Source organism: Schistocerca nitens, chromosome 2, assembly GCF_023898315.1.
Source record: "Schistocerca nitens isolate TAMUIC-IGC-003100 chromosome 2, iqSchNite1.1, whole genome shotgun sequence".
Classification (NCBI taxonomy): Eukaryota; Metazoa; Arthropoda; class Insecta; order Orthoptera; family Acrididae; genus Schistocerca; species Schistocerca nitens.
In genome coordinates, this window is record NC_064615.1 from 762028235 (window position 1) to 762148816 (window position 120582).

Consider the following 120582-nt stretch of genomic DNA (forward strand, 5'->3'; position numbering starts at 1 on the left):
TCGTATTTGGTGCAATTCTCAAAAACTTCTTCCAGCTCTGAAACAATCTCTTCAATTTCCTTGTTATCGCATTCACTTTCCTGCAGACGATAAATATCTTACTTCTCAGAAGATGACGGGCCTACAGTTGTATCTCGAGTTTCCGCCAGTCTAGTAGCAGTTAAACTATCAAACTCTCTCTCTTTCTTGTGTGTACTACCTGATAGGATTTCAGTCACTTTGGGGCTCAAAATCAGTGTTTTGAGTGTTAGGGAGACGGTGGTGGGCAAAGGGTGGTCATGGAATCTCCTCAGTCCTCTGACGGTGGAAAAGTAGCTCTCAAGAATATCTTGAATCCATCTTGAAATCACGACGTACTTGTCTGCTATAGTTAGTACAATTGGCGATAGTGCAGCAGACCATTATTTTTAAATTAAAAACTTACTCTAAAATGTCCCTCAGAACGCTGATAATTATGGTGTGACCCTGAACTCAATCGCTAGTCACTAATGTAAATTCACGTTGCCGTAAACAAAGTTGTTTTCGTTTGTAAACGTAATTACAGTACGTTATGGCATCTACGGGCTACTGAGAGCTGGTTGGGTTCACTCTGACGTCAACGACGCGACTTACTACTGCGAATACATCTCGTGATCCCTACCATCTATTATAGTATCTGTCGTTGGTTATGTGATCGTGTAGTGGAAATTCGAAGGAACAATCACAGCCAATCCAAGACCAGGCGTACAGAGAGAGACTGTAGAGCATTGTAGAGATGACTTAGAAAACGGCATGAAATCACCGGAAGGAATCACTCGCGAGTTCCAAAGTGCTGCAAGCAGTCTAGCAGTCACAATGTTTGTGCATAAGGAGTTAAAAATTATGTGGTACAATGGTCGAGCAGCTGCTCATAAGCCACACATTTCTGTAGTCGGTGCTATGTGACACTTGATGTTGTATAAAGAGTGGCGCCACAGGACATTGGACGAGGGGACACGATTAATTAGGAGTGATGAAACACCGTGTGGTAATCCGTTAGAAGGGTTTGGGTTTGGCGGCTGCCTGAAAAACGTTACCTGCCATCATGTTTAGTGTCAGCAGTGAAATACAGAGGATTTGGTGTTACGGTATGGCGGTGTTCTCATGGTCAGGGTGTGGTCACGTTATTGCGCTTAGAAGAAAACCCTAAATTCGGAACCATTCCGTTATGTGCTCAGTAGGGGAACAGTTTGAGGAGGATGTTTGTTTGTACCAGCGTGACAGTTCCTCCTTTCACAATGGAGCAACCATGAGACTTTAGTTTGTTCACAATAACATTCCTGAAATGGACTAGCCTATCCAGACTCCCGACCAGCCCAATGAAACACTTTTGAGATGAGTTACACCGTCGGGTTCGCTCGTGGACCCAGCGTCCAGTATCACTACCTTCTTTGGGCTATCTTTCAAAAAATGGTTCAAATGGCTCTGAGCGCTATGGGACTTAACAGCTATGGTCATCAGTCCCCTAGAACTTAGAACTACGTAAACCTAACTAACCTAAGGACATCACACAACACCCAGTCATCACGAGGCAGAGAAAATCCCTAACCCTGCCGGGAATCGAACCCGGGAACCCGGGCGTGGGAAGCGAGAACGCTACCGCACGACCACGAGCTGCGGACGGCTATCTTTCCTCCACGGACATGGGAAAGGTGAACACATTCCATACTAATATCCACCAATACGTGTCCACATACTTTTGATCAGATAGCGTACATTCCTATCAATGTCCTTTTCCGCTTTCCTCAATCTGTTCATGTTTGCATCTCTACTGTGAGGCCGCGCGGGATTAGCCGAGAGGTCTAGGGCGCTGCAGTCATGGACTGTGCGGCTGGTCGCTGCGGAGGTTCGAGTCCTCCCTCGGGCATGGGTGTATGTGTTTGTCCGTAGGATAATTTAGGTTTGTAAGCTTAGGGACTGATGACCATAGCAGTTAAGTCCCATAAGATTTCACACACTCTTGAACATTTTGAACATCTACTGTGAGGATAAAGTGAAAGGTTTGCTGTCTGCAGTTTAACACTGCAATTTTCAGGTCAAAAAAGCACATATCTTTATACGTACACCACTTTAAGTCAATGGACTGGGTCCCATGACTTTTTATTGAGTCGACTAAATCTTTGAAGTGAGATTCAGCGAAGCCTGCAATTTGTCCACCTGCCGTTGGCGTGACCTCTTCATGTCTTCATTGACTCCAAAGCTTTTCCGGCTAAAACTTTCTTTGCAAGAGCGGAAGGTTCAAATGGCTCTGAGCGCTATGGGACTTAACATCTGAGGTCATCAATCCCCTAGAACTTAGAACTACTTAAACCTAACTAACCTAAGGACATCACACACATCCATGCCCGAGGTAGGATTCGAACCTGCGACCGTTATTCCCATAACCAAATAATTTTTCTGCTCAGGTGTATTTTTCTGATGAAAGACGACGACTTCTTATCGAGAACTATTACTTTTATGGCATGCTGTTCCATCGAATTAGTGCAAAAGACTTGTGTATCATTCACCAGTTGTTCCTATAGCCTCTGTAAAGTAATCAAAAAGAAATATCAGTTTTTCATCGCAAGCCAATGTTTGAGACCCGACGATTAAAGTTACGACTTGGTCACATGCCTTAGACTGTGTAACCTTCCCAGAGAAATGTTCGATAATATTATTCAAATGTAAATGCACATAGAGCTAAGTGTAACCTTCCCGCAAAAAATGTAAAAGAAATCTCATTCAAATGTAAATGGACATAGAGCCAAATGTTACCTCCCCGTAATTATTTTTAAATGAATAGAATAGAATAATAAATGCAATTAGACCCAAATGTTAGCTTCCAGGACTAATAAAACTAAATGATAACAAAAATGTGAAAAATGTTAAGTCCCCACAAAATTAACATTAAGATCAACCTGATAAATTCATTCTGGGAGGAAAAGCAAAGGGAATATAGTATCGATTGTAATAATTATTTTCTTAAAAGTTTGCTTTCATAACAAAATTATTATTGGGGCGATTCTTGAACAAATTAATTACAGTTAAGATACATTACATTATCAGACGAGCTCAATGCTGCTTCATTACCTTATTTAAAAATATACCTCGTCCTGAACCTTGACCAGAGTCCCATGTCGACGCCCGCCGACTCCTCACACAACTGCGACTGTCTCTCGCGCGCTACTACATGCTCTCGCGCCTCGCTACGTACAACTGCCTCGCAACAGAACTGCCACTGCACTGAACTCTCGCGCGGTCAAGCGCAGACTAGCAACGATAAAAAACTCTCTGGTCAGAGATTCTGTCATGCCTCGCCATCGCTGCTACTGAATACGTACGTGTTTCATAACCCTCCACTGGGGGGGGGGGGGGGGGGGGGCAAAACTTTGGCAGCGATGGTGAGTCATTTGGACTTGCCATGAGCAACAAATTTTTTCTTAATTAATTAACTTTTACAATTCACAGAATATTCAGATGTAGAACATGAATTAAATGTGGTGCACATGCACCGAGTACAGAACATATCAGGCAAAGACAAAATATATACAAAACATATTCACAATTGGCAAAAGTGCACACGCACAGTAGTACAGAACATATCAGGTAATGACAAAATATATATACAATGAGTAGAAATCATGTTAACAAAATGACAAAAATGCACATGCACTGTAGTTCAGAATATATCATCAAATCACAAAATGTACATACAATGAATACAAATCATATTGATAAATGACAAAAGTGCACACGCACTGTAGTACAGAATATATCATCAAATCACAAAATGTATTAATAAATGACAAAAGTGCACACGCACTGTAGTACAGAACATATCAGAAAACCACAAAATGTATACGTAATGAGTACAAATGGCATAAAGTGCACACGCACTGAAGTTAAGTACAAAACATATTAACAAATGGCAAAAGTGCACACGCACTGTAGTTCAGAACATATCAGCAAATCACCAAATGAGTACAAATCATATTAACAAGTGGCATAGAGTGCACACGCACTGTAATACTCTCTAGTATTTTTCTACAACAAACAAACAAATCAAGGAGTGTAATAAGGTGCACATGCACTATAGAAGTCTTTAGTAATTTCAGGACAACTGATCTTATTAACAAATGAAAGGAAGTGCACACGCACTGTATATGACTTTTTCATTTTACAAGAATTAGGAAAGGAATAGGAAGGATTGCGTCATGGTTGTAGCACTTAGGTTGCACGCAGCTGCACTGAAAGTCCATATCTTTCCACAGAAGTACAACACCAAGTGAGACAATCTGAAGATCTTTTCCCAGAAGTGTTTATCAGCGTAGCCAAGACACTGAAATGTCGTAGTAATATTCCATGTTATCATTTTGGCAGTACATCAGGTACACCAAACAGTGGGACCATAATAACGTCTCCATCGCTCACGGTGGTGGACAGCATGTCGTGTCAACACCACGCTCTTACAAGGCACACCAACGTAGAATTAGTGCAAAAACCAAATATAGTGCTCCATGATCATGAGGATAGACAGGACAAATGGATATTACAGTAATTCAGGGTAGTTAGGCCAGAAGGTGAAGGACATTAAGTCACATACTAGTCTTCACTGAAAATTACATTAGTAGTTTGCGGCATTCATTGCCCAGTTATTGAACATTTCTGTACCATGTATGTAGTATTACAGAATAATGTTCATGAGTCATCTATTTACAGAGAACCTTGGCGCTCGTTGACCAGTTACAAACCATCAAAAGTCATCATTCAAAATAGGAGTTAAAGAGTGTAGCACCAAGCTAATAGTATTCATATATATAGCATAAAAGTGACATAATACAAATTTAAAATATAAGAAACAGTGGCATTCGTTGGTCAGCAAGTATTGAATATTGCAATACATTTTTCATCATTCACGTGACATATTTAAAAATAATTATTGCCACTCAGTGGCCAATTACAAAATATCAGAAGTTAATGAGTGTAGAGCATACATGCATTATTACAAAATATCATTTACTATTACGCAGAACTCATCATTCAAGTGACATAAGACATAATTAAAATGTAACATACTGTAACTATTACCCAAAGTCTGTGGTTGGAAAACATCATTCAGTATTACTCATAACTCTTTTAAATTGGTAGCATTATTTGGGACTGGTAATTACTTTGTTTTCTTTTGAGTTATTGCTGCGAATGAAGATGTGTAACGTCATTCGTCATGAGTCAGCTGTAGCAAGGTTATGAAACAAGGAAGTATATGTGATCACATTTATAAATGATAGACACAACTGGGTAAAAAATGCAAGTACTAGTACAGGTTTAATAAGTAACAGGTTTAGTAAGTATCATGAAAAGCTTCTCCTGGAAAAAATACAAAATGGATTATTGAGCTGAAAGAAGAAACTCATACTATGCTGAAAAGTAGTGAACTTCGAATTAACAGGTAGTGAAATGTGTATAAAAATATGTGTTCTCTAGCTGTCCTTTCCAAAACCTTCAGTCATCATACCATACGATATAAAACATACTGTCAAAACAAACTGCAACAAATACTTAAATAACTACATAGCATAAATACATAAACTTCAACATCATCCTCATCTGTAAAGAAAAAACTTCATTATCCATCACTTCATTATCCATATTATCATAACTCCATTATTATCATCACCTGTAAAGAAAAACTTCATTATTCATAGTAGCATATTCTTCATCATTATTCATCAGCATTCATTATCATCTGCAAAAATAAAATCACTTCATTACTCATTACACAACTATTCCTTATCTCTAGCATATTTCATCACTAAAACTAAGATGTGTAGTTCTGTCTGACAGCCTGCATCAATCGCTTCGTATTCTGAAAGAAAAAATTAGTTAAGACTGCTATTCTACGATGTATAGTATATTCTTGTTAATGCTTGTTAATTCTGATCCATTTACTCTTCCTCATAAGGTTTTTGTATCTTCTTTCGTCTATTCCGTAGGTGAAATGCCCATTTCTGTTTAATTTATTTCCTTTACACGTTATTTCTTTCTGAAAATGATGAACAAAGATTAATGTCTTGCATTTACATCATATACTCACTAAATAATGACTGGTTTATGGTAACATAATTAAGCATACAGCATAACATGACAGAAAACGTAATATGTCAAAAGCATAGACAGTGTCCAAAGGCAAAAATGTACACAGAATATCACAATGCAGCAGCAAAAAAAAAATGTAAAACAGTCACGATGTTGAGATATCATAGGGCAAAAAATGTCAAAGTCAACTGGTGTTTGCTATATCTTAACCATTTCATAGTGCATACAAACAAACATGAAACAATCGTACATACATAAAAAAATGATGACAACTTGCCAAGAAAAAAATGCGATAATCATCAATAAGTAGTCATGTGAATATAATTGCATAAGTAGTCATAAAATGTGCAAGTTCATCTGGAAAAACGTGCACGGTCTGATGTGTAACGACCAGAAGAGCGACCTGCCAACCTTACCTTACCGGGCACTTGCGAAGAAAAAATACGATAATCATCAATAAGTGTTCATATAAGTATCTGGAAAATGTATTACAGTGTGATAAATCATAAAGTATGTTCATTCAATAAAGGGTTTAACGTTGGAGACGTGGTGGTTTCCTTTCGATTTCCTGGTTCTCAAAGTTTCGACGTGTACAACATTGCGGTGAGGAATGCTGCGAATCCGATATGGACCTGCGTATAGAAGTTCAAATTTACTGCACTTACCTTTTATTCTGCTGGATAAATAGTGTGCACGTACTAATATCTTCTGTCCAATGTGAAAGTCACGGCGTATACAAACCTGTTTTTGCTGTCTTCTCCGGCGCTCTGCGGCACGTTTGATGTTCAGCGCAATGTTAATTATTTCATGGTGTCGTAGTCGACGAGATGTAGGAAAGTTTACTAATTCTGTAATTTTGTTTGGTGGTTCAACATTTTTCAGTATAACAGTCGGAGATAGCATAGCGGATTCATTTGGTATGGAATTAATTACATCTTGGAATGAGAATATGTGTGTGTCCCAGTCAATATGTCTTTTGTGGCAGTATATTCTACACAGTTTACCAATTTCTTTCATTAATCGTTCACAAGGGTTCGAAGAAGCATGGTACCTGGATATATAGATCGGAGAAATGTTTCTAGCTCGTAACATGCGTGTCCATATAGCAGAACGAAATTGTGATCCATTATCGGAAATTACTCTCATCACATGCCCTACATGAAATATAAAATGTTTTACAAATGCTTTCGAAACGGTTTTAGCAGTAGCTTTGCGTAACGGAGTGAAAGTAACACGTTTTGAAGTGAGTTCGACAGCGACAAAGATGTAGCAAAAACCTCTGTTAGTTCTGGGAATCGGACCAAAAATGTCTACTGCGGCTATATGTCTTAATTTAACAGGTACAATGGGATATAATGGAGGAATATGTGAAGTGGAGTCTGACTTAGCTTTCTGGCAAATTTTACATGACGCTAAAACTCGTCGTATACGTTTCTCCATGTTGGCAAAATAACAGTTCTGTCTCAGTATAAGAAAACATTTTCTGGCTCCGTAATGTGCGTAACTTAAATGAGTGTACCAGATTAATTTGTTAACCAGTTCGTCAGGAATGCATAATAACCAATTGTTGCTGTCAGGATGAGAGCGGCGAAACAGAATGTCATTGCGTACAGTGTAATGGTTTCTAATCGTAACATTCTTCCTATCTTGCCAGAGGTGTTTAATTTCTTTCCACACGTTGTCTTTATTTTGCTCTTTTGCTATGTCCTGTAATGACGACGAAATAAAATTTTCAAATGCAACTTGCTGAATGTACATAACGCTGAAATTTGCTTTGCAGAAGTTGGTTGCGATATCATGCTGATTGTTGCTGAGAGAACGAGATAGTGCGTCTGCTATAACATTTTGTGTGCCGGGAATGTGAACAATTGTAAAATTAAATTCCTGTAAATAAAGCTTCCATCTGCTTAATCTGTCGTGTGTGAATTTAGCCGAAAGTAAAAATTGTATAGCTCTATGGTCTGTGTAAACGGTGGTGTGTCTTCCATAAAGAAAGTGCCGAAATCTCGTAAAAGCCCATACAACACATAATGTTTCCAGTTCTGTAACGGAATAATTTCGTTCAGCAGGCGACAGAATGCGACTTGCAAATGCGATGTTTTTAATTACTGTTGAAACCTCTCCTTCAATTTCCTGAAAAATGTGTACGCCTAAAGCGGTGTTGGAACTGTCGGTGGCAATGGAAAAATTTCTGGTAAGATCTGGGTGCGATAAAAGTGGAGCATTCAACAAAGCATGTTTCAGGTTCATAAATTCAGAATGTGCTTGCTTATCCCAGGACCAAATAGTGTTTTTACCTGTTAATTGGCATAATCTAGGTGTATCTAAAGCAGAGTGATGAATAAATTTACGAAAAAAGTTAATTAAGCCCAAAAAGCTGCGTAATTGTTTCTTCGTCGTAGGAACAGTAATGTCACGTAGAGCCTGAAGTTTTTCCTGATCAGGCGCAATGCCTTCTGCAGAAATTACGTGTCCAAGAAATTTTATAGAAGTTTTGCCAAAGTGCGATTTACTAAGATTAACTGTGAGTCCTTGTGCATGAAAGGTTTGCAACAGTTGTTCTAAAATCAGATTGTGTTCAGACCAGTTAGCTTCTGCGATAAGAATGTCGTCTACGTACGTCGTGATTCTGTCTGTCGGAAATATTGTGTTCAAACCGCGAATAAAAGCTGCTGAAGAAATAGTTAAACCGAATGGTAATTTACAAAATTGATAACAGTCGCCAAAACAGAGAAATGCTGTGTACTTTCTGCAATTCGGATGAAGTTGAATTTGCCAAAATCCCGATTTCAAATCTAATGTAGAATAAATAGCCGTACCGTGAAATTTCTGTAGAAGTTCCTCTAATGTCTGTGGTCGATCTGTTTCATTAATAATAATGTCATTAATGTGACGCGAATCAAGTACAAGGCGAAGTGAGCCATCTTTTTTCTTAACAATATGTAGCGGGTTTATGTATGGACTAACTGCTGGTTCAATAATTCCTTGGTCGAGCATATCTTGCAATTCTTTCTTAACCTGTTCTCTATGAATATACGGAATGGGATAATGCTTAGCTTTAAATGTATCGTGCTGTTTAACTTGAAATCCATACATAAATCCGGACATATTACCAGGAACTTTGTCGAAAACTGGAGCTTGCTGTAAAAGAATTTTGTGTAGTTGCGTGCGTTCGTCGTCTGTATTTACACTGCTTTGTTTAACTTTATCAGAAATCATCTGCATTACGTCGTAGTCAGCTTCGTACGTATCTGCGAACAATGTGGAATTATAGTCTATGTTACGTGTTGCGGAAATGACCTCTTTACGATTAATTGTTTGTTCTTCCGCAGATAGTGAGTGCTGAAATTCTATAGCAAATTGTATATTTTCATCCTTCAACATTAAATAGGAATTCTGAAAATCGATAACTGCGTCGTGTTGTACCAGAAAATCCGTACCTAAAATAATGTCTGTTGTCAATAAAGGAACAATCCAAAAATTTGAGTGAAATGTGTGACCTGCAATACAAAATGATAAATGCGTCTGTAATTTAACGTCTACTCCTTTACTCGATACTGCTCCTTTTACTTTCGTTTTGCCTAAAGGTAATGTAGGATATGTATTCTCTTTGTTACACTCGTTGAAAGTTTCCTCATTTATAACTGACATAGGTGATCCAGAATCGATTACTGCTGAAAATTTCGATGAACCTATTTTAATTTTGATGACAGGATGTGAAATAGTTTTCTGAACAACTGGTCTTTCCTGCAAAAGAGTGTCTCCGATATCGTCAAAAGTAATTACATTTTCGTGAACAATATTATGTGTGTCAAAGGTAGTGCTTGCGTTATTGGAAGATGCGACCTGTACAGTATCTAGTCAAATTCTATATGACGTATTATTATTGTCAGGACGATTCTGTGGCATTTCGACTATTTGAACTGTTCTATTATTTCTTCCAGACGTATTACGTTCTGGATGATACCTACTGTCGGGTTCATTCATGAGAATATGTTGTTCCTGATCATTTTGCTGCTCGTAAGACCTACTGTTATTATACGTACGCTGATAATTGTGCTCATTGTTTTTACGTCTGTCGTGATAGTCATTCCTATACGGTGCATTGCGATAGGAATTGAAATACTGTGTTTTCTGTACGTAGTTGTTTCTTTGCTGCCGTGCGTTATTATTTGTTGTACCAGGGACTATACGTCCACGCGGCGTAACATTAAAGTTTGGTTGACCTTGCACACTACATTGTTGGTTACGTATGCTAACCGGTTGACTTTCATGCTGTTGCGGTGGAAAACTTCTTTTGTTACCAAAATGTGGTTCCTGTTGCTGATAATTTTGACGATATTGATAATTAGAATTTGGTCTGTTATTAAAGTTCGGTTGGTTGTCATTCATAAAGCGTCTATTACTTTTACTATTGGAATTACGTGGTTGATCGTAATTACTGTAAGTTTGCTGGCCTTGGTTGTTATACGAAAAATTTTTGTTTACGAAGGAGTAGTCCGATTGCTGCACTTCTAAAAGTTGCAGCAGATCCCTGAATGCCGAAATATTTTCTTTTTGCTGACCCGTTAAAAGAGACACACGTAATGATCGTGGCAATTTAGAAATACATAATTGAATGAGTGCAGATTCACTGTACAGTTCACTTAGGTACTGGTTTTGTTGCACCATGTGCTCAAAAAATTGCGTCACACTGGGAAAATTGGAGTTCTCATAATTTGGCAAACTAATTAGTTTAATTCCGCGCTGTGTTGTCTTCGACCAGTACGCTGATAGAAAAGCATTCTGAAATTCTTCTACCGAATAACATTGTCTCGCGATCGGTCTCATACGAGTTGCCGGTTCGCCTTCCAAAAAACTGCAAATAAATTCAAGTTTGTGCGTTACGGGCCAAGTCGGTGGAAAAGCAAAGCTAAACGGTTGTATCCAATCCAGTGGATGAATCTGTGTTCTGTCATTTTTAAACACTTTAAATTTTCTCACTGATAGAAAATGTTTGTAATCGAAATTATCGTCTCTGTGTGACGGAACAGGTTCATGATTGTAAGAGAATCTGTTGAACTGTGGTTGTTCAGAATCTAAGTCCCGAACTCTCTGTAGATTACCCAAATTATACGCGCTGCGTGAGTCTGACGAATGTTCGCAAAGTGGCGTCTGCTGTAATGTGTTATTAACTGAAATATTTTTTATGTCTGTTACCTCTTGCTGTAAACTTGACAAATTTCTACGTAACGTGTTATTAGCTGAATCGATCTCATTGACTGTCTGTTGTAGATTTTGGAATTCAGGTGTTTGATTGAATGAAACTGGTGAAGTATCGTCTGATTTGTTGTCACTATTACCTTCAATAACGTCAATACGACTGGCCAATTCATCATATTTTTCAGTCAGTATTTTTGCCTGATCATCGTTTTTACTGTCAGAAGCATTAATCTGTTTTTGCAATTTATGTGTAGTTTCGTTCAGTTTTTTAACGTCAGCTTTGATGACATCGCAATCCTGTGTTAGTTCTAATTGTTCGAGTCTGTCTGTTACTGTCTGAAAGTCTGCTGTGTGTGTGTGCCTGTTTTCGATTTAAGATCAGAAATTTCATTACGTAATTCTGTGTTCGACTGTTTGATGGTATTAATTTCATCGCACACTGAAACAATATTCTTGTCTACATACGTCTTTGCCTTCGCAAACAATTTACGTTTGTCTTCCTGTCTCTGTGCAGTGATTGTTTCCATGACTTGACGTTTTACTTTATTCTGTTCCTGTATAAATTTACGGAAACACGTATCACTGTTTTGTATGTGGTGATTAAAACGTTCGTCAATCTGAGTGTTCTGTTGGTCGAATTTCGCGTCTATCTTTGCGTCCACTGTCCGCGAAAGTTCTGCTGTCATTGCTTTAAACTCGTCGCGTAATTGTGTAGCTTTTTCAGAGCATTGTTTAGCGACTCCGCTAATTTCATCTCTAAGTGTTTCTGTTGCAGCTGTTTGCATTTCCCTTAATTCTTGAGCAACAGATCTAATTTCTTCGCTACTTTTCTTTGAACAAGCCTCAATTTCCTCGTGTAACTGTTCCTTAGTGTCATGACACTGCGCGGCAACGGCTCTAATTTGTTCACTAAGCTGTCTGGAATTGTTGTCTAATTTTTCATTTAACTGTCTGGAATTGTTGTCTAATTTTTCATTTAGCTTGTCTTGTTTTTTGTTCTGTTGTTTGACCTGTTCACTAAGTTGTTTGTTTGATTCAAGAATTTGTAACATTAATGCCGTAGTTTGATCCAAGCCAAAATTAGCATTTCTATTTTCTGTGCTGTTTAATGGTGGATCTGGAATTGTCTCGCTTTCTGTAACCATTTGGTTATTCTGAGATTTACAAAAAGGTTTGCCAGTCAAATGTACACTGTCAGTCACTATTTCGGAATTAAATGAATCCGTCGTACTTTCAGTACACTGTCCATTTTCATTAGAAAAATTTGTATGTAACGTTACTTGAATTTTCCAAACCGGGTGTGTTAAGCTGGGCAGCGCTCATTACAATAGGGCACCCCGCGTCATCAATTGTCGTCAAATTAACAGAGGAGACAATTGACTTCGTTACATCATTACACTGCGTGTCACAAGTACTATTGGTGAAGTTGTTTAAGTCGGTAATTTCATTCATTATAATCAAATATCCACGGGGGTGCTGCCGGTCTATAGTGTCAAACGGGCACAATATTTCGGCGATCATACATGTCGCCATCATCAGGTGAACTGACGGACTGAGCTCCTGTGAACGTGCCGGCACGGAGATCCGTACGCTAAGGCTGCTCAGAGGGAACTGGATTCGGTCGCGGCGGCGGCCGATTTAAATACCCTCCGCCCGCGGCGCGGTCCCTCCGCCGTCCGCGCCCCGCGCCACGGTCACGCGGTGGAACAGATAGCGACGACGTCTGAGATGACGTCGGTGTGATGGCTCTGTCCGCCGTGGTCGTCACAACTATACGTTTGCTCGATGTACTCTTGATTAACCCGATCGCTGGTTCCCAAGCCTTGCTAAGATTATAGCCACAGTCGCGGTTTATGAGGTCGTCATTGGTGCGAATTTCGATGGCCTCTCTAACAACGCTGTCCCAGTATCTCGACGTCTGTACCAGAATCCTCGTGCGGTCATACTCCATGGCGTGATTTTCCGACAAACAATGTTCAGCGACCGCCGACTTGCTCGGATACATGGAGTCGAGTGTGCCTCTGGTGTTCACGGCATCGATCCTCGACGGTACGCATCGTCTGACCAATATACGACTTGCCACATTGACACGGAATCTGGTACACGCCGGCCTTCCTCAAACCGAGGTCATCCTTGGCGCTCCCCACCAGTGCACGAGTTTTATTTGGAGGACAAAACACAGTTCCGACCCGGTATTTCTTCAGAATGCGGGCGATTTTCCCCGAGAGTGCGCCTGTGTATGGAATAAATGCAGTGCCTACCTCCTCCCTCGTGACTTCATCCATCTCAACAGGTTGTGCTGCAGTGGTTGGGCGGAGAGCACCTTGAATCTGCCACTCTGAGTACCCATTTTTTCGAAAAACATTTCTCAGATGTTCCTATTCCTGGGGTAGACTCTCTGCGTCAGAGATAGTGCGCGCCCTATGTACTAGAGTTTTAAGTACCCCATTCCTCTGTGAAGGGTGGTGGCAGCTGTTTGCGTGCAAATACAGATCAGTGTGCGTAGTCTTCCGATACATCCCATGACCTAGGGTGCCGTCAGACCTTCTCTTGACCAAGACGTCAAGGAATTTACCCTCCGTTTCAATCTCCATAGTGAATTTGATGTTGGGGTGTATGGAGTTTAGATGTGTAAGGAAGTCAAGGAGTTTATCCATACCATGTGGCCAGATGACGAACGTGTCGTCCACGTAACGGAAAAAGCAAGTAGGTTTCCATACGGATGACGACAGGGCTTCCTCCTCGAAGTTCTCCATGTACAAATTCGCTACCACCGGTGAGAGTGGGCTACCCATGGCGACTCCCTCCGTTTGTTCGTAGTATTCTCCATTAAAAAGAAAATACGTGGAAGTCAGGACATGCCTAAAAAGTTCAGTGGTCTTCTCGTCAAACTTCTGACTAATCAATTCTAGTGACTCTCGCAGGGGTACCCTCGTAAACAAGGAAACGACGTCAAAACTCACCATGATATCTGACTCATCTAACCTGAAGCTATCAAGGCGTTTAACAAAATCCACGGAATTACGGATGTGATGAGGGCATTTACCCACATAAGGACTTAATATTCCCGTCAGGTATTTGGCCAACGAATATGTAGGTGCCCTGATGTTGCTGACAATGGGGCGTAATGGTACCCCCTCCTTGTGAACCTTCGGGAGTCCATATAGTCTAGGCGGTACCGGACCTTGGGGTAACAATTTCTTAGCGTCACCCTCCGGTAAATCCGCGTCCTTGAGAAGCGCCCTCGTCTTGTTCTCCACCTTCTTTGTAGGGTCAACGCTGATCTTCCGGTAGGAATCGTCATTTAGCAGGCTCTGCATCTTATCAGTGTAGTCCTTATGGGAGACAACAACTGTAGCATTGCCTTTGTCAGCCGGTAAGACAACAATTTCAGAGCGCTCCCTCAGATCACGAATGGCCGCCCTCTCTTTACTGCTGATATTTGACTTCATCGGCTTGGATTTCGTCAACGCACGACAAGTTTCACGACGTATTTCCTCGGCTGATTCTGGCGGAAGTCGAGCTGCAACCTGTTCAACAGCACTAACAATTTCTGCGACAGGAGTGAACTTGGGGGTGGGAGCGAAGTTGAGACCTTTCTGCAAAACCGAGACCGCGGAGAGTATTTAAATCGGCCGCCGCCGCGACCGAACCCAGTTCCCTCTGAGCAGCCTTAGCGTACGGATCCCCGTGCCGGCACGTTCACAGGAGCTCAGTCCGTCAGTTCACCTGATGATGGAGACATGTATGATCGCCGAAATATTGTGCCCGTTGGACACTATAGACCGGCAGCACACCCGTGGATATTTTGATTATCAAATACGCCGGGAGAAACTCAAGAATCACATCATTCATTATACTTCGCGATACACTATTCACAGTCTTTCGCGGCATTTTTACAATAGTCACAATTATTCACAAATGAAATAAGCACAATGCAAAAAGCAACAAACACAAATACAAGAGAGCAACGAATTGCCGATGATCTGAGGAAAGAAAGTCACAAAATTAGTAAAAGCGTTGCGCCAAATGCTAATTATATAAAGTAAATAAGAGCAAATATCTGACTACTTTTCAGAAGATTCTCAACGAAATACGATCCTGGACCGGATGTCGCCAAGTGTAACCTTCCCAGAGAAATGTTCGATAATATTATTCAAATGTAAATGCACATAGAGCTAAGTGTAACCTTCCCGCAAAAAAATGTAAAAGAAATCTCATTCAAATGTAAATGGACATAGAGCCAAATGTTACCTCCCCGTAATTATTTTTAAATGAATAGAATAGAATAATAAATGCAATTAGACCCAAATGTTAGCTTCCAAGACTAATAAAACTAAATGATAACAAAAATGTGAAAAATGTTAAGTCCCCACAAAATTAACATTAAGATCAACCTGATAAATTCATTCTGGGAGGAAAAGCAAAGGGAATATAGTTTCGATTGTAATAATTATTTTCTTAAAAGTTTGCTTTCATAACAAAATTATTATTGGGGCGATTCTTGAACAAATTAATTACAGTTAAGATACATTACGTTATCAGACGAGCGCAATGCTGCTTCATTACCTTATTTAAAAATATACCTCGTCCTGAACCTTGACCAGAGTCCCATGTCGGCGCCCGCCGACTCCTCACACAACTGCGACTGTCTCTCGCGCGCTACTACATGCTCTCGCGCCTCGCTACGTACAACAACTGCCTCGCAACAGAACTGCCACTGCACTGAACTCTCGCGCGGTCAAGCGCAGACTAGCAACGATAAAAAACTCTCTGGTCAGAGATTCTGTCATGGGGCAGACCGACTTCCCTGGAGGCTTCTGAGTGCACCGGTGTATAATTATCTGTTGTCAGCTACTTTAAATTTAAGGCTTATGGTTGTTATTTTCTTAAAAATTTAGCAAAATTAATTTTTAAATTTATCTTTCAAGTTTAAACATTGCGGCCTTCTGCCCTTAAAACATTATGGTAATACTTTTTAAAATTTTTAAACTTAATTGTGGCCTTCAGCCATTGGTACTGCATCATGCATATGTATGTTCTATCTGCTCAGCCTTAAGGCTTTCTACGTAGCCATGATACTGTTTCTTTATTTTATTTTATTTGCCTCTTTAATTGCATTTTAATCTTGTTGATTTTTAAGATTTCTCATTGTTAAACATTCTGGCCTTCCACCTTTAGAGGTCTATGGTGATATATTCTAAAATTTTGAAATTTAATTGTGGCTTCAGCCATTTGTATTGCACTTTGCATATGTTTGCTTTTTTTTAAATTATTTTATTGCTATCTTAATAGGATTTATCTTGTTGATTTGTGAAGATTTCTCGTTTGGAGGCCTTCAGCCGTGAAAGAGTTGCATTCGGTTAAGTTTCGGCTATGTGCCACTTTGGTTGTAAAGGTTATTAAGTCGAAATAAATTACAATTAGAAAGAGAAACTGACCTCAACCTTTGGCCCTTTCAACAGTCATATTACCTGTTCTGCCCAGCGGATTTAGCGGGCGTCTCACTTTACAACTCACTACATCACAGAATTATGGATCTGAAATTTCATGCACTAGATGAAATCAAAAGCTTTGGCGTAAATGAAGGCGACTGAATGAATGCTTGTATTAACTGTTGAATTATTCTCTTAGCCAGGTGCCAGAAAAGGTGGTCTTCCATTGCCTTCTTCGAGATTCTAACATTCTGCGTGGTGTCTGTTTGTTCTATATCGTGTCTCCCTACCACTTTCGCGCAACGACGCTCTGAGCGTGTTTTTTAGGGAATTGACTAGTTTGAACCTGGGACCTGTTGCTGGTAAGGAGACGCCAGACCACACATGACATGTAGAATTCAGAAGAGTTCAGTGAGACTAGCGATGATATAACCAAATACTTAATGATTTCAGCGTCAGCTCCACTGCACTCCCTGTAAAAGAATCTTAATACTAACTAAATTTAGTGGAAGGGGTTCAAGGCTTTCCTATTTTTAGTTAGCTGGTAAAATAACGTCGAAAAAGCAGTTAAGTTTACCACTGGAAATTTTATTCTACTCACAAAACATTGTTTATAAATTGCACTATTGATAAAAGGAAATGTTTTAATACAGGATGGTAAAAACCAACTGCGTTCAACAAAAATGTGAACGAATATTCCCTGAATGGGTTTCCAAGTTCTACAATGGATCGAAGGATGACCTATGCCATATCACACCTATAATCTAGGTTTAAATTAAGTTTCATAAATGAGAAAACTATCAAAATGGTCTATAGTGACCCTCAAATATCTTTAATTACTTATCTAACTTGTCGTATATTACAGTGGCTGATGTGGCTTCTCAATAACTATATAACAGAAAAATCATCGCGTTTCAGATTTTTACTTCAAGTGGCAAATGTGAACGCCATGAGCTTTAATTGACGATCGACACTAGTATTACGCAAAAAGGGGGTGTAACAGATGAGACTTCTGCAGTTCTGAGTGAAGTTTTATGCGCTGTTATGCGGCATCGCGTGCGTTCATTACCTTGTCGGTGTTCGTCAGGGGGCAGCGGGCAGCACAGCTCCGCTCACCTCGCTGTCTCGGAAGCAACTCTCTCCTAACTTCTCCTTACTACAATTTACCGAAGTTGGTTTAAAAAAAACTGTCTGGCTGTGTTTTAATCTGACCAATCAGGGTCTCAATGTTAACCTTAAGCTCCACCTACAAAAATTCTGTCTATCCAATGAGAAACGTTATACTTTTCGTGGTGGGGCAATGTTTTTTAAAGTTTTCAACGTAACAGAGACGCGAAAAAGTCTCACGCTAAAACTTGCAGCTGGTGTGGTCCTTTTAGCGTTATCGTAAGATCTATACTGTTCTTCTGGAAGGCTCTAGCTTTTAACATGGGCTTGGGGTGGTCTGACGTAACAGAGACGCGAAAAAGTCTCACGCTAAAACTTGAGGCTGGGGTGTGGTCCTAGCGGTTAGCTGGCTACGTGGGTGTCCGTCCCTTATCGTAGGGCCTTCTAATTTAACACGGTTCTGCTCTCAGCTTCTGTTCTCGTTTCTCCCCTCGGAACTGCGTCTGTCTCACGGTGGGAAGGTATGACATGCATTTAGGCATTCTTGTGTTAGTCTGTGGTGTTCCATTTGCTCACTCGTTACTCGTATTACTTTGGTTAATTTAATGTCACGATTTATTCGGAGCTATGTGACATACTACTGGATTTGCTTATCATGTCAGGTTTTTCATGGAAGGTGTTGGATTTGCCTGACACCTTACAAGGTATCGAAGTCATATGTGCTACTGCGTCCTATAGATCCCATTGATATTTTTTTTAGCATGGTACAGCAGGATCAGCAACTGTAAAATGTAATTATATTAAATTTCAGGCTCCAGTTATGGAACTGGAGGCTGAAATTTACCTAGTTTTCGCGTACAATAATGTAGCCTTCATCAGAAATGTCACAATATAAAACTAAATCATGCCAGATATTGGCCTTGTCAAACTTAAAATGTTAGTACTACAGTACATAGTCATAAGACTGCGTCGCTTCTAACAATGTTTTGCCGATAGGTCACACCCAGTTACGACTCAGTGCCCGCGGCCCACCTGTCTGGCCTGTTGGTGTGACCTATCGGCAAAACATTAGTAGAAGTGACGCAGTCTTATGACTATGTACTGTAGTACTAACATTTTAAGTTTGACAAGGCCAATATCTGGCATGATTTAGTTTTATATTGTGACATTTCTGAAGAAGGCTACATTATTATAGCCGAAACCTAGGTAAAGTTTCTTTGCTTATGCAACTGGAGATTGAAATTTAATATAATTACTTTTGATAACAGTTTGTGTAGTGCGTTATTATCTCAATATCAAAAGTTCTTCGTTATAATTTATGACAAATATAGGACAATTGAAATGGATACCGAAAAATCATTTATCATTGTATTCAAGTTACTGAAAGACGATAGAGAGCATTTACTACAGACATTTGCTGTTAACCACTTCCCCAGTCCCTAGCATTTACCAGTAGGGTTCACTCCTCGTAGAAGGTTGACTTCATCACGCTTAGAGAAACGTCCTTCTATTGGACACACATTTCTTCACTAGTGTAAGGAACGACAGAATTGTAAATGCTGACAGTAGAAAAGTACTTTCTATGGACAACGTGCAAGGCAAATTGTAACGAAAAAAGATGGACAGAGACCGTACAGATCCAAAAAGATTTACACTCAAGCTGAAAACATTTAAAACAAAAGGAAAAAAGACTGTGGAGGGTCAAGGAAAACTAAGGCCCATGATAGCCAATACGTTACATATCATAGAAGTGAAAAAGGAGAAGGTGAAGAAGAAGAAGAAGAAGAAAGGAAGAGGAAGTGAAGGATATTATGTACGTCAAAAGATTTATTTTTTCAAAATTTAACAGGAAAGAAAACCGTCGTTCACAGCAGAAAGTAGCGGAAGGGCACACGAGAAAAAATCTTTCCGAATTAACTCAAATGGTTATATACAAACCAAAGAATGAATGAGTTTTGAAATCAAACACGACTATACTAAGTAGCGAAAAATTTCACTTTATTGATAAATGTACAAAAGCAATTACAACAACATACTTGGCAATACGCTGACTCTACTCATACACTACTGTCGCTTGCCATTACTCAAAGTAAAAAACCTACTATGTACACGTTGTTTATGAAATGATGATAGTTGACAAGTGCGATACGCTGCTCGACATCATACGTTCGATTCTGTCGTGCAGTACGAATGGAACACGGTCTGGTGTTGCCTAGGGTGGTAGCAGCTGCTCCATGGGGAACTTGCTGAAGATCTTGTTGGAGAACTTCTTGAACAGGTCACTGATGGTCTCCTCGAGCACGGGCTTGATCTCTGTCGCCACGTTGCGCCAATTCTCATTCAGGAACTGATTCATGGCGTCACCTGTGAACCACGCAAACAAGTCAAATCACAATAAACGCACAGAGATACTTCTGATGCTCCAGATGCTAACAAGGTAACTAACGGTGATTCTATTTTGCCTTAAACCAATTCGCAAAAGATTCTCTCCAAATAGTGACCCAGTCACCCAAGAACTTAGCTTCTCTCAGTCATAGCAAAGTCTCGCTTCTCTGATCTTAAGCTCACTTTATATTTTGGGACACAACACTTTAATTTAGAATTAAAGTTTCTCAGGTCTTTTGTACGATATATCAGAATGACGTTCAACAAGTCAGTTTAAATGTTACAGCGATGCGCAAAACTTAACTACGAAAGTAAATTTCACGTGATCTCTTACTGCCAACTTCGTCCATACATAGGAAGAACTGCTACAGTATCGTACAGTAAGTAACTGAAAGAAATGTGCAATAAGACCAACAGAAATGATACTTTTATTCAAAGACAATCATTACGGTGAAGTCACTATGATTTATGGTGGTGCTCTGGACATTACAAAAGGCTGAACATGGTTCTTAATATGGTGTTTGATCGCCAGGGATGGCAATGTACACGCTATGCTGGCCACAGCGTTGGTAAAGGGTTCTTGTGATAAGGCGTTCCATACCTCCACCATCGCTGTTGACAATTGCTGGATGATCATTGGTGCAGATAGAAGTTTTGCAATACGCCTTCCAGACGCATCCCAGACGTGCTCGCTGGTATTTAAGCCGGAGGAACGGGCAGGCTAGTCAGTTCACCGAATGTCCTCTCAGTCCAAGAGCGCTTATAATATAAACATGATCAACTAAAGCATTGACTTTTAGATTTTATAAATGTTTCCTGGCTGATCAGATATGTGTCAGACAAATGAAATGAAACTTTGGTATGGCATGTTTTTTTTTTTTTCAAAAAAGGCGATAAATCACAATGCGCAAGCGCAGATTACCGAGGAATGAGTCTGATAAATTCCTGTTACAAAGAGGATGCTAAAATTATAAGCAAAACATTAACAATAATAGTGGGAGCACTATATCAGAGGTGTAATATGGTATAGAAAAGGTAGATCATGTTCTGATTGTCTTTCCACTTTGGCACAAGTAACTGAGACAAAATGAATAATTTAGATTACTAACTTATTATGTTTTATTGCTTATGAAATGGCTTTAGACAAGGTAAAGCTAAAAATGCTCTGGGAATCAATCATTATACATAAATAATAAAATAAGTAATGGAATAGAACTTGCCGCTTTCAATGGAACAGTTAGACAAGGCTAGCCAATGTCCCCTATCCTTTACAATGTTTGTATTGACGATATCACTCACTGATTAAATTAATTGTCAAATTAAGAAGTGATTATTTTAATTTCATGACAACGCTCTTTGCTGTTGAACTGCTTATAATATGCGAATCTAAAGAAAACAGTGAAATTGCAGTACGTAAGTTCACTCAAATTGCCGATAAATACGGAATGTGAATATCGACTGATAAAACAATAGTGATGGTATTTCAAGGATTGGAATTCATAAGAGTCAGAATTGTTATAGATGAACAAGTAGTTGAAAAATTAAGAGCTTGAATATTTCACAGTGTTTTGACACTTAACAGATAGTAGTTGACTTTTTATCAATAATAATCTAACGATAGTAACAGACTTCTTCCTCACAATTTTTTTCGATGCACTAAATCTATAATTTACTGTGCCTACTGCGCACGGATAGTGTTGATCAAGTCATAGTACGTGAATGAATCGTGTCTTGTTGGCAGATCCTACTCAACCTCCGTCACTCTCATGTCAATCAAATCGTTTTGATGAGACTCACTATCCTCCATTTGGCCGGCGACGCAGGTCTAACTTGCCTCTGTTCACGTCGGCGATTCGATCAGACGTAATACGTTGCCTGGCATTTTCACTCAGTCATTTAATGGTTTCAGTCTGGTTTCTCAAATATGTGGAGGTTAAAGTAATAAAAAAGAAGGAAGATTGCAACTTCAATACTGTCAACGAGGTACTTTCTAAATAAACAACTATCACTAGCCAAATTGTCCAATCAAGCAAAAACTTCTCCCATTATCTATTAACTCTAACATTAACACACAGCTGCCACTGCAAAGTACGACATGCTTATAGACGAAAAATTTGCGTTGTGTATGACTGCCAAGGTCGCCAAATTCACGCTATAGAACCCCGTGTTCAGTTTCACCATTCCGCAAGTCGAGACACGTGGCGAAAATTGAACATCGTCACAGTATTTACAGCATGATTAAAGTTTTTCTCAATAACATTCTTATTGGAGCTACATCCTCTTGTCATAATTACTCTTTTATTTTTGCACTTTCTTTGCAGGGATCTGGTAAGATGACTCTGTGATAAGACACTGAACTCGCTCAAATTCAGAATTAAATGCCGCATTAGATGATCATCTACTAGTAACACTAGTAGATGATCATCTAATCCGGCATTTAACATTAGTATCCATGAGGATAAAAAGATTGTTGCAGTTTTGTGTATATAACTTATGTTAAGTGTGTGACAGAGTAGGCTTTCCCGGGATAATAAATCTTAGTACATTCTTCGGGTTTGCCGCCGGTTCCGGCAGTTATGTTATGCGTACTCTCTGCCTGGGCTTGAAGCAGGAGTTGTAATCTGGGCAGCGAGTGCTCATAGAAGTACAGCTCACAGCACCTGAAAAAGTTTACTGGGTTAGTCATCCAAATACTGTGCACAAAATCGAATCAGCAAATCAGCTGGACTGTTCACGAAAAAGCACACCATTAAGCTAAGCAAAGCTTCGTTCCCTCACGGAGAACGGTTTTAACCTTTGAGACAATACTTTTTTTTAATGGAGTGTGCATACACGGAGGCAGGTTTTCCCACTGGTTCATTCATGGAAAGTTGATATTTTTTTGTGGTGTTGTACTGAGATAATGTTTTGTGGCAAATAATCGCCAGTGTAACAAAACAGATATGGTCTGTTCGGACAGCCGTAACTTCTTTTTTTTTTAACAGTTCAGTGACTCACCACTCCAGCAGTACCTAGTGTAAGATTTTTGTATGTTTTCTCCCACTGTAAATATTTCACCTTTACTGCAAAGAGACAAAGATGCATGAGCGCGCTGCACGAGTAGTGGAAAAGACTCTTGACTCTGTGTTGAATGTAACTAGTATCGTCTGTGGTCGAAATTCGAGCAGTTGTGTTTATAAAGTAATCAAACTCAATTTTAATATAAGTAATTGCAATAAATTCGTGTGCAGATTCTTAATTCCTATCTGAACAATGTAAAATTCAGCTCTTATCTGAACGCTATGAGGAAAGGAATAAGAAAGGGCGATAAGGAAGTAACAGAGAATGAAAGATACAAATGAGGAAAATGATTGCTGTAGTCTATTATTTAACGGTACAAAACCTCAGTATTGAAAATATTTTATGTAATTACTCTTTCAACATTCGCTAAATGTCCTTAAACGCTATGTTCAAAAATACAAACTTTCAAACCATCAAAAGATCTAACATTATTTGTAGCGACATGTAACTAACCTTGTGTGTAAATTGGTTCTCTCCTAACTATTTCGAATGTTTCTCCTTGTCACTTAGTAATGAAAATATACTGAAGAGCCAAAGGAACTGGTAGACCTATCTAATATCGTGTGGAGACCATGCGAGTCCGCAGAAGTTCCGCAACACGACGTGGCATGGACTCGACTAATGTCTGAAGTAGTACTAGAGGGCATTGACACCATGAATCCTGCAGAGTTGTCCATAAACCCGTAAGCTTACGAGGGGTAGAGATCTCTTCTGAACTGCACGTTGCAAGGCATTCCAGATATGCTCAATAATGTTCCTGTCTGGGGAGGTTGGTGGCCAGCGGAAGTGTTTAAACTCAGTAGAGTGTTCCTGGAACCACTCTGTAGAAATTCTGGACGTGCTGGATGTCGCATTGTCCATATCACTCCAACTGCACATGACCCGCACCATTACAGAGCTACCGCCAGCTTCAAGAGTCCCCTGCTGGTATGCAGGGTCCATGGATTCATGAGGTTATTTCCATACGTGTACCCGTCCATTTGACGTCCCAATTTGAAACGAGACTCGTCCGACCAGGAAACATGTTTCCATTCATCAACAGTCCAATGTTGGTGCTGACGGGCCCAGGCGAGGCGTAAAGCTTTATATCGTGCAGTCATCAAGGGTATACGAGTGGGCCTTCGGCTCCGAAAGCCCATATCGATGTTGTTTCGTTGAATGCTTCGCACGCGTTGATGGCCCAGAATTGAAATCTGCAGCAATTTGCGGATGGGTTGCACTTCCGTCACGTTGGACGATTCTCTTCAGTCGTCGTTCGTCCCGTTCTTGCAGGATTTTTTTCCGGCAGCAGCGATGTTGGAGATTTGATGTTTTACCGGATTCTTGATATTCACGATACACTCGTGAAATGGTCGTACGGGAAAATCCCCACTTCATCGCTACCTCGGAGAAGCTGTGTCCCTTCGCTCGTGCGCCGACTCTTAACACCGCATTCAAACTAACTTAAATCTTGATAACCTGCCATTGTAGGAGCAGTAACCGATGTAAAACTACGCCAGACACTACTTGTGTTATAGAGGCGTTGCCAACAGCAGCACCTTATTCTGCCAGTTTATATATCTCTGTATTTGAATACGCATGCCTATTCCAGTTTCTTTGGCTCTTCGGTGTAGAAAAACCAGGAATAATTGGAAATTGAGTTCTTTGAAACTGAAAAGGTAAAGTAGTACCTAAATAAGTCATATGTACACCTAGACTCAAAATTCGCTTATTTAAACTTGGCAGTCAAAAGCATTATTAAATAAAAATTTGACACGCATTCTGTTTCCATTAACTAATCCTTATGTTCCTAATTATAAGAACAATGCAGTTAATTTTCAATTGTAATTTGTGTGGTTGTAAACCACTTACAAATAGGGAATTCAAAAACGCTACTGGATAGTAATTAATTTCTTACTGATCATCACAACTTATTTTCGATGTTCACGTATTGGGGATTTTAATGCGTGATAGAGAAGGCATCATCAGAGTTAAGAACATTAAAGCATCTACTTCCTATTACCAGCCTTAACTACTACATAAACGTATGTTTTTTTTTCTTTGTGCACATGTCTGGCAAAGTATATTTGAAATTATATATGTTTCATTGTAATACTAATATTAAAAATCAGTACTTTAGTTTTCTTGTTCATGTCATATGGGCAGAGATAGGGTGTTCTTATTAAAGGTAGGGGGAAGGGGGGGAGGAGCAGATGAGTTTTAGAGAAGGATATCTGTATTCTGGGAGAAATTATATGGAATACTTTATTATGAAGACCAAAACTTGTTTGTAAAGATATTTTCTTGACTATGTGGATGGAGAAGATTTTGGGAGGAATATTTCAAGGCAACTAGGTCATAAATGTTAATTGAAGAAAATCTTTGTCCCTTAGGTGACTAATAATATTCATAATTAGTGTTAATTTGATCTCCATGTCTTCATTATATAACAAATAACGCAATTGTCTTACATGCCGCAGTTTTTGTAATGAGGGAATTTCGTAATTTTTAGAGTCTTCTTATATTTTACAAACTTTTTTGACAATAATCAAGGTTCTATTTTTCAAGAACTCTTTTCTTTATGTAAAACCATCCTCCGTATTTCTTACAAAGGAAACTCCCCATCGCATCGTCTTCAGATTTAGTGGTAAAATGTCCCGTGGATAGCCCGCCAAAAACTGAACACATATCGAGCATGAAAAGAGGATGAAAGTTTACTGAGCTGTGAAAAAAGAAGCAAGATGGAAACAGTGAACGGTCCAAGCTCAACATGTGCAACATCGAGCGACTCCAAAGAACCACGACATCGTGATTGTATGATCCTTGTTCAAATCTTTCTCGTGTTCCATTTTTTCCTCACAAAAATTATGAGCTGTCCCTCCGGTCGTCGGCATGGTTGGTCTCCTCCTGTAGTTTTGGCAATTGTCATGCTATACATAGTTTATAGAATATGAGTCATATGGTAAGAATGTATTACGGTCGCAAGTAAACGTGATGAAGAGTGAAAGCAGGCGAAATGCCTCATAGAGCTCTCACAGAAATGAAAACAACAAATAAACGAGAGTGAACCACGTTTTAGTGTAGGAATTCAAGAATAAAAACTTCCAAAATGGAACGCAAGAGGCATAACATGTGGCAGTCGTGTAGAACAAACAGGAGATACATACGTTCAGAGCCCTTCGTTACACGTCGCTGTCGCATACGGACCTTACACCGAGATACAGGCACAAATCGGAATACAGCGAACAGACATGTCAATGACCAGACGGATAGTTGATAATTTTGTGGAAAAAAGAAATGGGTTGCGCATGAGGGAGATTTTAACTTTTTTTTTCAATTTGTTCGTTGTTGATCGCTGTGTTTGGTCGTAGCGGAAGTCACATGACATCCATTCAAGTTCGTTGTTGATCCGTTCACTCAGATTTTTATTACTAAGGCCAACCAGCTATTTGACCGAACACGCTGAGCTACCGTGCCGGCACTTCGGACCTTTCCCATCGCACTCCACGACCGTGACCACATGACCACGACCCCACGGCAGTTCACTATTGCTCGATTTTGCACATGACAATCTTTGATCGTTTACTTTTTTCTGTTTTGTTTCCTTTTTCCACAGTTTAATAAACCTTATTCCTGTTTTCATGCTTGGTCTATGTTCTGCTTTTGACGGCCTAACCAATGGGCCTTCTTACCACTGCATCTAACGCGGGGGGTATGGGGGGAGGTGGGTGCGATGGGGAGTTTCGCTTGTTAGTAAAGTTTTAATATTTTGTCGTGTGCATTGTACCTTACGCCATACGCAGCCACAGATTGTTTCTGACAAGCAAAGAGAAGTTTAGTAGTCAGTAGATTATTTTTCGTTAGACAACAGACACATAATAACAAGCTGAACATGAGGTAAGTTACTTTTGCTTCAGAGCAGATCTCACTTTGCATTCTTGTGAGCAAACGGTACGTAGTAAGTGTTACCAGCTGTTGCGCTAAGTAAGCAGATTAATTTACACTGAACAGTAATCTTAAAACAGTTATTTTATTCCTAGTTGGATATTTCAAATCAGACATTGCACTTCGTACTATGAGACTTTAATAACCTACTTTAGTATTGAGTTCCAGTTAAACAGTTTTTACTAGGTACACAGTTTCTAGGGGTTTAATTAGATTCATTTGCATTATTTGAAACTCAGCATTTCACTGAGATTTACATTTTGCTTCACGACATGTTCACAAGCACAAAACATTATCAACCAACAGTCGGTATTGCTCAGCAGTGGAATACTATATCAAAAGGACCCGTTACGTGAGGAGAATGTTTTTCAGACAGAATAGTCAGTAGTTTAAAATATAGAGAATTACAAAGAAAGCTTACAATATCTCAAGTTTCACGAACGGACATCCTGTATTCTACGGTAGGTACTAGAATTACAAAGAAAAAGAAAAAAACAGACTTTCGTAACATAAACAGACTAATTTTGTACAGAAGAAGTACAAGGTTAAGAATACTGTTTCGATAGCTGCAATTCATTTTGAGCCGACGTCCGCCCCTGGTAGCTAAGTGGTCAGCGCGACGGAATGTCATACCTAACCCCCTGGGTTCGATTCCCAACTGGGTCGGAGATTTTCTCCGCTCAGGGTCTGGATATTGTGTTGTCCTTATCATTTCATCCCCATCGACTCGTAAGTTCCCGAAGTGGCGTCAAGTCGAAAGACTTTCACCTGACGGGAGGCCCTAGCCACGCGGGATTTCCATTTCGAGTCAACAAGACTGTACGCGCTGCAAGACGCTTGTGAGGCAATGCAGCGCACTTTCAGGGACTCATTACAAATTACCCGCTGCTGTAGCGAAATTCTCAGAGATTACAGTCTTCTTAAATGACGTAGAAAAATTTCAGTGGAGCTCATCCAAATGGAAATAAGCGGTTGGCTCTTTTTAGGAAAAATAACAGGCAGTCAGTAACGAGGAATGAGTCACAGTGTTCGTCGCTAAGTCGTATTTCGTGAGTAAAAATCTTTACAGTTGTAAGAAATGTTCAATTATCCTGAGTGCGCTGCTTTTGCAGGAGCTTCGGAATTCGTTCCGGGAGATAGCGGACGGATGCAAATCCCCTGATGAGTGGGGGAAGTGGCAGAGAGCGATTGTTTGTTTATCACTGCCGGTGCTGGCGGCGGTTTACATGTCGTCTACCCTTCAGGCAGTGACGCCGTGAAGGTTGCCCGCTACATGTCATAATGCCCCGGTCTGGTGGCTTAGTGCTTCTTGTACTGGTGTCTACAACAGCAATCACAAGCTCCCATGGTAGCTGTAATTATAGCTCACCGTCTTTCAGTATTCAGGAATTTAAGTTTGTTAAGGTTCTTCGACAAATCTGTACATGTGCACCCTCTGTTTATGAATCACATACTGATGTCCAAAAGTTAAATATAATGGCCAAAATACAAAAATGGGAAAGAGAAAAAAATATTGTATCTATCTGGCAAGATTTCGCCGCAGACAGCAATAAAACTGTCTCTCTACGAAAGAACTACAACTAGCTTCCAATAAGCATTTGATTCAAAGCTAATAAATGTAAGATCAGTCAATCTGTAATTTCTCATTGGCGCTTCCTCTTGTTTCGAACACTGCGTTTACAACATAAAGCAGGGAAAAATTCTCTGACGCCAGTAGTTTCAGCAGTGCCGGTTCTGAGACAAGTGCAGGACGCCTCAGAGTGACCACAAAAGGACCGATATCTGGCTTTCTGTGTGCCTCTAAGTCAAATCTACCGATGTCTGCAAGATAACTGCCTACATATGTTGTCACAGGAGTGGCAGTTTCTCAACAAATCCCATATCGAAGGATCAGGGTATGTAACGTTCTCTGGCAGCACGCATCCAAAGTGAAAGTTAAAGGAACATTTCGATGTATAATGCTCACTGTAACAAACAATTTATATGTATTTCTGTTAATTGAATTTCAAAAGGGCACTTAATTTTGTGAGGAAAAGTATAATTACGAATTTTGCTATTATAAATGACTATTCAAAGGGTGTGAATTACTATCTGTGGCGGAGGATGTGAAAACTGCCACAGTAGAAACGATATTTAATGTGAAATGACAAAGACTGTAGAAGAAGTAGTTAAGATATAAATAGGAAATATATTGTAATAGAATTGCTTGTCTTCTGCACGGACTGAATGGGAGAGGAACCCGTGACGTTGCTTTAGGCTCTTACGTAGTATTCATTTGTCATAAGTCGATGATCGACGCCATTTGTAGCTGGAATTGTAAAAGGTGTGTAAAGATTTTAATTGTTTCTGTCAAAATATATTTATCTAGTAAAATCTGTTTGTAACAATTACTGCAAAGTTCGCACCGGACATTTCCCATTTTATTTAAGAAATTTCAGCATTTTATTGGATATCGCTGGCGGCGTGGAGCTGCACCGCGAGCAAGCAGTCTGCACCAGTGGCAGATTTAAATATACGATCGCAATAACGACCACATTCTAAAAAGGGTACAGGTAGAGGTGAACGAAAATAATAACCTGTTTCTTTTCACAGCATTCCAGATGCAGAATAAAAGTAGATAGTAGATTTTATCTTGTGCATTCACAGGTGGATACAAGCTGCAGCTTTTGTAAATTTTCATTCAAAAAAGTGATAAATTCTGAACATATCGTAAAGTGTATCTAAAAGTGGATAATTTTTCAGGAAAGCTTAGCAATATAAAAACGAAAACATTTTCCTATAGTAAAGATAGTCTTATGCTTCAAAGCTAGTCGGGGTATATCCAGTTGAACAAAAATCCACTGCAACGTGAAAATGTTTGCTAAGTTCGATGGACAATAATATTTTCATTCTTGCACAAATAGCTTTAGTACTTGAATAAAAGTAAAACTTGAATCATTATTTTGGAATATTCAAAGAAATTCATTTTTATTAATCTGCAACAGATTATTTATACGTAAAGTAATAATCACAGCTGAAAAAATTATTGCAACCTTTCATTTCTCATGTCCAATCATGCATATGTTATGTTCATCTCAACGGTTTCCCAATCAAATTAAACACAAAAATCAAAGAAAGTCTCAAAACAGACGGTCAACTCCCGAATAATTAAAACAGACAGAATCGCATTAAAGGTACTGTTTATGCTGTTCATAGAAGCACAGAGACAGTTCTGCGGATATGAAGCTGGTGTCATACACTATAGCACTAAACGAATGGAGAAATGAGCTCTTCACAGATGATTACCGTCTCACTATTCAGAATGGATTTCATGGCTCATTCATGTGGAGGAAAACTGCAACAGAAAGGATACCATGGAAACAGGCCAGTTTAGTGATGGTTGTGCGACCTTGCGTTGCGAAACATCATGGTCGACGAGCGCACGCAGCGTCACAGCACTGGATATCGGGGAAATGCTGTTGGCGCTCAAGGATTCGGCGAAAAATCGCTCCTGTTCTGTGTGTGAATTTCCAAAGGTTCAACTTGACAGTCTGCATCGAGCTTTTCTAGGATGATTTCCAGCATGGATCGACCAACGAGGTCTCTGCATCTTAATTTTGTAGAATATTCGCTGCGCAACACAACTACACTTTCTCAAAACCCTCTAATTGTATCTGATTGTGACGCTGAACTTTTAAATTGGTCTCAGAGGAGCCTTCAACCTTCCACCATAATGGTGCAAAAGCGTGGCACCCTGCGACTCATCTTCGGTCTCGAGGATGCCTCAAATACTGAAAGTCGACCCATGTGAAAAAAACTCCAGAGCTCAGGAGCTCTTGTGACATGTAACGTGGATTAATAATGTACATTGGCACTAAATTCACACCATTCTGCCCCAACGCGAGTGTGGACGTGCCACACGATGAGAAGGTCGTCAACCCACTCTTATGGACATTTCAACCCTTCTTTTGACGCCTCTGCGATGGAGGTCAGAACGCTACACTCCCCCCTCCCTCCCCCCCCCCAACCCCCCATGTAAAGCAGGTGGTTTTCTTACGGATGGCCGAGGAAGACATTTCAGACACACCGAAAAGGCGTCAGGTGGTGGCATAAATGGCATCAATGGAACCAGCCTTTTCCGCGGGGCGTTGCTTCCCACACATTTCGCGATCAAAAACGACAATTCGGGGAGCACTGAGCAGCAGGACGACGTTCTTGACAACATTTGACGTTATTGACACGCCGGACATTTCATCCCTTCTCTAAGGACACTTTGGGACTGCATCTCCTTTAAACATGATAGTATCCCTTTTGACCGCAGCACGAAGGCAATTTTTGCCCTCGTGTACAAGTTGGAACCACTAGGGACCGTTCAAAACCATTTCACGAAATCTGAACGTGATCCGAAGCAGAAAAGTGTCCTTGCGCTTTTTTTCTAATCGAAACTCTACTGTTTGTTGCTATTAAAGTTCTGCGATCTCTTTTCCGTGTGTACCATGAATTTTCAGATTTACCGAATTTGTCAGTGCAAAAACAACAGAGTTCTACTGACGTGGATGTACTAGAAATAACAAAAAGTCGAACAGCTGGCTTTGCAAGTTACTGAAACTATCTGTTTCCGTCATCTAATTGACTCATCCGATAGTTACGACACGGTTACGATAAAAGACGTTTTCTAGACTGTTCTGGCGATAGTATCGCTTGTATAGCTGATGTTTAGACTATATGAGCCAAATCACGGCTAAGTAGGTGGTGATAAGCTTTGTTTAAAATGGTTCAAATGGCTCTAAGCACTATGGGACTTAAAATCTGAGGTCATTAGTCCCCTAGACTTAGAACTACTTAAACCTAACTAACTAACGTAAGGACATCACACACATCCATGCCCGAGGCAGGATTCGAACCTGCGACCGTAGCAGCAGCGCGGTTCCGGACTGAAGCGCCTAGAACCGCTCGGCCACAGTACCCGGCTAAGTTTGTTAAACCAGAAGATTATTCTATCGAGAGATCGTTGTGTGGTGCACGGTTTAAATTACGGAGCTCAGCGAAGGAAACGATAGGGCGAGGAGGCGCGGTGGTTTAGAGAAAGGACTAGTTTTCGGGCTGTGTGGTATTAGGTAGCCTCCCAGACATGCACATTTATGTTTTCCTTGGTTTCTCCAAATCATTTGTGGAGAATTTTGATATGGTTTCTTTGAAAAAGGAACCTTCGAATTCCTCGCCCATCGCTGTCTGTGAGGTCATCTGTGGTACCTCGTAGACGATGGGACTTTACTCATCCTTCTTGTTCCTTACAGGAAATAAATTAAGCTTCTCTCTCCTGAAGTTGTAATCTTTCGCCAGAAATCATTAGCAGGACATGCCGTAACAAGGGAGACACTCTTACCCGCATAACGAAGTACAGGCATGACTCAGCCATAGTGGATTTCCTCCTGCTACTTCTCGCTTGTCATTCCTTACGTAATACGCTCGCTTTTTGTTTGTAGCTAACACGAGCATTAAGACACAGAGTTTATCATTTAGCGGATGACTCACACCCAGGAACTATTTTTTTCCTGTAGGTTTCATACGCGGCAACTTTACTATGTAGGAGGCCAAGTCACCAGAAAAAGTGAACCTTCGGTGAGACTCTTCACAAACAAATTGAGTAACAGATGACTCGCAACAATGTAAGTGCTAGTTACAATCTTGAAAGTGTATTTGTCATCATTAAAAACTGTAATATTAATGCAATCCTTTCCTTTGCACGCTTAATGTTCACTAGTGTGCTGTTAAACAAAAAAAACTTTGTTTGCGAATCCCATCTGCAATATTTTTAGCTGTGTGTGCACGTGACAGTAATGCTTTAACTTACAAGATTTCACATAACAACTAAACTACGGACTACTTTCATCTACTTCATGTGCAGATAATGTTAAAATAATAAAATCACAAACTTCAGAATCAATTTCTTGAATGCTTCAGTGAATCGAATTTTTATAACAGTTCACAGAGGATTTGTCTAGGAAGCGTAAAATGATTTTATTATTCAAACAGCACATTAAAGTTTAACAACGTATGTTCTAATAATGATATGTCTGCTATACTTTAAGGATTTTTATGTCATAAGAGATAACCTAAACACATGACTGTTACGTTACTCTTTGGCTACGAGAGGTTGTTTTGGGAGTAGGGAGGCAGCCAGGGAGAGAGAGAAAGGGAGAGAGAGAGAGAGAGAGAGAGAGAGAGAGAGAGAGACTGCTGAGAGTGTGTCGAATGGCAGGTAATGGCGGACGTGATGAATAGAGAATGAATTCTATTTGAGATGCTCCCTGGTGTGACTTAGGATGTCGGATGACGTTTGAGATGATTTCATGTAGTGACGGCACATGCAGAGAAAGGTGAGATGCAAAGAGTTCTTATTTGCTGCAAGCGCTAGTCGTGTGATTATTGCAGTGTAAATATTCCATTTTGTTCAACAATATCTACGTTTTGAATCCAAGGCAAATTATCGGCCATGTGTTCAAAATTGTGATTATTCTTCACGTTCATCCATTCTAGTTGAAAAAATCTTGTAACAAAAGTAAAGAGTAAGTTTTGTAACTTGTGCAACGCTTATCTGAATCAGTTTTGACTTCCCATAATAACGCCAAAGGAAGAACACAGCCTTCAAGTTAATGTGATACATTTTTGTGTTATTAAAGAATCGTAATACCATTTTAATGTAAAACAAGCTTTCCATTAGTTTGCAAATATTTCACTAAGTTTATCCTCACTGTTTGAATGCAAACGTAACAATACTGTACTGTCACGTCTTGCACTATGCCGTGGACAGCTAGCTGCATTTTTGGAAGTTCAGCAAAATTCTCATTTGGCAAAGTAGCTTAAGGTAAATTGGCAATTTGCCGCGCAGTGATTTATTTAAGGAATATGCCGTTAAGCAATTTATGTTATGGTTTTAAGCAGACAGAGCAGAGCTGATTCGCCTGTTAAGCACGTAAGAAATAATCGTTAGGTCTAAACAAACATTCTGAAATTAAATTAGGGAAGTATGTTCATTTGTAAAATTTTGATATAATCCAGTATACGCGTTTTTTAACGGGGTAGAGTTTCATTACGCGCCAGGTAGCCATTTTCTTGTGATTGATGAGGAAGCTATTCTGTGTACTGCTGATAGCTATTCCTTATATTCCATTTCTTTCACAAATAGTCTGATTCAGCCTAGAGTAATTGGTACCACACAAATCAAAAGTAATTAGTACAGTCAATGTATTCAAATGTAGGGTAGCAAAGGCTATGCTAGGTCAGAGTACAAATGGGCAACGCAGTAATAGGAATTAGAACACTTGCTTTCACACAGTTAGCAGTATACTGAGACACTATATACTTGCGGAGCCACAAAAACGAAAGTTCATACTACCGCTAAAGTGTGCAAACCATACAGTAATGGAAACATTACTAGGGGAATTTTCTTCATGTGGCACACCACAGCCGTATATTTCTTAGAGGCCAATGTGAAGTTTTCCACCTCTGCTGTTTTTCACAAGTAGTCAATTCATTATACCGATCACAATTGGCCGGTTTCGGCCTTACAGGCCATTTTCAAGCACATTAGACGTCGATGTATTGTACAGTTATTATCCTGTTAATAAACGGGAATAGAGCCGATCTGAAAGCGGACACATAATGTGCAGATGTCGGAATTAAAACTATAAAGCTTACTGTGTGCAGTAACAGTCATGTTTATAACTAATACCACGTTATAGGATACCACATGCGCCCGCTTTCGCTGTCGAGCACCGACTGTCACTTCAGAGCATGCGTGAAACGCGGGAAACAGTGGACAGAAGTGACAGTACGTGCTCGACAACGAAGCGAGCGCATGAAGTGTCCTATAACGTGGTATTAGTTACAAAGATGACTATTACTGCAAACAGTAAGCTTTCTAGTTTTAATTCCGACGTTTTTACATTATGTTCTGGCTTTCAGACCGGCTACATCGCCGTTTATTAACAGGATAATAATTGTACAACGCTCCACTGTCCTCCTTAGGTACAAATCCCTGATTTTTCCCATCCTCTGATATGCAAATGTTGCACGGATATACGCCCCTGCAAAGTTCTATAAATCCTTCCAAGTCCTCGAACACCATGCATTCCACTCCGCTCTCTGTATCCCTTCACTCTCCCCCACAATGATCCTTCACCAACTTATCAAATTCCCGCCTCTTCTCACTCATACTGAACATCACAGAACAATCTAAACTATCCTAAAACTGGACTCCAACAATCCTATAGTTTCCCCTCTATTTTGCAATCCTCACATGCTGCCGCGCCTTTACCAACACATTTCACTAACCCTACACCTACGCACCCTCCACCTACACTCCCAAAGAAACTTCAGACATCTCCCCCCTCTGATCATAAACTCCGCCCCGTCATTTATGTGGAACGTATATAGTAAAGACATATTAGAGGCCAGAGGAGGGGAAGTGTTCATTTCAGTTGACAAAAGTACTCTCTGTTTTGAGGTCGAAGTTGAGTGTGGCAGTGAAGTCATCTGGCCGCTTGTAACAGGTGTAGGTGAAATCAAGTTAGTTGTTGGACTTTTTACCGGCGACCCGATTCTGCTGTGACAGTTCTACAATCATTCACAGAATGTCTACTATCAATGGCGCGTATATACCCAGATCATGCAATGCCAGCTGGAGGCGACTTTAACCTGCCGAGTATAGACTGAGATGTCTATGGATTCATTGCGGGGGGTACAGACAGTCATGAGAAACCAGACCTTATCGACAATGTCTTCATAGAAAATGGAATAATGTCATAAAAGCAACTATAATTACGGAAATTGATAAATCAGTCAAGAACCCTAGGAGTGTTTCTGCTAGATGGAGCAGATAATCAGTTATTAACATCTCACTTAGACGGTGAATTGGCATCACTTAGTTGTCCGCCCTCGGTAGCTGAATGGTCAATGTGATGGATTGCCAATCCTCTGGGCCTGGGTTCGATTCCCGGCTGGGTCGGGGAATTTTTCCGCCCAGGGACTGGGTGTTGTGCTGTCATCATCATCATCCTCCTCGTCGACTGCAGGTCGCCGAAGTGGCGTCAAATTGAAAGACCGGCACCCGGCGAACGGCCTGCCCGACGGGGGGTCCTAGCTATACGACTAAACAAACTTAGTTCCAGTAAGATGGATGTAGAGGAATTACTGGCATAGTTCAAGGAGGCTGTAAATCATGGTCTGGAGAGTTAAGTGCCTAGTAAGTGGATAAAGGAGGGGATAGACCCACCAAAGGAAACGCATAAATGACGACAAGCGAAGATTAGTAGAGATTCGTGCGTCTGTGAAAAGATCTATGCGTGATGCATTCAACAACTGCCACCGTCACACCTTAGCAAAAAATCTGGCAGGGAACCCGAGAAAATTCTGGTCCTACGTAAAACCGCTAAGTGGGTCTAAGGCTTCCATTCAGTCCCTTGGTGACGAGCCCGGTGTGGTGGTTGAAGATAGCAAAGAGAAGCCGAAGATTTAAATTTCTCGTTCAAGAAATCGTCCACACAGGAGAATCATACAAACATACCGTCATTTGACCATCGGACAGACTCTCGTATGGACGACATAGTAATAAGCATACCCTGCATAGAGAAACAACTGAAAGATTTGAAAGCAAATAGATCACAAGACCTGGATGGAATCCCAGGTCGATTTTACAAACAGTACTCCTATACGGCATTGATCCCTTACCTAGCATGCATTTATCATGAATCTCTCGCCCAGCACAAAGTCCCAAGCGACTGGCAAAAAGCGCAGGTGACTCCAGTACATAAGAAGGGTAAAAAAACGGACCCGCAAAATTACAGACCAGTATCACTTACTTCGGTTTGTTGCAGAATCCTTGAACATATTCGCAGTCCGAACATAACAAACTTTCTTGATACTGAGAAGCTCATGTGCCGGAATCAGCATGGTTTCAGATAGCATCGTCCGTGCAAAACTCAGATTGCCCCTTTCTCACATGTTTTACTGAGGACTATCAATAAAGAGCAACAGGGAGATTCCATATTTCTAGATTTCAGGAAAGCATTTGACACGGTGCCCCATTGCAGGCTGTTAACGAAGGTACGAACATATTGAATAAGTTCACAGATATGTGAGTGGCTGGAAGACTTCTTAAATAATAGAACTCAGTATGTTGTCCTCGACGGCGAGTGTTCTTAAGAGACAAGGATATCGTCTGGAGTGCCCCAGAAAACTGTGATAGGACCACTGTTGTTCTCTACATACATAAATGATTTGGCGGACAGGGTGGGCAGCAATCTGCGGTTGTTTACTGACGATGCCGTGGTGTAGGTAAGATGTCGAAGTTGAGTGACTATACGGATATACGAGGCGACGTAGACAAAATTTCCAGTAGGCAGCTAGCAGCTAGCCCTTAATGTCAAAAAAATGCAAGTTAATGCGGTTGAGTAGGAAGATCAGACTTGTAATGTTAGGATACAGCATTACTAGTGTCCTGCTTGACATATCTGGGCGTAACGCTGAAAAGCGATATGACGTGGAACGACCATAGGAGGAGTGGTAGGGAAGACGAATGTCGACTTCGGTTTATTGGGAAAATTTTAGGGGAGAGTGGACCACCTGTAAACGAGACCGCATGTAGGATGCTGGTGCGGTCTGTTCTTGAGTACTGCTCGAGTGTTTGGGATCCGTACCAGGTCGGATCGACGGAAGGCATCGAAACGATTCAGAGCGGGCTGCTACATTTGTTACCGGTAGGTTCGAACAACGTGTAAGTGTTACGGAGATGCTACTGGAATTCAAATGGGAATCCCTGGAGGGAAGACGACGTTCTTTTCAAAACACTATTGAGAAAATTTAGAGAACCGACATTTGAAGCTGACTGTCGAAACGATTCTACCGCCGCCAGTATACATTGCTCGTAAGGACCACAAAGATAATATACGAGAAATTAGGGCTCATACGGAGACATATAGACAGTCGTTTTTCCCTCGCTTTATTTGTGAGTGGAACAGGAAAGGAAATGAGAAGTATTGGTATACGGTACCCTCCACCATGCAGCGTACGGTGGATTGCAAAGTATCTATGTAGATGTAGGTCCTGCCAGGTATACGTATTCCAATCCATTCCACCTCATCGGGGCTTCCTCTCATTTCTCTCCTCAAATTTTCTTACCCTCTGTTTTCTCCATCTACCTTTCTTTCCCCGCGCCTCCATATTCCAACAACTATTAGCATCACCAACTCCCCCCCCTGTACTCCACCTCTTCTTCTGTACCAAGGACCACTCCTACCCCATCGCTGCTGTGCACCAGTTCTCTATACCACCACATTCCCACCTTCATCACTGGCCAACATTTCACCTTTCAACAACAGCCACGCTATCGCAGGACAGGTCTTTCCGGTTCTTAGTGACAGAAAAGTGCTTTTAAATATCAGTGTTCCAGCATCAGCTTATAAATAATTTAAATGTGCGCTGATTGTGTTACATATTACCTTTCATTATTGCTGTTTTAATTACCAGAGGACACTTGCGTCGTATATCTAAACACTTCCATTCTATTTTTCCCCTCAAAACAGATTTAAATTCAATGTAAATATCTCCCCTGCTTGTTTCTTTTCCAACTAATTAAATTTTTACTATCAATTGGCGGGTTGCCTTTACTGCTGATTGCCCTGCCTTCCCCCCCCCCCTCCCCCCCCCAACCTCCTCACCGTCTGTATGGGACGTGGAGGGATGAAATAAACGTAAAGAAAAAAATGTACAACATATAACATATATACACCTACTGCGCTTGAAAATGGCATGTAAGGCCGAAACTGGCAGTAGTGCAAGATATAATAAATTAAAAACTTCTGAAAACACATCCGAGGTGGGTTACGTCAAAATGTTGTTTAGTTCGTAAGAGGTTTTGTCACGCATAATTTCCGAGTTTCAACATATAACATTCAATTTTAGCTTAACTGAAAACAGAAAATTTGCGCTAAACAAATATACCGCGGTAAATATTTGGCTAAAGAATGAAATGTGCAATTTCTTTAATTAGACTGACAACCGTTATCAAACAGAGAACATTTACATATGAAATTTACGAAGCCGTGTTTAATTCTCCCTGCCTCACTTGTAAGTAATGGCACTGCAGTTTTGAGAAGGAAGTATACTATTGTAACATTAAACAAGTACGCAGTATACATACCCATATTAAAGTGCTGGAGAAACTGCAGTACCAAATCGTGTTAAGTTCTACGGTATTTTGATTGTCTTTCAGGCCAGGGTTACTTCACTGAAACTTGTTACTTAAACAGAACATTTTTTTTGTATTCGAATTTTGAAAGTTACAGCTTTGACATTGAGTGCTTTATTGAAGCGAGGTGTTTTTTCCGTTGGTACCGTACCGCTCAGTTACGTTTTAAAATTAACTTCACATCGTAAGTGTTTGTTCTGTTGAATGGAGCTTCATTTCGAACAGCTAATATTCCGCAACTATAATTCTGCATCTCAGAGATACACATTTAAGCAACGAACCCCTAGGCCGTTAAAAGGTAGTTGTGCCGTGTGGACTCACCCAGCTCCTTGTCGCCGCCGAACAGGTTGTTGAGCTTGACCTTTGCGTGGCCGATGCTGAAGCTAGTGCTGAACGTCTTGACGTGCAGGTAGGTGGCGCCGTCGCGCTGCACCCGCTCCCCTTGCATCGTGCAAGTCGCGTCCACGTCAGCTGCAACGAGAGAAAGTCACTCAGAATGTCGCCGAGTAATAATGCACCCTGTGTGCAGTGCTTCGTCGTACTGTAACATAAATAAACTTTCCCGCCCCATACTTGTACAGTTAACAAGTTTTTTCGATCGGACACCCCTTTCTCGCATCTTCCTCGTGTCTTCCCTGTGATGGAGATAAACCTAAATCTGCGTTCTCAGTGCAGTTCAATAGCGCGCGGTGTGCTCGGCAGTGCAGCTTGTTTACACTGTCTGATAACATACACTGCCGGACAAAAAAAGTGAAGCACTCCCAAGACATGGGCGGATGTCAGTACAACTTCGTACACGTACACACCATTGGTGACTACATAATTGGTTCGAGTTGCTGTTCTCTCTGACGTAACGGCTACCCGAGTGCGTTAATGTCGTTCGTGTTTACTGTCATTACGAGGAATGGTAGGGTCTGTAAGCGTCAGATGTTGAGTGATCACTGTGAAGGAGACAGAGGTGCCACACACTCGTGTGAGACAGCATTATCAGCACCTTACAGAGTTAGGAAGTGACCTTATTGTGCGTGTCTTTTTGGCCAGCATGTCGAATCGTGTAATACGCAGATGTTGTCTTTCATGGGAACCTGCGGACAGCGCATTCGTCGTCAAGGTTCCGGTCGACCACGTCTGACGACAGGTTCGGCCGGATTGTGCAACAATGTTCTCGTAACTCCTTGACAACTGCGCCTGTCACTCGAGAACCAGCTATCTGAAATATTCTCTGTAGTTCGGCACCATTTGTCGGAGACTACCAGCAGTTGGACTAAGGAACTGCCGACCCATGCCTGGGCTGCCGTTACCATCAGAGCACGAACGGCTGCATTTGGAGTGCTGCCGTGACTAGAAAGCGTGGTCGCCTGCCTGATAAATGCAGTCGCACTGTGTTCAGCTATGAATCGCGATTCTGCATTGCCATGGATGACCATCATTGGCGAAAATGTCGGGCACCTAGGAACAGGTTCTTTTCATCTAGTCGTTTGGAGAGGCACAGGTGTTACTCCTGACGTCGTGGGCTGGGAAGCCATCATGTGTGACTTTAGGCCATCGCCAGTAGAGACTGAGGGAGCTCTGAAGGTACGACGGTACACCACTCATCCTGCTTCCTCATGTGTTACTTTTTATGCGACAAACGTGGTGCTATTTTTCAACAGGACAATGTTCGTCCATGCAAGGTATGTGTCTATATGAACTGTGTGTGTGATTCTGAGTAATTCCTAAACTTGTCCCCGATAGAACATATGTGGGACCAGCTCGGACGACAATTCTGTCGCAGTTACAGTACCCAGGATATCAAAGTCGGGATACAATAGTTGTGCGCCAGTCTGCCTCAGGAGAGCATAAAACCGAATCACTACATACATCCACGCTAGAGGGAGTCACTTGTCATACTGACAAATGGACTTACACCGCCAAGTTCGTAAATTCGACTCATTTTTGTAATCACTGAAATAAAATTACATACCCTCCCAATCTATGAAGTTTCATTTCGTTTCTTCCTCCTCTTCTGGGTGTTTCAGGCATTGTATCTTTAGATACAACGCCTGGAGCAGCCAGAAGAGAAGGAAGAAACGAAATGAAAGAGACAATGCCTGGAGCACCCAGAAATTGAGGAAGAAACGAAATGAAGGTCCGCTTGCGTAGTTGGGTGGTCAACTCAGATGGTTCCCTTGCGGAGGACACGGCTTCGACTCACGGAATAGGCAACGATTTTCCTTCGTGGAAAGACTTCGCGGTGTGTACACAGCCTCGCGATGCGAATTGAGGAGCTACTTGATTGAGAAGTAGCGGTTCGAGATACGGGATGTCGGAAAAACAACCGTAAGAGTGATGTGGTGACCGCCTGCCACTTCATTCCGCTTCCGCAAGACGCCGCATGGCAGAGGATGGCACAGCGACCGGTCGAAATCTCTTGGACTTTCAAGGCCTGGACGAGGACCTCGTAGTTTAAGAGTCATTTCAGCTTATAGAGCGTGACCATTGTCACTTTACAGTTTAAAAGGTAACTGCCAGAGAAATGGTGAACATCATATGAAGTAATTCAAACATTCAAATGCTATCGTGAGAATTAAAATACTGAACATTTGTTTGCCGTTGGAAGTGTTGACAACACACTTGTGTGATTCAGTGCACCGTCGAAGGATTTCTCCTACCTGAAACCAGGACTCATTCCGACTATCTGCTTGTGATCCCCCAGGCTGCTAATCGCTTGCTGCCACCAACACCAGCTCATGACCACTCAGTGCAGATAATGCCTCTTAGATATCCCAACGAGAAAGTGATGACTACGTGTTGTCTTCTTTGAGACAACTGACAAGATCGTCTTAACGAATAATTACGCAGTCAGTTCTACACGATCAATTTCGCTTCAAGCTGTCCGTCAAAAACAACTGTGGAACCCTTCCCCCTAATACCATCTCCTCGACGCCGTGGCAAGAAAAAACCTGGTATGGAATCTCGATCACTGGTGTCGGGTTCTCTACACTGAAAATTACAGAATTTTCCTGACGTCTGATAATCGTCATAGAAGGATGTGTAGGTATTCAGGTATCATTGCGCGTCTCGGGAATGCAGCCCCATGATGTGGGTTTGTTACGTGATTTCGGGCAGTTTGAGGTCTGTGTAGTATCCAGAAAGGATCCTCCATCTTATCGTCCGGGCCTTTGGAAGCCTTCTAACACGACGAGTGACCTCAGACTGGACAGGCTTGGACAACATCGTCTCGACCATCTTGTGGACAGCTTGTGAAGGAGGATCTAAGCATGATACTATGCACGCAGTAGAGTGACCCAGCACCAGGTCTTGATTTCAAAGATGCCGAAGATGTGCATTTTCGAAAAGACTGACTTTATTTTGGTTTTTGTTTTGTTTCTGTTTCAAAATAAAGTTATTTCATTCGTCTTTTTGTTCCTGATTTGTCGTAATGAACGAATGTTTCATCGCCTGTGACGATGTTTGACAAAACATTGTACGATCAGCCTCGAGCGTGCAAGGAATTTCGCGCAGATGGGCCTTCATGCTCTTTATGGTCTTCCGTTAGGCGGTGAGGAAACCAGGGGACGCACACCACTGTGTACCCCGACTGGTGGACTAGTGTGTCACCACTACCAACAGAGACTTCCACCTGTGTAGCGATGTGTTTGATTGTGATCCTATAATGAGAGTGTCCGTACTTTTCTTCTTGAATCTAAGCCCACGTACGCCCACAAATAAGCAGGTAGTGCAACACTATTCTTTAGTAATTATTATCGATTTTTCCGTCTTATTCTTACTACAATTAAAGAGCACTTTTCACCAGACACCTTTCGCTTTTATTATATAGCATCTTCTGTGGTCATTCCGGAAATGTGGTACCGTATTAAAAAAAAGTCTACACTTCGATATTTACAGTATTTCTTTATAAAATTTCCACGCAAGTTACTTACGGCCTCTCTGCCTCTTGTTACATGTTTTGAAATCTGTACTTTTTCCATTGTTGTTAGCGGAATTTGAAATTTAAAAAAAAGGAAAAAAATGTGGTTAGACATTCACTTTCTGCAATTTTCGGCCTTTTATAACAAATAGTGAAAAATACGCTTTCAGTAAAATTAAGACGGAAAAAGCAATAATACTAGATTAAAACAGCTGCTGCGGCAGATACCCGTGCAAACAAATCCTGTATTTCAGAAGCTGATGTAAAATACTAACCGAGGTTCCGACCCTTTCTCAGCAGTCTCCTATCGGGTTTTTGGACTAAATTTTATTCAAATTGATACCCTCCTCGAAAATTTTCGTACTTGTGTCTATAATACACACAACTGTGCCACTGAAAGTCCAACTAAATCACGTTTCCCTACAGTAACAGTTGTGCGTCAAGTTATCAAACACAATCATCATTTCATTTCTTCAAGGGAAATTTTATCACATTAATTGTGATTTCATTGACTCGCAAGATTCCCTTTTGCGACTGAATAAAAAACCCTCAAAGATTAGCCAGACTCCTTGCATAGTACTTATTCTTGAAATATCCTGAATAAGGAGTAAAACGTGACTGGAATGAACATCCACAGAGATATAACGTGAAGTTATTTTCTACATCTACATCCACATCTACACTTCACAAGGCACCTTATGATGTGCGGTGGGAGATATTTTGTGTGCTGCTGACACGTCTGCCTTTTCTAGTTCTAGCTACGAATGGTCGGAGGGAAAAATGGTCGCACGTAAGCCTTCGTGTGAGCTCGAATCTTTCCAGTTTGGCTTCATAGTTTTCCCGCGTGGGAGAGGTAACATACTGGCTGACTCCTCTATGAACGTACGCTCACAGAACAGTAAAACACACCGAGACCCACAACACCTCTCATGCACCGTTTGCCACTGGAGTAGACTGAATATCTCTGTGACGTTTTCGCTCCTGCTAAATGAAGCTGTGCCAAAAACACGGTGCTCTCCTCTGCCTCCTCTATCAATCCTATTTGGTACGGATATCAGACGAATAAGATTCAGGTACTGATCGAACTTCCTTTATTGATGAAGTACAATTCCTGAGGTATCGCTCGTCACGCTGGGACCCTTACCATGCAGAACTACTACAAGAGACAGACAAGGTCCAACGAAGGGCTGCACGTTTCAGGATTGTTTAGGCGGTGCAAGAGCGTTGCGGAGATGGTCAACGAACTCCATTGGCAGACGCTACAACAGAGGCGTTGTGCACCATAGAGAGGTTTACTATTGGCATCCCGAGAGAATACACTCCGGAAAGATTAGGACAACCTATTACTTCCTCCCACACACATCTCGTGAAATAACCACAATGAGAAAATTCGAGAAATTAGAGATAATAACGAAGTATACCGACAATCATTCTTCCCACGCGCCATTCGCGAATGGAACAGGGGAGGAGGGATGAGAAAGTGGTACCAGAAGCACCCGATGCCACACACCGTCATGTGGCTTGCGGAGTATTGATATAGGGGTAGATGAATGTTAGTCTGGCATATACCTTACCTGCTATCAGATTTATGTGGTCGCTCCACTTTAAATCGCTTACTATTAGATATTGTATGGATGTGACATTGGAGTAATTGTTCTCCAGTCGTGTAATCATACTTCAGTGCGTCTTTCTGCCTGTTTGTGTGCAGTACGTTACATTTGTTTATGTTGAGAGTTAACTGCCACTCCCTCCACCAAACGTCGATTCTCTGCAGGTCTTCTTGCATTTCGCTACAATTTTCTAGCGTTGAGACTTGCCTGTATAAACATCATAATCCACTAAAAGCATCATGGGACTTCCGACGTTATCCGCTAGGTCGTTTACTGGTATATCGTTTAAAAGTAATAGTACTGTAGCACTCCCATGGAGTATCTCTAAGTTATTTTTACGTCTGTAGATTTCTCTCCGTTGAGAACAAAATGTTGTGTTCTCTTCGCTAGAGATTCAGTCACACAGATGTTCTGATCTTCCGTACGTTAGGATTTTGTTCATTATCCGGCAGTGCGAAACTGAATCGAACCGCTTCCGGAAGTCAAAAACACGGCATCAACGGCGACTCTGGCATCTGCTGCTTTTTGGGTCTCGTATACGAACAATGTTTCACACGACCGTTTTTTTGGGGGGTCCATGTTGATTCCCACAGAGGAGATTTTGACGACGCTTCTTGAAAACGGTAATGAGCTGTGGTTTTTTATAATAACTAAGAACGCTTTGCTCCTCCAGAGACCTGCGGTACACTGCTGCTAGAAGAGAAGCATGTTCGTTACCATACACTATGTAGAACACTACTGGTAAGCCACCAGGCCCAGTGGCCTTTTTTCTGTTGAGCTCAGTTGTTTTTCTAACTCGTGGTCACTCTTCGTGATATCTGTTATTTGACGGCCGGTGCGGCCATGTAAAGCGAAAACCACAGCACTGTCTTCCTCAGTGAAACCGTTTTGGAAAAAGATGTTCAGTATTTCGGCCGTCTGCCATCCTTCGTTTCGATGAAAGTATGGTCACAGTGTGTGTGAATAAATAGGTTTGATCCGTTTACTGATTTAACATAATTTCAGAACTTCTTAGAACTTCTTGTCAAGTCATTAGACGGAATTTTACTTTCGAATTCGCTCAACGCTTCATGTGTCGCTCCCTTTACGCAAATATTGACTTCGTTCAGTTTTTGTTTGTCGCTGAGATTTGCTGCGTATAAATCTGCAGTGAATCTCTGTTTGATTTCGTAGCAGCATTGTAGCACGGTTGTCGAACCACTCTTGGTCTAGCCATTCGCTTACAGCTTTGCTAGGTACATACTTGTCTATAGCGTGTTGCACAACACTCTCGAATTTTGTCCATTGGTGCTTAACATTCTCAGCGCTGGAGATGAAATTTTCATATTGACCACTCAGGTAATCTGAAATCTATTTTTCTTTGCAGTTGGTAAGTAGAGATCTCTTCCTACCTTTCTTTACATTTTTATTTACAACCCTGTTAAGAGATGTTGTAAAGGCTTTTTTATCTTTAATTTCTTGTTCTATGATAACCGAGTCAAAACGTTTGGGCCTATTGATGACTACGAGTCGCGAGTCAGTTCTCTGCTTTGCTTCTCAAGATAATTTTCGAATAAATCATTTAGGACAGTTGCACGTGATTACCTCTCCCTATCACTCATCTTAGTCTCTTGACTCTCTTAATCTATAGCTAGTAAATTTGAAACGTACGCCTGATTAGTTTTAGTTATTACTCTGTTTTAGGTTGTAAACATACATTGGAAAATTTCTAGTTTGTTCTTCTAAATTTCATTAATTTCTGTTACCTTTAGATCAAACATCGTTTATAAACGTTAGGAAGGCCTTTAATGTCAAATAAACGTCAGAAAAAGTGACGGTTGAGCATTGTTTTATCCTCTGTTCGGGTACCCGTGATTTTGTTTAACACATGCTAACAAATCAATAACTTGCTACTGCAGCAGAACGTCTCTTAAGCTTCACAATCGTGCAATCCGCATTCCATAATACGTAGCAGAATAACGAAGGGGAGAGTTGCATAACAAGAGATATAAGTAAAATAAACAGATTGTATTTTCGTAGTACAAGAGCTACAACGTTCAGAATATTTCTTTGTTAACTACCGTTCAGTTTGAGTCGACAGGACAGTATGCACTGCAAGACGTTTGTGAGATAATGGGACATTATTGCATTAACTCATTACAGTCTTCCATCTGCTTTGACGAAATTATCAGAAATTATAGTCTTCTTAAATGACAGGGAAAAGATTAAGTGGAGCTCATACAAATGTAAATAAGCGGTTGGCAGTCGGTAAAGATGAACGAGACACAAATTTTGCCACTAAATTATATTTCGTGATTGCAATGCTTTACACTTGTTAGCAGTGTTCATGTATACCATCTTCGCTGCTTTTGTACGAGCTCTAAATTTCATTCCAGAAGACAGCGGACAAACACATATCCCATGATGAGTTAGGAGAGAGCCAGGAAGCAGGTTTTTGTTCATTGCTCCTGGCGCTGGCGGATGTTCACATGACGTCTACCTCTCAGGCAGCGATGTCATCAGGGTTGCCTGCCACATGGCGCAATGTCCCCGCAGTTGCAAAAAGTATTACAAAATTACGTTTCATTTATCTATATGTATACGTTATTGCACAGGCTCCTGAGGGTGCTATGAAACATAAATGACGTGAAAGACGCATGAATAAAATTTAATAGAAGTTTTCCCAGTCCTTAGGATGTGTAAAAACAAGCAAAGAAACTTACACTACTGGCCATTAAAATTGCTACACCACGAAGATGACGTGCTACAGACGTGAAATTTAACCGACAGGAAGAAGATGCTGTGATATGCAAATGATTAGCTTTTCAGAGCGTTCACACAAGTTTGGACGCCGGTGGCGACACCTACAACGTGCCGACATGAGGCAAGTTTCCAACCGATTTCACATACACAGCAGCAGTTGACCGGCGTTGCCGGGTGAAACGTTGTTGTGATGCCTCTTGTAAGGAGGAGAAATGCATACCATCAAGTATCCGACTTTGATAAAGGTCGGATTGTAGCCTATTGCAACTGCGGTTTACCGTATCGCGAATTGCTTCTCGCGTTGGTCGAGATCCAATGACTGTTCGCAGAATATGGAATCGGTGGCTTCAGGAGGGCAATACGGAACGCCGTGCTGGATCCCAACGGCTTCTTATGATTAGCAGTCGAGATGACAGGCTTCTTATCCGCATGGCAGTAACGGATAGCGCAGCCACGTCTCGATCCCTGAGTCAACACATGGGCACGTTTGCAAGACAACAACCATCTGCACGAAAAGTTCGACGACGTTTGCAGCAGCAGGGACTATCAGCTCGGAGACCATGGCTACGGTTACCCTTGACGCTGCATTACAGACAAGAGCGCTTGCGATGGTGTACTCAACGACGAACCTGGATGCACGAATGGCATTTTTTCTGATGACTCCAGGTTCTGTTTACAGAATCATGAAGGTCGCATCCGTGTTCGGTGACATCGCGGTGAACGCACATTGGAAGCGTGTATTCGTCATCGCCACACTGACGTGTCACCCGGCGTGATGGTATTGGGTGCCATTGGTTACACGTCTCGGTCACCTCTTGTTCCCATTGATGGCACTTTGAACAGTGGACGTTACATTTCAGATGTGTTACGACCCGTGGCTCTACCCTTCATTCGATCCCTGCGAAACCAGACATTTCAGCAGGATAATGCACGACCGCATGTTGCAGGTCCTGTACGGGCCTTTCTGGATACAGAAAATGTTCGACTGCTGCCCTGGCCAGCACATTCTCCAGATCTCTCACCAATTGAAAACGTCTGGTCAATGGTGGCCGAGCAACTGGCTCGTCATAATACGCCAGTCACTACTCTTGATGAACTGTGGTATCGTGTTGAAGTTGCATGGGCAGCTGTACCTGTACACGCCATCCAAGCTCTGTTTGACTCAATGCCCAGGCGTATCAAGGCAGTTATCACGGCCAGAGGTGGTTGTTCTGGGTACTGATTTCTCAGGCTCTATGCACCCATAATGTGTGAAAATGTAATCACATGTCAGTTCTAGTATAATATATTAGTCCAATGAATACCCGTTTATCATCTGCATTTCTTATTGGTGTAGCAATTTTAATGGCCAGTAATGTATAATTGAGTTCAGCTATTGAAGGAAGGAAGGTAACTAAGACCACGGTTTAATGAGTTCATAACAAAGTCATTTAAGACGGAGTATAAGGTGCGATGTACAGGGATAGCCGACTTAGTAGGATGGTCCTTTTCAATTATGCCATTCCGGCATCGTCTGAGCTGATTGGGGAAACAACAGAAAAACTGTGTCTGGTCGCACGGGGATCTACACTCTGCTCCTCCTGAATACGAGGTAAAGTGCTTAAATCACTGAGCCACTTCACCCGATCCTGTCGCTAGAATTTCTCCCGTTACTCTTATGGCTTTTTCGATAAACAAGCTACACACCAATGATTACATTTTGCCTTTCTAAAGACGAACATTTTGGATTTGTCTTCTTCACAATCATTTGTGGTTTGCAAATACTGTAGATTATTGTGCACGTCATTCCCACACACACCAGGAATCGGAAGTTATTCTGTGATTTTTGTGTTCTTCGTCACAAAGTATACTATGAATCCTTACAGAGTACATATAGCGACGATCTTGGTTTATTTGGGTCGTATGGGAGAATCGCTCCTTACAGATATGTGAACTTACTTCATTTCTCCGATAAACAATAATCTGAAACGGAGGGTACTCTGAACACTAAAATTTATTGTCGTATTGTATTGTATTGTATTGTATGTTAACTGGGGACCTAGAAACGACGGAGAGGCTCCGTCCCCGCCGCAGCCGCAGTGGTCCACAACCCAACGACGGCTACCGCAGTCCACTTCACCCCTCCACCGTCCCACACCGAACCCAGGGTTATTGTGCGGTTCGGCCCCCGGTAGACCCCCCGGGGAACGTCTCACACCAGACGAGTGTAACCCCTATGTTTGCGTGGTAGGGTAGTGGTGGTGACCGCGTACGTGGAGAACTGTTTGCTCAGCAATCGCCGACATAGTGTAACTGAGGCTGAATGAGGGGAACCAGCCCGCATTCGCCGAGGCAGATGGAAAACCGCCTAAAAACCATCCACTGACTGACCGGTTCACCGGACCTCGACACAAATCCGCCAGGCGGATTCGTGCCGGGGACCAGGCGCTCCTTCCCGCCCGGAAAGCCGTGCGTTAGACCGCACGGCCAATAGAGCGGGCTTTATTGTCGTAGTAAAGCGCCAAATTTAAATATTGGCTCCTCAGCTTCGCGGCGCCCCATTCGCGAGATTCAGTTCGCCGCTGCAAGCGCAGGAAGTCCAGGTTGTTACACTGCAAGTATTTCAGCAGAAATTGTAATGCATCCCTTCTTGCCAGACCAAGTTAGTCAAATATATAGATCATCTTACACTCACAGCGGGCAACATAAAATTTGAAGAAGTAAGAGAATGTTTACTGATGAGATGACCAATATATACATAATGAAATAATTCATAGGAATGTCCCCAGTGAGCAAAAAATAAAAAAATAAAAATTGGCCTTGTCGCTCCAGATACAGTAGTCTGCGGACTTAACGTTAAATGAAATTGCGTGAGTGGAAAAGCTACACAGTGCTTAAATGGCAAGGAAAGATCTTGGCAGGAAGCTGGACGCTTCACTAGCAGGCAGGACAAACTAGCTTGAGGAAGATCAGATACTGTGTTACTTAACATCAGAGTATACTACACTCCTGGAAATGGAAAAAAGAACACATTGACACCGGTGTGTCAGACCCACCATACTTGCTCCGGACACTGCGAGAGGGCTGTACAAGCAATGATCACACGCACGGCACAGCGGACACACCAGGAACCGCGGTGTTGGCTGTCGAATGGCGCTAGCTGCGCAGCATTTGTGCACCGCCGCCGTCAGCCAGTTTGCCGTGGCATACGGAGCTCCATCGCAGTCTTTAACACTGGTAGCATGCCGCGACAGCGTGGACGTGAACCGTATGTGCAGTTGACGGACTTTGAGCGAGGGCGTATAGTGGGCATGCGGGAGGCCGGGTGGACGTACCGCCGAATTGCTCAACACGTGGGGCGTGAGGTCTCCACAGTACATCGATGTTGCCGCCAGTGGTCGGCGGAAGGTGCACGTGCCCGTCGACCTGGGACCGGACCGCAGCGACGCACGGATGCACGCCAAGACCGTAGGATCCTACGCAGTGCCGTAGGGGACCGCACCGCCACTTCCCAGCAAATTAGGGACACTGTTGCTCCTGGTGTATCGGCGAGGACCATTCGCAACCGTCTCCATGAAGCTGGGCTACGGTCCCGCACACCGTTAGGCCGTCTTCCGCTCACGCCCCAACATCGTGCAGCCCGCCTCCAGTGGTGTCGCGACAGGCGTGAATGGAGGGACGAATGGAGACGTGTCGTCTTCAGCGATGAGAGTCGCTTCTGCCTTGGTGCCAATGATGGTCGTATGCGTGGTTGGCGCTGTGCAGGTGAGCGCCACAATCAGGACTGCATACGACCGAGGCACACAGGGCCAACACCCGGCATCATGGTGTGGGGAGCGATCTCCTACACTGGCCGTACACCACTGGTGATCGTCGAGGGGACACTGAATAATGCACGGTACATCCAAACCGTCATCGAACCCATCGTTCTACCATTCCTAGACCGGCAAGGGAACTTGCTGTTTCAACAGGACAATTCACGTACGCATGTATCCCGTGCCACCCAACGTGCTCTAGAAGGTGTAAGTCAACTACCCTGGCCAGCAAGATCTCCGGATCTGTCCCCCATTGAGCATGTTTGGGACTGGATGAAGCGTCGTCTCACGCGGTCTGCACGTCCAGCACGAACGCTGGTCCAACTGAGGCGCCAGGTGGAAATGGCATGGCAAGCCGTTCCACAGGACTACATCCAGCATCTCTACGATCGTCTCCATGGGAGAATAGCAGCCTGCATTGCTGCGAAAGGTGGATATACACTGTACTAGTGCCGACATTGTGCATGCTCTGTTGCCTGTGTCTATGTGCCTGTGGTTCTGTCAGTGTGATCATGTGATGTATCTGACCCCAGGAATGTGTCAATAAAGTTTCCCCTTCCTGGGACAATGAATTCACGGTGTTCTTATTTCAATTTCCAGGAGTGTAGTTCTGAAAGACACTGGACTGACATGTTACTAGGAGAGATGGGTAGAATAATAAAAACGTTTCTGAAATCTTCGATCACTTACGAGGAAAAATGAAACAAAGTCAACGATTAGGTCACTGCAGACAAATCAAGTTCAAATTTGGAAGGAAAAGGAAGAATGTCGGTCGTGCTCTTTCGAAGGAATCAACACAGCATTTACATTAAACAATTTAGGAGAATCATGGAAAACATAAATGTGCATGGCCGTACTGGGATTTGAGCCACAGCCTTCTCGCATGCGAGTCCAGTGTGCTTCATTGCTCGGTACTTTCACGTAATAGCTCTACGCCTCCGTCCTGGCTTCAACTTTAAGTGCCAACTGCGTGCTCCCAGATAGCTGAAAGCCAGGCTTGTCTCTCTTGGAGCTTTAGTTTCTACATGCATAGCCTACGCACGCGAACAAGATTTTGCAATCTGACCACGTGCTCACATCCAGGTAAGAAGAAATTAGTTATTATGTCGATCATCAGGTCTCTATCAGAGAGACTGGAGGTTGAAGGAATAACAAACGTAGACTTCCGCGGCGAGCTTCAGTATAATTTAAATCCCTCTCGATGTACTGCCACATCATATTATAGAATAACTGATTCTATGGCCTTTTGAAGGGCGCTGCAACACGGCTGGAGCGTCGAATATTTTAGTACTTTAACCGTTTAAGACATTACAAGACGATGTGGCAATGCACCGAGTAGGCTTTTAATGAAGTTGGATAATCTGTCCCTGCAGCTTTTCCAAGACGCAGAAAGTACAACTGTCGGAGGGGTGAGTGGACTTACTGAAGTTTCCCTCGCAGTGCCCCTTGCCGGTGATGGGCATCAGCAGGATGCGGCCGTCAATCTTGTAGTCGCTGGTCATCTCGAGCCTCGGCAGGCGCAGCTTGAACCTCGCGCGGTCCTTGTTCAGGTCCACCCTGCAACGACAAGGTGCTGCCGGTCAGGTTCGGTCCGCCTGCGGTAAAGAAATGTACATCTACATCTACATTTATACTCCGCAATCCACCCAATGGTGTGTGGCGGAGGACACTTTACGTGCCACTGTCATTACCTCCCTTTCCATGTTCCAGTCGGGCATGGTTCGCGGGAAGAACGACTGCCGGAAAGCCTCCGTGCGCGCTCGAATCTCGTGATCTCCTCGGGAGATATAAGTAGGGGAAAGCAATATATTCGATACATTCAGAAACGCACCCTCTCGAAACCTGAACAGCAAGCTACACCGCGATGCAGAGCGCCTCTCTTGCAGAGTCTGCCACTTGAGTTTGCTAACCTCCTCCGTAACGCTATCACGCTTACCAAATAACTCTGTGACGAAACGCGCCGCTCTTCTTTGGATCTTCTCTATCTCCTCTGTCAACCCGATCTGGTACGGATCCCACACTGATGAGCAATACTCAAGTATAGATCGAACGAGTGTTTTGTAAGCCACCTCCTTTGTTGATGGACTACATTTTCTAAGCACTCTCCCAATGAATCTCAACCTGGTACCCGCCTTACCAACAATTAATTTTATATGATCATTCCACTTCAAATCGTTCCGTACACATACTCCAAGATATTTTACAGAAGTAACTGCTACCAGTGTTTGTTCCACTATCATATAATCATACAATAAAGGATCCTTCTTTCTATGTATTCGCAATACATTACATTTGTCTATGTTAAGTGTCAGTTGCCACTCCCTGGACCAAGTGCCTATCCACTGCAGATCTTCCAGCAATTCTCTAATCCTGCAGCTTCTCTGTTTATTACAGCATCATCCGCGAAAACCCGCACTGAACTGCCGACACTATCTCCTAGGTCATTTATATATATTGTGAAAAGTAATGGTCCCATATCACTCCCCTGTGGCACGCGAAAGGTTACTTTAACGTCTGTAGACGTCTCTCCATTGAGAACAACATGCTGTGTTCTGTTTGCTAAAAACTCTTCAATCCAGCCACACAGCTGGTCTGATATTCCATTGGCTCTTACTTTGTTTATCAGGCGGCAGTGCGTAACTGTATCGAACGCCTTCCGGAAGTCAAGGAAAATGGCATCTACCTGGGAGCCTGTATCTAATATTTTCTGGTCTCATGGACAAATAAAGCGAGTTGGGTCTCACACAGTCGCTGTTTCCGGAATCCATGTTGATTCCTACAGAGTAGATTCTGGGTTTCCAGAAATGAGATGATACGCGAGCAAAAAACATGTTCTAAAATTCTACAACAGATCGATATCAGAGATATAGGCCTATAGTTTCGCGCATCTGCTCGACGATCCTTTTTGAAAACTGGAACTACCTGTGCTCTTTTCCAATCATTTGGAACCTTCCGTTCCTCTAGAGACTTGCGGTACACGGCTGTTAGAATGGGGGTAAGTTCTTTCGCGTACTCTGTGTAGAATCGAACTGGTATCCCGTCAGGTCCAGTGGACTTGACTCTGTTGAGTGATTTCAGTTGCTTTTCTATTCCTTGGACACTTATTTCGATGTCAGCCATTTTTTCGTTCGTGCGAGGATTTAGAGAAGGAACTGCAGTGCGGTCTTCCTCTGTGAAACAGCTTTGGAAAAAGGTGTTTAGCATTTCAGCTTTACGCGTGTCATCCTCTGTTTCAGTGCCATTATCATCCCAGAGTGTACAGCGAAAGAGTGTTGCCTACGCTACGGCCGTCTGTGTAGAGCCTGCTAACGTCACCTTTTGTATGAGCATGTAGAGAACTGCAAGACGAGGTGTTAACTCTCGGTTCCTAGCTAATGTATAACCCGCCAATTAATTACTTCATTTCCTGATAATCATTTTTTCTCACTTTTCTTAAGCTGCTACGGCCCTGGTAATGTTGGGTGTTTTGATCAACGTAAAAAGACCCTTAAGTCTCTTAAATAAATAAACAAGAAGAACTGGAACTACTGGACACACAGGGCTCCCGAAAAGTTACGCCAAAAAGAAAGAACATCTACAAACTCTAAATGTTCATAGAAATGATCTAGGAAGTTAATTTTCACATTAAATCTACAGCTGTGCTACGTAAGCCTCTTTGATGTTTGTGTGACGGATGGTACTTCAGGTCCCACTGTCGCCCCTTCCATTCGAGAATGGCACGTTGCATGAACGACTGGCGGTAAGCGTTCGTATAACTACTTCATGCAAATAAAACTGGAGATCCTTCCCCAGGTTACGTAATGCAATGAGCACAAGTCCACCCTCGACAAGATTCGTGAACTTCAATCGGAATCACACCGTACGGGGGGGGGGGGGGGGGGGGGGGGGGGGGATGTATGTAAAATTGGTCAAAAACTTTGATCGGTAGCATGATCACGCGTTCCCTATATAAGCGGGCAGTGCACGCTAGCGGAACCATTCCGCTGTGAGCTCTATCTGCAACAGCATTGAAGCACTATGCCTCGTCGACGTGTGTATCGTCAAAGGCGCCACCGCATGCCTGTCTACAAAAATATAATAAGCCTCGAAAATAAACTTGGCACTAATGGAACAGCACAAAGTGTTATATTGAATGGACCTATATTTTTCCGTGGATGTCGAGTTAATTTCTGTCTTGATGCTGGCACAGGGAATACTGGAAGTGGATGGTTTACTGTGGCTATTGTCCGATGTGAGAATGCCTCCTTACCTGGATTGGAAGCATTCGTCGACCGAGATGTCATCGCCTACAAGACTTGATTAGATGCCAAATCGCAACCTAGACCTAGTTATGTATATTACTATATGCCTTTTACATTGTATACCCGCTCTTGTCGTAAAGCTAGTAATGATGAAAAAATACATGTATAGATGAAAGGAATTGGTGTATTTGCTGAAAATGTAACATTAACTGGTGATGTAACTCTGTACTATAATTAATAATAAAGTGTGATCTGTAGCGTCAGCCATTAACCGGAAAAGGGTACATCTGGAATTGTCAGAATTTCATTCTGCTAGAATGATGCAGAAGCCATCTTGTTTCTACTAACGCGCAGTATCGCGCCCCTCTTTTCTACACGACTCTGTCCTTGTTTGCGATGTTTTATTATTTCCTGCCATCAGAGAAGACATACGTAGAGTATAGAAGGCTGTCAGCCTATTTACAACATGATTAATTACGACTTATTGAAGATATGCGCCTTAGGTGGAACACACAAGCCCAAAAGAAACCTTTAATAACATTTAGAAGAGACGCCCAAAAACAAAATTTTGCTCATCTACTGTTGTTAAAATTTCCTCATATGATCTTTGTCTGGTGTTCAGTGATGGTAAGACTATAAGAATCAGGACCATTATGAAACTAGTATTTTAGACAGGTTTCCCCCACTGAAAACCTATTGAAGAAGTTTGATGATGTGCGTATTGCTCGCTCTGACGGTCGATAAAAGATATTGCCAAAATGGCACGACAGAAGAAAAGAGCTACATAAAGTCCAAAAAGACCATATGTATGTTTATGACCGACATTAAGGTACTTTTTTCTCTTGAATAAAACCACCGCTGTATCTGTGTAGGTACTTTATTTCAAAAGCACGACAGGTTTCGTAACGTTAGTTACATCATCAAGTCAATTACAACACGATGCGGCGCCGCGCGTCGGATCTACTAGAACATGGTTCCGACTACTGGCCTCCATTCTACATTAGTTTATCATGGGGTGCGACATGTTTTGTAGATTGGAATAAAATTCTAGAAATTGGGCGAAAGGTTTAATATCAAACGCACTCCTGCATCACATTATAATTGACTTCACCTGATGATGTCGCTAAGTTTACGAAATCAGTCGTGTTATCGAAATAAACAGATGCGGCGGTAGTTATATTCAAAATGAAGCTTTTAGCTGTGGATTCCTGTTAAATAAACTTTTGTGTACTTGTTTCTGGCACGATACTAACAAAAATCTTTTTCCTCCATTTCTCGCAACTTTCATTCTTCAATGTGTAAGGAACATTTTCTATTGGACCATTGCAGAGGTGAAATTTGCTTCTGACTTTCTGCATAATGTGATACAAATCTTGTGGTACAAAATATTTCAAAGTCCATTACTGTCAAATTTATTTAATTTTTTTGCGAAATAATAATTGCTTAGTATCATACATATAATTTTTTTTTAAATGTTGCGAGTGTTCCAAGACTGATTTTTTAAACTGGTCCACAGATTTGTTTTCAATTACTACGAATACTTACAATATTTTGAAGGAGATAAGTAAAGTAAACTTTGAGAAAATGTTCCTTATCTGATAGTACGCGTTCTTGAATCCAGCAACATCCTGTTGAAATTATTTCACAAAATAAATCGAAAAGTCAGGATTATTGCCAATACCATAATGAAAACATGTACAAAATTTGGTTCAATTACCTCTCAAAAAGAAAATGTTACACTAGCTTATAAGTACCAGTGTATTTTCTCATACTCAAGAAGTTATGGGTATTAGACATACTTGGAAAACCATATAGCTTACCATACTTTGTTCACGATGAACCGGCTTCAGCTCTAAAATCAAAGCCTGTATGAGAGCTATTCGGAAGCTAAGGTCAGATTGGGTGCGAAATGGAAACAGTGAAAATCCGATGAAGCTTTGCGCAGATGTGTTGGGCGGTGTCTCTAGTCCATCGCGTCACGCCACACTTTTCAGTTCTGAGAGCACTGTGGGCACGTGAAGATGCCTAGATAAGTAGCGTCTCCCACCAGTTTTGAGGGCCTGATGAGAGATTTCGCCTGATGTCATGTAGTCCACACCACGCTTCGTGACTGTCATGTGTTTCCTTCTTAATGCTAGTTCTATGCCGCTCTCTGCAGAGGCAATGAAGATGCTCCTGCAGCCGTTTCGATAAGAAGTGTTTGATAACCCATTATACAGCCAGTAATTGGCTCCTCCTGAGTTTCATCTCTGCTCACATGATCTGCCGGCTATGAAGACAATATTTTGCCATAGACAATGAGCTGTTGCAAATACAACATTTTTAATTTTCATAGTGGTTTCCATTTCGCGACCGATCGGATCTTACTTTCCGAATAGCCCTCCCTGTAGTTATTTATTTACATCAGCATTTCGTCATACTACCATACAATCGTCTACGTATTACAGGGTTTCTTAAAAACTAATACATTACAAGATATTCTATTCATACTTTACTATAGTTTTGTTTAAATAAATGTCTTACTTTACCGCAAAGTAAAGCTAATAGTTTATACACACTGGTAACGCCCATGGAAAACAAATAGTCGACAGCAGTAGGTAGCTGATGGCCAAGTTTCACAAAAAGGAGCGGTAGATCTTTTTGTTTTGATTGCCCTAACGCCAGTAGAGAAGAACATAATTTAAATCTCCGTTAATGTAGAATCACACTCACATCAAGGAATCTCAGGTAAACAGATTCGACGTAAATGACTAAGAAAAGTACCGCAGCTGAATCTCTTCCTTATTGGCGAAGTAGTGGTTTTGTTTTCTGTTTCCTTTACGTTTTTGAGGAATATCTGTCTGTACACTTCCAATTTTAAATTGCTTCCACCCATTTTCCCGCTCTTTAAGGTCTAATTTTTTAACGAAACTTTTAATTTCAATTCGTCTATAGCTTTTGTCACATATCATTGACTCTTTTTCTTGTCTGATATTTTCATTGAACATTTTCCTCATGTGGGGCTCTTACAACAAATTCTGCCTGCTAGCCAACTATCTTGTTTTCTTCCACTTCTTAATTGATATGCAGAAGTACATAAGGTGCTGTATCATGTTGCATAATTGAAGCATACTCTAATTCGATTAGAAACTTGTTCCGTGAGAGTGTTCCAAAATGAATATCTGTTCTGCGAATGGCAAATTTTTTTACTGAGAAGACAGACACGTTTCTTTTAAGAACAAAAATTGTCGGTGGTACGCAGTATTTCGGCAGAAAATAACACAACTTACATTGTTTTTCTGCTGGCATTTTGCACCATAAGTATAAATTTCGAAGAAGTCGTGATACTCCTCATGAATGACATATCGCATTTGTAGTATCGTATCAGCTACTGCCCTGTTCATGTGGCATGTAGATACTGTTAGGCTAAATAACAGCGTTGTGATCAGCTACTGGTTGGTCGTACTTTCGTAAGTGGAGTCATACAAATAACTTATGGGAACGCAGTCAGGTAACGTCATCGACAACCGCCAAACGGTAATATTTAGTGTTGGTTTTGTTTTGTTGTGTGGTGGCGATTGTTGCTTTTGGTGTATGTTGTCTTTCGGCAAACACTGTCTTGTTTCAGGTTTGACGTAGCCTTCTCCACCGATGGTTTAAGTTGCCAACCACATCGATCTCTCGTTTCATTTGTTACCTTGGAAAAGATGGGGTGTTCATCTGCCGAAATATCGGCATCTGACAGAGACGTTCATTGTGGGATATAATTTAAAATAGGCCCACATGAAGATAAAAAGCACATTTGACGATGCGCATCGCACTTATAACACATTGGAGTCACAAGCATAAGATGAAAGTATGCCACAGTATTAAAATCAGCACCAAAACGACAGCACTAGGAGTAGCATACACAACAAAGATTGAAACTGTGAAAAAGAAAACGGAAGGGACCTTCTGATGGAGGGGAGGCCTGATAGGAGGGAAGAGAAGAGACAGGAGGGGACAGCAGGAGAGGGGGGGGGACAGAGGGGGTGGGATGAATAAATGGGGTCAGGAGGTGCACCAAAGGGTAGGAGACAGGCGGGGTGTGAGAGAGAAAGCAAGCCAGGAGGGGTTCGCCAGAAAGGTTGGGGGCGTAGGAGTGAGGAAAAACCGCTTAGGGGAAGCCCTGGAAAGGGGTGATGGGTGAAGGTGGAGTTACAGATGGTGGGGGGCGGGGGGGGTAGATGGGTAGATATCAGTGTGAAGCTCATCATCCGGGAGGGGCAGGTGCTGGAAGTTGCATTGGTAAAGGAAGTAGAGGTTATGGATGTGGAGAGGGAGTGGGATACAATGGTGAAGGCGCAGCAACGGGTGAGGGTTGGAGGAGATAGAAGACACTGTTGGGGAAGAGAAAGATCAAGTCTGCAGACGATGTTCAGGGTTCAGATGTATTCGAGGAAAAGGAAATGGATGAGGTCATATAGGGTCCTTGTGAGGGACATGTCGCACAAAGCTTTTTTTTTATTGTTATTTTAAACCCTTACAAAAGGTAGGCCGGCAGCAGCCTATCCACACAACTCTTCGACCACAGAAAAAAACATACAAGAAACATGAAGACATAAAAGCAGATGTACATGTAGGATAAAAACAGGAGACAGACAAATGAAAAAGAAATGAAGTCGTTCACAGAAGGCACTGGTGGCACAGGGAAGCTCAGCTCAGTGCAAAAACGTAGACAGATGGTTGATCATGAGAAGATAGGATGAAGAGGGGAGAGGGCATGGGGGGGGTGGAAGCCCAGGGAGGGGGGAGGAGAGGGAGAGAGGAGGGAGGAGGTGAGGAGGAAGAGAAGGGGAAAAGGATGCCCTGGAGGAAAAACACAGGAGGAGGAAGGGGAGGATTAAATCTGGTAGGAGGGGTATATGGAGGAGGGACAAGGGCATCATCCGGGGGAGGGGGGGAAGTTGGTGGAAGTCACCTTGGGCAATGGTATGGAGTGTGGTAAGATGGAGAGTGGGTGGGATGCAGGTGTACAGCTGCGGCAGTGGACTGGGGTGGAAAAGGATGGGAGAGACAAGTGGGTGAGTGGGATCAAGTTTACGGGAGTTGTAAAGGATCTGTATCCATTCAAGGAAGAGGAGGAGACGTGGGAAAGGAATTAAGAAGTAGAGGTTCCACATGGGGGATGGGAGGTGGATGCGATAGGCGAGATGGAGCGCATGTCGTTCCATGATTTGAAGGAACTTTTAGAAGGTAGGAGGGGCAGAGATCCAGGTAGGATGTGCATAACAGAGGATGGGATGGATGAGGGATTTATAGGTGTGGAGGGTTGTGGAGGGGTCCAGATCCCACGTGTGGCCAGAAAGGAGCTTGAGGACGCAGAGTCAGGAGCATGCCTTGGCTTGGATCGTCTGGAGATGGGGGGGGGGGGGGGGGGGTGCAGGAGAGGTGACGGCCAAGGGTACAAAGGTACTTTAGGGTGGGGGTGATGTTGATAGGACGACCGTAGACAGTGAGATAAAAATCTAGGAGACGGAAGGAAGGGGTGGTTTTGCCTACAATGATCGCCTGGGTTTTGAAAGGATTGACCTTGAGCAGCCACTGGTTACACAAAGTGGTGAACCACAGGAAGCTTTAGTTTCACAGGTAATAAATCGTTTACCGCGCATGACAGTGATGAAATCATGAATGCATAGCTATCTTTTGGTGTCCTATAGAACACTAGGAAAAGTTTTATTAAATGACAAATCGAAAAGAAAGAAATAATTTTCTAGTCCAATGGAAATGAAAAAAAAAATGAAATGAAGTCCCATGCTTCTTTACAGAGCGTAGGGGAACGATGCGGGAGACCCGCACCGCCTTACTAGGCAAGGTCCTAATGGAGGTGGTTTGCCGTTGCCTTCTTCCGACCGTAATGGGGATGAATGATGATGATGAAGACGACACAACAACACCCAGTCATCTCGAGGCAGGAAAAATCCCTGACCCCGCCGGGAATCGAACCCGGGACCCCGTGCTCCGGAAGCGAGAACGCTATACACCGCAGGAAAAAAAATTTGTACACCTGGAGATACGACGTCGATTTCGATACGATTACAGCATATGCAACCTGAGGGATAGTATATGCACTGGTAAAGGTTTCAACATCGTCTCCCAGCAGATAGCGTAGTGGCTTAGGTACCAAAGCGCCATCTGTGTCAATACTTTAATAGGGAACGCTCACAGCCAGAAGGCTCAGTGTGTTGCAAACGTGTGAAGCAAGCAGGAATCCACGCTATGCAGATGCATTCGTGCTTCCTAAGCCATGGAATTTGAAAAGAGGCAAATTGTGGCCTTCCAAGTGGCGAGGCAGTCCTTTTAGAGAACTGCGACACAAGTTGGACTGCGTCAATTGTGCAACGACGCTGGTATCAGTGGTCATGTGATCATTCTCACACCTGTAGACGACCTCTGCAGACGCACCCCAGGACCATCTTAGTGTGAGGGCAGCAGTGGCACATCATCCAAAGACAGCACTGACATCACATGTCAACTGCATTCTCAGTTCACGAAAGACATTTGGATCACCAATAAGCTGCTGCTTATTGAATTGGCCAGCAAGGTCAATGTCTATTACTTTGAAAGACTTGTACACAGGAACAATGTGCCGCCAACGCCGACGATAACTACGTCGCCCAGGCATTGCAGAAGTACTGCCTGCATGCCGACCGCAACTTCCAGTCCTTGGTGGAGGGAGAATGGCAATGTGCCACAGCACACGGCGTCATTCGCTCTGCGGACGCTTTGCTCTTGAGTGTCACTGGGTGTTGGCTTGCTTGTGTTAACGTAATTCTGCAATGCCTGGGGAGGTAGTTATCGTCGACAACTCTTTCAAAGCAATAGACATTGACCTTGCGGCCAATTCAATAAGCAGCAGCTTATTGGTGGTCAGAATGTCTTTCGTGGACTGTGAAATGCAGTTCACATGTAATGTCAGTGCTGTCTTTGGAGGCAGTACATGGTTGACCTTGGCTGTTGTTGGGGTGGCCTTGAAGCTTTGCCTGAAGCAAATATTTTTGCATGGAAGAAATGGATTATAGCGAAGAGTACAGGATTACTAGCTAAGGTCCCGTATGGTACTTTGGTTCCAGATAAGTCCTTTGTTTTGTCAACAAGAAGAAAGAAGAAGCTCAATGCTGACGAGTACCTGTTTCTTTGGGCCAAAGCAGGCAATAACAGTTGTAAAATACAGATTGTTGGAGACTGTATGTTCTACGACAGACACACATAAATTCCTTATCTCCTTTCCTAGTTCCTTATCTCCTCAAAAAAACTTATTTACGCTGTTAGCGTATGGTTATGCGTTGGGCGTTTGGCTACCTTAAGGGCAGCTGATACGTTTTGTCCGGTGACGAGGGATTTGGTTACCTTAAGAGAGGGGACTAGTTTGCCGCGAGAGGCGCGGTTCCTCTAGTTCTACTAGGCACAGCGAGCGCAAAAATCTGAGACCGGAAGTTCATAAGCAGACTTTAGCTGGACGACCGGAAGTCAGTGGAGCTAGAAGGCTCAGTGTATTGCAAACGTGTGAATCAAGCAGCCATCCACTCTATGGAGATGCACTCGTGCTTCCTACGCCAACTGAGTGAATTTTAAAAGGGGCAAAATTGTGGCCTTCCGAGTGGCGACACGGCCCTTTAGGAGAATTGCCACACAAGTTCGAGGGCTGCGTCAGTTGTGCAACGACGCTGGTATCACTGGTCACGTGATCATTCTCACACCTGTAGACGACCTCTGCAGACGCACCCCAGGACCGTCTTAGTGGGAGGCCAGCAGTGGCAGATCATGTAGCTGCGACAGCATAGGTAAGAGGGCTTGTGAGCCCAGTCGTGCCAACACGAACTGTTAGCAGTGGGAATATTGGCAACACACCTCTAGACCGTCTGTCACTCACGTTACAGCTTAGACGTGCACGGGTCAACTGGTGCCATTACAGGATCACTTGGAAGACGGAACGGCGCGCCTTGGCCTTCAGTGATAAAGCAGATTCTGCCCGTACGCAAGTGATGGTCTTTTGCGAGTACGACGTAGATCTGGAGAGCGCTGTCTAGTAAAGTGCATTTTTCCGAGGCACACTGCCCCCGTCCCAGGCCTTTTGGCATGGGGTGCGATAAGCTACAAGTCTCGTTCGTGGAGGCGACACTATCCAGCGCTCGGTGCTTGCAGGAAGTTGTTAGACCCGTTGTTTTGCCGTTCTCTTAACGGAAAGATGATGTGTTATTTCAATAGGACAGTGCTTGCCCACACACAGTCCGATAAACTTAACGTGCTCTGCAAGGTGTGCAGCAACTTCCCTGGCTAGCAGATTTGCTTCCAGTCTAGCACATGTGGGATATCACGGGAGGAGAAATGACTCGTGTGACTCCTCAGCCAACAATTCTTGTAGAATTACGTGGAAAGATCGAGCAGGCGTATATAACGTATCCTGGGACAGTATTCGCCATCTGTACGGTCGACTGGATGCCAGAGTCAGCGTCTTCACTGCAACCTGTGCAGGCTATACCACGTAGTAATATGGGTGTTTCAGCACGGGTTGACACCTAGTACCTGAGAGTCGCTTGCGCTATTTATGTGCAAATGTAATCATTTCTTGTACTCCATATGCACTGTTACAGTAACAAATCTTGAGTGAATTGGAAGCCTCTAACAGGGCGTACTATTTGGTCCGAGCACGGGGCTCACAGCCCGAACCACACGCCACTGTTAAGCACTAATGAAGGACTGGGTCCCTTATTTCGATTGCACATAATTCATTAAGGTCAATCCAACACATTTATTTCAAATAACATAAACGAAGTTACATTTGAATCTCTCTGACATGGAACAGGAATAAAAAAAACAATTTCAATATCAGCTGTTTTAGTGCGTGAAGCGCGAGTTAAGCCAATAACCAGATAAACTAAACAATTCACCGTAATTCAAAAGAAAGAGAAAAACAAAATTTAATCAATACACCCCACTGACAAATATCCAAAAAACCTTACAATACTACTCAAAAGAATACACTGAAGTGGGGAACAGTCATTCACCCGACAGAACACTTCAAAATGAGTTCAATAACACAGCTGCGTGCCCCAGAAAACTGCAAGACATTAAATACACTTCATTTGACGAATGACAAATACTCATTAACATTACGCCACTCCTGTTTGAACTGCAGTGTCCCAAAGAAATAGGCGCTTATTCTGAAAGAACAATTTTTTTTATATTTCTAAATTACAGCATTAAGGAATTGCAAAAGATCTTTCCCCTATCTAGGCGGAGGCTGAGCCAGAAACACACAATGCCACAAAAACACAGTTTGCTGTGACATCTTACAGGACACCCGGAAGCAGTTACATACAAGGGGTCGGCACCCACAAATAACACAGGCTAAGAGTCAGGCTGGAGCACATCCTACGAGAACTTGTTCACACTATACTCACCACAAACTGTAGACATTCCGGCCGTACATCCGCTTGCGGTGGCTACCAGAAGGACGAAGCAACCAACAGGCCCACGCCATGCTTCTCACACAGGCACCTCAATTTGTACAAACATCTAGGCCAACACCAACTCCGGACTCCCCTCTCACTGCGAGGCTTGGCACAGTCTATATGAAATGCCTTCCAGGCAACCAGAAACCGCCGCAGGAGTTTCACGATTAGCTGACAGCCCCAGCGTAACAGACCTAACACATGTCCTTACGCCCGAGCCACAACTCCGCCAGTCTCACCGGGCGCCCCAAACCGACTGCCTCTCGCCGTCTCGCGCGCCCCAGCCGAAAACGCAAAGATACTCATGCCCGGGGACGCGCCAAAGATAACAAGCCGATCGCTGATCGACCAGCGATCTAGCTTCCTTTTTTATTTTTTTTTACCGGCAATGTACAAACAACTTGTTAACACATTAGGTGTTTCTCATAACTGCTCATCGCTGCAGATCGTTCTGACACGAAAAAAGAGAGAACGAAGTTCAGGATAAGGTCGACATAGCGTTTGCAAGTAGTAGGTACGCACTTGACGCTCTTGAGGTTGAAGGAGGCGGGCCCGCGCACGCGGATGCCGCTGTAGGTGGAGCGCACGCTGACGGGGCCGCGGCCCTGGTTGATCACCAGCTGCTGGATCTGCAGCGGCTCGCACGCCGGGATGCTCAGCTCCGGGATGCCTGCAACACGTCACGTCACTCTCACCCGCAGTCCCTCCACTGCACGTCGGCGATGGCGAACAGGAAGAGGGGGATGAGGAGGAGATTAGTGTTTAACGTCCCGTCGACAACGAGGTCATTACAGACAGAGCACAAGATGGATGGGGAAGGAAATCGGCTGTTCCATTTCAAAGGAACTATCCCAGCATTTGCCTGAAGCAATCGTGGAAAACCTAAATTAGGATGGCCAGATGCGGCTTTGAACCGTCGTCCTTCCGAGTCCAGTGTGCTAACCACTGCGCCATCTCGCTCGGTGCGATGTCAATTATGCAAGTTATACTGACCCAGGCACCCAGTATTGCTCGTGGCTTTATAATATCCGAAATGTTGCTACCTCACAGTACTACATTACTCAAGACACTTCAGTTAATAATAATCCCACGACCTTTATATAAAAAAAAAAAGAGGGAGAAACTGAATTTTTGGTTGTGTTGACTGGAATACACTCTTTGGAATTTTGAATCTTAGAGGAACAACTATGTAAAGGGACAAGGCCCAGTAGAATTTGTAAGGGATCCGTGATCCCACGAACATAGATGCTAGTATCCGACGCCCAGGTCGATAGCAGACAGGAATCGATTGTCGAGCGCTGCAGGAGGCAGTGAGACTAGTGTCGAGTGAGGAGTAGTACTGGAGAATGTCGAGTGAGAAGTGGTACTGGGGAGACGGGCAAGAATCGTGGTCGAGTGAGTTGTAAACAGTAAAATTCACCGGAGTATGACAAATGAGCGCGTCCCCCTGATCGTCGTTCGGTGGACCCTCATCGATACCGATTCGCGAGTGATATGAAACGAAAAGTGACAAGTGCCGAATTACGTGATTCGCGTTAACAGCGTCGACCAGCAACAACCATGGATTGCAGTGAGGATTGTTGTGGATGTTAACCATCATCATTGCGTGTGACTAAGTACTTAAAATCGGCAACCAATAAAAAAATATAACCGTAATTAGACGTGTAAGGCGAAGGTAGCAACTGCTTCAGAATTTGTGTGTTATTATACAAAATATATATTAGTTTGTACATCACAACCTTTATGGTCTTTAATAATAGATAAACTTTCAATCATTAACTATTTCGTCTCGGAACAGACGCACTCGGTTGAAATACCCTCGAAACCACAGCAGGAAAACCGATAGCCTTTATCCATTAAGCACACGGTTATATAATTATAATAATTGTTTGGCGGCTTCGGTAAATTACACAAAACCCAATAAAGGACATAACGGGAGTGTTTCAAATTCCTTCAGTAACACACGACCTATTCAGTTTATACTGTAGTCTCCTTTTGAAGACTTATTTATTTGCCAAGATCGCTATGTTAACAAATTAGTGGACTGTTTCGGGGATATAAATTGCCATCTTCCGAGGTTATAGGCTTCAAGCACTATGAAAACACAGTATAGCAAACACAAAAAGTGAATGACAAAAAAAAATTACGTATCCATAAAACAAGGCAGTGGTAGCTACCTCACACAATCTTTTAAACTACTGTCACAAGAAGAACGTACCATGTGCTGTAAGATAATAAATGCCATAAAATTTTGTTCATACGGACGGATGCAATCCAAAGTCAAAAGACAATAATGAACGCATCTATACTACTAGCCATTAAAATTTCTACACCACGAAGATGACGTGCTACAGACGCGAAATTTAACCGACGGGAAGAAGATGCTGTGATATGCAAATGATTAGCTTTTCAGAACATTCACACAAGGTTGGCGCCGGTGGCGACACCTACAACGTGCTGACATTGGGAAAGTTTCCAACCCATTTCTCATACACAAACAGCAGTTGATCGGCGTTGCCTGGTGAAACGTTGTTGTGATGCCTCGTGTAAGGAGGAGAAATACGTACCATCACGTTTTCGACTTTGATTAAGGTCGGATTGTAGCCTATCGCGATTGCGGTTTATCGTATCGTGATATTGCTGCTCGCGTTGGTCGAGATCCAATGACTGTTAGCAGAATATGGAATCGGTGGGTTCAAGAGGGTAATACGGAACGGCGTGCTGGATCCCAACGGCCTCTTATCATTAGCAGTCGAGATGACAGGCGTCTTATCCGCATGGCTGTAACGGATCGTGCAGCCACGTCTCAATCCCTGAGTCAACAGATGGGGACGTTTGCAAGACAACAACCATCCGCACGAACAGTTCGACGACGTTTCCAGTAGCATGGACTATCAGCTCTGAGACAATGGCTGCGGTTACCCTTGACGCTGCATCACAGACAGGAGAGTCTGCGATGGTGTACTCAGCGACGAACCTGGCTGTACGAATGGCAAAACGTCATTTTTTCGTATGAATCCAGGTTCTGTTTACAGCATCATGATGGTCGCATCCGTGTTTGCCGACATCGCTGTGAACGCACATTGGAAGCGTGTATTCGTCATCGCCATACTGGCGTATCACCCGGCATGTTTGATGGTGTGGGTTACACGTCTCTGTCGCCTCTTGTTCGCATTGACGGTACTTCGAACAGTGTACTTCACATTTTAGATGCGTTACGACCCGTGGCTCTACCCTTCACTCGATCTCTGCGAAACCCTACATTTCAGTAGGATAGTGCACTACCGCATGTTGCAGGTCGTGTAAGGGCTTTTCTGGATACAGAAAATGTTCGACTGCTGCCCTGGCCAGCACATTCTCCAAATCTCTCACCAATTGAAAACGTCTGGTCAATGGTGTCCGAGCAACTGGCTCGTCACAATACGCCAGTCACTACTCTTGATGAACTGTGGTATCGTGTTGAAGCTGCATGGGCAGCTGTACCTGTACACGCCAACCAGGCTCTGTTTGACTCAATGCCCAGGCGTATCAAAGCCGCTATTAGGGCCAGAGGTGGTTGTTCTGGTTACTGATTTCTGAGGATCTATGCACCCAAATTGCGTCAAAATGTAATCACGTGTCAGTTCTAGTATAATATATTTGTCAAATGAATACCCGTTTATCATCTGCATTTCTTCTTGGTGTAGCAATTTTAATGGCCAGCAGTGTAATAAGTAAAATTAAATAAAACATATCATAAGAATGTTGAGACATTACGGTAAAATGCCAGATGTTTAACCGTAATGTCTGTATAACTTAGAATTTGTATGGCATGAACAGAACAGATACATGCTGCAGATTATCGTTTCATGGTTGAAGGCCACGTTGGCTATTATAGAGTTATTGACGACTATACCTAGAACACAAGGGAAACGCCAAGTGCTGTGAGGTACTACCAGATGACAGTCTGCTCTGCATGACGTCAATTAGAAATAATGTAATAGGTCCCACGTTTGGGTAACGTTAGAATTAACAAAAGGTAATTTAACATCAAAAGTACTGTGCACCAAGTAATCAAAACGGCAAAATTACACAACTTGTACGTAAAGGGCCAGAGCGTACTGCAAAGTGCTGCAGCCTACGACATACGAATAATTCATTGTTAAAAAATTGCGTAGTGATTTTATTTAGTACAGTACATTCAATATACACGAATTACGTCACACAAGATATACAAAAGAGTTTCCTCAAAAGGAAAGCTACGCAGTCATCATTTACAGATAATCCAAATAGGGTGTGACCTTATTGATAGGTTTCACTGCAAGCGAACGATGACAAAAGTTAACTATTTTATAAAAGGAAACTGTAAAACAAGCCACCATGCAATATAGGATAGCAATATAAAATAAATTTCATACATGAAAGGCTTTTAAAAAACATGCATCAGTCTCAAAATATATATAAAATATATATTTATTTATTAAACTTACATCTTTACATCATTGTGCTATCACTGTATGAGTAAAACTGTAATTGGTTTACAACCATTAGACACAATTCCTGAACACATAGTATTACTAGCTATATGAGAGAAGTTACCAGAAGTTACACTTCTGCAGCGATACTTTATTTTCACGTCCTGAATAATTTGGTATGATGAGCAAAACATTTTTTATTCGGTATTCATGGCGTTATCTGTCTTGAACTCTTGGGTTTTTGAGTTACATATTTAGCACTTATCAACCATGCATTACAGGTATTGTGTTACTGCTATTCTCATAAAACCTGTGACATATACACAGCGAGAATATTTTATTAATACTAAGGTACATCTTGTGGCTTGCTAACGATTTGACGAATTCGGAGTGATGCTCTTTAGTTCGAGGTCTACGTCCTAAATCAAATCCCAAAAGAATACTAACGGTAAAGATGAAAATCCATGAAGAATGGTGAGCTTGATTTCACACTTAAGCAACCGTACGTCGTTACCATATCTTAAACAGTGAAGACTTAAACTAAGTAAGTAGAGTGCACAACACACCTATGGTATCATCAGCTCGGCTCATAATCTATTGGTTAGCGAGAATCGTCCATATATGTTGTGATAAATTTGGTAGTAGAACTGTGGTTTTAATTACCTTGACTCAGTGTATTGTTACAATGTAGCTCAAGGTCTAGGTCAAAACACTCACGCTGCAACGTTTGTCAACTGTGAGACGACAATATGCGACATTTAACTGTTTTGTTCATGTCTTACAAATTCTAAGTTGTACATACATTATGTTTGCACATCAGGTATGTTACTGTAATGCCTCGACTTTCTTATGGTATGTTTCATTAATTTTGACTTATTATATTTATTCATTTTTGTGTTTTAGCCGGCCGAAGTGGCCGCGCGGTTCTGGCGCTGCAGTCTGGAACCGCGAAACCGCTATGGTCGCAGGTTCGAATCCTGCCTCGGGCATGGATGTGTGTGATGTCCTTAGGTTAGTTAGGTTTAACTAGTTCTAAGTTCTAGGGGACTAATGACCTCAGCAGTTGAGTCCCATAGTGCTCAGAGCCATTTGAACCCTTTTTTTGTGTTTTAACTTTTGACATCTATCAATGAATCCAATGAAACGGGAAAAAACAAAAAAGTACATGGTAGAACTGCCTCTGTGAAACTTTTATGAAGCAGGTGGAAGCAACGGATTCGGTGGTCGAAGTATCCCAGACTACCAATGCATTTAGTTATAACCTACCAATATAACATCATCGAGTGAGTTTACTTTTACAATGATCCTTATCGCAGTATGCGATAGCCTACGAAAAACACAAGGAGAGAGGTAAAGGACACATTGTTTTCTTCCAATTTTGAAACGGTGTTGAGATCCCTTAACGGTTTTTGTAATACGGTAGTTTTCAGTGGGTGCTATTTTAAACTGAAAGCTAAGTGTTAATATCAGTTATGGTGACTGATCACTGAAGGAACTAATTATTATTTCCAGCGGGGGAGTGCGTCCTCCAGTATTACAGTGCCCCGATTCACAAGGCTGAAAGTATCTGTAAACGGTCCCGTGACTTGATGCAATAAAAATCTTCCTCCACAGTTGTCGATTTTCATTGCTATCGGACCGTTCTGGAATATCTTGGGAAAACAATTAAACCGAAATTTCTGCTTGATATCTTAACCACGATGATTGTTTCGACCTTAGAAATTTTTTAAAATGTCGAGGAGTATCAGTCCCATTTCACTTGTTACTATTCTTTGTTGTTTTTAATAAATTATACATATTTTAATAAGATAATATATTCCAGATAATCTTAGCTTGGGATGAAAACTTTTACTCGTACTTAAACGTTGGCGAATTGGTTGGTCTCGAACATGTACGATGTCTTTCACTGGAGCTATTATTCGAACTAAGCAGTTTAGAGGATTTAAAATGAATCTGTCCGTAAATGTGCTATACTAAAATTAAATGGCAAATGTTGTGTAGGAAAATCAGATTACAGCGTCATATGCATGTCTGACACAATGTTATCTTACTACAGTCCGCCCCTGGTAGCTGAGTGGTCAGCGCGACGGACTGTCATACCTAACGGCCCGGGTTCGATTCCCGGCTGGGTCGGAGACTTTCTCCGCTCAGGGACTGGGTGTTGGGTTGTCCGTATCATCATCATCATTTCATCCCATCATCCCCATTGACACGCAAGTAGCCGAAGTGGCGTCAACTCGAAGGACTTGCACCAGGCGCACGGTCTACCCGACGGGAGGCCCTGGCCACACGGCATTTCCATCTTACTACAGAAGAACGTAAAATGTCGGTATTGTTGTGGCAACAAAGAAAATAATGATTTTAATGCTAAATATAGGTTGTACATGTTCGTAGAAAGCGATGTTTCATTGGTGGACAGGAAAATCTTCTGCAGCCAAGATCAGTGCATTTTATTTTTCTTAACAATGACCGGTTTAACAAAATTTTTCTGTCGTCATCGGATCTTCAGATAATTCTTTTTAACGTGCATATATGCCACCACTACAATGAGAACACTTTCCACTCATAGAAAACGACATCACTGTCGCTTGTCAAACACATAAAAAGAACATACACAATGCACATTGAACCAACTGTTTGCACCTCCACTCCCGCGCACACATTAACGCTAAATGTTGATAGACCATCGTTCTGTACGAACGCTGGCCGCGCGGAGTGGCCACGCAGTTTGAGGCGTCACGTCACGGACTGCTCGGCCACTTCCGCCGGAGGTTCGAGTCCTCCCTCGGGCATGGGTGTGTGTGTTTGTCCTTAGAATAATTTAGGTTAAGTAGTGTGTAAGCTTAGGGACTGATGACCTTAGCAGTTAAGTCCCATAACATTTCACACACATTTAGACGTGTTGACAGCATTTAGTGAAAATTGAGAAAACCAGCTTAGCAGTTTTTAATGGAAACTAGGAATGTTATCCAGCCCTCTTATAAGTCATTCTCGTGAAGCATGCATTAGTACATATAAGCAATCATTCTACACACATTCTGTCTGCGAATGGGAGGAAAGGAAACCTTAAAGTGTGCCCCAAGAAATACTCCCTAGATTCAGGTGTGAAATTACTTTACCCTGACATTTGACTCAAGAGATTTAAGAAATCCTCAGCCAAGCTAATTGGACGGAAATACTAACTCGGTTCCGCTTTTACCAATAAGAATGCTCTCTCTGTAAATGAATCCCGTGAACCTGTAATGGAAATTTATCAGACAGCTAATGTGCGTTGCTGGCCACATAGTCTTCCCTGTAGATGGGCGCCGCTTTCGTATTCTACTAACTGTTGCTTGGTATAGAAAGCGAAGTAATTACGGGCCCTATATGGAAAAGTGATGATTGTGTAACGACTTAAATGGATCATTCGCAGCATGTTGACAATCAGACAACACTCACACCCGCACACGTGTGACCGAAACAGAAGTGCAGTTTAAGCTGTGGTCGAAAGTGTGGCGTTACGAAATACCGTCGCGAATAGTCAGCGTTGTCGTAAGAGCCATTGTCCGCTGCGGGTTCTGACTGCCGACGAAGCAGACGCGTCCGTGGTCAGCGCATTGCGGCACCTCCGCCCCGGTTCCCAAAGCTACCGAGCCCGTGTCCCGTGCACACTGGACGAAACAGCCGAGGCTCCGATGCGGGTGCATCCACCTACGCTATACTCGAGGCATTCTTCGCTCTTCTTCGTTCTGACGTAAGATGTCCAATGGCGCAATGCGTTCGTCTATTAATGACAGTGATTTCGCGACATAAATAATTCTTTAATATATGAGAGAGTTGACGACATTCCACGGGAACTACTGACAGCCTTGTAAGGGCCAGCCACGGCAAAGCTATTTCATTTGGTGTGCAAGACGTATGGGACAGGCGAAATACCCTCAGATTTCCAGATTTCCAGAACAAAGCGTGTGCTTATAGGTGTGAATATTACCGAACTATCAATTAGTAAGTCATGTTTGCTAAATACTAACATTAATTCTTTAGACAAGCATGGGGAAACTGGTAGAAGCCGACCTCGGAAGAGATAAGTGTGCAAATAGGCTTCTCCAGTATGCCGCCGGATCGTATTGTGTAACTCGCACAATATTTCATCGATGCAACTATTCGACATCAGGATCTGTCGGGAAAGCATGAAAGTCACATCGGATAAATACGGATTCCGGAGAAATGTATGAATACGTGAGGCAATATGACTCTGCGACTTCTCCAAGAAGATAGGTTAAGGAAAGGCACAACCTACCTTTACAGCATTTGTAGACTTCGAGAAAACTTTCACACTTGACTGGAAAATTCTGAAGGTACCATGGTAAAACACAGGAACCGAAATGACATTTGCAACGTGTACAGAAAGCCATTATAAGAGTCGAAGGGCGTGAAAGGGAATCAGTGGTTAAGAACGCAGTGGGACATGGTTCTAGCTTATCCCCGCTGTTATTGAATGTGTACATTTGTAAACGTCATTTTGATATTTGTTTGCCATCGATGTGCACCTTAGAGAGAGAGGGAGAGAGAGAGAGAGAGAGAGAGAGAGAGAGAGAAAGTTACGTTACTGTTTACTGTTAATCTTCGGTCTTGTCATGGCACAGTCTCCGTCTTTGTGCAGTTTGATACATTCTTAGTTGAAGTGTGGTAGGTGATGGACGTATTTAGTAGTGCTGTGTGGACTTGTGATTGTATCTGTTAGACGAAGAAAGGACAGCAAGGATGAGTAAGATGTGTACATTAAAAGGTCAAAGGAACATGGATTCAGAATAATGTTATTTTTGAAGATGTAAGACTGCAGCACTGGGCACCTAATTTTTTGGAATGATTATCGTAAACTAGTTAACGTGCTCAGAGCTGAGAAAAAGACCACCCACCTCCCTGAGTCATTGACTGACATATTAATTTATTAAACAGTTTGATTTTTATAAAAATTCTCCGTTAACTTTGAAACCTTTTATTTAAATCATTGTTCGCTTTGCTAAGCATGGTATTGTTCAGACCAATGTTATGTGTGAAGGTCACGTGAAGTTTCACCCTGTCTTTTGAATATATATTTCTTTCTAAAATCTTTGTCTTGGAATATAATTTCATAGGAATAGTCACTCCCCACGTCCCTTTGTTTATGATCACGCATTACCACATGCATCAGTTTGAATATGCATTTAGACACAAAAATCAAGCTTAGCCGGTGCCTGCTTGCTGTTTACTGTTGTGCTTTCGAGAAACCTGCAACAATGTTGTCAAGACGCTAGCAAATGCAAATTTTGGTAAGGGCAGATAACTGTTTTACTTCCGTTGCGCATTTAATACAAAGTCAAGCTGCTTTCAGATCAGTTACAGTTCAGTTCATATTAGGTTCAGTAAAGTTGGGCTTAATTATTTGTTGGAACTAATACATAAGAGCAACTTACACATTGAGCAAGCAGTGAAGAAAACCCAAGAAAAGTTTGGGGTTGAAAATTAATGTCCAGGAAGCAGAAATAAAAACTTTGCGGTCTGCCGACGACATTGTAATTCTGTCAGATATAGCAAAGTACGTGCCAGAGCAGCTGAACGGAATGGACAGTATCTTGAAAGGAGGATATAAAATAAACATCTACAAAAACAAAACAAGGATAATGGAATCTAGTCGAATTCAATCAAGTGATGCTGATGGAATTAGATTAGAAAATGAGACACTTAAAGTTGTAGATGAGTTTTGCTGTTCGAGCAACAAAATAAATGATGATGGCTGAAGTAGAGAGGATATAAAGTGTAAACTGGCAATGCCAAGGAAAACGTTTCTGAAAAAGGGAAATTTGTTAACATCAAACATAGGTTTGTCAGGACGTCGTTTCTGAAAGTAATAGTGTGGATGTAGTCATGTATGGAAATAAAATATGGACGATGAACAGTTTAGACAAGAAGAGAATAGAAATATGGCGCTACAGAAGAATACTGAAGATTAAATGGGCAGATCGCATAATGAGGAGGTACTAAACAGAATTGGGTAGAAAAGAAATTTGTGGCACAACATGACTAGAAGAAGCGATCGGTTGATAGGACACATTCTGAGACATCAAGGAATCACCAATTTAGTACTGGAAGTAATTGTGGGGCATAAAAAACAGAGAGAGAGACCAAGAGATAAATACAGTAAGCAGTTTCAGAAGGATGTAGGTTGCAGCAGCTATTCGGCGATGAAAATGCTTGGACAGGATAGAGTAGCATGAAGAGTTGCATCAAAACAGTCTTCGGCAATAGCTATTCTGAGACTAAGGTGCTTGCACTTGCACAGTATACAGTAGCATGGAGAGTAGCATCAAAACAGTCTTCGGCTGAAGACCACAACAACGACAAAAATAATAACACGAGTTAGTAGAGGTTTTCAAAAAAATTCTTGAAGCACTAATCTAGGGTGCTTCCCTTGCTTTAAATTTTTTTTTTATTGTTACTGTTTGTGTGTTATTATCGCCATCATTTCGTAGTCCGTTGGGTTACGTTTGAGTTCCTGCATTTCCACTGAACTTCGTCCCGTTTTGTATCCTGAGTTCCCATCGTTCTGCATGCGTGGTCCGCTCATGCTTTTCTGTCCAACGAGCACATAGTCTTATTGTTGGTTCTTGATAACAGTTCAAGTTATTTGTGGAAGCAATCTGCGAGGAAGATTTTTAAAATTTTATGCTTAATGTGTGGATGTCTTCTTTTATGCTTATATATCAGTTACGATTTTGTTTTTTGTGCCGATCTGTGCTGTCTTAGATATTCAGGTGACCATAAAACAGTGCTCGTCCTCTGAACATGACACAAGTAGTCTAAGCTGTGGTTAAGAGAGCATGTGTGTGTTTTGGGTGGTGAGTTTTTGAAAGTCTTGTCCGGATTTTCGTAGCTTTAGGCGAATGCTGATATGGTTTCGTTGAATACACCATGATCATCTTCCTTCCATATCGTTGAGCAATCCGAGCTTGCGCTCCATCCTTAATTATTTGAGCGTCAGTGCAACGTTGCACTACAATATTCCTTTCTTTCTGTGATTTTCGATTCTACTGTTGGCTATGATGTTTTCTCTTGTGTAAATACCAGTGTTTTCATTGGATCCCGTAACTTCTGTAACGATTTTTCGCTCTTTTTATTTATCCGTTCAGGAAGTTCCTATAATTCAAATGGTTCAAATGGCTCTGAGCACTATGGGACTTAACTTCTGAGGTCATCAGTCCCCTAGAGCTTAGAACTACTTAAACCTAACTAACCTAAGGACATCACACACACCCATGCCCGAGGCAGGATTCGAACCTGCGACCGTAGCGGTCGAGCGGTACCACACTGTAGCGCCTAGAAACGCTCGGCCACCACTGCCGGCTCCTATAATTCAATGAACGTATAATCAAATTCTGTTTTACTCAGCTGGTGTCCCAATTTCTGTGGTCCTATAGCCTAATCACAGTCTACAAATGATGACATATTTGCAATCATTTCCAAATATCTGAATCATTCTAGTTTCTGAGTTTCTTAAATATCTCTGTGATGTTTTGCTATAATTCCCGTAAATATCGACCGTAGTAACGCTGTTCAGACCTGTAAACCATCTCATATCAGACAGACGTTACTGGCATAAAAGTAACTGTCTGAAATTTCTTCAAGAATTACCATCGGTGGCGATGTTGAAGTGTTCTGGCAGTGGACAATATAATTATGTAGCACACTACCGCGTTGCTAGGACATTGTTTGGGATGTCATGTCTCACATTCATCATCTGCAGCATTGTTCTTTAATCACAGCATGAAATTTGTCGAGTTGATTGATTAAACGTAATGTCAATTTAAAAAGTAAGATCGCACTTACCCTTCTTTCTTTAGTTAATAAGCGAGTGACGATAGTGGAGACAACAAAAAAAAAAGTGTGCTATTTGCTGTTATTTCAAATTCTGTCACTTTTACGTCTCCTAGTCCAGTAAGACCGATAGAGTTTGATAAAAACGTTCTGAACGAATTAAGTATGAAGATTAATGTCGACCATCTGATTAAGTGCCCTTATGCCAACATAAAGGAGGAGAGCACACAAGATTCCGTAGATCCGCAAGAACACATGTCATGCATCTTGTACGATGAAGAAGGCATCATGTACTACGAATATTTTACCAATAGTTTAACCGAATCTACGTATCTAACATGTACTATCAACGAGTGAGACTAGCACAGCCGTAGCTGTTCAGAGGGAACCGAGGTATCTGTATTAAGCGCCACTGAAACACGGCAATTCTTAATGCACGCACGCCACGAGTACGATGAAAAAAAGTTGGACAGGAGCTTAGGTGACAGGTGATCCATATCTTTCGCCTTCCTTAACCCAACAAATTTCGAAAGATCTACTTCGATACTGAAGATGCTTTATAAAGTTTACGACTCCCTTCAATGAGGAAGGTACATCATCGTTTAACGTCATCGTCGAAGTGATAAGAGATGGAACACCAGTTCGATTCCTGGAAAGATCGGGAAGGAAGTCGGTTGTGTTCTTTCAAAGGTTACATTCAATGATTACCCTCAACCGCTTCCGGAGAGTCGTGGAAAAGCTATATCTGGAATGACAGACGAAGATTTGAACAGCTGTTCTGCCGAAGACGATTCCAGTGTGTCACCTCTGCATCATTTCCCTCGCTAAGTCCAAACTAAATCAGCAGAACTGAGAACTACACCAGTACTGACGGTCATAAATTACTGGTGAATTTCTGTATGTTATTCGTCTCAAATAGAAGTACTGAAGCCAAGTAAAATACGCTAAGCTCTTTCATTCTCAGCCAAGTGTTGCATTATAAAATCATGTCCCTAATTCGTTAAATGAATTCCCTGGCTTCTTCTTTTAGGTGATGATTAAAGCGGGTAAATATCACTTTCTTTATGCAAAAGATTTATTAAAGTTCAGGCAGCAGAAACGAGATTTCTGAAATCTGAAGGAATGTAGTAAATTAGGCTGATCTAGGATTTGTAAGACCTGACATCGTCGGGTGAAGGACAGTCAGCGATATACAATATTTTTTAATTAATAGTCTTGATTGCAATAAAAAATATAAAAATTACAGTTTGCTGATTATCGGTTTCCTCAGATCGTGCTTATTACCGATTCCTCATTAAGGATGATTTGATGTACACTCAATAACGATGGTGCTATGGTTCAAATGGCTCTGAGCACTATGGGACTTAACATCTATGGTCATCAGTCCCCTAGAACTTAGAACTACTTAAACCTAACTAACCTAAGAACAGCACACAACAACCAGTCATCACGAGGCAGAGAAAATCCGTGACCCCGATGGTGCTATGGCCAGCACTTTAATCAGGTACTGATTCCTTGGTTAGAATGATCCGAAGGTCTTTGTTAGTCAACCGAAACAGGCAATCAACAAAATACAACTTTCATATTTTTATGCGATAAAGAGTACTAAAATTTTTTAAAAGATCTGAGATTGAGTAGATCAGTAATGGATTGCAAGTCTATAGATCAGAAAATGAAATCCACGAAAATAAAGCAAAAATGAATTGAATACACGACAGCACTAATGTTCGACGAAATGATTTGAAAGTTAGAAAGCTACATATATTTATGCACAGACGGCGAATGCTGTAATACACACTTCACCTGATGGTAGCCACAGGGCTGCAACTAGCTAGTCGTGGTGAAATAAAGGAACAGATAATTTCAAGGGAATACAACTGGTTGGTAATATTAACGAGCTGCTCAATAATTAGGATGCCCCCTGTGCGCGTTCCCGGCACTGGGAAGGGAAACCCCAGAAGTGAAGCTAGCATTTCTCTTTCTATGAATAGACAGGAATTATTTCCGGGGTTTGCGTTCTTAAGCAAACTGATAGCGTGGGTCAGGATGTGAGAGGACTTCATATTAGATGTTCATAAGTAGCTTCATTGCTGGGAGGAATACCGTTAAAGTCTGAAAAAATAGAAGTATTGCAACCGTAGGTGTTAAATTTCAAAGCTGCAGTTGTGTCAACATCCTATTCGTATATCTTAATGCAGAGCAACTTCATTAAAAGTGTGGTGTCACCACCAGACACCACACTTGCTAGGTGGTAGCCTCTAAATCGGCCGCGGTCCGTTAGTATACGTCGGACCCGCGTGTCGCCACTGTCAGTGATTGCAGACCGAGCGCCGCCACACGGCAGATCTAGTCTAGAGAGACTCCCTAGCACTCGCCCAGTTTTACAGCCGACTTTGCTAGAGATGGTTCACTGACTACATACGCTCTCATTTGCAGGGACGATAGTTTAGCATAGCCTTCAGCTACGTCATTTGCTACGACCTAGCAAGGCGCCATATTCATCTTCAAGAATGTATTCTGAACAGATAATATTGTGAATCATGTACCGTCAAGAACGACGTTCATTATTAATGGATGAAAGTTAAGTATCAAACTAATTATGTCCGCTTTCTGAATTCTCTTTCCTTGTCATGTTCCAGACCTCACGTCAGTCTAGTTCTTCCCTCCTCACGCCGGCCTGCGTGAGCTAAAACGCGTGCATTTCGGCCTCCTCTCGTAACACGGTGTTGGTTCTTCTGCCAACACAGCGAAAAGAACTTCTTCTAATAGAGACATTCACACCATATACTGGTCATCGAAGGCTGAATCCCTTAAAGCAAGACTGTGACGCACTGAGGAAAGGAACTGCTGCTCCTCTTCTCCCACCATGAACTGTAATTCTGCACCGGTATGGGTAATAACACCATCGACTATCAATAGATCTCATGGATAACTTCACTGAGAATAGGGCGTGTTGGTGCTAAGCATATTTATTAGCTCACGGTGACCAAATTCCATTAACTGTTTTGTGTTTGTGGAAGAGACTTCACCACTTTGGTAACTTCTTTACACACGTATTTCTATACTTTCATATTTGTTTTATCTGCAAATTTTGGAACCTTTTGCATACAAAATGTCATGTGATTAAACTTGACTTTGTCCTGCAGCCGTTCCAACATCCCACGAAGAAAATATCGGCCCAGTTCTTGACCACCGCTAAGTTTTACACAAGGAAGGAGCTACCCTAAATTATTTGTCGTACAGAGAGGTTAAGTTTATCTCTAAAGGTATCATCTACTCTCTGTTGTAGTTAATATGCTTGCAGAGTGCAGGAGGATATGAAAACTGCACGAAAAGCACTCACCTGTTTTAAGGTACGGTTTGAGAGCGTCGACCGAATTCCTCACGCAGTCATTGAGTCGAGGATCGTTGCGATGACACACTTTCAGGAACGCAGCTGGAAAACAAAGGAGTAACAGTTTACCTTTGGCATCTGAAAAATATGCATATGTGTGCAATTGGCGGGGTACTAGAAGTGTCGAGCAAGTCTTCGACTTTACTCTGTCTATACACAAACATTCTAGTACATTACGCTTTCATATTTCTTGGCTGAGACAGAGACCCAAAATTAAAAGATTTCTAATCCACCAGTTATGACCAAGGTTGTCAGGAGATTTCCCTTGGTTCTGCAGCAAGTGCTAGAACTGGTAACCCCGCCCCAAATATTCCCTGTACCCCTCTACCAACTTTCCTGGTACTAGGTAGAAAAGTCTGAATCCTAATCTGTCATTAATAGAACAGTCCGCTGTACCGTTAGGTGTAGAAAATAGTAAGTACTAAAAAAGTAAAACGGTTAGCATACCATTTGTAATCAGCTATTACATAGAAACACACGCCCGCGCGCGCTAGCGCACGTACAAAGAGAGAGAGAGAGAGAGAGAGAGAGAGAGAGAGAGAAACTGGAAGGGGGGGGGGGGCGGAGATGGAGAAAACGAATGAAGTCTTCCCTATATCACACGCTGCACTTTCGAGCATTACTCTTCTCGTTTATGGCATCCATCAGCTCACTAAAGACCAGTGTCAGCCCCAGATGTATATCGACTCAGTTGCGGTGGAAATGTCAGCATATGCAATACGAGCCTGCAAAAATGGGGCTTTCCGGTGGAGTCAGTTTTTGCAAGGTAGGTGCTCTGCAGACTAACAACCGTCTACTACAGTGTCTCCAGCCACACGCACCCAGATGAGGCCCACACCGAATGCAGCTGAAGTGGCCAATTTCTGGTCAACCAACCTATAAACTGATGTCAGCGATAGATTTGCTTTTGTTGATTATCTACTTTGTATTTCTTACAAGATAGTAGCTAAACTAGCAATTAAAAATAACTTTGTACGTTCGCAACAAAACTGTCGTCTATACATCAGTTTCATCCTTCTTCCAGACTGAGGTTAAGAAACGGTATGTTGACAGCTACCTCGCTAGCTGATCCACCGAATACAATAAAATGTTCTGTACACAGGCACTGAAAATTTCTCAGTTGTTTGCATAAAACATCCCATACATATTCATAATTTTTACTTCCGATTACTATGGATACAAGCGTCTATTTTCATCTTTAATAAACAATGTTTCTGTTACGTACAATGCTCGTTAATTATGTTCTCACTTGCAGACTCGGACGTTACGTTTCAGAGTGTGCACAAACATCCAAAGCTAACTGACTGCCCAGTGCCTTACGCAGCCGAAAACACACACAATAGATCAGCGAGTAGATGACAAACGCGGTTACCGCACCGCTTCTCAAAAAATTTGTCTCCGTATCTCGTCTTCATATAGGTAAGAAAATAACATCACTGTTTTCAGCTACCTAGTTTCAGCTACTTTTTTAAACATTTAAATTTCTGCGAACTTAAACATTGAACGAAAACGTTGAATGCAACCGTTGAACGTTTTGAAGATGGTAATATTAAACTAAGATATAAAGGAATGAAGAGACGTAAAACTAATGATAATGAATTTCACGATAACGAATTTTTTCTTTAGTTAGTTACCGCCATTTTTCTCGTGAACTTGTGTTTTCTTATTGCCTGCACCGAGATACACGTATTTCTTTGTTTAAAATATCTAAAATTTCGATACGTTATATATAGAAATACCGAATGGAGTAAAATCCGATGCACAGAGGTGACATTTTCGTTTAAAAAAAATCTAGCATTTCGGTTTTTGCGATTTATTGTATACAAACATACCGATTTTTGAAAATTGGGGCGGTAACCCCAGTTGTTATCCACTTCGCCCGCATCTCGTGGTCGTGCGGTAGCGTTCTCGCTTCCCACGCCCGGGTTCCCGGATTCGATTCCCGGCGGGCTCAGGGATTTTCTCTGCCTCGTGATGGCTGGGTGTTGTGTGCTGTCCTTAGGTTACTTAGGTTTAAGTAGTTCTAAGTTCTAGGGGACTTATGACCACAGCAGTTGAGTCCCATTGTGCTCAGAGCCATTTGAACCATTTTGTTATCCACTTCAGTGAAACCTGCGTCACAATGCTAACATCTTCGTATATACACCGTCGTATAGCAGCGATCTAACGTGAAGATGCTGAATGACATGGGGACAGTATCGCTGTGGTACTACTAAGAACAGTGTTTCGACCTGGACGCAATTCTGAGATGAGTCACAAAAGTTATTCCACGAACGCCCGCAAGGGCTCAGCAGGAATGAGGTGTGGTAAGTTTTGTAATTATCCAACATGGCGAAAGTTGCAACTGTATTGTTCTAACCATTATCATCATACATATTATTTATCAACGGTGTTTCTTTGTCTGTGCGCGATATCTCTCGCACTGCTCAATCAAAATTGATGATTGAGACATTATTTTCAAGGTTTCGTTCACCAATAATGACAAAAATTACACAGAGTTTGAAGTTATTGTCTTCATTAAAAAAAATTATAAAAACAATGTAGAATGTGCCATCTAGTGACGATCTGTTTAACCATGCACGACAGCTGTTACACTTTAGATTGTGTTCTCGGTCATACACGTCGATATAAAGAATTTAGAAGGAACCATCTATTGAGAATTTGGGTCGACAGAAGCGTCCGATCCCACACGTCGGCTTTGACCCGTGACGTAAGGGTGTTGTCGTGTGTGACGTCATGACGGCGCGGAGTTTGGTTTGAGTGTGGCTGTCTCCAGTTCTGTTTTATCTTATTTTATTTACTTTTCTGAGCTGTTCGTTCTATCTCGTGAGATTTTTTTTTTAATTTAAAAACACTTATTACTTATTTTAATTATGTTTCCTCCAATTTCTGTTTTAGTTAATTATATTTATCTTTCTGATCTGTTCATTCTATCCCATGAGATTTTTTTTTAAAAAGACATAAAACACTAATCAGCTACTGAAGCATCTTTATCTTCTATGGGTTGCAGGGGTTACGACCCCTGGGGAGGTGGGTGGGTATTCATGCATGGCTGTCTTCACTTACACGTTGTAGCTACGCAAGGCGTCTAAATTTGTTTATATTTAGTTTGCCCCCCACCCAAAACACCCCATTTCCCGCGCTTGTCCCGTTAGTATCATTAGGCTTCTTGTGGAAAGTGTGTGTGTTTGTTTTTGTTTCCGCCATATTTGTGACGTCATGGGTCAAAGCAGACGGGCGGGATCGGACGCTTCCGTATTTCCGAGAATTTAATTTTACTGTTATGCACTGTAGCAGTTGGAGTTGTTTACTTTCTTTAAGCAAGTGTTATATACTGCGCAAGAAACAAAATTACATCAATGTTCACGTAAGCACCATTTACTTTTAAAAGTTAATTCATTTAAAATTCGTCATTACTTTACAGTATTACAACGTTGCGTTACAATTCTTCTAATCTCACTACCATTAATCGGCATATTCACAAATAAATATTTACTGCCCGAAATATTTTTCTTATTAATTTTTCTTAAGAAATGAATGACAAAAAAATAAAACTGTTAAATGACTCCTAACTTTCTTCTGTATGTCAGGTTTCCATGATGCCGAGCAGGAGACCTCCATCCAAAGGGCACTCCACAGTACTGGAACGTTGCAACGGACCACAGAAGAAGAAATGCCCCGTAAAGTGACGAACAAAGACAACAGCGATTTCGCCGCGCGGGATTAGCCGAGCGGTCAAGGCGCTGCGGTCATAGACTGGCTGGTTCAAATGGCTCTGAGCACTATGGGACTCAACTGCTGAGGTCATTAGTCCCCTAGAACTTAGAACTAGTTAAACCTAACTAACCTAAGGACATCACAAACATCCATGCCCGAGGCAGGATTCGAACCTGCGACCGTAGCGGTCTTGCGGTTCCAGACTGCAGCGCCTTTAACCGCACGGTCACTTCGGCCGGCGGTCATAGACTGTGCGGCAGGTCCCGGCGGAGGTTAGAGTCCTCCCTCGGGCATGTGTGTGTGTGTGTGTTTGTCACTAGGATAATTTAGGTTAAGTAGTGTGTAAGCTTATGGACTGATGACCTTAGCAGTTAAATCCCATAAGATTTCACACACATTTTGAACAACATCGATTTCAGAAAAGTAGTAAAAGCATCTGAGGCACAGACATTATCCATTAGCGCCTTACAAAACTACATATTATAATTTACCTTTATTCATATAAGGACGTCAGGAATATGCACACAGAAAGCTGTTCTTTTTTAGCGCTTACAATACCTAAGATCATAGTGCCCAGACAGGTAAAGCCCAGTATACAGGTTTTTATCGCTCGTCACATTGTACCTAAGTCGTGTTATGAACAGCTTTCTGTGTGCATATTCCTGACATCCTTATATGAATAAAGGTAAATTACAATATGCAGTTTCGTAAGGCGCTAATGGATAATGTCTGTTCATCAGATGCTATTACTTTGTACTTGACGTACTTTTATACTGATTGTAGTATGTACGGGAAATGTATGCGCAAATGTGGGCTTTGCATGGGTATGTGACAAGCAGTTATAGTAAAGTTGTTTTAATAGTAATGAGTGGTTATACCGTGAGACTGTGTGTGCACTGCTTGGAAAGCGCTATCTGGTGGCCGGTTGTGAACCGCTAGAATCACAGCAGGTAAGCCTGCGCCTAATAGGGCAGTGATGATGCCGACCGGTGATAGGCGAGCAGTGGTAGTTTCATCTGGTGACTTCAGTTTTATAGTTTATGGGAAGAACGACCATGAGAGCAGTTTTTTGTTATTTTTTATTGGTTGTGACAATGATTTTTATCAGATGGTCTACCTCATGTGCCGTGATGTCCATATGGTTTTATAAATGTTAATCCACGTTTCAGGGGCCGCGGTGGTCTCGCGGTTCTAGGCGCGCAGTCCGGAACCGTGCGACTGCTACGGTCGCAGGTTCGAATCCTGCCTCGGGCATGGATGTGTGTGATGTCCTTAGGTTAGTTAGGTTTAAGTAGTTCTAAGTTCTAGGGGACTAATGACCACAGCAGTTGAGTCCCATAGTGCTCAGAGCCACGTGTCAGGTATGTGGGTCTGTAGTAATTGTAATGTATATAGTTAACTCATGTAAGCCCTCCCTCAAACCTGTTATGTTATACCTTCACAGATCTTATGGCACCTTCAGAGTGGTGAAACCGGTCATCTAATAAACGATTGAAGCGATCGTGGCTTGTCAATTATTTTATTTACACACATATCTTACGTAAGTTACAAAAATATACATTTATTACATAAATCGATATTATCGTTTTTGTTACTTTTACTGCCGGAGACAGCCTCCTCTTAAAGTCTCTCGCTACACTTTCTACTGAGCTTATGTAATATGTAACCTCTTTTGGTTATCTTCTGATGCTTCATAAGAATCCATGTAACGAACAAAGATAATGGAAACAATCAGAAAAACTGTGGTAAGCAAGATATCATAGGTTCTATTTTTTTTTTTTTATCTGCTCCTGCATCGGAAATGTAGCGGGAACGAAATGCGATAGTATTTATTGCTATAATTTACGGGATAGGTACATGCCTTACCAGGAAAGTTTTCTGTGTTGTTCAGGGAAATTTGCCTGATACTTTTATGTGGAAGCGCGATGTCTAACGTCTAACTGACGTATAATTGAATGTTTGCATATTAGACGTGTCTCTGGAATCGTAACAGCTACATATTGATATCAAAAATAAACCTGTCAACTTATAACTTTAGTATAGTTTAACAAGTATCTAACAGCCAACGAGTTCAAATAAAATTACATAAATAACGTTACAGCCCAGTTCCAGAAATGTTGCCCAATGTCTTCTCTGTTACTGAAAAAGCTTCTTAACAGAGATTCAAATCGACACTTTCATGCACCTGGTCTGTAGAACGTCGCAGCTGCTGATTTTTTTACGCCAGTGTCCTTGGATATTTAGAAAATGTGAGACATTTCGTGTAGCGTCGCTGCACGGTCTGACGTGATTGCGATGTAGATCGTTTTCAACACCTGTGTACAAGAAAAGTGAAAGTGCTTTGCCTGGCGGTTGTTGCATTGCACATAGTGTGGGTCTTGTAACTTATCAGAGTATAACAGTCTGTTAATTGACGTATTATGGTATCAAAATCCATATCCCTTAGTGGTAATACGTAACATTTGTAATACATGAGCTGCAAACTACTCCATAACGCATAATTAGAGACCGTAGGTTCCTAACCTTCAATCATTTAACAGACGCCACTGAATGACCAGCTTTGATTTGTAGATAGAGCTCATATTATGGCGCTATATATGAGAGTAAAATCCCATTTTTCCACCTCATTTACTTTCCTACTTGTTGAAAAGAAATTTCGGTCACAATTACGACAGAGCAACATGCAACTGCCGTTTTTATATCACAGAACGTAGGGATGAACTATAGGCACAAAGAAAACTCTACCCGTGGATAATACTACTGGGATGATATATTGCATCTCGTGGGACAATTGTCCTATGAAATACATTGGATAAACAGGCAGAAGCTACTGCACGAGATTTAAAGAACACTTTAATCTAGCTACCTCGAAAGCAGTTTTAAGTAATCATCTGCGTGAGGAGGGACACACCATTACAAATTTGCAAAATAATTAAAAAATTCTTCATCGGGGAAGAAAGGGACATAATCTCAAGATTCTCGAAGAGATCGAGACATTAAAATGCAGAAAGTGTCCTGACAACATGAAGTCCGCAGTGATCACCTAGACGAACTAATAAGCCGATAAGGAAATCGGGCGCATGCGCGTTAGAACGTATGCCGCGGAAGGTGGAAATAGAATCGTAAACAGTGGCAGAGAAAGTTGGGTACCATCTTTACAAGTAATTTAACATGTGAAATGCAGAAGAGCCTGAAATGCAATTGTTATTTTATTTATTAAAGACAAGGGGTAACCATGCTTATTGGGGCAACTAGAGTTGCGCCGTCGCAAGATTTTAGCAAATTTAGACTGCATAGATAGAATAACCTACTACAGCGGTCTATTCTCTAATCCAAACCATTTTTACAAGCAGTTATTTGACAGTCGTCCCTGAAATCGCATTTCTTTAATCCGCTGTTCGGTGTTTGACCTCTAGAATTGTTCAGCATTGTGAGACGATGTTAAGCCTTAGGTATGTCTACACAAGATATTATGTTCTCCTTTCTCCAGTTCGTTTATTTAGATGACGGTACGCAGCATTTTATCCAAACGTAACTTATCGCACAATCATATAAACACTGGTTTGAGATTTATTTTACTTTGCCCCTATGGATGTAGCTTTCACCACCTACACATCATTTGTTTTATCTTCGACATCCGGTTGGTTTACCACTTTATTCTTATTCTAAGTTTTCCTGTATCTGGACGGTGTTCCCTGCATCTTGCTCTGTTTTAAATTGGACTACGGACCTTTTGACGGTCAGTTTTAACACATATGGACAAAGAATGATGCATCATCTACTGCTTATCATTTGGAATAAATTATAAATGTGAGTATATAATTTTTCCTATATAGTTTTTTGTAAAGTACAACTAAATTTTAACCGAAACAGGGTCATTATTCTTTTTTACTCTAATTTGCAGACATCTGTAACCCTAAAGATGTGGCACTAACGCCGCGAAACTAGTTGGATCAGAATTGTATATAGCACACTTACCCTCACCAATGTTGTTTAAGAGTATTGTTCGTCTGTATGGGACCTTTACCAGTTGTGTCTGATTCAAGAGATTGAGAAGTCCAAAGAAGAGCAGAAAGATTCGTGACTGGTACTTTAGCCATCGCGAGAGCGTTACAAATCTCATAGAAAGTTTAAAGTGGGACACACTTGCAGATAGACGACGCGCTAAACAGAACGAGCTGCTCACTAAATTCCGAAATCCAATCTTCACTGAGGATGTAGAGCGTACATTATTACAACCAACTTTCAAATCGCGTAATGATCATCATTCAAAGATAAGGGAAATAAGAGCTCGTACTGAGGCGTTCAGACAGTGGTTTTTCCCTCGCGCAGTCCGCGAGGGGAACAGAGGGGGGAAATATGACTTTGGCGCGAATTGTGCCATCCGCCACACACCGCTTGGTGGCTAGCGGAGAATGTATGTAGATATGTAGACGGTTATATGATATTAGACGAACTGCTTCCTAACGGCAATTAGAATGATTGACATGTTTCCGCAACCTTCTTAACCAACGAACTGGAAACATCAACTTTGTTTATTGAAATAGACCTATGCGCTTTTTCTAGCCCAGCGTATGATGTCTAGACGAAACAACGCTACTGATACAACCACTGCATAAGTCTGACATTATTGACTGAGTTTTTAACATACTGTGCGAAAATACTAAGACACCACGACCACTGACTAAGCTTCGTTGATAGCAGCTGCGGCGTGCCGTGTCGTGCCTGTGCAGACGACGACTTACGTATGGTGGGCGGCAGGTGATGGGCGGCGGCGAGAGCGGCAAACGTGACCGCCAGGGCGGCGGCGAGGCGGCCGTGCCGCAGCAGCTGGTGTGGCGGTCGTGGTCGGGGCTGCGCCATGGCGTGTGGGCGGCGCCGCCCCCTGCCGGCCCTCTTATCGCCCCCGCAGCTGCTGGCTCAGGACCGACACACATACCAGCCGCAGCCGCGGCACACACACTGGCCCCGCCGTGCCGCTGCTTCGCGTTGCTCCACTTCGCCACGCTGTCCCTGGCAAACGTTATTCTGCAATGTCCGTTGCCCGTTTTAAGGGTTCAGTGCCTCAACCGGTAAAAAACGGAACTCATGTAGGATCACTTTGTCGGTCCTACATCTGTCTGTCTGAAATTTAAGCTCTTTCTCTGAAGAATGGGTGGAGGTATCACGAAATTTGTCACATACTAAGGTCTACAGTCCCTTGGCGGTGTGAAAAATTTTAGCTTTTGAGGCAGTGCAATCAGAAGTTACGGCCATTTATGGTGAATAAATATATTTATTCCTTAAAGAAGTTTGTTATCGAAACTATAGGCTTTCTCTTTTTCAAACCAGCACCTCAGTTCATGGAATCAGTACTACATATAAGACTAATATTCACAAAGATTTAAAGTAACTTATTTCAGTCCAAAAAGGTGTCCATTATTCAGAAATACAGATTTTCTGTAACGTGCCACCAGCCATAAAAAGTTTAACTACCAGTAAAGTTCAGTTTAAGAGGCCAGCTCCTTCTACTCCATTGATGAACTGCTTTAAAGAAACACTCGTGTGTGTGTGTGTGTGTGTGTGTGTGTGTGTGTGTGTGTGTTGTGTGTGACTAATAAAACAAAACAATGCTAATATTTAGTACAATGTGACTTCTGTAAAAAAATTCAGTGTAGTAATGAGATCATTGTGAGCAAGTGATGTAAAATGATTGTTGTACTCAGTATTTGTCACCTCATAAATGAAAACACATTTGAAATTTTTTCTACTCATTCCGCATTCAAGACAATCATTCCACTGTGAATCTGTGGAAGGTTCATTACCATACTCGTATGTTTTTTTTTAAATATTTATTGCGTATTCTTGTTCTTCTGACATGTCCTACATTCTGGAGGATCTCCTCACTATGGATCAGTTGGAACCAAAAGTACATCTAAGATAATCTGAAATTTCGATAATCGCAAACTCACTCATCAAAACATAGAGAGTACTTACTGATCACCTAGAATGCTGAAATTTGACGAGAAGCAAATTTTCACTGTACAAGTAAAGGAAAAAATCCAAAAATTATTGATTTGTAATTATATCACTTTTTTTCTTTCACCATTTGTTGTCCGTCTGTTAAGACCCCTGTTTCCTAAGAACGGATAGAGATATCAAGTTCAAATTTGTCAAATACGTAGGTTTTACCTTCCCTTGGAGGTATAAATAATTGAAGCTTCTAAGTCAAGGCAGTCAGATATGGGCATATGAATCACATACTTTGAGACTCGCAAAGTCCTGGTGATATAGCGGTTTCATCCACTAGAAAAGCCGGCGTGGTAGCTCAACGTGTTCAGTCAGATATGTCTATTCTCTGTACTAAAAAGAGTGAAGTTTTGATCGCTGGAATGAAAGAGGTGTCATGTGGCATGCGCACAGAGCTGTTAGAAGATGACGAAGAAACGGATACATCAGAAGGAACCAAAAAAAAGCTTTTAAATGCGTGCCTGAGAACCGAGAGGGTGAGGGATCGAGTCCCGGTCGGACCACAGATTTTTCAGTTTTCGTTTTAACCTAGGCTTCATCCCTCAATGATGTGAGTCACCAGTAACAAAACGTGGTTCGGATTCCACATTAAACTGTAGGTCCCCCTTCCCCAATTGGACAACTGGGATTAGTTAGGGACACGCAAATCGCCGAAATGGCGTCCAGTCGAAAGGATTGCACCAGGCATTGAGCCACATGAAAATATTATTATGTAAATGTCGTGTGACTAGGGCCTCCAGTCGGGTAGACCGTTCGACGGTTGCAAGTCCTTCGACTTGACGCCACTTCGGCGACTTGCGCGTCGATGGGGATGAAATGATGATGATTAGGACAACACAACACCAACCACTCAGCTACCGGGGACGGACATTATCATCATCTACATACACAATTACGTTTGTACTGAATTCTGAAAGCGCGAGTCCTGCTCTCACTTGTCCGGTTTTTACTACAGAATCACGAAACAGAGAGGCACCCATGATCGCTCTCATAACAACCTACAGGTCTTAATGACAATGTGTTAAGTACAGCCATTAAGGAGTAATTTGTACTCATACACGGCAACTTGCGTAGCTGTTGTTATTTTTCTTCTTTTCTTATTAACAGCGATTTTTAAACATCTAAACAACAAATACACAGTTACTTTCTGGCAGGTTAAGGCTGTGCGCCGGACAAGGATTCGAATCCAGAACTTTTGCCCTTGACAAACGCTTCACCGACCAAACTATGTAGACACGACTCGCGCTCGAAGTTTACTTCCGCTAATACCTCATTTCTTCGCACTCCACTGCAGAGTAAAAATCCATACTGGAATCAAATATGTATTTTTATGAAAAAAATCAGCCCTGCCCAAACGTAAATGTTTCTACATAGTTTCTTAGACTGTAAATAATCAAGTCTGAGGAACATAATTTTAGTATCTCCTTCCCCTAATTTTCACATTTCGTGTGAAATATGCCAAATGGAAATAAATATACTTGGTGGTATTTCGCTTCATAATTTCTTTGTATTAATCGTTGCTTTTCTTTCGCAAAATTTAGGTTATCATAATCGATACTCAAATTTCATTACTTTAGCATAAACTTTTTTTTATGCCAACCTACATTAACGCTCAAAATCATAGTTATGAAAGATCTGACAACTTTGTTAGCTGTTTTTGTTATCTACATATGGTAGTGGATACTACAAAGGCTACATATTCGTATTCTTCTTCATGTTAGAGCAGTCTTTCATTTGCCTTTTCTCGTTACGCTCCTTCTCGAGTTTATCGCTAAAACGTCTGTGGCAGAAAGTCACCTGTTACCGACCTTCATCAATACTAACATTGTAAAAGAAACTGGCTTTAACCCACATTATTGTAGAGTTACATCATATTATGTCAAGATACAGTACTTGTAAACATAAGAAACAGCGTAAGCAGTTATTTTATGGTTATAGCGACAATGTTTTTTTGGGGCATAGTATCTGAATCAGATTAAAAGTAAATTTGAGTTCAGTGTGTCTCCTAGAACACACTTTCTAAGAAATTCTGGGTAGATACAGGTAAATATTGCAACTATAGTGTTTACTACCGCCTCGTGTTAACTGCTTTTACATGAGTAACTATCTAGTGCCGTGAATTTCAAGCTCTTTGAATGTACACCACGAGACAAAGTAAGGAAGGTAAAAAGATAGCTGTCACCGCATAACTTATCAAAATAAACTTATGCTTTTGACTATTCCACTTACAAAATAACACGTTTTAGCTATGAATTTGTCTACGAGCATACAGGGAATCCCAAGATCTTCCGTTCTTCCGTTTCGTTAATTTGTATTTGAAATTTCTTTTTCAGTTTAAAACATCTACCTCCTATTTATAGAGGTATGTATTTTACAAATATAATCATCTTAATGGTTGAAATCGGAAAAAGGGCTATAGCTCTAACGAGTATAATAGAATCAGGTTGGGGGAAAGCTAGACCGAGTGCCAAGTGTTTATAAATAGGTTTTTTATATACGTAGGACTTCAGAAAGTCAGTTACACATACAGTCCCTCGCTTGCAGGGAAAGAGTGGTGTATTGTCAGAAGAGAATACACGTTCAGGGTTTTCTGATGACACAGCTCTGCGCTATACGGATAACAGATGCGTCACAGTGAGAAAAGCAGTTGGCAACGGAAACATAGTCCAAAGTTGAAGAACGTAGGACAGTACGATTCTTGTGGGCAAATCGCCTAAATTGCACGTAGATTCACAGTGAAATTTTGATAGTATATGGACCAAATGCAATGTTGCGTCCACCCGTAGTGAATTTGTATCAACAATTTGAACCAAGCTGCATAAAAGAGGGCGAAGCTGATCGCGAAGGAAGACCATCTACGTCAACCACAGACAACAATGTCCAGGCAATCGAGAAACTGAGTTCCAGAAACTGCATATTTTCCGACGCTGGGTACGTTCACACAGCGGTTCTCAAATGGCTACTGGACCAAGGAGCGGATTTCCATCTTCGATAAACTGAACGACCTTTGTTTCCAGAGACTTGATGACTGTATTGAAGAATAAGACCACGTATATGTGTCACTTCGACGTATAGTGCCGCATACGATCAAAGTTACTTAGTTTGCCATGGTGATGTGTAACTTATTTTTTGAAGTCACGTCCATGTTTAATACCTGTTTCAAAACCTGCTGAGAGAAATAATAGGATAAATACCTTCTCAGTTATTCGAAAGCTATTTGCACCAAATATGTTGTTGTTGTTGTGGTCTTCAGTCCTGAGACTGGTTGATGCAGCTCTCTATGCTACTGTATCCTGTGCAAGCATCTCCCACTACCTTCTGCAACCTACATCCTTTTGAATCTGCTTAGTGTATTCATCTCTTGGTCACCCTCTACTATTTATACCCTCCACGCTGCCCTCCAGTACTAAATTGGTGATCCCTTGATGCCTCAGAACATGTCCTACCAACCGACCCCTTCTTCTAGTCAAGTTGTGCCACAAACTCCTCCCCAATTCTATTCAATACCTCCTCATTAGTTATGTGATCTACCCATCTAATTTTCAGCATTCTTCTGTAGCACCTTATTTCGAAAGCTTCTATTCTCTTCTTTCCAAGCTATTTATTGTCCATGTTTCACTTTCATACATGGCTACACTCCATAGAAATACTTTCAGAAAGGACTTCCTGACACTTAAATCTATACTCGATGTTAACAAATTTCTCTTCTTCAGAAACGATTTCCTTGCCATTGCCAGTCTACATTTTATATCCTCTCTACTTCGACCATCATCAGTTATTTTTCTCCCCAAACAGCAAAACTCCTTTACTACTTCATTTCCTAATCTAATTCTCTCAGCATCACCCGACTTAATTCGACTACATTATCCTCGTTTTGCTTTTGTTGATGTTCATCTTATACCCTCCTTTCAAGACACTGTTCATTCCGTTCAACTGCTCTTCCAAGTCCTTTGCTGTCTCTGACAGAATTACAATGTCATCGGCGAACCTCAAAGGTTTTTATTTCTTCTCCATGGATTTTAATACCTATTCCGAACTTTTCTTTCGTTTCCTTTACTGCTCGCTCAATATACAGATTGAATAGCATCGCCCGCATCTCGTGGTCGTGCGGTAGCGTTCTCGCTTCCCACGCCCGGGTTCCCGGGTTCGATTCCCGGCGGGGTCAGGGATTTTCTCTGCCTCGTGATGGCTGGGTGTTGTGTGCTGTCCTTAGGTTAGTTAGGTTTAAGTAGTTCTAAGTTCTAGGGGACTTATGACCACAGCAGTTGAGTCCCATAGTGCTCAGAGCCATTTGAACCATTTGAATAGCATCGGGGAGAGGCTACAACCCTGTCTCACTCCCTTCCCAACCACTGCTTCCCTTTCATGTCCATAGACTCTTATAACTGCCATCTGCTTTCTGTACAAATTGTAAATAGCCTTTCGCTCCCTGTATTTTACCCCTGCCACCTTCAGAATTTGAAAGAGAGTATTCCAGTCAACATTGTTGCACCAAATATAAACGTAACTAATCACTTCTATACTCACCTACATCAACTAACACGCCGCGCGGTCTAGGGCGCTTTGCCACGCCTCGCGCTGCCCCCCCCCCCCCTCTCCTCCCGTCGTCGGAGGTTCCAGTCCTCCCATGGGCATGGGTGTGTGTGTTGTCCTTAGCCTAAGTCAGTTTAAGTTAGACTAAGTAGTGTGTAAGCCTAGGGACCAATGACCTCAGCAGTTTGATCCTTTAGTAACTTACCACAAATTTCCAAATTTTCAGCATACACCCTCCGCTAATGAGTTGTATCAGAGCACGTCGGATGGTACTTCACATCAGCATTAGTCGCTTATGCAGCTATAGTATTACTTATTGGGAAGGGGCAGGGCTCTAATCACAGACGGGTATCAGTTTACGTATTCCTGAATCACTTTAAGTGAAAGAAAGTTTTCTTCTAAAAGGCGCTGTCGGTAGGCTAACTCGTCACGCTCCAAAGCTACTGATCTGACCCTATCATCGCACTATCGGTGGAGCATTAACATTCAGTCTTCACTCTGCAATTCCCTTTCTATTCTAATCGCAATATAACTATAGTAAATACGTTATCTTGATACTTATGCCCACATACTAGTCTCTCTTCAGGGCATTTAAGATATACGAAACATTTATTTATTTCGCTTTCACGTGCTTGATTATTTAGCGATTTAAAATATTGCAGTGATCAGTCACATTACTCTTGAATACGAAATCTATTTATTTTTGGTAGAATTACTTCATTGAGATGTAAAATTTATTACGTCCGTTACCTATCCCGCCAATAAAACAAACATTCATAAGTCTGATCATATATCACAAAAATAGTTTCAGTGCGTTCAAATTTCAGATTAACAATAATTTAAAAACTTTTGTACCGTAACGGTACAATATCCATAAACAAGATAGACTATGAATTATTAGCGATTACATAAAGAGTTTTATAAAATAAGGAAAGTAATGTGGAACTTCCTCTAGACGCTTGCGCTATTAGCATACATTTTGTAGCGATAAGTCGAGTAGTATTCAATTTGAAGAAGTTAAAAAGAATTTCTGTATGGTTAAGTCTTAGGACACACAGATCTTCTAAATCTCCTACTGAACCATTGGCACACGCGGAGAACACTTTATTTTCAGGTAAAAAGATAGTCGCTGAATCGCATCCTGATAAAATTATGAAGCCATGGGACATTTGCAATTTCAGGTTAGAGAACACGGTATTAACTTTAGCCGGCCGGAGTGGCCGAGCGGTTCTAGGCGCTATAGTCTGGAACCGCGCGACCGCTACGGTCGCAGGTTCGAATCCTGCCTCGGGCATGGATGTGTGTGATGTCCTTAGTTAGGTTTAAGTAGTTCTAAGTTCTAGGGGACTGATGACCTCAGAAGTTAAGTCCCATTGTGCTCAGAGCCATTTGAATTATTAACTTTATTTTTTAAAAAAGATTTCTAAGACTTTCACTGCAGTTTTACAGCATTCGAAATAATTTGCCTACCTATTTATTCGATAATTCGAAGCAAAGTATCTAACCACTTATTGCAAGACTCTTGTGGCTGTCAGTACATTCGTCCCCTCTTACTTGTAGGTGAGAGCATGAAATGGCCAAATTTTGTTTTTCGAAGCCTGACTCGTAAGAACAGACAGTCATATTAGAGAGTTCAGTGCTGTAAAAAAATATTTTCATGAAACCACAACTAGACAGTAGAAAGTCTTTACCGATTGTCTGGAGAACTGCCGTGGCAAAAAAGCTGGGACATGACAAGGATCATTAAGGAACTGGACCGTGTTATGTTCAAGGGAACGATCCCGGCCTTCACCTTAATCGATTTAGGCATACCTCAGGAAACCTAACTCAGGGTTACTGGTCAGGGGTCTGAACCCAACCTATTCCCAAAGCTAGGAAGTATCCTAGCCATAGCACTACGTCGCTCGCTCTGGAAACAGCATAGCAATGTGAACAGCATTGGATGCGTTTCTTCGAAGCACTGATCAGCAGTCGGATCTTGAGGTCAACTGCGCCGCAAAATTTTTAGTTATTCTTTCTTGGTGGCATCTCTTGAAGCCAGCTGACGAGCAGCTACGTCAGTGGTAATAGATTATGCTCCTGGTTGTACTGTGAGGGCAGGAGTAAGTGTGAGCAATTAAGTGGAAGCTTGTCGATCTGTACCGTCGCAATATACACTGCTGGCCACCGTAAATGCAACACCAAGAAAGACAAGAGGTAGCACAACAAAATTTATTTTGTAGATAACATGTTGACCAAGTATCAAATGATTACGTTTACAGACGTCTGTGACATGTGGTTCCTGCCAGAATCAGTAGCCAGAGTAGCCGCCATTGTTGGAGATCACCGCTGCCACACGTCTCGGCATTGAGTCAAAGAGACGTTGGATGTGTTCCTGGGGTACAGCAGCCCCAACAGCTTCCACACGTTGCCAAAGATCATCTGGTGTGGCAGCTGGGGATGTAATCTGGGTCACTCGTTGAGCAAACATGGACCACTTGTTTTCTATCGGTGAAAGATCCGGAGAGCGAGCCGGCCAGGGAAGCAATTCAATCTGGTTATTGACGAAGAACCTTTGGACAATGCGTGCCACGTGTGGTCGCGCATTATCCTGTTGAAATGTGGCTGTGGCCGAGCCCTGAAGTTAAGGAAGGACAACTGGCTCCAGCACCTCGGATATGTAGCGCCGGCTATTTAAAGTACCGGCAATGCGTACTAGAGGCGTACGAGAGTAATATCCAATACCGCCCCATACCATAATACCCGGTGCAAGACCAGTGTGGCGGTGCATAATGCAGCTGTCCAGCATCCTCTCTCCACGGTGTCTCCACACTCGAATCCGACCATCGTGGTGCTGCAGACAGAAGCGTGCCTCGTCAGTAAAGACAACGTCATTCCATTCTGCCGTCGACATCCGTCTGTCATCACACCATTGGCGACGGAGACGTCTGTGGTTCTGCGTCAATGGTAGACGAAGCAATGGACATCTTGCGGACAGACCACTCTGCTGTAAACGGCGTCGAATGGTACGCGCAGACACTGGATGATGCGTTACAGATGCAATGTGCTGTGCTATGGTTCGGGATGTCACTGAGCGATCCGTCACTGCCATGCGCACAATTTGCCTATCAGCACGTGCAATGGTGCACCGAGGTGAATACGATCGACCACGTCGGTCCGTCGTACCCTCCTGCATCCAACGGTCACATATCCGCATTACAGTTGTTTGGTTTCGTCCAACACGACTAGCGATTTCTCTGTATGATAATCCACAATCTCGGTAAGCCACTATCCTTCCTCTGTCGAACTCGGCTACTTGATCAAAAGATGTTCGCTGTTGTCTACGAGGCATAACTGATCGTCTTGTGAAACAACCACTAGGTAAACACACGTGCCGAACGTACACTCGTCGAAATCGCCAAGCCTTAAATGGCGCTATGAGGTGGCGCCACAGGAGCGCGTGATGTGCGTCTGCGCTGAAATTCTAATCAGTTGCATATCTCATCGCTGCAAACTCATGGTGTAAATTTCACTTGATTCGGATGCTTCCTTCAGGGTGTTGCATTTACGGTGGCCAGCAGTGTAGTATTTTCCCTAATGTCCTCTAAATTCTATTTATAACCGTCTTAAATAACATAAAGGTGGGTGCGGTTTTTCTCATACCTCGAAAGCACTGTTGCAGAGGATTAAACCCACCGTATTGTTTCTGGTTGTGTAGAAGCAACAGTGTCAATTGTAAATCTGTACAGTATGGAGCTCCAGCGGTGTATCGACAGAACACCAACGTTGTGCTTAGAAAAGGAGACGGGATGCACATGAAGTCCAACAACAACAGCTGATGTCCTGCAAAGCCTGCGAGAGGACGACGTTGTATGCCTTCGTCATCAGAGGCGTTGGGAACAGAAGTGGCGTCAGCAGCAAGACGAGTAGCAACTACAGCGTGGTCAGCGGACGCTCTCGTCAGCCTTCGTCGACGAAATCAGCTTGCTGAACACGACGATTTCCTGTTAGTACGAAAAATGGTTTGTGACTGACTAAATAGGCAGGAGTTGCAGTACAAAGTAGTAGCTAACTCGTCCCTGGGGAGCCAAGCACGCACCACTGCATAAACCTCAAATGAAACTTCCGAAAGCAAAAAGAAGGAAAAAACCAACAGCCGGAGACTTCTAAAAACAATGAAAATATTTAAAAAATGTCCAGTTAATGTCCGAGAAATCTGCCGGTGCGAAAGCATCCGAGGCAAAAAATATTACTGTTATACACAACAATAGCAGTATCTTACAATGAGCAGAAAGCTAAACAATCAGAGTTTTGAATGAAAGAGAAAGGAAACGAAGCCAAACACTAGCTTCTTGGCCGCATCTTCATTAGCTCTCCAGCTCAAATGGCAGCTACAGAAGTAAATAAACAAATCTGACAGGCCAGGCAGTACTGCACGTTCTTCAGCAGGCTGAAATATGCGAAGGAACACCAGATCATTTCTAAGGATACCATCGAATTGACTAATGATGTCAAGACGCCAAACAGAACGCAGGAAAGCAAGCAGTATATATTTACGCCAACGTCTGCAGTTGTTTTGACAGCTTCGTATGCAACACGTTCAGATGTGAATTTGATTTGCAATACAAATCTTGTCTATAAATGACATTTACGAGCCGCGATCGTTGTCATTAGTCAATATAATTGTGCGTATTAATCGCGATTGACATTTTATTTCTTAAAAATATGCACCTTAATGTGTTTTGGCCACAGCCACCATCAGAATGCCAGATAACAGAACAAATGAGAAATAACATTGCTAAGAGTATAACAATAAATTCTATGGAGCAGAATGCAGTGTATCCGGTTTATAATTATCCTATAATCAGTTTCTAATTCCCAAACGTTGCTAGATTTAAAAGTTTCTGTTAATTGTATGCTTAACAACCTGTGTTGCAATAAAATTGGCTCTATTAGATTACATGTCATTCATTAAAATTACTGAAAGCTTAAATAATTTAGTCATTAATTTAATTTCCTTGTATCTATCATTAAATAATCCAGCTTAACCAAAAATATTTCGACATTGCAGAAAAAAATGACCTGCTGTCAGAAGCAGTGATACGAACCAATTTACTTATTCTGTCTTATATTGTTTTACTGAATAACTGAGTGAATAACTGTGGTCAGACGATTGAGAGCGTATAGTACGCGCCAATTTACCTCAGTTGCAGGTTCCATGTGTGACAGCGTCTACACGAATACCATTCCTACCAAATTCCGATCTTAATTTTATCTGATGACTAACAGTTCAAAGGTACTGTGTTGCACCAATTAAAAGAGTGGAAAATTAACCAAATGAGATAACATAGGAACTGAATATGTAGGAACAAAACTAATACTAAAATGTAATTCGACGCCCAAGCGCAGGAGGTGTCGACCGACCGTTGTGATCCTCTAGCTAGGGTGTCACTTAACATATGTCTGAAGGGGCAAGCGAACGCACACTGCTCTCATAGCCGTTAACGTCGGCTTTTCCAATCCGGCGGCGCTATTTCTCCCTCAAGTAACTTTTCAGATGCTGTTGAAAGTCTTAATGCATAAAGTCCCTGTGGTGAACATTTTTGGTAGTACCGGCGATTAATGCCTGGTCTTACAAGTGGCAGCATTCATGCTGACCACTTAGATAAATAGGTCCCCGCCCGGTTAGCCGTGCGGTCTGACGCACGGCTTTCCGGGCGGGAAGGAGCGCCCGGTCCCCGGCACGAATCCGCCCGGCGGACTTGGGTCGGTCCGGTGTGCTACTGGGTATTAGAGGTACTGGTGTGTACAGCAATCTGGACCACCACCTCTGAACGTCTCGCTGTATGCTGGTACAACATGCAATGTGTGGTTTTCATGAGCAACAAAAAGGGCGGACGGAGATGATGTTTATGTTGATCTCTATTCCAGTTTTCTGTACAAGTTCTGGAACTCTCAGAACCGAGGTGATGCGAAACTTTCTTTGGTGTTTGTATATGCACACTGAAGCGACAAATGAAAATTTGTACCGAGGACGGGATTTGGACCCAGGTATCATGGCATTCAGACAAATTTTATTCGTCGCTTCAGTATATATATATATATATATATATATATATATATATATATATATATATATAGAGAGAGAGAGAGAGAGAGAGAGAGAGAGAGAGATGATGCACGGGCCTAGGGCACCGATGAAGGATACTGACCAAATCATCAATCTCTTTACGTAGGACAAGGATGCAATTCTAGGAATAAAGTCCCCTAACGGGAAAGGTAAATCACTGCCCATCCCGAAAGAAGAGTACGTTAAGTTCAAAGAGATCAACCTCCCAAAATGTAAGGACTTGTATAGAAGGAAAACTATATTGTAACTGTAAAAGGAACTATGATTTTGATGTATGTTCAAAGCTTGCATTTAACATGCCAAAACTTTCACAACTTGTAAAAGTGGTGAATGCAAAGCCACTCAGAAAAGAAAAGAGCGCTGTTCTTTTATATTCGTCCTGCTCTACCACCTTTTTCTCGTTGGAGCTCGAGCTGTGTTGTAGACATATCTATATTTGTGTGACAAAGGTTATTTAAATCTATCTGTTGTGTCGGCTCCGTTATGAATTCCAGCCATTACCTTGTCTTAATCATTTATGCTATTTTCTCTACGTGTTACAGGCAAACATAGGTGAGGTTGGCGGCAAACTGTTAGAAGACTAACGATCGGAAATAATTAACATTAACGCCCTTTTTAATTACTTTTCAGTTAAGTGCCCGAACCCGCCTGAGATATATTTTGTAATTAAAACTGCGCGGGTCTAATCGGATTCCGTTTCCGAGCACTGACGTCTGCCAGCCTATTCAGTGGCTTAATACCACGCAGATGTGAAAGCAAATATAAAGAGGATGGAATTCAGTAAGATAAATTGCTGTGTTAAAGCAGAGAATTTTCCTGCGACGCACTACATTGTGCACTTTTTAGTGAAACTATCCATCCTCAATGAAGGTTCAATCCACATCGCGGTAGTTCGAGTGTTCTAAATTGACCCAATAGTAAACTGTTAAATCTTTGAATCCTTGTCGCCCCTTTGCCTCATTGGCTCTCATGTAAAGACGGGGGGGGGGGGGGGGGGGGAGGACCCTTCATTATTAGATTCCCAAAGTGTGGTGCACGAAATTGAGAATTTCCATCATTACTTATATTCACATATTGTGTCTTTTCCATTTCACGTCAAAAAAAATGCTGGAGCGATGTATTATAGTACATGAAGGAAGATCGATTGAATGAAACATGTATTAAGAAAAACATATAAAGAATAAATTTTACTGTATGATATTTGAAAGCGGTGCCACATCACCAAATAAAAGGGGAAATTTAAAAGTAGAGGATACTGCTGTCTATTGGTTGCGTTTTGCCCATCACGATATTTTCCTTTCTTAAAATACAGCATTCGGCAATTCATAATTCATATTAAATATATTCTATGTTAAGAGACATTGAGTGCTTTTAGTTGCATTATTGCAAAAAATCATGACCAATATGGCAGCATTTCGGCAGCGTGTGCTTATGATGGACCGTAGATGACTTTATACTGTTTTAAAAAGGAGCGTCCGCCTTGTCCAACAGCAAGTAGAAATAATTATAGTTGCTCTTGATTGTAACACTTGCAATTTGTATTAAAATATAAATCAGTTTCAAATAATACTGATATTTCCGTTGTTGTTGTTGTGGTCTTCAGTCCTGAGACTGGTTTGATGCAGCTCTCCATGCTACTCTATCCTGTGCAAGCTTCTTCATCTCCCAGTACCTACTGCAACCTACATCCTTCTGAATCTGCTTAGTGTATTCATCTCTTGGTCTCCCTCTACGATTTTTACCCTCCACGCTGCCCTCCAATGCTAAATTTGTGATCCGTTGATGCCTCAAAACATGTCCTACCAACCGATCCCTTCTTCTAGTCAAGTTGTGCCACAAACTTCTCTTCTCCCCAATCCTATATTTCCGTATAATGACCAAAATAGGGAAAGACATACCAATGGATCCTGAAAATCAAGTGAATATTGAATCTAATTCCGACGCCGGCAATAATACTGATCCGGCAACAGAGGAAATGAACCCAGTCATTTCCGAAACGTAGTCAAACCCACAAGCTGTATCAAATGGTTCAAATGGCTCTGAGCACTATGGGACTTAACATCTGTGGTCACCAGTCCCCTAGAACTTAGAACTACTTAAACCTAACTAACCTAAGGACACCACACACATCCACGCCCGAGGCAGGATTCGAACCTGCGACCGTAGCGGTCACGCGGCTCCAGACTGAAGCGCCTAGAACCGCACGGCCACACCGGCCGGCCAAGCTGTATCTAGTGAGGAAATTTCTGAAATGAGTTAAAAGGCAGATCCATTCACCATGTTATTTAAGATCATTGCAATAATGATAAATAAGCGGTACCAGAAAATGGCCACGCGAATAAATGAGCGTGACAGTCAGTTGTCCGAGCAAATTAATACCACTCTTGTCGAATGTGACAAAGAGATGACTGAGCGAATGTTCACGCAAACAGACAATACCCTAGCAGAACGTAATAAATAGGTATCTGAGCAAACTGCTGCCGAACATGACACGGAACTGTTAATGCGTAAGGACCAGCGTGACTAACGGTTTGCTGCTCAAGTTAATAGCACTTTTACCGAGCGACATATGTAATTAGTCGCTCGCATTGATTTCCTTTTGTCAAGTATTGCTACCGAAGTTTCGGAACTTACGGAAACCTACGAAAGCAAACCGAAGGGAGTAGAAGAGTTAACAAGTGAGATAGTCACTATAGACAGCGCTGTCAACCACAGAAACCACTGTGCCCCAGTTGTCTCATAGAGTTGAGATTTTAGTTACACACGCAAAGCTGACACTGAGCGCGGTGGCTGATGGGAGCGACCGTAAAGGGATGACCCATTTAGAGTCGCTCCCATCAGCCACCGCGCCGAGTGTCAACTTTGTTTTTTCGCGAATAGTACTTGAACCTGAAGAAGTGGTACGGGAGCACCTTAGACGCTCAAGGTCAAAAATTTTCCAACGATTTCACCAAACGGTTGGAAGAGAAGAACAAAGAGGTTAACGAAAAGTTAAGTACCAAGCGGGAAGATACTGTTCAGCGACTTCATGCAGAGGCAACATTCGAATCAGATGCTGTGGATGATACCATTCAAACTGACCTAGCAGATATAAAGCGTGTATTGAAGCATGATATTCCAGAGTGCTGCCAATACGGGTCACTCAAGTCAGAGGCTTGCACAGTGAAGTTACGACGAATACGTCCCTGCCTCATCGCAGTGCGCTCGCAGGAAATTACATTCAAGAAATGTATAAGTCAGCTGACCCTTACCGCCGAACGTACTGGAATAAAGCAAAACCCGCAGTCTCCATTCAGAGCATACATATGAATGAGTCGGTGGGAGCAGCACCCACTTTAACGGAGATACTTCCCGAAGAAAGCTTTCCTAAGCATCGCCAGTTTCAGGTATATTCCCCTGAAAGGAAATTCGCCTCCCCATCCCCCACCCCTCCCCGTCCCACACACCCCACTGTCCCTATAAAGGCTTTTAGAGATGCTTTGCCTGGATGTTGGATCGAAGGGCAGAAAATGCAGTTTGTCACAGCACGCAGTCAGGGCGAAGAGAGCCTATGGGCAGCCACCACTACCGATAAATGTACTACACAAGACGAGTTTGAGCAGATTTTGATGTATTTGGTGTCTGTGAGAGTACTTGTTTTGGTATATCCGTGCTGCATCTCCACCGTTTCCATCTTCCTGGCCGTACACAAGCACCATCTCGTCTTGTTACCGACATGAATACCGGATAATTTTGCCGCTTACAGCACGCTGCGTCAACCACACAACCTGGAACACACGGCACGTGGTCAGAGATTATGCAAACTGATGATGCTAGTTCTGGTAAAGGCTGATTCGCCGGCAAAGAGGACTGATCACAGAAGTCCCATAATTGTAATGGTCTGGTGCAAATACCATCGACAAAATCATTCCCGGAGAGGGAAATCCGTTGCTGATAATCCTTGCACTCTTGCAGGTGACAGGAATAGTTGCGGTTGTCATGCAGGATACACATAATCGTACTTTAGCATGCACCACGTTGACGGTCCAATTTCCTGGAAGTTGTACTAGGGTTCGTAGCAATATTTAGTAGAATCCCGTCCTCCAAATCTGCTGCACGCACGTTCGTCTGTCTGAAAGGACTTGAAAAAATGTTGTGCGATGTGGTTGGCGTCTGCGAGGATACTTGTTTTGGTACGGCCGTGCTGCCTCTCGACCGTTTCCATCTACTTGGACGCACCCGAACATCATCTAGGCTTGTTCCCGACATGAATACCGGGCCACTCTGCCGCTTACAATACGCTGCGTCAATCACGCGGTCTGTAACACACACGGCACGTGGTCAGTGGAACTTTCATCACATGTTCACCGGACCTTTTTCCCTCCATTTCCTATCAGGAATCCGTCCCGCAGTTTGTCGGTTTTTTTTATGTTCACCTTGATGTGTGTGTGTGTGTGTGTGTGTGTGTGTGTGTGTTTGTGTGTGTAAGATATAATGTATTTGTAACATGAATGTACTAATCAGATTCAGCACAGGGCAGCACTGAGTGCCAAGTCTTAATGAAAAGCTGATACTGCCACTATGAATGTTCCATGTACGCCTTGACGAGCGGTTTGAAGGATAACACGCCAGCGGACCTGTGCAACGACCGGCACTGTCTTCCGCGCTGCCGTACCTGTTCACGCCCCCGCACCCCAGCTGACACCTGTCGTGGCCTGTAACACTCGACGCTCGCTTGTCACTCGCCGCCGCAAAACGATACGCCGACCTCGATTCAATCCTCGACGACATCATTTTATTGTTGTGTACAAAATGTTTCACGAGAAGTAAACTTTCGAAAAAAATAGTTACGTGTAGATAGAACACAAATTTGAACACTCAAAGCGCCGACATTTTTATGTGTGTAAATAGTGAAAAGTGTGTAAAATCTGAGATTCTGTAGGTGCAGTAAGCACGACTACTCCTCATGAATACGTTACTAAATATAGTTTTGAGTCTGAGCACTAAATGTATGGAACACATGAAGACATTCCTTGGTCCGTTGGTTTTTTCTCCTTGGTTCTTTTTTCCCTTGAGCTGAACCCAGTTGCAGAGAGACAGATAACTCAAAACCATGAATGAACCAAGAAGATTAGAAAAACTGAGTTCTCACCAAATACTGAAACATAAAAATTATTTTGTTTTCATTTGCATAATCATTAATCAAGCATTTATCATGAATGTTCTTTAAAGAAATTACTGTATTTGTAAAGTTTCTTTAACAAGTCATTCATCACATTTTGTTTTCTATTCCTTATCTTACATTCTGTGTTTCTTTTTAAAAGGCAATACGAAAATAATATGCTGAGGGATAACTTCCGCCCCCCGGAACTGCTGTTTGATCCGTTCTGGCACATATCGATATCGATATCGATATCTGCTTCGCGGTCTACTGGCGTGACTTCACCGTTCTGGCGCGCCTCTAGGTGGTGCGACTGTGCGCTTTTGCAAGTTTTGCAGTGATTCTGAATAGAGTGCAAGACCGGGTCCCTCCGGGGAGCGGGTGACAGGAAGAGATGGCCGTTGGGGCACGAGGCGGAGCCCATGTTGTATTAGTGTGTTGCTTTGTACGCGGGAACTGTTACGGTGGTAGTTTGATTTACACTCCTGGAAATTGAAATAAGAAAACCGTGAATTCATTGTCCCAGGAAGGGGAAACTTTATTGACACATTCCTGGGGTCAGATACATCACATGATCACACTGACAGAACCACAGGCACATAGACACAGGCAACAGAGCATGCACAATGTCGGCACTAGTACAGTGTATATCCACCTTTCGCAGCAATGCAGGCTGCTATTCTCCCATGGAGACGATCGTAGAGATGCTGGATGTAGTCCTGTGGAACGGCTTGCCATGCTATTTCCACCTGGCGCCTCAGTTGGACCAGCGTTCGTGCTGGACGTGCAGACCGCGTGAGACGACGCTTCATCCAGTCCCAAACAGGCTCAATGGGGGACAGATCCGGAGATCTTGCTGGCCAGGGTAGTTGACTTACACCTTCTAGAGCACGTTGGGTGGCACAGGATACATGCGGACGTGCATTGTCCTGTTGGAACAGCAAGTTCCCTTGCCGGTCTAGGAATGGTAGAACGATGGGTTCGATGACGGTTTGGATGTACCGTGCACTATTCAGTGTCCCCTCGACGATCACCAGTGGTGTACGGCCAGTGTAGGAGATCGCTCCCCACACCATGATGCCGGGTGTTGGCCCTGTGTGCCTCGGTCGTATGCAGTCCTGATTGTGGCGCTCACCTGCACGGCGCCAAACACGCATACGACCATCATTGGCACCAAGACAGAAGCGACTCTCATCGCTGAAGACGACACGTCTCCATTCGTCCCTCCATTCACGCCTGTCGCGACACCACTGGAGGCGGGCTGCACGATGTTGGGGCGTGAGCGGAAGACGGCCTAACGGTGTGCGGGACCGTAGCCCAGCTTCATGGAGACGGTTGCGAATGGTCCTCGCCGATACCCCAGGAGCAACAGTGTCCCTAATTTGCTGGGAAGTGGCGGTGCGGTCCCCTACGGCACTGCGTAGGATCCTACGGTCTTGGCGTGCATCCGTGCGTCGCTGCGGTCCGGTCCCAGGTCGACGGGCACGTGCACCTTCCGCCGACCACTGGCGACAACATCGATGTACTGTGGAGACCTCACGCCCCACGTGTTGAGCAATTCGGCGGTACGTCCAGCCGGCCTCCCGCATGCCCACTATACGCCCTCGCTCAAAGTCCGTCAACTGCACATACGGTTCACGTCCACGCTGTCGCGGCATGCTACCAGTGTTAAAGACTGCGATGGAGCTCCGTATGCCACGGCAAACTGGCTGACACTGACGGCGGCGGTGCACAAATGCTGCGCAGCTAGCGCCATTCGACGGCCAACACCGCGGTTCCTGGTGTGTCCGCTGTGCCGTGCGTGTGATCATTGCTTGTACAGCCCTCTCGCAGTGTCCGGAGCAAGTATGGTGGGTCTGACACACCGGTGTCAATGTGTTCTTTTTTCCATTTCCAGAAGTGTATATAGAACCTACAAAGCTCGGCATTTGGAAAGGAGTTTTTCTGTAACATTCCATTCATGAGCGAAGTGAATCAGCCCACCGCATTCCTGGCGATTTATGCTCCATTAAATTGGACACCGTGCGCTTCTTGAGAGAGTCTACAGTTTTTCCAAGACATTTAATCCCATGGTTGCTGATGCCGCGAGTTGTTTTGGGGCTGATCGGCTCTGCCTTCCTTTTGCATCTTATTGCTCTCCGGCATTTTATTAATGTATTTGTGAGTGTATTTGTTTCGATAGAGCCTCAAGATTTTCCATTTGTAATTGTTCTCCTAGTAAGGTCTTTGTCACTCCGATCAAATAATTTGTAAAAATTCCTCTGCAAGTCGTGATCGATACCCTCCACAGTGACCTTGTAGTTTGTTTCAGATTATTGTAGTGAGCTAAAGATTTCGGGACACGTCACTGTTTAATATTCTCCCCTCCCGATGTGCTAATGTCATACGAGTTTCTGCTCGTTTGTGCTTGATCCTAATTATTCATTTAATGTATGTTTGTTTTATTATGTGTTGGTTTTAGTTATGTTTTTGATGCGTGGCCTGGCCACGTCGTTAAGGTGTTTATTGAGTCCGTTCATAAGGAGAAATTGGTTAGTTGCTCACCATTGCCCTGCCTGATTCTGAGATAACGTCTTGTTTGGCTTTTCTTATGTGACTGCATCCGTTTCGAGCCTTACGTACATGCCTCAGCACCCAAAAATTTGGGGGGTGCTATTTGACCGTTTTCTCTGTCCCTCAGCACAAGTAATTGTAACTGTTTTCAGTTTAATTAACTGGTGGTCCAAATTGTATTAAATCTTGTTTCTCTCTTTTAGAGCTTTTTACTGAATGAATTTGTTTAATACATAATTTAAAGGATAGGCCTACCCAAATTCTTAGTAGGCGGTAATTTGATTCAATTTGTTTTAAAACTTTTTCATTTCATTGCACGTAATTGAAGGGACTTAGGTTGTTTATCTTGCGCTTCCTTTGGTGAAGGGCTATTGTGCCTGTATTACTGTTTGATTTGGACCTGTCTTCGTTAGACGATTCCTTCGCTGCACTGTTTGCTACCTTGCAGCGCTTCTCGCCTTGGTACAAGTATATACTACTGTGTAAAACAGGAAAATTGTTCTTTAGCTATAAAATGAACTATGATTTTGATATATCTTCAAAGATTGCATTTAACATACCGAAACTTACAGAACTTGTAAAAGTGGTGCTTGGAAAGCCCCTGAGAAAAGAAAGGAGTGCTGTTCTTTTATTTCCTTGTTCTGTCACCTTTTTATTGTTGGATCTCACGCTGAGCAGATGTATGTGTTGTAGATGTACACTGATCAGCCAGAACAATGTGACCATCTACCTTGAGCCGTGGCGAGCTGGAGCCAGTGTTCTCTTGTTCATGTATCGTTGAGATCGATGGTGGTTGAGCTAAGCTATCTTTGCTTTTCGCGTGTCTTATCTTCCGGGTTGGCGGGCCAAGCGGGGGGGTTGTGAGCCTTCGACGGGTAACCCAGGAGATCTCGTGACATTCGATGGGAGACGAGTGTCAACGGCTGCCGAACATGCGTGACGACCGTTATATGTTGTGGTGTGAAATTGGTCTGGCGTTTTGGCAACACGGGCAGCTTGGAGATACAAGTTCTGCTACTACGCTGGGAACAAAATTTGAAGTGAAGCGGTGAAGCTGTGGAACCTGCTCCTTCGTATTGTGTACGTGATATGAAGTAAGTGGACGTAATTGCGTTTTTTTCTTTTTTTGACCGACGCACTCAGAGGCATTTAAATTTTATCATTATGGTGAGACTTCCATAATCGAACTTTAAGATGGTGTGGAAGAGTTCAGTTGGCCTATTTCAATGGCGGCCGTTATTTGAAAGTTTTCTCAGAAGTTTTACTAGTGCTCTGTGTTTATTGTAATCAAATGATTTTATGTTGGCGTTTTCAGTGCCTGCACTCTATTAATACCGTTGTCCATGTGTAAAATGCTTAAGGTTAAAGTTGCGAATTTGTCAGTAGTGTAACGTGTTCCTTTACACGCTTACCCTTACCCCGAGTGTTTCAGAGTTATTGGAATGTCTTTGTCATTCGCGCAAAAACCTTTGATTGTGCCAGCGTCTTGGCGGGGAGTGAAATTTCATCCGAGGTCTAGGCAGTGTTTGACAACCTGGCCACTACCGGGATTTATTCACATACCGCCTTCCAAAGTGTAGTATATAAATATATATATTTCCTTAAATATTAGCGACTGGCAACTGGCTAAACTTTAAATTGCATAGCATCTGCTGAGTTCCTTGCGCACCTCTTTCTATTAGTCTTTTATTAACGCGTCTGAGCACGTGAACATTCATTTTTAAAGATCAGTGTTTCTGCCGTAGTTTTTTATGTAAGTGGTTCTACCATGTTACGTAATTGGATCTTAGTTTGGCATTATATGTAATGTTTTCGCTATGTGTAATTTGTGGGAAATCCTATATGGGAGTTTGAATTTCTGAAGTTTGTCAGTAATTCCGGTAATTCTGTTTTCTTTATAAGGGAAAATAAAGCGAAGGGTATTAGTACCTGGCAACGTTAAGTTTGTAATTGACCTTTTAACAAGTGTTTCTTTAACGGATTGAAATAGTAAGTTTATAAGGGTATTTTAGTGAAGAATGTTAAGTGTGGCCATCTTAATGTAATAAATGGTTTTAAAGAGTTTTGATGAAGTGTCTATGTGAAGTAATTGATAGTCGTTATGCATAAGGTTTCTATAAATGCCTGGCACATTACGTTTCTTATAACTATCTATTAACGGACCGGCGCGCGGGATTAGCCGAGCGGTCTAAGGCGCTGCAGTCATGGACTGTGCGGCTGATCCCGGCAGAGGTTCGAGTCCTCCCTCGGGCATGGGTGTGTGGTTTGACCTTGGGATAATTTAGGTTAAGTAGTGTGTAAGCTTATGGACTTATGACCTTAGCAGTTAAGTCCCATAAGATTTCACACACATTTGAACATTTTCTTAAGGGACTGTTTATTTGAGTACTGAGAACGTTGGGTTTCTAATTGTATTTGCAAAGCTTTATCTAGTGGCTCGTCCACTATTTGTACCTGTCAAATTCCTTAAAAGGCTTAATGTCAATAAACTGTCCTAATTATAAATTGTGACTACCAACCATGATTCCATGCCGCTTCCTCTTTCATGGTATCTAAGATATGGCGGGTAAGTGTGGTACGAATAGGAATCCACGTACCATACCTAATAATCAGTATCTCCACCTCTGGCACGGATAACAGAGGCGACGCGTCGTGGCATGGAAGCAATGACGTCTTGATAGGTCGGTGGAGGCAGTTGGCACACACAACTCACCTAATTCACGTAAATTCCGGGAAAGGAGGCGATGAGATCTGACGCCACGTTCAATCACATCGCAGATGTGTTCGATCGGTGTCATCAACTGGAACTCGCCACTGTGTTGCTCGAACCACTCTATCACATACCTGGCCTTGTGACATGGCCCATTTTCTCGGTAAAAAGTGCCATACGGACACATGTACACACTGATCAGAGAGAACATTATGACCAGCTACGTATTGGCCGGTATGTCCACCTCAGGCACGGATAACAGCGGCGACACGTCGTGACATGGAGGCAATGAAGCCTTGGCAGGTCGCTGGAGGGAGCTGGCACCACATCTGCGCACACAAGTAACCTAATTCCCCGAAATGTCAAGGAGGGGGTGGTGAGCTTCGACGTCACGTTCAATCACATCCCATATGTGCTCGGTCGGGTTGAGATCTGGCGAGTTGGAGGACCAGTACATCAACTGGAACTCGCCACTGTGTTCCTCAAACCATTCCATCACTCTCTTGACCTTGTGACATGGCGCATTATCTTGTTGAAAAATACCACTGCTGTCGGGAAACACGATCGTCATGAAGGGGTGTACGTGATCTGCAACCAGTGTACGATACTCCTTGGCCGTCATGCAACGTTCTGCCACTGTACCAGCATCCAGTGGCGATGGTCACGTGCCTGTATCAGTCATAGCTGCCGATTTTGTGGTGTTAACATTAGCACATATATGGGTCGTCGGCTGCGGAGGCCAATCATTCGGAGTGTTCGGTGCACTGTGTGCTCATACACACTTTACTCTGCCAGCATTAAAGTATGATGTTAGTTCCGCCACATTTCGCTTCCTCGCTTGATACACCAATCTGCCCAGACTACGACGTCCGACATCTGTAATGAGGTGTGGTCGCCTAACCCGACGACGTATGCACGTGGTCTCACCTTGGTTTCGCCACTTGATGACACCACAGCACTCCTCTAAAACCCGACAAGTCATACAGTTTCCGAAATGTTTGTGCCGAGCCTCCGGCCCATTACAATCTGCCCTTGGTCAAACTCAGATAGATCGCGCGCCTTCCCCATTCTACACACGAACAGCACGCTCACTGGTACAACATGCACCGTGCGTGTACCTGACTAGCAGTCATTCCTCGCCAAGTAACGCAGCTGTTGCCTAGACGGGTAGTAGCTCAGTGATCACAATGTTATGACTGATCAGTGTATCTATAATTGTGTGATAAAGGTTATTTAAATCTGTGTTGTGTCGGCTACGTTATTAATTCAAACCATTGCCTTGTCTTTTAGTCATTTGTGCTGTTTTCTCTACATGTTACAGGTAAACGTAGAGACGGCGGCGGCGAATTGTTAGGACAAGAACGATCGGAAGTAATTAATGTCATTTTTAACTATTTTTCAGTTAAGTTCCCGAACCCACACGACACATTCATTCCTATCATTTCTCGACTGTATGCAATATTTCGCATTTAACTGCCCGGCCTGATCGGATTCTGTTTCCTAACAACGACGTCTGCCAGCCTATACAGTGGCCTAATACCAGGCAGATCTGCAAGTAAATATAGAGACGGTGGAATTCAATAATGTAAATTGTTGTGTTCATGCAGAGAATTTTCCTGCGGCGCACTAAACTATGCAGTTTTGAGTAAAATCATCCATCCCCATGTCGCGACAGTTGGATTGTCCTAAATTATTCGTATTGTAAACTGTTAAATTCATGCCGCCCCTTTGAGTCATGCCTCATCTGGCTCTCATCTAAAGACTGGGAAGGGGGACTGGGGAAAAACCCTTCATCCCTTATAAAACAGTGAAGCTGTTGGCTACATATAATGCAAGTCTTGTAATGGCTAATGATGTTAGCTACAATCTAATATGGTGACAAGTTGTTCTATCATTCCCTCAGTCTCCGTTTGAGATTACTTAATCGGCCATTCCTCATTAAATACTTCATACAACAGTGCATGTTTACCTCATTGACGTAAATGGATGCTAGACGGCGTAATGTTTCTAGTTTACTTTTGATATCCAAGGAAAGCGATGTGAGCTTTATATTTTCGTTGGATGTGACATGTTTAATATTTGTACGCTAAACATTTTTCAAGCAGTAGTTTTCGATAGTCGATACCTGACGCCACAGAGGTTCTGAGCACGAGCACTGTGATCTTTGACTATCTGTAGTATTGCGGCTGCGGTACAGTTGGCATTCTAAGCTAAGCTAGTGAGAGAGTCGGCTGTGGGCTGTGCTACTGAGAGGTTGGAAATAGCTTGCAGAGCACAGAGGAAAAAGATCGATACAAGGAAGAATTGTGAAATATGATTTGGTAAAGATTAACTGGACAAGTGAAGATTGTGAGGTAAAGTTGCCGCTGCATTGCTCGCTTGAGCGTAATTGTGTTTGGAACGAGAAGCTTTAGATTAATTTTTTCTTAATTGGTTTGGGTTAGTTAGCTGGTTGTTCACACGACAGTGAGTAGAGTTATCAGTTCACATGGCTTGCACTTGCATTTCAGTAATTAATCACTTGGCAGAGTAAAATTGCCAAGAAAAGTATTGTAAAGATGAGTGTGATAGTCAAACAATAAGTTTCAGTTTTTGCAATACTATTTTTTAAAAGTCAGTTTTCCTTCTGTCATTTAGCAAGTTCAAATTCCACCACCATCTCCTTTCGAAGGAGCTTCACGAAATATGAAAAGCAAAAGCTTGCGATAGAAGAGATTTGTTTCATAGTATCGGGTATCAAAAGGTGCTCATAGCTCTTAAGGTATGCATTTTACACTCCATGTATACTAGACTCCTTCTGCTTCGAACTATCGTTCTTGTCATGTCCCTGAATATTGACCATTGTTCCTGGGAGACTCTGCATAGTATTTGGTGTTATGGACAACAAAAAGGGAAGCCTGGTAAAAATTGTAAATATTCTTTACGAATTTCGTGTGAACACAGGGTGACAAAAAGAAATGCTCTAAATTCTGTTGAATGCGGAAGAAATCAGAAAAACAACTGCTCCAAGATTTTACTACGCACAGAATATTTACCTAAATACTGTGACGTGGTCTGCAGTAGCGACGGTGTAACTCGATTGCGCAGGCAGCAGAGCCAGGTGCAATGCGGATGTTGTCAAGTGCGTATGGCATTTTAACGACTCGTCGTGGAAACACTTCTGATCAATGTTTATTACGCATTTTGTATTACAATTACCTTGAATAAGGTTTCTTGTAAGTGCTCATCTTTCACAAAGAGTGTCGTTACGACATGGGTATACGCAACACTACTGGTGTAGAAGCCCCTTTTGTTTGGTCTTTTTTTTCATCAGGTGGCTACTGTCTCCTGTTCGGCTTTTCTCATGTTGCCAACCCAATTGGTATCTGTAGGTACGCTATTCCCTTGCCCGTAGCACAGCAAATACAGTAAAACTTCTGTCTTAGATATCCTGCCCGGTAAAATGGATTTCTACAGAACGCCTGAGACTGGCACCATTTTTCTTTTTTCGGCACAGTTTGGACCTGGCGGGCTCCCTCACACTTCCTGTCCCAAAAGGCTGACGTTGTGCAAAATCGTCTCGGAACGCAACCAGAGGCTGTGTGTCGTCAAATATGTACCATAATCCAGAATGATATTTTCACTCTGCAGCGGAGTGTGCGCTGATATGAAACTTCCTGGCAGATTAAAACTGTGTGCCCGACCGAGACTCGAACTCGGGACCTTTGCCTTTCGCGGGCAAGTGCTCTACCAACTGAGCTACCGAAGCACGACTCACGCCCGGTACTCACAGCTGTACTTCTGCCAGTACCTCGTCTCCTACCTTCCAAACTTTACAGAAGCTCCCTGCGAACCTTGCAGAACTAGCACTCCTGAAAGAAAGGATATTGCGGAGACATGGCTTAGCCACAGCCTGGGGGATGTTTCCAGAATGAGATTTTCACTCTGCAGCGGAGTGTGCGCTGATATGAAACTTCCTGGCAGATTAAAACTGTGTGCCCGACCGAGACTCGAACTCGGGACCTTTGCCTTTCGCGGGCAAGTGCTCTACCAACTGAGCTACCCAAGCACGACTCACGCCCGGTACTCACAGCTTTACTTCTGCCAGGTTCGCAGGAGAGCTTCTGTAAAGTTTGGAAGGTAGGAGACGAGGTACTGGCAGAAGTAAAGCTGTGAGTACCGGGCGTGAGTCGTGCTTCGGTAGCTCAGTTGGTAGAGCACTTGCCCGCGAAAGGCAAAGGTCCCGAGTTCGAGTCTCGGTCGGGCACACAGTTTTAATCTGCCAGGAAGTTTCATGTACCATAATGTTGCTCATCTCTCCCGCTTACATCACTTAGTGTTTCAAAAACATATCTGTAAATAAGTAATATCGTCTCATTAGCACATGCCCGCCTGAATGGTAACGAAACATTCGTATCATTGCATACAGCGGTTGTCTGTTTACATTAGATACATGAAATACTCAATGATATCTCACGCATATAGGCACATAGGCACATATTTCTGTCAAATACAGGGTGATTCAAAAAGAATACCACAACTTTAAAAATGTGTATTTAATGAAAGAAACATAATGTAACCTTCTGTTATACATCATTACAAAGAGTATTTAAAAAGGTTTTTTTTCACTCAAAAACAAGTTCAGAGATGTTCAATATGGCCCCCTCCAGAATCACGAGCAATATCAACCCGATACTCCAACTCGTTCCACACTCTCTGTAGCATATCAGGCGTAACAGTTTGGATAGCTGCTGTTATTTCTCGTTTCAAATCATCAATGGTGGCTGGTAGAGGTGGCCGAAACACCATATCCTTAACATACCAACATAAGAAAAAATCGCAGGGGGTAAGATCAGGGCTTCTTGGAGGCCAGTGATGAAGTGCTCTGTCACGGGCTGCCTGGCGGCCGATCCATCGCCTCGGGTAGTTGACGTTCAGGTAGTTACGGACAGATAAGTGCCAATGTGGTGGCGCTCCATCCTGCTGAAATATGAATTGTTGTGCTTCTTGTTCGAGTTGAGGGAACAGCCAATTCTCTAACATCTCCAGATACTGTGGTCCAGTTACAGTAGCACCTTCGAAGAAAAAGGGACCAAAAACTTTATTGGCTGAAATGGCACAGAAAACGTTCACCTTAGGCGAGTCACGTTCATACTGAGTTGTTTCCCGCGGATTCTCAGTGCCCCATATGCAGACATTGTGACGGTTGACTTTCCCGTTAGTGTGGAAAGTTGCTTCATCACTAAACACAATCTTTGAAACGAAAGATTCATCTGTTTCCATTTGAGCAAGGATAAAATCACAGAAATCGATTCTTTTAATCTTATCAGCTGCAGACAGTGCTTGAACCAATTTCAGACGATAAGGTTTCATAACTAACCTTTTTCGTAGGACTCTCCATACAGTTGATTGTGGAATTTGCAACTCTCTGCTAGCTCTGCGAGTCGATTTTCCTGGGCTGCGAACAAATGCTTGCTGCATGCGTGCTACATTTTCATCACTCGTTCTCGGCCATCCAGAACTTTTCCCTTTGCACAAACACCCATTCTCTGTAAACTGTTTATACCAACGTTTAATACACCACCTATCAGGAGGTTTAACACTATACTTCGTTCGAAATGCACGCTGAACAACTGTCGTCGATTCACTTCTGCCGTACTCAATAACACAAAAAGCTTTCTGTTGAGCGGTCGCCATCTTAGCATCAACTGACGCTGACGCCTAGTCAACAGCGCCTCAAGCGAACAAATGTAAAACTAAATGAAACTATATAGCTCCCTTAATTCGCCGACAGACAGTGCTTAGCTCTGCCTTTTGTCGTTGCAGAGTTTTAAATTCCTAAAGTTGTGGTATTCTTTTTGAATCACCCTGTATAATGCAAAATGTGGTCCGAAATAACACCCTCAAAACTTGAACTCAGTCGAAAGGAAAATTATATTTACGAAAGATAGTTTTTCTGCAGGAAAACCATCTGCAATGAGACAAAATGAGGAGATACATACACTCCTGGAAATGGAAAAAAGAACACATTGACACCGGTGTGTCAGACCCACCATACTTGCTCCGGACACTGCGAGAGGGCTGTACAAGCAATGATCACACGCACGGCACAGCGGACACACCAGGAACCGCGGTGTTGGCCGTCGAATGGCGCTAGCTGCGCAGCATTTGTGCACCGCCGCCGTCAGTGTCAGCCAGTTTGCCGTGGCATACGGAGCTCCATCGCAGTCTTTAACACTGGTAGCATGCCGCGACAGCGTGGACGTGAACCGTATGTGCAGTTGACGGACTTTGAGCGAGGGCGTATAGTGGGCATGCGGGAGGCCGGCTGGACGTACCGCCGAATTGCTCAACACGTGGGGCGTGAGGTCTCCACAGTACATCGATGTTGTCGCCAGTGGTCGGCGGAAGGTGCACGTGCCCGTCGACCTGGGACCGGACCGCAGCGACGCACGGATGCACGCCAAGACCGTAGGATCCTACGCAGTGCCGTAGGGGACCGCACCGCCACTTCCCAGCAAATTAGGGACACTGTTGCTCCTGGGGTATCGGCGAGGACCATTCGCAACCGTCTCCATGAAGCTGGGCTACGGTCCCGCACACCGTTAGGCCGTCTTCCGCTCACGCCCCAACATCGTGCAGCCCGCCTCCAGTGGTGTCGCGACAGGCGTGAATGGAGGGACGAATGGAGACGTGTCGTCTTCAGCGATGAGAGTCGCTTCTGCCTTGGTGCCAATGATGGTCGTATGCGTGTTTGGCGCCGTGCAGGTGAGCGCCACAATCAGGACTGCATACGACCGAGGCACACAGGGCCAACACCCGGCATCATGGTGTGGGGAGCGATCTCCTACACTGGCCGTACACCACTGGTGATCGTCGAGGGGACACTGAATAGTGCACGGTACATCCAAACCGTCATCGAACCCATCGTTCTACCATTCCTAGACCGGCAAGGGAACTTGCTGTTCCAACAGGACAATGCACGTCCGCATGTATCCCGTGCCACCCAACGTGCTCTAGAAGGTGTAAGTCAACTACCCTGGCCAGCAAGATCTCCGGATCTGTCCCCCATTGAGCATGTTTGGGACTGGATGAAGCGTCGTCTCACGCGGTCTGCACGTCCAGCACGAACGCTGGTCCAACTGAGGCGCCAGGTGGAAATGGCATGGCAAGCCGTTCCACAGGACTACATCCAGCATTTCTACGATCGTCTCCATGGGAGAATAGCAGCCTGCATTGCTGCGAAAGGTAGATATACACTGTACTAGTGCCGACATTGTGCATGCTCTGTTGCCTGTGTCTATGTGCCTGTGGTTCTGTCAGTGTGATCATGTGATGTATCTGACCCCAGGAATGTGTCAATAAAGTTTCCCCTTCCTGGGACAATGAATTCACGGTGTTCTTATTTCAATTTCCAGGAGTGTAGAATGAAAAATAGGAAACTCTTTTATGTCTTAGATTACTCGAAAATGTTCGACGTGGAAACCAAAAAATTTTAAAATATCGCTATATAATTCAAACAAAAAATAAATATTTTATTTTCTATATCATTGGAAGTTATTCTGTTCGGATTTGGATTACGTTAGGATTCGGTATGTTGTTGATGCTTTGCACTGCTCACATTGCATAAATGCATAAGCCGGTGATTCCGCCCCTAGAAGTGTTTCACTTCTGTTTATCAACGTCGTTCTTCATTGACCTGCTTCATGAATGACTGATTGAAGACCTCGTAGTTTACTTCCTTAATCCCCCTGTAACCAACCTACGAATGAACTACATTTCTGCACTCACCATCTTAGCTCGATCAATTATCTAATGACAGCAGTCTTCATTGACGTCCAATGTATTCTAGTTAACAGTAAGATCATTGAATAGATTTATCTGTAATTTATATTTATTAAGAAATATTGTAAGGCTCTCATAAATTTTCTGCTATTGTAAATAATTCACCTTTACTGTATTGGGACAAAGAGGCATGAGCGCACTGTAGGAATAGTGAATAAGATCCTTGACTTTGTGGTTACTTTGATCTGTGGCTGACTTGTTAATCAGTCAGCTAGGCGGCGCTGAAACATTCTTATTTGGGCCACAGTAGCGAGAAGCTGAGTTTCAGTGAAAGAGATTTGTTATTTGTGAATCTCGGAGAAATTATTTGGAATACTTTATCATCGAGATGAAAACACCTTTATAACACTTTCTTGTTCTTTATATTGATGGAGAAGATTTTGGAGGAATTTTAAAAGTATGTTTGCAATTTTTGTAATGTAATAATTTTATAATTGTTAATCTTCTTATGTTGTGCTGTCTTTTTCTCAATAATCAAAGTTTTATTTCGCAAAAACGATTTTTAAAGCAAAAACCACCTCCATGGTTCACACAAGAGTTTTGAATTTTTATCATTTATGCATTCCACCTTACGCCACACGAGGTAAGAAATTCTTTGTGACAAAAAAAAAAAAACTTGGAGCAGATTATTTACCTTTAGCCGTTGCATCAGCTGATTTCTATTTGTTTTCGAGAACGCCAGTACTCTAGGCACAAAAACAACTTGCTGAGCAAGAGGTGAGTCAGTTTTATTTCAGCCCAGATCTGACCTTGCATTCTTGAGCAAACAGTGTCTAGACAGGATTGTCAGCTGTAGCGTTGGCAAGTACATTAATTCTCAGTGAAACCAGTTATTTTTTTCCGAGTAGAGCAGTAACTTATTTTTGTGGATATTCTTAGCCTAACATTGCAATTCATTTTACGCATCGTTCAAAATGTGCTTCGGTACTGAGTTTTAGTTCCATAGTTTTCATTGAGTATACAATTAGTTTCTCTTGGCATTTGATTAGATTAATTTTTTTTGTTTCAAATTTTGTATTTCGAAAAGTTTAATGTCTTATTTCACGACACAGTTCGTTTGCGTAACACTAGGCCAAACAACAGTCAGTTTTGCTCAGCAAT

At 42.5% G+C, this 120582-nt stretch overlaps 1 protein-coding gene across 1 annotated transcript; it reads right to left on the bottom strand.

The window, feature by feature from the left end:
- Nucleotides 1–20049: 20049 nt before the first annotated feature.
- On the bottom strand, nt 20050–89466 carry LOC126235313 (circadian clock-controlled protein daywake-like). Its single transcript, XM_049944035.1, has 6 exons — nt 89349–89466; nt 80836–80928; nt 65728–65875; nt 52915–53048; nt 39757–39906; nt 20050–20201 (listed from the first exon to the last, which is right to left on the bottom strand). Exons 1-6 carry the CDS (start codon nt 89464–89466, stop codon nt 20050–20052), a joined length of 795 nt encoding a protein of 264 aa, XP_049799992.1.
- Between the last annotated feature and the right edge of the window lie 31116 nt (nt 89467–120582).

Excerpts from the sequence above, each read along its gene's own strand:
- LOC126235313 (XM_049944035.1), bottom strand. The coding sequence starts at position 89,466 with ATGGCGCAGCCCCGACCACGACCGCCACACCAGCTGCTGCGGCACGGC. Across the intron at positions 65,876-80,835 it reads CAAACCGTACCTTAAAACAG|GCATCCCGGAGCTGAGCATC; the intron begins GTGAGTGCTTTT and ends GACGTGTTGCAG. Across the intron at positions 53,049-65,727 it reads TTCAACCTCAAGAGCGTCAA|GGTGGACCTGAACAAGGACC; the intron begins GTGCGTACCTAC and ends TTGTCGTTGCAG.